Here is a 124,383-nt window from a genome sequence, read left to right as displayed (position 1 = left end):
TACCCTTAGGCCCCCTATCATGTGTTAAATATAAAACAGCAACCTGACATGGACTTAACATTTAACAAAAAAATCCAATAGCCATCTTTTATCTGGACTGGAGAGATTGTATTCATGTAACCAGTCTTCATCTCTGGTAGCATTCACTCTCAGGATTAACCTTGAGCTATTGTGAAGGGATTATGTACCAAGGGTTAAATCATATGAAAGGAGATTGGTAACAATATCCTTTTTTGACAGAGGTGACCTAGAAAGAAAGAAAAAGGACATTGCTTGAAAGCAGCAAATTCATTCACTGAATATTCTCTAAAAGGCTGTGTCAGTCAAAGTCTAATTTTATATTCTGCTCAGTCCCTTCAAACTGGAACCAATTTCAGGTAACACTGCTGATGCTAATGGCCCATGAGCCACATCATAAAAAGTAACTGTCTCTGTTTTTTTGTGAACGTGTTAATTAAGGATACAGCTTTAACTGAAACCTACCATTACAATCTCAAGCATTCTGGCAGCTTGATTAGCTGTGCTTTGTATGACTAAGTGTCCCATTAGGCCTGGGATAGAAAAAGACCAGACAAAGGTAATGACTGGGTCGGCAGCTCAATTTTCAGATTAATTTTGCCCATCACAATAATCTGCTGTCTTTAATCGGCGTGCTAACACGGCAAGTCTCACTGTTACAAACACTTTAAATCAAACTGCCTCTTACAACAGCAGAGCTGTTAAACCCAGGGGTAAAGAATTAAAGAACTGGTACTTCCAGCAGGTCCTCAGGTAAGTGGCTGTATACTGGTATATCACATTAAATTTTCACTGCTCCAGTTTTCCAACATTTTTCTTGAAAATGAAATGACATACTTTGAAGAAAATGGCAGTCCTCACCATGAAAGTCCTAAAACACACCAACTGCCTGCTCAAAATACTAACAGGAAGAAAGTAGCAATGCTAAGCAGAGCGGTGGCTCTGTGGCTAAGGATCTGCGCCTGTGGCTGGAAGGTTGCCGGTTCAAATCCTGCAGCTGGCAGAGGAATCCTACTCTGTTGGGTCCCTGAGCAAGGCCCTTAACCCCAACTGCTCCAGGGGCACCATACAATGGCTAACCCTGCACTCTGACCCCAAGCTTCTCTCCTTGTCTGTGTGTCTGTGTCTCATAGAGAAAAGCTGGGGTATGCGAAAAGATGAATTCCTAATGCAAGAAATTGTATAGGGCTAATAAAGAAACATTATCATTATCATTATAATACTGATAGAACACACTGGTGCTTGCTGGGAAGATGCCCATGTACAGTACTTCAGCTGATAAGCTCACAATCAAAAAGACAAGGTTCTGGGGAAACAAATAGCTGGGAGGCATTCTGCACCATTTGCCTGTGCACTCCTCCTGTCATCGTGCATCAGCCATGTTTAGTTGCCTCAGGGAGATGCGAGGCAGCTCAACTCTGACATGCTATCCACAGCTGCCTGTGACCTCTCCCCTCACTGGAAGCTCTGCTCAGGTCTTTCCACTCTGCCTGCAGCCATGGCAACCCAGGAGCTTGCTCATGTGTCCAGGCCGGGCTGGTCACCTCTAACTGAATGGGTGACATTCAATGAAAACCTGATGCTGTGACTACATAAAGGAGTGCTGGCATTTCTCCACATATTGAAGAAGCATGTATAGTATTGTAAATGTCTGAACTTTTGTTTTGCAAGATGTTTCTTTTTAAAAATTAAGATATACAGAAGTTTCTGTAGCTAAGGAAGTAAAAACAAGGATTTCTTGCATTAAATCTGTTTTCTGTGATTTTCTGATTTAATAATGATTAATAATTGCTTACACTTATACAGTGCTTTTCTGGACACTTCACTCAAAGCGCTTTACAGGTAATGGGGATCCCCTCCACCACCACGAATGTGCAGCATCGACCTATTTAATAGGGGTAGGGAAATAGGGGGGTGAGCAACATTTGAAATAGTCTTTTTTATCATGTATCATTTTAATGGTTTCCTTCTAGCATTAGAAATTTCATTTCATTACTCTTTTAAGTGAAAACAATCTCAGTTGATTTATGGTAATGGACATTTAACCAGAGAGTAAAATGCTTTTTGTTCCAAATGGATTAGTGTTGGTACATGAATATAGAAGAATAACAAAAAAATATAGAACTATGGTATATTAAATAATCAAATCTCCACTGCTCATTATTTGTACCGAATTAGTGCTTAATGCTTTTAGTGTTATCAAGGTACTTTATTTGGTTAAGCAGAGACAGCTGTCTCTAAAAGACCACAGGGGTGTCAGGTTTGTTGTATACTGTATATTCAGATACAGAGAGTCTTCTAAACTTCTTTGTATATGGTCCCTGTTTTACAATGGTAAATCATGGCTATATCATGAACAACAGTGGCCTGACTCATATTACCCTTAGGCAGCAAACAGAAATACAATCAGTGCTGCCATGGACAGACCACACTGGACATGTTTTCTACCGACAGAAAATCCCAACTCTTCAGATCCCCTCCTACAAGAACAATGCCAGGCATGGGGTATAGTCCCATCCATCAGCTTATTTTGAATTGCATACAGAGTTGATTTTCTGTATCTATTTGTTTGCTTTTCAAAACAGGAAATGAATATTGAAAAAAAAAACAATCTCTAAAAGTTCTTTTAAAAAAAGTAAAATAAACAAATCTGAGCAGCCGCTTTCTCTCACTAATGCTTTTTTTTCTTGAAACCTGAACTCTTGTTTCCATAGCTACATGTAAGACTTGTCTCCATAGAAACATTTCAAGTGGTGGTACAATACAGGTTAAAGCTTTGCTAGAGGTGTACATATACAGTCCTCTCAGAGGGCTTTGCTGTGCTACAGAAATACTGTGCAGGCTCCTGTGTTAAACTTGATCTAGAATTAATTTAAGGACTGGAAGGAAGTGATGGCAAAAGATGTAGTGAATGGAAAGTGAGTGCCTTACACGATTGTTATATGGAAGTATTTTCTCTTTTTGAGGTGAATTGAACTGTACAGAATTTTTCTGCATTCTATACCTTTCTTTGCAGTTTCATGGTGAAAGCTAGATTTCAAAATGGCATGTTGATTTTAGGGGTAGGATGCAATGCATAATCAATAAACAGTAAAGGGCAAAGGATGTTTGAACTGAAAGTTTTGTTGACAAGACAAGTACAAAACAAATAGTCAATGTAACAATAATTACATGCCCTACTGCAGCCTCAAGTGTGTAAAAACAATTTCTCTGTGCTATCTGAGAGGAAGAAGAGCTAAGCAGTGTGAAGGAATATTTATTTGCAGCTTATTATTTTCTCCACGGACACTGGTTAGAGTTGTTAGCTTGGATGATTAGGCAAAATGCATTCTCCTGTTTTCTCTTTGTTTAGTCTTTGCATTTTCAGGCTCCTAAAATTACACAGCTTGTCCAATGTTCCAAAATAGATTTTCTAAATATTATGAATTTTAAATTATGCCTTATCTCTTTATGAAGGTTTGCATTAGGCCACTGGAGCATGCCTGTTGCTTATCACGATATTCCAGCGAGCTCTGTGTCTCATTATCTTAGGACTCAAGCAAAAAAAAAATTTCTTAAAAAGAAAGAAAAAACGACTACCTTGATGAAGATGCTATTGAGTGAATTCCATGTATTAAAATAGCATCCACTGAGTACCTGCCAAATAGTGCAGTCCACTAAAGTCACCATGAGACAATGTGTGACCAAGGATTTATAATTGTAGCTGATAGTATTATTTTACATCCATAAGTCTCATATTACACTTCACTGTCGTTTGGTATCGTTTGAAAATCAAAAAAACCAAATGCACCATTATTCACAACACTTTATCCACTACTATAATTAAAAGTCAACTTATCAGATTCATGATTCAAGAAACCTTACATTTCTTTTAAGAAGTCTTCTCAAACTAAATTTACCTGAAAAGCTGAGAACTCTGTTTGAATTGAGGAGATTCATTCATTACCAACACTTGCATTTGGTAGGGAGTACCTTGCTTTTCTTCCAATTCCAAGAATCTACAATATATTACATATAAATACGCCATTTTTACTGTATGTAATTAATCCATTTAAAAAAGTGGTGATTTTAGGAAGCATAGTAGTCAAGTAAATATATTTATATTATCTTACACAAAAAAGAGCAATTTCATATTTGGAATGCAAAATATTATGATCTTCTTGGCCGGATAAGGCTTGTTTTTCAGACAGTTCATTTCCAGTTATTACTGCTTCAGTTATTTGGCAACAAAGATTCTAGCAATCAAGGCTGCCTTTAGAATATCCTTTGTTTTTTTATTTTTTCAACATCTGTTTCTTGCATTATATTCATCTTATATACAGTATATAATAGTTTAGGATATGTCTTAACTCATTTTTAAACTGTTGTCCAGGGAAATTACTTTAGTCTTTTCTGTAACTTCGCTTTTATGAAGAGTACTCTTTAAATACAGAAGACTCTCCACTTTTAAAAGTAGCTCCACTTTCCTATTTTAAACGGAGCATCAGGCAACATTCAGAATATTCACATCACAATGTTCATATGTTGGAATGGTTTCTGCTCCATCCACCTACTGTATATTAGGGCCATTAGAGACAAACTATTTTCCCACAATCTAAAATATATATGGAAGGTGTTTTGATGATATATGAGAATAGATAATATGCAGTGAAAGGAGTAAATAATAGCTTAATTCAAGTGTCTGCAAAATGAGCACAGATTTATTGTATACAGGTGCATGCAGTGTATTTCAAAACTGGGCCCCAGCTGTGTTTTAGTATTTTATAGTGAGGATCTGAAATCAAATGATTGAGCTGCGCGGCTTTGATAGACAGCAGTTGCCAAAAATAAAGTACAGTAATTAACTAGAATTGAAGGCTTTTTAAATAGCAGCTGGCAGGGGTCTTTAGGGTTTTTAAATACCTCTGAATCTTGAGAAAGTGATGAAAGGACAAGAAACCTGTACAGAAATTGCATCTATTCAGGCAATTGTATGAAATCCAAATTATCTCTGTTTGTAAGAAGGATATGCAACTCAACTTTCAATGGTAGCAGAGAGCCTGGTTCAACTAAACTACCAAAGCAAACATTACATCATGGATTGTCAGTAAGAAATCAAGAAAAGGTTAGGTAAGTAAATAAAAACAAACACATTTTTAAATGGTGCGGTAAATGAACTCAACAAAATCTTATTTTGTTTGTTCAACGACAGATTGTTATGCCAGACAAGTGATACCTATTCTCATGTTCACATCAAAATAAGATCTGGCTTCAAAGAACTTTTGCATTCTTACAAATTGTGCATCCTTGCTTGTGACACACAAACAAAACGTGAAATCCCTTGCATTAAGTAATAAAAAAATCACTCCCTCTGAATATCTGTTGAGGGTCAGTTTACTCAGTAGGTCCATAAAATCTTAAGATTCTTTTTATTCTTTAACAGTTCAGACAGCACTGACAGCCAAAAGGAAAAAAAAAATAGGATTTGAAAGTCTGAGCAAACAAAACATCTTGCCACACAAGGTAAAACACGATGTAGAAAAATACATTTTAATAAACCTAGAAGCTTAGCCAGCTCCTCACCTAAAAAAAAGATGTAGACCATAAAACAGAGTCTGTATATATTTATTCTTTATTTAAATACAAATTTCCATTTACCACCAGGGTGTATCATCAGAGCAGGTGTCTAAACTAAAGGAAAGCAAACAAGCAAGACTGACACCTTCATGAAATTTTGCACCCAAGATATTTTCATCTAATTTAAAACTGAACAGTCAGGTGCATTCAACTGAAGTGCTATATGTATTTTTTACTGTTTCATTAAGCATGTGTCTATGTGTGTCTAATCACTAACTGTATATCTGCCTGTTGTTCACTAAGGTATGCATGTTAAGGTACCAAACCCTTAAAGCCTTTACTCATAAGATGCAATGTGGTAAACATTGCCCCCAAGTGGGGAATTCTGCTCCTTACTCAGTTTCTATTTCATTAAAGAGCACTCTACAGAAACTACAATAGATCCACTTTTTATATAATTTGCAACTGTATGGATCCAACTTAATGCTTTAATTATCAGGGTCGAACCATATTTTTGAAAATACTGCGGTTAGGGGGCTTGAAACATTTATATGGTTTCTTAATTAAATTCATGCTTTTCTTCGGAGGTGGCCGAAAAAGGTAAGAATATAAAACATGGGAAAATTGATCTCATGCATCTTTTATTTGTAGCATAAGGGTTTTTTTTAAAAAAAAAGCACATGGGAAAAGTCATATTAAGGGCCAAGAAATTCCTGGGGGTTGGGGAATCAGTGGTTTCAGTTCCATTGCGTCACAAAATGGTGCTGTACAGTCAAATCCTGAAATGGGTTCACTTGTAGATCAAGGGGCTCCCCCAGCAAAAATAAGCTCCAAAGCAGCCTGTATATCACCTCCTGTCGCCTGCAGTGCCCTCAGGATCAGCTCCTCGTCTTGGATCCCCATGTCCCGTAGCTGCTGTAGCTGAGACTGCCATTGGCTCTGTGAAGATAAGCCACAATCTAACACTGCTGAAGGGAAAGGAAAAAATTGCATCCCATTCTTTTTAGTAGGTAAGCTAGTTACTGGCAAAAATCCTTACTGATACATTAAATAATAATAATAATAATGAATAATGGTTTCCATTGAAAGCACTGCTCCTTTCTAATGCTAAGCACTATACTGTAGTATCACACAGAGAAGGATATAATCCAATGATTTGTCTTTTTTGGTTTGAGAGGATAATTTTGCCTTTCATACAGTAGATCACAACACAAACACAGCACATGTCAATGATGGGGAAAGAAAAAAAAAAAGACTGAACAGCACCCTCCCTGTCACTCTCAAAGACCATCTATGAAAAGAAGGGTTATAATCGCGTTCACACTGTGCTCGTGTGGTAACCAGGGTCTGTGGTTTGTTGTTCTCTTCCATTAAAACGGAGTCCCACAGCTTGTGCAGCTCACCTGCAGGGTTGAGAGACTGGACACCTGCAGTGCCTGCTGCAGTGCCTGGGTGAAGATATCATTGGTGATGGGCGTTCCTGCAGGCATTCCTGAAGAACCCATGACAGGTGAGGCCCCAGATGAGGCTCCCTGAAAAAATAAGAAAGAATACATTATAAAGAAAAGCAAACAGTATTAGTGTACATGTCTAATCTATCTGTTTGGTGATCTAGGTTTCTATCAAACATACTGTTGATACTAAAACCAGTTTATGAAGGATAGTTAGCAGCACATAATTTTGATCAGGAAGTTGAAAGGGGTTGGGGTGAGTCAAGATGTTTTATAAAAGGTTTAAAGAATGTTAGTAGAAAGCATCCTTACTTTTGGTATCATGGTATGGATAGCCTAAGTATGGACAGTAAGGGCAAACTGACCAAAATGGTTAATACTGCTAGTAAAATAATTGGTTGATCACAAGAAACAGCTGAAAGACATGTATTATATTGCAGATCAAAGGAAAGCTCAGCTTTTCATTGAAGACCACTCCCACCCTCTTCATTCCCAATTTCAGCTGGGACCTTCAGGGAGGCGGTTTAGAATGCCTTTGGCCAAGAAAAATGTCTACATTAAATCTTTTTTTCCCCCCCGAACAATAAGTATATAAACACAGCTAAGTGACCATTTCCTGTGTGAAGCTATCAGATTAATGCAATGATAGTGTAACATGGGCAGAGCAAGATGTGTGTGTGTATGTATTGTTGCATGGCTAGGACTATTGTTTCTTTTTAACGTGTATTTATGTTCAGTCTTGATTTTTTATGGAAATGTCAATGATAAATTTCCACCCTCTTGGATGGACAATTATTTTTTTTCTGATCTTTTTTTAGATCCTTTTCTATTTAATTACATATTTAATTATTACTTTGATTTTTACATGACTTATGCAAGGAACTGGAGGAAGCACCTGGTTGCCAGTGGTAGGAGTGACTGCACTGCTTTCCGGTGTACTGGCAAGGGCAAGGGCGGTAGCTAGTTCACTCTGAGTGATGGGCCGAGGGCCAACAGCACCACTGTAGCCGAGTGTGGCTGGCCGTGTGCCAGGGGTCCCTGTGCTGGTGGAAGGGGTGGCCCGGCTGCCCTGTGGGAGAAACGCAGCAGAATACAACATCAAAAGGAGAACAGCCATAGACTTCTGACAAAATACCATCAGCATGTGCAGATTTTCTTCAGTTCAATGGGCCAGTGATGCAATACAATTTCTTAACAACACTACTGTAGAGTAGCACTATGTAGATTTACATTCAATTTAAGAAAAGGAGAAACCTTTACACAATATTTTAAAATAATAAATTTCAACTTATTTTGTCTATTCCTCAGTGGTTTGAAGGACCAGGTGGTCTTCCATCTGGTCATTTACTTAATAATTACGGGCGGTAATTAGTGCTGCAGTGGCTCTGTGTCTAAGGATCTGTGCCTGTGGCCGGAAGGTTGCCAGTTCATATCCAGTGGCCGGCAGAGGAATCCTACTCCGTTAGGCCCCTGAGCAAGGCCCTTAACCCCAACTGCTTGAGGGGCACCGTATAAATGGCTGACCCTGCGCTCTGACCCCAAGCTTCTCTCCCTGTCTGTGTGTCTCATGGAGAATAAAGTTGGGGTATGCAAAAAGACAAATTCCTAATACAGGAAACTGTATATGGCCAATAAAGTGATCTTAATTACTTCAACAAACAGTGTTTTGGATTGCAATGGTTTGAGTTCAGAACAATGGTTTGTGCAAACTGCATTGTTTTGAGAATTGTGTAATGCCCATCAACAGGCCAGAACTAAATGTTTGTTTCTGTAGTGGAGTCTGTGATGTAGCTGCAATAGTGAATTCCCAGGTCTCTTTGAGATAGTGTTGACTTTTAAATTAAACTGGATTTTATCTTACCGATTGGAAATCCTCTTCATCATCAGACAGGCCCTCAAAAAGAAATCCTCCTGCAGTGCAGATAAAAAAGTGTATGTATTGTATTAATCCTCTGGTGAAAGCTAGTAGGTTAAGTATCAGAGTTTGGGAAAGGTCTTCGCTTATCTACCCAACAGATTATCAGATTGTTAGTAGCACAACACAACCAATGGAGAAGACAAAGCTGTCATTATAAGTGTAAATGCTCTTCAAAGCTTCATATTTTCTATTGAAATAATAGTTCTGTCCTAATCCCAATAATACAATTGGTAATATTCACCACTGCATAAGATAGATCTGCAGTTTCACTAAAAATGTGTTGAAACAGAAACTAAAAAGAAATTCAAAAGGTCTGCATTGACTTAAAATAACCCTCCTTCTTCGGTGTTACCTCTACTGGATATAGATGTAAAGACCTCTTAGGCCTCCCTGAAACATCTAGGACACAACAGTCTATAGTCACCTGGCATGTCGCTGTAGGAGCTTGCCGAGACGTTGCGAGATGTGCTTGCACTCTGTGGTGAAGGGACACTTCCAGCCACTGAATGTAGGACCAGAATGATAGCATTGACTAGGGCTGGGTGCGAAGTGATCAGCCTGGGAAAGGACAAGCAGGAGTCTTAGAAATTCTGAGTTAAACACCTCTGGGTTCTACAGGTAATGGGAATATGTACAGTTATGTACGTTACTGTAATATGTATATTATATTTGCAGGTCTCTGGAAGAATGGCCTTAATAACTGCTTTGAAGGTAGTACTCAAAAAGAAAAGGTGCTGTAACAAATCAAACCTCACTGATTGATGTAATCCAAGACATAACACAATCCTGGGAATATGGCTGCACAGATTGAACTAACAGCAACAACTGTTAAATTAAAAAATAAGATGTCAGAGGTAATGAAGTAATGAAGTAGGAGGCCATGTGATCTTAAAATTGTATGAAAGGGGAACTGTTGATGCACTGTGCTTTAAATGAAAGGGTTTAAAGCCTATGTGGGCATATACTAAGGACGAGAATACAGTGGAAGCTTTGTCAGAGGACTATCATTTAGTAGTTGGAATACAAACTATTTTCCTATGACTGAAGTTTGAGACAGAAGAGAGTTTAGAATTGTGGGTCTTTAAAACAACATGGCTGAGTGTTCAGGGCTCTAGAATTGAGAGTTTGGCATCATGATCTACTGCTTGCATTGAGAGAACTGAAAGACAGTAAAGCTGTTAGGGTTAATGAATTAGGAAGTAGTGTAAAGCTACTTGAATTGTGTAGGCAAGAGGGTTACAGCTCAGAATTAAAATGGTATGTGAGCTACCGATTAAAGACACTGATAGCTTTTCCTAGTGTTTTAAAATGAACCTATAGTTTTGATAAACTGGGTGCTTTTTCATTGCAGAAAATAGGTGCAGAATATTCATGAAGATGTTACTCACGTATCCAACATGTTAGGGTCAGTAAACAACACAAACAGATCTTTGTCTTGCAGCACACCTAGAAAAGCAGAATAAGAATTCATTTTCACACTTCTGAAGTTCCATGGTATGTCACAAAATATAATCTCTAAGACAATACTTCAAATCTATACCCGAAATGTAATACTACTTTTATTGATATTGAATATTGAAAGGTGAAACGGTGTGCATACATTCCTCTGAATAATTCAGTATTGATGCTTCTGGTGATGTATATCCAAAGGATATATAAATATAAATAGAGGTCTTCTTTATACATTGGGTTCAACTCTGCATATTGACAGTTTCTGAAATACTTAAAAAGTATTATTTGTTTTCAAAAATCAAAGAAAAATAACTTGAGTGAATAATTTAAAAATGATGAAGAGGACAGAATAAATATAAAATGCTCTAGAAGGGCCAACAGTCGAATAACCTTGCACAGAACGTTAGTAGTCAACCTTTAAAATGAACAACTCCAAGCAAGCACGTATACAAAGACATGTATACTCAAAGGATGTTTCTACTTGCCCAATGCCACCGGATCACTGCTCAGGCCTGGCGTGGCTATAATGATCTGGTCCAAGGACTCCCTGTTGTTTAACATCTTAAACACCTGCATAAGTGGAAAAACAATCATCCAAAAGGATGACACAATGGCCATGTGTTTACATAGCTATTTGTGAGGCAGTGTATCATGTCTAAAGATGATCAAAAGAATGATTGGTAGTAATCATTAACATAAGGTAAACTAATTCTGTTAAAATATTAAGACACCCATTTTTAGAACATCAATATCCAACACTGAGCAGATAGTTCTTGGTGAAATCATTAAGCCAGCCTTCACAGACGAGTCTTAAGACTAAATAAATATGACATAAAATAAACAGGGAGGAGACATATCCCAGAAGAGAGGGGAAGGAAGACTAGAAGTGATTAGGCTATTAAAGCATTTGTCCTCCTTAAAACAGATTACAAAACTAGAATCTTCACAGTGCTGAGCTGAGCACTGGAAGGGTACTATACTCTTAAATAATAATATTGAAAATACTGATTTTCCTATATTGTGAATCCACAGCCTAAAGCACATCCCTCATTTGTTAGTGATGCGTTATTCCGAACAAGGAAATACGATTCCCATTTCCTTAGCATCAAATCTAAACAAAATGAGTCCTTGCAGAATCCATATTTATTAGAATACAGGTTCTCTCTTTGCCCATTTTAAAGTGTTTTGACCTCATGTAATATATGGTCTATAGAAGGCAGAACATGGATGACACACAGTAGTGAAAATACCTGTATATAGCCAAAAAATGTATATTGTATATTTGTGTAACTATCTTTATAAATATTTGTCTATTTTATCACTGTGTTACCAAGCTGTCCCTGAGAAGCCAAAAACACACATTCTATGTAACACTGGTATTCCCTGACTACAAGGAGTGTAAGTATGGTCAATGCAAATTACTCTGGAGTTATCTGAGGGACTTTGTGCTTTGCTTCAACACCTGAGAGAAACTTAAGGAAATATTATTTGTTGGCCCCTCTGAATCTGTTACTTGTGTTCAGAATCAAACAGAAGTGACGGATATAAAAGTCACTGAGCAGAAAATCATTTCACAATGCAAGCAATGCAATGCTGGGGGGCTGTTTTCACTTTTCTTAAGTAAAGCATTTTTTGTCTTCCAAACACAACACCTCCTTTTTAAACTATGAAACATTTTGCTGGTTTGTTGAAACTTCTAGTACGACCCAAAGTTTCTCAGTGCAGTCTCACCGAGTCTCTATAAGAAGTACTGGTATGTAGAGCTGCCTGAAGCACACGGAACTCCCTGGCAGCAGCTGTTCTGTCCACAGGCTCTGAAAATGAATTGTACAGCACAATGAAGAACTCTGTGATGTCACGATGTAAAGCCAGCCGTGAGAGAGTTCGTAAATTCCATATCCACATCACATGAAGCCATTCATTTCTGAATTTTAAAAAAAGAAGGCTTCAGTCCAAAGAAATCATTTAAATTCAGCTTGTAATGCTAAACTTTAATACCCTCTAAACTGGCTTAATTTCGTTTTTTTCCCCCAGCAGGACTTCAATATTGTATTAGCATGTACATATATGGGGAAAAAAAATCAAGATTTGATACTTTTTTTTTAAAGATAGACCAGTGATTAAAAAGCAAAACAATGCTGTGCATAAGCAATTTCAAAGAAAGTACAGCAATTCTGCTCCACACTAAATTACTCTTAATAGACACCATGTACTTAGCACTAAATGCTTCGGTGTAGAGAGAGTGGACTGGCTCATACACACCTGGCTTGACTTCTGGTTCTGGCCACGATTTCTTTAAAATGTGTACAGTTGATCCTGGCTGAATCCCATAAAATTCCAATGTCTGCTCATCTTTCAACTTTCTGCCACAAAATACCAGTTCTGAAATATAAATGCATACGTCTGAATTGGAGAGACAATCCTGAGTTCTAGCTCATTTCCAAACGTTGCACCAACACGCTGTAAAAGTAATGTACTTCATAATCCCCTGCCTCTTGATTGATAGAAGCTTATATCAAAAAGTGCGCAACGTCAACTTGGGCCACCAGAATCCAGCGGGTTTTCCATGACTATAAATCATCAATAGCTGATGGCTTTTAAAAAATGTTACCCCCTAAACGGAGTTATGTACCACTGAATTAATGTGAAAGGAACATCTCTTGAAACCCTGTTTTTACTGACCTATAAACTCCGGATCAGGTACTAAATCTGGCAAATGGGCTGCTACCAGCTGCTTCAGTGTGGCGATACGATATCCTCCCGGTGCCACATCTCCTGGTTCCGTTTCGGGAAACTGCAGAACTGACTTGGGGACCGAGGGCTGGTCCATTAGTTTCAGTGAAATTCGCCACTCAGGAACTGCCATAGTCATCTGAAGGAGGCAAAGATATAAACAGCATACATTGAGGAGAGTAATAAAGAAAAAGTATTTATATTACATGTTTTAAACTCAACTGGATCAGATTTATCAATAACACTGGATGTTTTAACATTCGAGACTGCGACTGAACATAAAAAGACTATTATACCGTATCTGACTATGTAACTAGCTATGTCTTAAAAATTGAATTTCATGAATTCAGAAAAGTTTTTTTTAAATAGACGTATTATGTTAGATGAACACATAATTAAAAAAAAATAACAAAAAAAGAGAAAGAGCGATGTTTACACTCGTGCTCTGTCACCTGGAAACGGAAAAAGTTCTCGATGATTTCTGGGATTTGTAGTTTTTTCCACTGCAAACGTCACTCTGTTATTTATAGAATTAAGATGAAAAACTCTACTGCTAATAGAGGTGCTAGTGGTTTTGACTGATTGAACAGTGCCGTCGACTACACAATATTTTATCAAATGTAAGCATATCGATCAAAAGAACTCCACTTGCATCCAAACAAAAACGCTATTAAAAACGCTAAATGTTTTACCAATTTCTACCATAAATTTATAACGTCTTCCCGAAAGACTGGTGAGACTTTATTTAATATATAATATTAATAACGTAGTGATACAATATTCAATATACAGTAGTACAAGGTTTGTCATTGTAAATGTCTGCTTGGTAAGGTTTTTGAAATAAAAACCACATACCAAAACGGCGGAATTCCTTTTACTTAATTTTTACCAATACACCGCTCAGACCTGACTAAGAAATTGATAAATTAACGTAAAATATCCGTATTCATTAGTTCGTATTCTAGTGTAATTTTTTGGAGAACTCCACTACCCAGAGACCTTTGCTGTCTTGGGGCGGAGAAAAGGAGCAATGGCTCTGTATAGAAGAGGAGGTGGAAGGTGTTGCGCTGTGTCAGGGTGCACTAATAACCAGAGGAAACTAAGCATCTGGCGGCGGGACATTTGTGAGCTCCATTCCCCTTTGCAGCACAATGCGTGCTCGTGTCTTGAGCCTTTCTCTTTTTATTATTTCCCCCGTGATAAGGAGAAGCAGCACGCATGGTTGGGAGCGATCGGTAGAAAAGACTTTCTACCAGGCAAGGGGACAGTCGTTTGCTCGATGCACTTTGTAAAGGGCTCGCCAACCGCCGAGCATCCAGTGCCAGTGCTAAACATGGGGTCCTCCGAAAACGAAGACCTGACGGAAAACAAGAGTGGTGGGGATGAGAGACCGGCTAGGAAAAGAGTTTACAAGGTACTGCTGGAGGACACGGGCGGCGGCCCCCCCACGGGGTCTGCAAAGAAGCTTGAAATAGACGGGCGATACCCCCAAGGCTCCTGGGAGCAGGCCACTGTTGAAGCCATCATGCAGCTACGCAACTTCGATAGCCCCAGCAGCTCCCTTGTGGCGCAGACGACCATCGCGAACCTGAAGGATGAAAACGATTTCCTCCGTGCTCAAAACAGCAGCCTTAAGGCGGAGCTGAAGTCTACCCAAGAGGGACTGGAGGCGGAAGTGAGAGCAGTCAAGGAGGAGCTGGAGACGGTTAAAAGGGCTTGCCGGTGCAGGGTTGAATCCAGGACAGCGAAGCCCGCTACGGCTGAAGCTGTGCCGGAGCTAGAAGGTGTAACTGTAACTAAAGACGAGTTGGATGGTATCGCTGTCTCAAACGAGGAAGAGGTCCCTGCTGGAGGAGGTTCTGCTGCGTGCATCCCTCTTGAAATTGGCACTGTAATCCTAACTCGGACACTCTAAAATTCTGCTTTGTTTTATTGTGTAATTTTTTGTTACCGATTTTTATTTTGCAATCGAACGGACCATTTAGACAACCGTAGCAGTATACTATATACTCAGTTTCTGGACTTCTCAACTGTATTTCATCTGTGTCTTAATGCCATATTCACAGAAGGTTCCCTAGTTAACCTTTATTTTAGGGAGACAAAAACACTGGACACTGGAAATGTGTACGAATCACAGAGAAATCTGCCACGGTGTCTTTAAGGATTTTTCAGCGTGTGTGTGTTTTTCACCAGGACTTAAAATGGTATGAATCATACCTCAGTGATATATTTGTCTGTGGATATGATTACCATAATCACTTTTGTTTTACAGTTACGATCTATTTATTTTAAGCTTCTCTGCCAAGAAGAAGTCTTTAATTGTGAAACAGTGGAGTTTGTTTTGGTAAACGTAACAGCTTTTGGGAGAAAAAAAAAGTTTATTTATATTTTAAAAGAACAAGCAGTTTATTGTTTTCTTTTAACACCGTGTAAAAAATAAAGACCTTTTTTGTCCTCACAGATCTCTGTTCTAGTCTTTGTGATTGTAGGATAGGCTGTTGTCAAAGCCTATGTACTGCAGAGCTGAATATGGGAAAGGAAGCAGAGATGACTCCTAAGTGGTGTGGCCCTTTAACAATGGATGGGTTTGCGTCGCATTCTTATGGCTTCCAAAGAGGGAAACATTCCCAAAAAACATTTACTTGGTGTGATATTGTACACAGTATTTACAAAACATTAACAAAGTGCTACATGCTGAAATGTTTTACAATAACCATATTATTGTTGGAATAAAGGTGTTTTTTATTGCAAAAAATACATCTTTTAGTCCCATAGGTTTATACCTCTCAAGGCACATGAGAAAAAGTAGAGCAACAGGCTTCTATTTAAAGGGGAACAGTTACAGTAAATAAACAGTTATGAAGCTCTATGTGAACAGTTATGAAGCTATGATTTGCTGTAATAATAATAATTGCTTACAGTTATATAGCACTTTTCTGGACACTCCACTCAAAGTGCTTTACAGGTAATGGGGATCCCCTCCACCACCAGCCATAGTGCACCAGAACGCTCACCCCACATCAGCTATTAGCTATTTTGTGGTGGAGAACAGAGTGATGTAGCCAATTCATAGACTGGGATTATTAGGAGGCCATGATTGGTAACAGCCAATGGGAATTTTGGCCAGGACACCAGGGTTACACCCCTACTCTTTTCAAGAAACACCCTGGGATTTTTAATGACCACAGAGAGTCAGGACCTCAGTTTTACGTCTCATCCGAAGGACAGTGCCTGTTTACAGTATAGTGTCCCCGTCACTATACTGGGGCCTTAGGACCCACACAGACTGCAGGGTGAGCGCCCCCTGCTGGCCCCACTAACACCACTTCCAGCAGCAACCTTAGTTTTTCCCATTTCCCATCTCCTGATCACACCTGCTTAGCTTCAGTGGGTTGCCAGTTGTGTGTTGCAGGGTGATATGGCTGCTATATGCTATATAGTGCATGCATGTAAAAAAACAGTTATCCTCTTTCTAAGAGTATTGTTTATTCAAGTTTGGTAATGGCAAATAAAACTTCTAATTAAAACTAGTGGCTGATTAAAAGAACATAAGAAATGTTACTTTCAGAAGAATGGCATCTCCAGTTTGCATCTGCCCCATGGTTAGAGCTTTGGTAGTAGCCTTTTGATCCAAGGATCTCATCTGTCTGTGTCCGGAAGGATGCCAGTGTCTCAACTTCAGGCCCAGGGCTGGGGTAGATTTTTAAATACCCCTCACAGCCTGGGTACAGTGCTTCCTGTTCTCATTTCTAAATGCACTTCTACATAGTGGACTTTCTTTACTGAACTTAAAGCTGTTTCTCACCATTGCACTTTGGTCAAACATTTTGCTCTGTGCAGCATACTGGACCATTTCAAAGAACAGTGGAGAAGCATGAATGGGCTCTAAATCATTCCTTAACAATGTGTTGTCGTCCACGTCTAACATTAATCTCCCCAGCATATGGAAATTGGTAGGATAGCAGAAATTCTTTGGCATTGTTCCTGTGTTTAAAATGACAAATGCACTTTTAAAACTGAACACTTGCATCATATTTTAGGTTTTAGCAAGTGGAAAGTTAAGATAGATCTGTTAATCTGCTTAATGGTACATGATCACAGAAAGTGAGTCAACTCCTGAACTGTCTGTACAGGCAGACAGCCTTTTAACTTCCAGAACCCATTCACTTTCAACAGGAGACCAGAGAAGACACCTATCCTATCAGCCAAAGACTTTGCTCACTCTTCCACTGCAATGTTTTTCATTATGCAGTCATTGCTTATGTCAAAAACATTAACAATCATTAACAGATATGGGCTTGCCACGAAAAGATCCGTCTCTCCCCCATGATTCCAAATTGGATGAAGTGATTGGATAATAGATAAGGATTAATTTGTATAGCAAACCAAATGATGTCATTACATATTGGGGTGGTGTTTAGCACTCCTGCCTTATAAATTCAAGGGCATGTGTTTGATTCTGGAGTTTGACACCATGTGGTATTCTTTCTGTGATCCTGTGGGTTTTTGCCATGTACTTTACTCCAGTTCTTCCTAAAGTTCTGTAGAGTAGGTTTGATTGGCTAACATAAATCAGAGTATGAGTTCATTTCTAATTAAGACAACATGTTTTTTTAAAGCAAACGAGCATTTGTTTAAGGAATCTTCATTCTCTTTCCATTATTTTTGCTTTCTAAGAAAGCTGTGGTGTGTTGGAGTATCTAGATTAGAATCACCATGCAAGTTTCTCCAGTATGTACCATTTCAGAAAAAGATTCTCAAAGCTGAAAAAGAAGTACAGTATGATTATAACTTAGGTTTATTGCCCAGGTCTTACTAAATTGGCTTCCTAGCAGTGTTGGCAAACTTTCCTGTGTATGTTTATGGTGTTCAGTTTAGAAGGTTTCTTTAAGTTGTCTTTACACAATAAACCCATAAGAAATAAGTGAAAAACAACAAAAATTGTAACTCACTGTAAGAAGCAAGGAAAGACATGACCCTTTTTCACAATTTCAGATTAAGAAAGGTCATGGATGTTGTTGTTTTTTTCTTTGTGATTCACATGTTGTGAAGATGCATAAAAGCAGGAAAATGGATTTGAAAAAAATTCTACTCTTTAATATTGCTTCCAAGGGGTAATTGTAGGGACGCGCCCCATACTGAGTCATACTGGCAAGCAGACAGGAAGTAATTTGCTGGAAAAGGCTGATGTGCAGATTTGGAGAACAATGAGTGTGCGTATTTTTTAATAGAAAATGCTGTAGATTAACTTGAAATCACCGCAATATTTGTGTCTTGTATTACACTCAGTAAATATCTGCATTCCCTTTGTAGATAAGAAATATTATTTTAGTTCACAGTTTTGACATCTGCTACCTAAATAAACTCTAAACAATATTTATGACAATTAGATTACACAAAATATTTCCTGTAAATGTCTCCTTACTCTATGAACTAGTCAAATAGAGAATATTTAGGACTTTGAGGGCAATTTTAATAAACTATTTCAAGTTTTTCATTATGTTTTCATATTTTTTCTCAGCAAAAGAGGCACATTTATACTTTTTACTATTATAATTAGTTGTCTTTGATAATCTCATCTCATCTCCTGGTGAGGATCACATTGGTAACTGGCCGAGGAAGAGTAGACCAGATTTCCCTTTCCCCAGTAAGTCTCGAGCTCCTTTGGGAGGATTCCCAGGCATTCCCAAGCCAGCTGAGAGATACAATCTCTCCAGTGTGTCCTGTGTCTGCTCCAGGGTCTTTCCCCAGTGGGCATGATACACCTCCAGGAAGAGGTCCCAGGGGACATTCCTCATCAGATTTTTTTTCTCAGAATAAACTTTATTTCACAATAAATATCTCACAATAAGTACACACTCATGCAAAGTCATGCAATCTCTACTGTATCACAACAGTTCTTTATAAGAGTGATTGTCTTTTATCAATCAGAGCAAGTGGATGTTGTGGCTGGATTTGCACAATGAAAGAGTCCCTCCAAACCCTATCACTTGCTGTTGTCCATGCCTTTCCCCTGTCCCGGCTCTGAAATTGCGCTGCGGAGGACTGGACTGTACAGGGCCCACAATCCCTTCCAGGAACCCTTTTGCTGTTGCGAAGCCCCAAGTCTCGCTTCATCCTCCCTCTGAGGTTGGCAAGGATCCTCTCCTCCAGCTCCCTTGCTCCCCTTTTTGTGTGGTGCTGGATGAGAGTGTTCCTTTCGTTCCACAGTCCTTGTTTTGTTAGGGATACCGCCAGCAATAGCAAATACTGTGTCCCTCCGTCCAATATGGTTGGTGTGAGCCCCAGCATCTGAGCATCACTTACACTCCCAGAAGTTGTATAGTGTTGTCCATTCTGCCCCACAATGCTTTGGTGAAGGGGCAGCTCCCGAACACATGCTCCTGTATCTCTTTGAAACAGTGTCCCAAGGGCAATGTGGGTTCCTGGTGAGCGAGTGTCTGTAGAGGACCTCTCTGGTCGCCAGTCTCTGGTGCACGGCCACTCAGTTGAGGTTCTTTAGCTTGTTGTACAGTTCTTTAGGCTGCGTTCTTTCTCAGACTTGTCTGGGAATCCGCAGCCTCTCTCCGGCAACCAGTTGCCTCTCACCTCCTTGTACAGGGCCCTGTGGTTGGTGCAGAGCTCTGGCTTTCTCGTGGGCTCGTACCTCCGGCTCCCCTTGACAGTGTGGGTGTAGGTGTCCGGTCATTTTTCTGCTTTTGGTCCCAAGAACCGCACTGGTGGGTGGTTGAATCCATTGACGCTGTCTGGGTCATCCCTCAGGAGAAACTGGTATTGGCGTTTGCCAGTCCAGACACTGAGCTCTTCCCTCTTGTCCTGGGGCTATGATATCACATTCACGGGCCGTGTCGGGAAAGCTGTTACCAGCTCCGTTTGGCACATGGAGGTCATACATTAGAAGCATGATGGTTTCTCCTTTCTCATGGGTTCCATCCCGAAATTACAAATTGGAGATTTAGATCCCAGCTCCATACATTTTTTGTTACCTTCTGGTATCTCTCGTTGGAAGCCAGGAAAACCTCCATGTACCTTTCCGATCGATTCTGCAGGATGCAGAAGACTTCCCCCTTTGCGCGTTGTAGCAGTACCTGGAGGACAGCCGCCATGAAGTGGCAATGTGTCGGCATCTCCTCTCCCATCTACTTCCAGTGGAAGTGCACTGTATTCCTGGTGTTCAACATTCCTGAGGAGGGAAACAAACACGAGGTTGTGGTGGAAGACAAGAATAGAGGGAAAGAGTCCTGGCCTTGTTTCGCTTGGGGTTACCCCAGCCAGGTGCAGGCGCAGGGAGAGTCACAGGGAGAGAGCCTTCGCTGGTCTTGAGGAGGGAGATGATTACTGTGGTTTATTTTGTTGGGGGTAAATGTAACATATACTGTATATGACATATGACATATGCAATGGTTCTTTTTGCCCCCTATTGACAAGTCATAGGTGAAGTACCCTTGCTTTTATAATTCTTTTTTAAAATCCATGCTCATATATACAGTTGGTTGTACTTTATCATGTGTGAGAGAGAATTTGACTGCGTTTTGCACTTTTTTTTCCATCTTGGTTCATTTTCCTCTGGAAGCCAGTTATTTTTGTCAACGAGTCAGAAGAGGACGAAACCACAATATCCCTGTTGTGAAAGAGGGAAAGGCTGAATTTCCTGTAGAGCATGTGATAGCTCCATTTGTTGTCTGGGTCAGTCACTCACTTTAGAACCACAGTATATGATTTCTGAATCCTTTGTCTGGGTGTTTCTGTCTGCATAGCCTGCAATATTTTATTTTATTTTTTTTAAATTAGAAAAGGATTCTATATTGCACTTTGAATTACTATTCTGACTAACCACATAACTACAGCTTTCTATGCTATTCTGTACTTTTCACAACGTGTGTTTGCTGAAGAAAACATGAATTCATCAAAAATAAAAAACGTTTTTTTTAAAAAAGAACATAAAATTAAGAAAGGTAACACCATTATATGTGGAATTGAGATCAGATTTGTTACAGTTCGATAAGCGCGACATATTTGTACGTTTATTTACAGGACGTCTTTGTGTCTGCATGTCTCTTTGCCTGTTGTTATAATACTGTTGCTTAATTACTACAGGAACACTAATTCAATCTAGAAAAAAATTAGGGTATTTAATCATATTGTAACGCTCCCGGGGTTCGCCGACGGAAAGAAACAGGCCAGAGGCTCTGGCACGGGTTGGCAGGACCTTTATTAAAGACGCTGAGGGGGGTTACACACATCTGGACAGGGGAGATACAGCACTGCACTGCAACACATCTACGCAGGCACAAGAGGGAAGAGGGCGTCTCCGGCCCTCGCCTTACTATATATGGGTGGGTAGCTGCGTCAGCATGCGCAGGCTGCAAAGGAACAAGTAAGAAACCTGAAGAAGGCCGACACGTTGTGTTTTCTTTCTTCCTTTTTTTCAGCATGGAATAAACCTATTACTTGTTCCTTTACTATATACGGGCCCCTCAACGACCCGTTCGCAGCCTGCCTCGCGTGCGCATGGCTACAGCGCCCCATGTGGGCGCTACAATATCAATAAACTTTACTGATCATTTGAATCTATGCATGTTTTCCTATTACACATCTGAAATGGAATCTTTGGATTTAATGTGTTCTGCAGCATAAAATACAGTACATTTACAGACACTGTTAATAGCGACTCAAAATGAATTGATCTGAGCAAAAACTCGGCACCTAAGCGCACAAATAGATGAGTATATATTTGACACATAGAAAGGCACTAAATGGTTAATTTGTATAGGAGGGGAAACCCACCAGCGCACCAGGAGGGAAAAGTCCTGCCCTGATACATGACATCATGCTGGACAAAAGAGCCGACTAGAAAGGAGGAGTTGGATGATTATTTTTTAGTTCCGAACGGACAGTCACAAATGGCTTTGTGTCTAAAGGCTTTTTAAAACGCCGAACTTAGACAACACTTTATAACGTTAAGCCTTGAAGTTACGGAAGTCAACATGAATGCATAAATTAAGGGTTGCTTTATGAAGCTTTTTAAGATCACTTTTACTGGCTGAAGGGTGCACTGTGAATAATCTGTTTTCTGGCTGGTAAGTTCTTTGTCTAATTTCAGCATCAATATGTTCGTTTTCCATATTAAGGTTCCTTGGATCATATCTTCTCATATCTAAGAGTGAAAGATATGAGAGTGAGTTGTACACTGAATTGCAGAGCCATGCAGTTCCAGACTTTTTATGGCTGACTTCCACATTTTTAGCGAATTCCTTTGTTTTGTATTTATTTGTTATTGTATTATTTGTCTTCAATTAGATGCCCTCAATCGTCGCATGGTAACCCAAACTGTCTAAATTAAGAATATTAAGTTAATACTAGTTCGTTAAATGAACTGTTGTGAAGGATACGCGATTTTATTGTTACATTCGTTCATTCTAATTACTTATTAGAACTAACTAAAAACATAAAATGTAAGTAACTAAATTGAAATGTTTTCCAAAAAATGTTCTCGGTGCGACTGTTTTGAAATGAAGCCTGTGACTTGTTGAGGTCGGAGCTTTTTCTATAATTAAATATAATAGCAATAGTTCCTAAATGTACGTGACTACTTTCAAGATAAATTAAACGGACTTTACACTTGATTTTCAGTCAGAAGACGTTTTAGATTCTAAGAAAGTGTCATTATTAAAGATACCTGATTCAACTAGAATGAGGAATCTCCATATTCCTAGCAGGATTACAATTATATACGTATAAATATACGTAAGCATTGGTAATAAATTGTTTTGGGACGAGACTTTGGGAAAGTTTCATTTCCTTGAAGCCAACTCAAGGAAAAGTACTGATTGTCAATGTGCTCTTTTCACTGTTAGAATCGCCGTGTTTCTCTGCTTATTATTGTACATGCTGTGAAATAACTGAAGTTTGTGAAATTAAAACGTTCTTATACATTTTAAAAATGTAAGAAGTACGAAAATTCATTTTTTTGTGAATGTCAAAAACACACATTCACACAAAATATAAATACGCCTAGGGCTGTGAATAAAGATCATTCTTTTTCACGTATGATGTATTTTAAGCAATATTACTGATACAGTATAGTATAGTAATGTTTAGTATAGTAAGTATACTTCTAGAATATTAATGGTAAATCAGGCTAGTTATCGTGAATAAACAATAATTAAACAATTAAGCATTCCATAATTCAATGATAGATTAAGATTAATGCTTTACTTAATGCATAATTAAAAAAATGCAAGTGCTGAAATGATTTCGTGAGTGAACCCCTTATTCTTGTAAACAATTTGATGCCTCATTATAAAAAACAGTCTGGTCAGTTTGTCAGGATACTGAAGTCTTGGACTGTGCAAAATAAGAATGCCAGTCTTTAAAATCTATTTTACAGTTGGTGTTTCCCCCCTGATGTTAATTTGCTGAAGCTCATTTGTTTGTGTCAAAAAACGATCACAGAAGATATAATAATAATAATAATAATAATAATAATAATAATTGCTTACACTTGTATAGCACATTTCTGGACACTCCACTCAAAGCGCTTTACAGGTAATGGGGACTCCCCTCCCCCACCACCAATGTGCAGCCCCACCTGGATGATACAACAGCGCCAGAACGCTCACCCCACATCAGCTATTAGCTATTTTGTGGTGGAGAACAGAGTGATGTAGCCAATTCATAGACTGGGATTATTAGGAGGCCATGATTGGTAAGGGCCAATGGGAAATTTGGCCAGGACACCGGGGTATACCCCCAGCCTTTTCGTTCCATTTATTTATTCCATTTTCTTAAAAAAAACTGGGAATGGTTCTTGTGAATATGTTATTTCATTTTAAAGCTGAGCTTTCAAAGCCTCTTGATGAAAATTACAGATCTCACATTTTATTCTGCCATTTACAGTATTTAAGAATATGATTTCAACACAGCTGCAACAGCTGCATAGTTGTTATTATGTCAATTTCCCAGGGTTCTTGATACAATCAGAGTAGTGCCCATGAGAACTTATTGCGATAGCATTTTAATTAGAGATGGTGTGAGACATCATGAATCTGAGCCACAGCTTTTTCCAGAGCTATGCAAGTAGAAGTTGAGCAGTTTTATTTAACTAATCCAGCACAATAGAATGTAAAAGGATATCTTTTCCATTTATTTATTGTTTATTCAACCAAAATAGAATAAATACAATTAGAAATGGAAACATGAACTTTAGCGGAATTCAAGTAATTGGATCTGATTTTATCCTTTAGACTCATTTTAGATTTTGCTTTGTGATGAAGATTAAGTGGTAAAATATACGTCTATTCTATAGGTAGCATTTTAAAAGCTTGGATTTATATCTTAATATATCTATTACTCACATTAGCATGAAGAAATGTCATTTTTTGCCTGCAAAGACAAAACTGTGTCATCAGTTTGGCTGGTGTCAAATATTTGATGTGTGTTATAGCACTTTACTTAGTTGAGTAAAGTGGTCTTCTTTATCTCATGCAGAGTTTTTCAAATATATTCATTCAATTAAAATAGAAGGTCAAACTGTGGTTTTGTTGCTATTTAAAAATAACATCAAGGAACAGTTGCATTTAGGACAGTTATTTTTTAATACTTTTTGCACGTTTCCTAGGTTTTTTTAAAACTAGGAGAGCACTCAAAGTTGTTAAATTTGTCTAATTTAGCCAGTAATAGGCTGATAACACCAAGTTGGATGAAAACCAATACACTATGTATCATAGTCCTTCCAGCATACTGATAGTTATAGTTACTAATGTGTACGACTTCTCCTGCCTGGTTAAGAGAAGTAGGTAAAGTGACAGTTACCTTATGACCTGCATTGGTCTGAGTGGAATATCTCTCTATTTAGAAGGGAACTAATGCAACACATGTATTGTATGATCTGCATGTAGAGGTGTGCAATTGTGCTCTGCATATGCAAGTAAGGACCACCATTTTGGGGAGGAAGGGTTAATTTCATTCTTTGCTGCCTATCCTTATAAAACAACCACAAACCTTATTTTTATGTTTACTGTTCAGCATTCATGATTCCTGATACATGTAGCCCTTTTAAGACAGATCAGGCATTACATATGCTGAATGTTGTTGCTTAAGAACAGTGGAGCGGTGGCTAAGGATCTGCGCCTGTGGCTGGAAGGTTGCTGATTCAAATCCTGCAGCCGCCAGAGGAATCCAGAGGATGCCCCTTAGCAAGGCTCTTAACCCCAACTGCTCCAGAGGTGCTGACAATGGCTGACCCTGCGCTCTGACCCCAAGCTTCTCTCTCCCTGTCTGTGTGTCTGTGTCTCATGGAGAGCAAGCTGGGGTATGTGAAAAGACAAATTCCTAATTCGAGAATTGTATAGGGCTAATAAAGTGATGTAATGTTAATTACCAGTTATGGCAGATAAGTCATACTAATAAGTCATTCCTAGTGCTTCTGCTGATTACATCTTAAACTATAAAAGAACAACAATAATAGCAGTTAGCCTAGATGTTAATATTATTATTCAAGGCTTCTGAGTCTTGAATGTGGATATAGAAAGTGACATGGGTTGTTTCTGGGAAAGTTAAAATGCTGTGCTCTGTGCTGTAAGTGGTTAGTGTTAATATGTAAAGTTATTTACAGTGCTCTGTAGCCCTTTTAAGATGTGCTTTTAGTCTGTTGGAAGGCCATGTAATGGTCATTTTAGTTTCAATTTATGGTCTTGAATATTACTGCTGGTAAATGACTTTATTACGGAAGTGTACAATGGTGAAGTCTTGGTGAGAAATATTTATTAAACCAGCGATGAATAATTAATATATATAAAAATGGTGGCACAGTGGTTAGCATTAGTACCTTGCAGCTCTGGGGCCCTGGGTTCAGTTTCTGGAGTGCTATCTGTGTGGCGTTTACATGTTCTCTCTGGGTTTGCATGGGTTTTCTCCGGGTACTCTGGTTTCTTCCCGCAGTCCAAATACACTGGTAGGTTAATTAGCTTCTGGGGAACTTTGTGCCGGTGTGAGTTCATGCATATTTGTGTGCCCTGTGATGGACTGGTGTCCTGTCTAGGGTGTCTCTTGCTTTGCTCCCAGTGCTTCCTGGAATAGGCTCTGGACCACCGTGACTCTGAATTAGATAAGCGGTTATTGAAATTGATGTGATGTGATGATATAAAAATGCAGTAATTAATGAAAGTCAGCTTAAAATTCTAAATTCTAATGTTTGTTGACTGCGAAGCTTTACTGGCCTTGTTGTTTATGAAACTGTTAGGTTTTGAGGTTCAACTTCTTTTAAGCTGCCCTTACCTGCACTGCCTTCTGTGAATTGCTCTGAATTTACTATGTTAATCAGGGTTTTAGAAAAGTTTTGATTAATGTCGGTAATTTAAGTTTGTATTAGCATATTAAGTGTAAGTGTTTAGTAAGAAAATTATGCCATTATTTAAAAAGGGATGAAACAAGCAACATATCAAATGTAAACATAATGTTAAATTCTAGCTGCTTTAATAAGGCAGTCATTGTTTCTGAATATATAAATGATTCCTAAGAATGTTCTGTAATAGTAAATCAAAAAAGGCTAATTTGCATAGTATATACACACTTATTTTTTCCACATTGTCCATTTGAATATTTTTTTAAACACAGTCATGTTTTCATTTATTTTAAGGGGTTTAAACTAAATTTAAAATCATTTTTAAATGATCTGCGTTTTTCAATTGAAATAAGGTCATCGAAAGCTAAGCACTTCGCTTTTGACACCACAGACATTCTCTGAGAAAGAGTGTGGCCTTTGGTTTGGAAGTTAGTGCAGCAACAACTACAATACAACCTAGCCCAGAGCTTTAATAGGAAAAATACTGTACCTCACAAAAATAAAACCTTGCATCAGCAATCCTATTTATAAAACAGTGAACACAAATGCAAGGTTGAATATTACTGCTCTCACCACAAGCTTTGAGAACATATGGAAGCAACAATTAAATGGAAAAATCCCGTTTCAGAAGAAAGTGGTGCTTTAAGAACTATCTTTAAGTTTCTTTCTGTTTTCATGCCCTGAGCTGTTAACTGGCAAAATAATTTTACAGTGGTAACCACTTACCTTCTTAAGATGCTGCTGAAACAATCTCTAGTCCAGTTTCCATACTATGAAAATAATAGAGGAATTGAATCTTCCCAATTAATTGGAGCTAGTTCTACAGAACACTTGAATCAAGCAAAACCTGGTTTTGAGGTAACTTCATGAGAACTCTTAAAATGATTCTGTCACTGTGGAAAACAAAATTTCATTTATTTAAAAAAATAGAATTTCAGAGCCCATACAAAACATTGATTAACTGGGAAATACAGTGTCTCTGCATAAAGAATACAGTTGGTGAAATGTGTGAAATGTAGTTTGTACATTTTTGTATCAATGTGTACTGCAGAAAAATACCATAGTTATCAGTTTTAAAAAGTTTCATTTTTGATAGAATGCTAATTTAAATTTGATTACTGTACGTAAGTGAATGTGGTGTTTTTAGACAATTATTAATAATACAAAATGTAATTAATTTGTTCCTTTAGGACTGTTCCGTTTCATTATCCAAAACAATTAATGCGGTTTAGCTGTCTTAATTTAAAGAGAAGAGTGTGTTAGGTTTTTGACTAAAATCAAAAGCTTTGATTAAAATTGTTTGCATGCATTAAAATACACAAAACACTAAATTTAGTGGAACAAAATGTGCTCCCTCCACAAAGCTGAGTAAATATTGTCCAAAACTATTACAAGAGCATGACGTTTTTGTTATCCAACTCAATAATGTTTTTAATGTGCCATGTAAAACCTTATTAACCCATTTTGACTGTTTAGGCTGATCTCGTCAAATCGTAGAAGGTATATAAAGCTAGGTCTGGTCAGTACTGCAAAGGGACAGACACCTCTAATGAGGTTGCTTCTGCAAGTGATATAGATGGACCAGTATACAATCACTTTATTGGCCATATACAGTTTCTTGCATTAGTAATTAATCTTTTCACATACCCCAGCTTGCTCTCCATGAGACACACAGACAGGGAGAGAAGCTGGGGGTCAGAGTGCAGGGTCAACCATTGTACAGGGCCCCTGGAGCAGTTGGGGTTAAGGGCCTTGCTCAGGAGCCCAGCCGAGTAGGATTCCTCTGCTAGCTGCAGGATTTGAACCAGCAACCTTCCAGCATCCTTAGCCACTTAGCCACCGCTCTGCCCCCCCGACTTCATGGTCAGGTTTTCAACTGACATAAAATACGACATAAAATCTAAGGGACTGGTTTTCAACTGACATAAAATGCGACATAAAATCTAAGTCCTAACTATTTAGTCATAAAATTCCATTGCACTATTTTGGTTGTTAAGGTTTTGGTTGTTAATCCCAGTATCCTGGATAAATTCATGCTGGGCTTGCACAGTCTGTGCAATCTATGTTTCCCGGTACTTGACCTGTTATTGTTGAACAATAACTCCAGCTGATCTGTCATGAAGTGGGACCCTTGGAGGAGTAGAGCCATGTGTCCCAAATGGGTTCTACTATGCAATGGGGGAGGAAGTGGATACCATCCTATACAGTGGTGTGAAAAAGTGTTTGCCCCCTTCCTGATTTCTTATTTTTTTGCATGTTTGTCACACTGAAATGTTTCAGATCATCAAAAAAATTGAAATATTAGACAAAGATAACACAAGTAAACACAAAATGCAGTTTTTAAATGAAGGTTTTTATTATTAAGGGAAAAAAAAAATCCAAACCTACATGGCCCTGTGTGAAAAAGTGATTGCCCCCCCTGTTAAAACATAAATCAACTGTGGTTTATCACATCTTTGGAAAGAGTTCAATTTCTCTAGTCACACCCAGGCCTGAATACTGCCACACCTGTTCTCAATCAAGAAATCACTTAAATAGGACCTGCCTGACAAAGTGAAGTAGACCAAAAGATCCTCAAATGCTAGACATCATGCTGCGATCCAAAGAAATTCAGGAACAAATGAGAAACAGAGTAATTGAGATTTATCAGTCTGGAAAAGGTTATAAAACCATTTCTAAAGCTTTGGGACTCCAGTGAACCACAGTGAGAGACATTATCCACAAATGGCGAAAACATGGAACAGTGGTGAACCTTCCCAGGAGTGGCCGGCCGACCAAAATTACCCCAAGAGCGCAGCGACGACTCATCCAAGAGGTCAGAAAAAACCCCACAACAACATCCAAAGAACTGCAGGCTTCACTTGCCTCAGTTAAGGTCAGTGTTCATGACTCCACCATAAGAAAGAGACTGGGCAAAAATGGCCTGCATGGCAGAGTTCCAAGACGAAAACCACTGCTGAGCAAAAAGAACATAAAGGCTCGTCTCAGTTTTGCCAGAAAACATCTTGATGATCCCCAAGACTTTTGGGAAAATACTCTGTGGAGTGACGAGAAAAAAGTTGAACTTTTTGGAAGGTGTGTGTCCCATTACATCTGGCATAAAAGTAACACAGCATTTCAGAAAAGGAACATCATACCAACAGTAAAATATGGTGGTGGTAGTGTGATGGTCTGGGGCTGTTTTGCTGCTTCAGGACCTGGAAGACTTGCTGTGGTAAATGGAACCATGAATTCTGCTGTCTACCAAAAAATCCTGAAGGAGAATGTCCGGCCATCTGTTCGTGACCTCAAGCTGAAGCGCACTTGGGTTCTGCAGCAGGACAATGATCCAAAACACACCAGCAAGTCCACCTTTGAATGGCTTAAGAAAAACAAAATGAAGACTTTGGAGTGGCCTAGTCAAAGTCCTGACCTGAATCCGATTGAGATGTTGTGGCATGACCTTAAAAAAGCGGTTAAGGCTCGAAAACCCTCCAATGTGGCTGAATTACAACAATTCTGCAAAGATGAGTGGGCCAAAATTCCTCCACAGCGCTGTAAAAGACTCATTGCCAGTTATCGCAAACACTTGATTGCAGTTGTTGCTGCTAAGGGTGGCCCAACCAGTTATTAGGTTTAGGGGCAATCACTTTTTCACACAGGACCATGTAGGTTTGGATTTTTTTTTTCCCTTAATAATAAAAACCTTCATTTAAAAACTGCATTTTGTGTTTACTTGTGTTATCTTTGTCTAATATTTCAATTTGTTTGATGATCTGAAACATTTCAGTGTGACAAACATGCAACAAAAATAAGAAATCAGGAAGGGGGCAAACACTTTTTCACACCACTGTATATTTGTATGTACTGTATATACTGTACAATGGGCTCAAGAATTATTGGCACTCTTGATAAAAATGAACAAAAAAGCTGCAGAAAATAAACACCACAGACAAAGACTTATATTTTATGCCCAAGAAATGTGAAAACTGTAGGTTTTTATTCAAATAGTTATTTCAAAACAAATGTTTTTAAATGAGTAAAACTATTTTTTGTTTCTAAAAACATAGGTATCAAACTTATTGGAACCCCTACATTTTTTAAAAGAAAATCTGCAATGAAATTCTGCTTATTTAGATACAACTCACCCCTAAGGAAATGAGCTTTTGGGCTTCCTGTTTCGCTAGGGTATAAAAAGAAGATGACACAAATGAGAAAACCTTTTGTCATCCATCACCATGGGGAAGGACAAAGAACTGACCAATAAAAGAAGCAAATGTTTGTCTGCATGTCTATTTCATTAAATGCCTATATAAATACAAGGAATTATCATTATAGATGGGTACTATTATTATATTCACATGTGTAATATGTCTTTGTACAGTGTACAAAGTTGGGAGTTTATATGATGCTCTCATTAGACTGTCTCGTTTAAAGTGTTTATTGCAGGAGCTCTGAGCACTGCCAAATGAATGGATGTACTCGCTCTGGTGAATCCAACTTATTTTGAACAGAGCTACGGTCCCTGAGGGGAAATCCTAAGCAAATGAGTTTATGTGTTTCCCCACCTTATTTCCTCTGGCATGATTGTTTCCTGATGGGCTGGCTAAGAGCAAGATGTAGCAGAGAGTGTGTGGAACAGGAGTGAGGCAGATGTTCTTTCTGTCTCTGGAGAAAGTGGTTCTACAGTATGTAAGATGCTTGATGCTTCGGCAGTTTTTGGTGAGATTTTTTGATAGATTCATGGCTTAATTTTCAACCAAAGTTTAAAATTGAAGGGGGTTAAATGCATATATTTAGCAGAGAAACACTTGATATTCTAGCAGCCCTTAGAGGCTTTTTAGGTTTGTATTTGGGAAGCTTTTTTAACTGCTGAAAAGCAGCCTCCCCTGAGGCATTAACTGTATTAACGAATGAGCGGATTTATTGCTGAATCGTTTCTAACCTTTGAAATTTAGACTGCTTTCATGTGCTTACTAGTGTGAACTGCAAGTGGAAGTTTTCTCTTAATGTGTCCTTAGCCTGGGAAGGATTAATCATGAAGGGTAACATTACAGCGCTTCCTAGTGTAGGTAGCTTGTGTGGAGTGGCGTGGCTGTTTCCTTTAGAGCCTTAGAGGTCTGTCCACAACTATAACTCCTCCCCTGCCTAATTAGTAGGATGAACCTGGAGCTGCCAAGTTGGCACATGTTGACTGAAGTGCTGTTATATAGACACTTAGGCCTGTGCTTGCTAAGGTCTGCTATGTAGGAGACTCATGATTTCTGAGTAATTATCAACAGAAAGTTTCTAAAGCGCACGTGAAATTGGAATGGAGCTTTGGGAAAAGCTGGCCTTCAAGAAAGCATACCCCTTGTCCCTTGGATGAATTTCACTTACAAGGAGATTATATATAAAGCTGAATAAAGTAAAGAAAAACAACTTATATTTAAATTAGCCCATTAATAGGGGGCGGTGCGGTGGCTCTGTGGCTAAAAGTTTGCTGGTTCGTATTCCACGGCCGGCAGAGGAGGCCCTTAACTCCAGCTGCTCCAGGGGTGCTGACAACGGCTGACCCTGTGCTCTGACCCCAAGCTTCTCTCCCTGTCTGTGTGTCTCAGGGAGAGCAAGCTGGGGTAAGCGAAAAGACAAATTCCTAATACAAGAAATTATATATGGCCAATAAAGTGATCTTATCTTAATAGAAGGAAATTGTACATTGTAGAGTGTATAATGATATAAGCTTTGGTAAAATTTACTATGGTGTGTTTGCTGCAGCTTGACAATATTTGTTGATCCTTGCTATATTTATGCATACTTCTTTTCAAAATGCACTATTAATGAATCTGTAACATAAATCTTTGTTTTCAAAAAGCAGTATGACCCAAAGTTGGTAAAACTTTCAACATCAGATTTAAAGCTGTTATTTAAAGGTCTGTCTTTTTAAAACTGAAGCAATCAAAACATTTCATAATCAGCTCAAGCACTAGATTTTTTTTTCTGATGAGAATCCAAAGCTCTTTGAGTGACATCAGACTGAGAATCTCTCTTAAAAGTAATTTGTTGTGACTGTTTTTGTACTTAAATTATATATAATAAAAGTGTAGTAGCAGTTATATGTGTACTTCTCTGTGGTCTAACAGGTCTGCTTAATTAAATTATATAATTGTTTGCAGAAGTTGTTGGACACCTAAAAATCACACTGTGAGTAAAGGGTACAAAATAGATAAACTAGTAAATTGTGAGTCCATGACTTCAGTGTGTTACTAAAATATTGTGAAACAAGACTGAGCCATAAAGGTTTAAAAATAAAGCACAGGCCTTAGTCCTCATTCAGCAACAGTTCAATCCTGGCAACATTCCTGAAACCTGACACTAAATTTGTAGTTCTGCTTGTCCTCTAAACGTGGCAGTTTAGTAAGTTTTTTTTTTATTCTTCTATCTTTATATTCTGTGTAGTTGCAGTATCCTTCCATATCACAATTAAAATTTTATAATACACTTTAAAGATTTTTGTCATGGTTTTTAAAAAAAAGTATAATTATGGCAAACCTTGGGACCATAATGGATTGTTGCCTAAACAATGTATCTCTATTGCCTGTCACATTAAATGTATACATGTGCATATATTTATTTTAATAGGCTATAATGTGCATTGGTTGACTTGCATTCTTCAAATTATTGTCCTCGTTTTTTTGCCAGGTCAGTATTTGAAGAGACGCTGTGGAAAAGAATTGTTGATTACTGCCTTCAGAATGCTCCTCTTCCTTATCCCAGCTCTGCTTGTAGTGAGAGTCCTTGGTGAGTTCTGTCAGATCGAATTATTCATTAAAAAACAGACCTTTTAGAAAGCACAATCTGAACGTTCAGATGTAAAGAGTTCATTTTAAAGATGTTTTGTATTTAAAGTGTTACCTTGTGTTAAATATTTATAAATCTAGGGCCTGGTTTTGGCCCCTGGCCAAAGTACTGGTCCTAGGATAAATATCCCTGTGGCTGTTTATCAACTTCAAAGTCGTGGAGTGTTATTGACTTTGCAACAGGATTTTGGCACCATGCTTTGCAGAGGGTTTCAGTGCTTGCAACAGTTGCTGGATCAACTTTGAGGCATGGGCTTTTTAACATTTCTTACTAAAGAGATTTTTATGATGGCATAAAATGCATTAGTTTCTTGCATTTGACGACACCCATCTCGAGGGGGCTGTTTTCAGCACAGCCTCCAGGGCAATACATTCTAGAGATTATAGGGGGCATCAAGACATAACTTATGCCTTAGTTTATTAGCTTTTCCATCTTATAAAATTTCTAAGAGAACTTGCAATACTTATAATGTTAAATGGTCATGATACAGTCTCCTAACCTGAATTTCAGCAGGTTACAAAGAATTTGGAAGTTTGGGTGGTATACTGTATACAGTACAGTGCATTAGAATGTCTTCTAAGACATAACACATTCTAAGACATAAGACATTCTAAGACATAAGTAACATAAATATATTATTCACTCATTTCACAGTTCTTTCATTTTCCCCCTTCAAGCTTTGTTAACTTTTTAAAGCCTTTGAAACAAATAGTTCTTTTATAAAGGCAAGACTTTCTACTTTCTTCTAGGATGAAATTCAATTTAAGCTTATTATTCTGTATCAGTGGTACTAAGTCTAATTTGACTTTACTCACCAGAGTGTCTTTTATAGACAATTGGAGGCAAGCTGAGCGTAGATTCACTTGCAATAAACCATGCATAATAAAACCTCAATTGTTGAAAACTCCTTAATCACTTGAACACATTAAGTATTGCAATTAATGTTACAATGGAAATCATTAAAAACCAGGTACGTTATGATTATTCCAATGATCCCTTAAAAGGAAAACTTAGACACTTAAACATTCATGTCTGCAATGTATGGTGTTTATAACCGCACTATAGTGCCATATGCTGCATAAACAGAGTTTCTGTGGAGTTAGTGGTCTGTAATTAATGGCATGAAATACCCCTGATTGGTGATGAAAAAATGGCATTCTCCATTAAATAGCCTTATTAACCAGTGTAACACCCCTGGTTTGTGACTTATTAAATGTGAACCTGAGATTGCTTTTCATGGGTGCTTGTGATCTGTATTGAAATTAAAGGCACTTTTTATGAAAGACCACTGCAAGAAAGCTGCTAAAATGAAATATTTGTTTCTTTTACAATTGCCTTCCTTACATACTGTAATTTTCCATTTAGATAACACTGAAATCATTAGGATCCTGTGGAGCGATGGACCTTTACGTGTAATTAAGAAAATACTTTTGTTCTAAAGTTCTGTTTCAGATTTGATTTTTGATGAATACCTCTGTTTTATTTAGGTTTAAATGGCATTACTCGGGAAATAATAAAATGTCCATCGCATAGCAGTTTAGTCCATTATAGGTTTTTATGAGCTGTAGAGCTTGTACAAAAAATTCCTGAAGCTCATAAACCCTAAAATGGTTCAAATTGCTATGCAAAGGGTGTCTTTATCCTGTGTATTATACAATTAAAGAAATGGGACAATGTATAAACATGAGAAGCTTCACAATTTTCTCTGATTCTGTCAAGGTACAGTAGGCTGCTACAGTTCCTTAACTTCTAGTTTAGGAAAAGGCTGCATTTGCTGGGTCGAAAAACAAAACCGGGATTTGTCTTAAAGCAAACCTAGACTCATGACCAAATCCCAGATGGGGATTCTTCTACTGCTGTCTTACGCAGTAGAATCCAGCAAACCTTGCTGTATTAATGAGTAACAAAATATGTATATAAAAAATAGGTTATTATAAATCAACTTTGGATAAGCCAACTAAATTAATACCAGTAACTTTATATTTATAGGAGCATGCAATGCCAAGCTGGTCTGAAAGTGTTCTGCTATATGCTGTTATATGGTTAGATGGTGACCCTGTTATCTTAAATTCATAGCCCCTGTGTTGTGGTTACCTCTTTCTCCCCAGATCCTATTTTCTGTCTCTAGTCCATCTTTTCTTAATGTTCTCACCAGCCTCAGAGCTAGTACCTTATCTCTGTTCTGTGGCCGGCAACCTTACTACTTATCATTCTCACGGGAGTTCAGTAACGTGTTATAGACAGGACATGGAACAATCCCAGATAACATTCTTGCCAGTGCCAAATGAGCAGTACATGACAGGTGTTCTTTTGTTATTGCGTTACTTTAAAGTCGCCTCCAGGTACAGATTCATGTTCTAGCTCTTGTACTGCACGTAGACTCACTACTGTATTTTGTTTCTAAGGGAAAAGAGAAGGTTATGTACTGTAGTTTATTTATATAAACTTGTGAAGCGGGGATGTTACAAGGGTTGTCGGAGAGTTGTAGTCTAACTGAATGGGCTGTGTTGAGATCATTGTCAGGATATGTTGCTCTTTTTTTAATGATAGAATTTTCTGTCTTGCTGTCTATCGTATAAACTTACTGTATTACATATGTTTTATAAGCACGGAAACGTTTGACAATACAACTAAAGCATCATATTTTGAAAATCAGTAAAGGGGAAATTGGGAAGTATGTTAACCTCACATTGGCTTAGATCTCGAATCATTTATCCGTGGAATTTATGAGCCTTGTGAACGCTTTTGTTCTTTTGCTCTCGGAATTGTCAGTTTCTCCATTTAAATCTTAAAAGCACCAAAGTTATATTGGCAAGAAAATTTAACCAGCAATACATATTCATTTTGCCTCAATCTCCGTAGGTCTAAACCAGAATTAAAATGAATAAAAAGTACATTAGCTTGCCTTACGAAACAGAGCAGCTTTAGAATGTTCTAGACAAAAAAGTTACATGAAAGCCAAAGAATATTTTGTCTTTATGTCATTACTTTTTTAATATCTCATAGGAAAATAATGAAGTCATTACATGTACCCATACACTTTTTTTATTTTTTAAGTACAATAAGTAATGGGACAGGGGAAAAGTAGTGAAGTTTTGTTTTTGCACATAGACACAAAGATACTGGAAATAATCTTGAATAGTAATTAACTGTTTATTTAGATGTTATTGTGAAATGCATTCATTTCAGGGCTCAGAGAATTAAACAGGATGAATAAAAAAGTAAGTGTCTGTATGAATATTTCTAGTATTTTTAAGAAGTTTCCTTTTTGTTCAGTGCAGTATTTTTTCCCTGAACTGTAGAAAAACACTAGTGAGCCACAAGGGGGAAGTATAAGCTCATTTTTTTACCTTCTCCACTGAACAGAATATCCAATATATGTGTGATTTATGTTTACTTTGCTAAGTAAACGGTGCCATCTAGCAGTTTGCTGTCATGTACAAACTAAGGCATGAGGTCATTATTGTATAGCTATTATTAAGGGTTATGGAAGTGTGCTGTACTAACCTTTATTTAGCTGCAGTCCTGCATTCTCTTCGTCTGGCATGATGGGACTCTAAAAAGCATTCTCTTCAGAAGAGGGAGGTATTAAAAATGTGCCTTGCAGTTCAGCTGTCAAAGGACAGGACTGTGTTGAATAATAATTGCAGGATATTTATGTGGTGCATGAAAAATGATGTTGTCATTGCTTGCTTGCCTGATGAATTAAGGGTTCCCTTGTTTACTGATAACTGTATGTCTTATTGCCAATGGATCAAGCACCCCTTGGTGGCAAATTACATATGACAGAGACTCATCAAATGAATAAGTATGCTCTTGAGCACTTCTTGCACGTGTTAACCCTTTATGTATTAACAGTACTTAGAAAAAGAACTATGTACAGTAGATTGCATATACTGTTTCTATATAAGCTTAGATTCTAATGTCAATGTCTGCTAGACCCAATGCATTGCATATGTAGCATTTTTTTAAAATTTGGTCCTTAAGGGGTTAAAATAATGTGCATATAAAATATTTTGGGGAGCATCCTAATGTAAATCAAAAGCAAAATGAATCGGTGAACAGTGTTGTGTGAATTACCTGTCATCCCTAACAGAACGACATGAAAGCTTATCCTTCCTCACAATGAGTTTTAAAAATGAGTTTATTTTATGCTGACTGTGACGTGCATGGCAATGTCTCTTATGCACTTAAAGAGAAGATGACCTATAAATACAATGCAGAGATTTAAATTGTCTGGAGCATTAATTCTCTTCAGTTTCCTGCATTGTTTCTTCAAGAGAGCACCTACTGATATTAACATCTCATAAATGCAGAGGTTTTGAAGGACAGAATTGTAGGGTAGCTAGTATATATTAAGGCATTTCTACCATTTTCTACCAATTAAGGCATTTTCTGACAAAGATGGTGGCCTAGCAGCATAAAATCCACTCAATATTAAACATTTACATGGCAGTTTTTAACACTTCATCTACTGACACTTGAGAGAACATTGAATACTTTATATACACAAAGTCTGTGTCTTTTCAATACCAATCTAAAGCTATGTTTTTAAAATTATATCTTTGGGGGCCTTCATTTTTCGTAGCTCTTAGATAATAAGAAAATGAAATTAAGTACCAGAGCACTGTGAGGATAAAGTTTTCTTTTAAAAAATCTGCATTCAGATAGTACTAAACAGGTTTATTACATGTGCAAATAAGAAAGACGTATCTTTTCAAAGTACTTTAGACAGCATTGGGTTTTTTTTTATGCACACTGGAATGATATCATTTAAAAAAATAATATCAAGAAAAAATATAGAAGGTTTGGTTTCATTTTATCTCATAGACAGATCAAGATCTAAATACATTTATTTTCAATTAAGTCTTGGAAATGCAGTTTTAGGGTCAGTAGGTCATTACAGAAAACCCAGGAAAAACATGTATGGTATGAAAAAGGGGTATGGATTGGAATAACAGGAACGTAGCAGTTGCCAGCTGGATTGGGAGGTGAAAGAATGAATGCAGAGTCCACAGTGCATTAAGGTTTGTAATACAGCCTACCAACACATAAGAATTAACAGAAAATCTTCTACTGTACCTATGGTGCAGTCAAATCTTTTGTATAGGAACTGATCTGGCTAAGTGCACAAAAGGTCCACACAAGACTAAACAAATTGTGAATCAAATATCCATATAAGTCTTGACGGCTATAGGCTAGAATCCTCGCTCGATTCCTGTTTGAAGTTTAAAAAATAAATTAAAAACAACAAACAGAAGATTATACCTGCTTATTTGCAGAAAAACAAGGACCACACACGAGTACGATTTTAGTTAATTTTTGTATATTCTCCTGCTTTGAGTGACGTGTTGTGGATTGTCAGTGTAAATAGAAAGTAGTTCAGCAAGGTTGTAGTGAACCAATACTGCTGAATCATTTATTTTTCATCAAAACATGAATAGCGCATTTAGAAATAACACTTCACCATAGTAACACAATAATCAGGGGCAGACAGTCTTAGCAGGCCAAAGTCTCTGTTAGAATCATTAAAAATGCTTTCATTCATGTTAGCTCTGAGTGTGGAGATTAATGCAGCTTCAAGTACCAAATTGTAAATGAAGAATTGCATGTGTTAAAAGCTTAATAGTACTAAAAACCACGCATACAGTAATTAAGAAATTGAACATGATGCTGCACAAAAGAAATTTGAATAGAAATGCGAAAGAGCAAATATTGTACTCTAGCATCATGATGTGGTAGATTATATGTAACATTGTGACACTATGTACACTATGATCAAACCTACAAATGATGTGAGAAATATTCTACCTCGTTTCAAGCACAGCCTTTTTACAGTTTTTATACTTTTGACATCTAATCCTGCTCTCTAAAATGAAGCCTGTTCCTGCAGGATCTCAACTGTTCAGAAGAGCTGTATCTGATCAGTAGCTGAAGGGGAGAGCTGTAAGGAGAATCATATGTTAGATAAAGATGTGTCTACAGAGCCCATTCCTTTTTGCCTTATATTCCATTTTATTGCCTTACCTTAGTGAGTATGGAGCTCTGTTGTGCAGCAGATGCCATTGTTCAGTCTAACCCTCAGAGGGAGGGTGGATAACCTCTGTTTTGATCCTTATTTCCTTTATATCTTGTTATGCAAATTACTCTATAACAATAGAGAAATATTTGCAATTCAAACCAGTTATTCAGAAAATCTACAGTAGCTTCTTTTAAAAGGATTGGTCAAGTCTTAGTATTGATAGTAAGGGGTGTATTTTCAAATACTTCACGTGATTCAATGGATAGACATTGATAGAGATTTTCATAGCACTGGTGCAAAATCATTAGCTTTCTAATCAAACATTAGTTTGCATTTTTAATATTTTTTTAATCTAGAAGAGGAGCAGCAATGTCAAATAAACACAATTCAAAGGAAAACACCAGTGGATCATGCACTGTATAATCACGTTAAACAAGAAAAACAACAAATAGACAATATAGTTAAAAAAGTGGCATTGAGCAGTCATTTATATACAGATACAATTTCTGTGTTGTGGTTATCAAAAAGTCCAGTGTCATTGTGAGGATTCCTACATGAAAAAAAGTTATTTTGTATACTGTTTTCCAGAACAAAGTGTATGTGACTGCAAAACCACTAACTGTAATTTAAAGTTATGCATTATAGAACCAGATTTAGCCATGCACTATGAAATAGTGATTGCCAATAGGTGGCAGTGTAACTGCAGATAGAAAATTAAATTTATACCAATTCAGATGCAGAGGTGAACTCCAGCAATGGCGTAGAAATGGTACTTCTGTATTGCTGAATATGTATGGCACCATCCTCTCTACATCACTATACAGTACATTGTTTAAACACCTATACCCACATAACTTGTAACTGGGGCCACAATGAAATATGAGTGTCACAACCTTCATTCGAGCACAGAATTATAAGTAACAGTAAGAGGTTTTAAAGTATTTTCACTTCCAAAAATGAAAAATAATGAATTGAGGCAACATTTTCTACCATGTAGCTTGCATTTTTAAATGTCATATTTGTATGTTCTGCCACCAAACAAAAAATGTGGATCAGAATATTTAATCATTTCCATATACACAATATCAAGAACTTATACAAGAACTTATATTTTGGTTTCTGTTTAAATAAATGTCAATTGTGAAACTGTCGAATTTTGTCTGTGACCATGAGAACCATGAAGGTCTCTGCAGTTTTATGTTCTTGCTGTACGTTCTACCTTTCACAGTATGTGTCCTAGTTCTTGGCACACAGAATAATCTCTCTTCTCAGAATATAAGAGACAGGCTTTGTTCACAGGGCAAAAGCAGGTTTGAAATGTAAGTTGTGTCCTGACCCAGGAAGCCTGGCAAGTAAAGCACAGAATTTCAAATCACACACTGCAATTTATTGCTGTTGGATTAAATCATCTCTGTAGGAAATTAGCTGAAACAAGCACGAAGTATAGCAAACTCTGTCTCTTTGTCAATAAAATCCAGCACTCGGCTTTGAAAACTATTTAGGACTAAAAAAAGAAGACTGGTGTCCAAACAATATTGTATAACCAAAGTAAGGCAATGTTTGTGTGTGCGTGTGGGATCACTTAATAGACGTTTAACACACATTAGTCTCAGCTAAAGAAGTCAAGAATGATGGAAGCCAACAAAATCCTGTAGTAGTACAATACCTGTTTAATTGAATTCATGATCACTTAGTTTGGAGCACTGAATATTAAAAGAAAATATTGCCAGCATAAGAGCCAGAAAGGTTCAAGCACAGACCACAATTCTGGCCAGTACAGGAAAGGATAATACTTTGGATAGCATCCTGTTGTGATACTCCAAACTCAAAAGTATATGTGATCTTCTCAAATACCAACTCATAAACATCTCTCTTAGATTAACGTCATTTCTAGATTCCATTAAAGCATTTCGTGGCAAGCTGATGAGTTAGAACAGTTTGACACAATGGGAATCGTTCTACCCTCCTTCACTGGTTTGACATATAATGTAAGTCATAAATAGCAGTGTTACAGAGATTGGGAATGAGTCCCTCTAAGGCAAACCAGTTTGCTGCTGTAAATAATGTGGGAGGACCCACATTATACACTTTCCTCTAGACCAAAATTTCCAACCCAATGCTCCAGTATTATGAAAGGATGCACTGTGCTTCAGGAAATACTATCCTTCAAATGAGATGTTAAAATGAGGTCCTAACTATTTTGTCATTAAAGATTCAATAGCACTGTTGATAAGAGTAGGGCTATTTACCTCTGTATTCTGGCAAGCCAGATTTATGTTTTTTTTATTATATTTCTTAAATTATGAATGTAATTTGTAAAATAAAAGTAGTTCAGAAAGAGTCCATGTGCATGCTCTTGTACATGGCAGACTGCAAAATCACTATTAGTTGGTCAATATGGTACAGTATATAACTGATTGACATAGCATTAAATGTCAAGGATAAACACAATTTTGACTCTTACAACCCACTTGAGTTCAATATGTTTTGTGATGTGTTATAAATGTTACCTGTTGTTATGTGTTATACTGTACATGTGCAATAGAGTGATGTGCAATGTTTTTCTTATTTTTTGTAATAATGTGCAATGTTTTTCTTTTCTTCTTTTTTTTCTTGTTTGCATTTAAATGTCCATAAAAAAATTCCCTCAGGGGACAATAAAATCTTATCTTCTTATAACAACACTTAATTCAGCATCCTCAGAACTGGTGATGGAGAAATCTTCCAGCCTTGCTTGTTAAATCAGGAAATAGTTCAAAGGCAAAAAAGCCAATCTGAACTGACTTTTAAATGTACATTTCTGATTGTAAGCTGTTTTTTATACAAATATCCAGAACATTCATTTCTGAAGTAGCAGAAGGTATTTGCATATATAGGATATTTACATACATAAGTACATCTAACTGTAGAATACATATAATTTCTTTCTTCATAGCCATAATTGTCCTGACCTCTGAAAATTCAAGACAAAATTGCATAGGAAAAGATAAATGAGCTTTGAAAAACACACAGCCCTGGTTATAAATTGTTGCATTGGAGTTGTGACGATCAAGTATTGGATCATAAAGCAAATTTGTGTATTAATATCTTTGCTTCCCTCCAGTCAATTAAAGCAGTCATAAGCAGTCATACAGTACCTGCATTGCTCAAAACAGATTATTGACTGACCAGTGCACTCCAGAAGACGTGTTGAGTGATGCACTGTCCTTGGATTCTTTTATCTTTAAGACATGTTCTGGTGTTTTAGGGAGATCCCTTTCCTCCCTCATTCACAGTGACAGATGGGTACGCCTTCTTGGTTTACTTTCCAGTCCTGCCAATTTCTGAAGTTGTTCACAGGCTGTCGGGTTGACAGTGCGAAAAACATTAAAGGCGCTGCTCAACAGGAAGCAGGAGCAGTTAAGTCTGCTTCAAAACTGCAGGTTCTACCAAAGTGATGTGCACTGAGGCATTTACCGATGTGTATGGTTTGTGCACAGACGGGGACCATTGGTCTCAATTGCTGCTCTTAGTGTGTGTTCGTAAACTGACAAACCTGTTTGTTTTGCTGTTCCGTTCACTTTGTAGTGCTAGCATGCTGAGCAAATTGGATGTTTTTGCTTCTGGTGTAAATATTGCTTTCTTTTTACAACTTGGGTTCAAGTCTTTGAAAGCAAGCTCACCCAACAGAATAAGAGCAAAGAGCATCTTGCATTCATATTTGACGAGTTCTCCACACAGTTTTACACCATTGGCTTGGTTTCTGGGGTGCTTTTGAATCTATTCCAGACTCTTCAGAGCATAATGATTCTTGGCCTTAGCTATTGCTTAACTAGATATCTGCCTACCTGACATGCCTTCAAAAGCAAACATGTGGACCCCCTGCTGTGCTCATTTGTACACCTGGAAAACCTGCACAGCCAGCAGTAAACCCAGCTTGAATGCAAACTCATGAAAACAAAAATCATAAATCATAAATCAAAATATCTACAAAATCAATTTTGGCTTTATTTGTTACAGTCCATGTGTCAAACACGTGTATATATGTGTTCTTTAATATGCTGTACATTAAAGATATGAAGAACTTTTTTGTAACAATTTGTAAAAATATGTATCTGCACATGCTACACATGGGTTCATTTTTTCAGTCTCCACAATTGCAAGGCCAAAGCTACTTTTACTTAATGGTCTTAGTGTCAAAGAATAGAAAACATATTTTAGTTACATTTTGCATATCACTACTCTTTTGTTTACTAATGTTAACAATTACAATACAGACATGTTTGTTCAAAAGAAATGTTATTTTCCAAAACAAAGAAGTATCCTATAAATGAATTTGAGGCCAGCAAACAAGCAATTGTAGTCCTATGCTCCAATGAAAGACTTGAAGATGTGCAAACATTTGCCCTTCAAATATGGTGTATGTATATATATAATGATTTTTGATGATGGGTTACACTGACTCTTTCCCTTTTCTTTTTTATAGCTGTCTTAGATGTCACAGTTCCTGAAGTTCCAGTAGTGGCTCTGTTTGGAAACGACACAACCCTCAACTGTTCATTCTCCACGGGTGAAACCTTTAATCGCTCAGACATAAGTGTCTTTTGGCAGCTGACTGACACCAAGCGTGTGGTTCACAGCTTCTATAATGGGCAGGACCAGCTGACAAACCAAGGATCCAACTACATCAACCGCACTAGTCTGTTTCACAAGGAACTGGACTCTGGAAATGCATCTTTGCTGCTCCGTGGTGTCCAGATTGCTGATGAAGGCAGCTTCATGTGCTTTATCCGAATCAAAGAGTACAAAAGTGCAGTATTGCTGCTACAGGTTGCAGGTAAGGTTGCTTAATGGAAGATGTCACCTCCTTATTTACAAGTATTTTACAGGAATTCTGTGTTGTACCTAAAATCAGTATGGGATATGCTATGCAAATTTGCTTAAAAAGTTTTTTTCCACAAATCATTTGAAAACAAATTCTTTATACTTCCTCAGAGCAGACATCTAGAAAGATATCTTTGTACCAGATGGAAAAAGGCAACTCAATAATACAGTATGTTGAAATTATAGGCAAACGAACCTTTGAAAGAATTATAGGGGTATTTCACAGTCTTTTTTGTCTGTCAGAAAATCATCTTAGTTAATTCCAAAGAAAAAATGTTTACTTGGATTATCTTACATTATCTTTGATCTGCAAAGTATAGGTGCTTCTTCTTTATTGCATGAGCATGTGGAAAACATTTAAACAGCTGTGCCCATTTTTTATACAAACTGATTCAGCTAGGTTAAAGAAACAGAAACTTCTAGAATCCAACAATTCTTTTTTTCCCTTTTAATGCATTTTTCATTTTTTTTTGGAACTATAGGGAAACCTAGTAACACCCATGTTAAGATTATCTGGATATGACTTTGCAATACTAACAGAAAAATCCATCAGTGTAGCAATATAATATTTGAAATGAAATCACTAAGTCAGGACAGAAGAACAGTGATTCTTAAATGAGTGTGTAATTCTTTTTCAATATAATAAAAAAATGGAAGCTGAGACAACACCCCTTGATGGAGTCAACTTCATAGATGAAATTTTAAAATTGACAAAAAAGCTTATTCTTCCCTTTTCTCTTTTTTTCTGCTCTTCTCTTTTATACATTTATTTGTAATCTCCATCTGATATTCAACCTCTTATACCCTTGAAATGATCTAAGTGAGCTTAAGTTGCATAGTCATTTGCTCAATGTCCTGCTTGCTAGGACAGTCTCCATTGGTCTCTGAAATAACTAACTTAAGCAATCAAGTCTATGCCTTACGACAGGCACATCAACTAAAGAGTACCAGCACATTCCTACGTGCGGTGTGGCATGCTTAACAGTGTTTGAAAACTAAAATTTTCCCTCTGGAGAAACCTGGACACAGTTGCAAATTGAGGAACCTGTACTCAGCCTGGTGGCACCAGGGTTGTTAGGTTTTTAATCCATTCCTAATAGAGGTTTTTACCAGATGGATTACTTGGCTTTCATCCATGTTAGGGGATTTTGTATATTCAGGTGGAAGAACAAAAGAATGGCCCTGTCTCTCCTCCTAGAACTCTAACCTGTGAGTTCACTTAATTGATGCAGACCCACCAGCTTAAAATTAACACCAGGAGCAGCAACCAAAATCACTAGGACATCTCTTTAAAACCAGCCTACAACACCGCATTTTAATCATTTGCATAAGCTTGTTTTCAGAGTGCTTGCAGCTATTGAATATGATATACATAGATGCTCTAGCTTTCACAGCCCTGCTTCTGTGTGAACTATTAATAAAGGTAACTATATTGTGACTGCTGTGATAGTGGTTGGTTTTACTGTTTTTCTTAGAAGAATTATGGTCCCCCAAATTAGACATCAGAAATGAGATTCCTTTCACACAGTATCATAAAAAAGTAAACTAGTACTTTTACATCTTTCAGAAACAGCAGTATGCTTCTTTTCATACCTTAAATACGGTATAAATAAATATAGGTTATTTCTATCTTTTCTTCTGTGGGCAGGGGTCCCAAAATTGGAATGTGATCATGCTCTCAGAGGTGTACAGTATAATTCGTACTAGGCGTCCCTAAATGTTAAGAGCTTTTCTGTCACTTCCAGACAGCCACGGTATGGTGTACTTTGACAAGGCCAATTTCATATTCATCAAGTGACAACTTGATTCACAGGGGTCCATTTTTGTTGTCAAAAACAATCTGTTACTATTGTTTCATTAAGGTGCAATTCCCTTCGGGAATCGTGTAACAGCGAAAACACACTGGTGTTACAGTTCCAGCCACCAGAGGGCACCCCAACCTCTAGTGCCTACTTCCATCTGTGCAGCAGGGGCACAGATCAAGCAGATGGCAGTAGCCAGTCTCTGCTTGCCCAGTGTCCCTAACTCACCACACCTCCCCTCCCCAAACCTATTTAAACACTGCTCTTTGTTCAAGCTGTGTTCAGTATTGTTTACAACTCTTTGAGCTCTTGATCTAGCCTTTGCTGAATTCTTCCTGGACTCCTTGCCTGGCTTTTGGATTTTGGCCTGTTTCCTGACCTTGGCTTTTGGATTGTGTTTCTGGGCTTGATATTAAATGTGTCTTCTGGATTTGGACTTACGCTCGCCCCTTGACCCTGGCTTTGGATTTCCCTTATTTACTGTCTTAGGATTTTTATGACCCTGAAACCCACATAGGGTCCATTCCTTGTTTTCTGAGCTGTGGACAAGCTTAACAGCTGGCATCTATAACACTTCAAAAACAAGTGCTTGGCAGTCACAGGCTTTTCCCAGCTTGGACCCACACATGAACCGTGTAAAACAGGTCCATTTGCAGCTGTTATCCAATGAAATAACATACTTTCCACCCACTTCTGAATTGACCACTTAAATAGATAGGATAGGAAGTAGTTTTAATTCTATGAATTTTTTTCCTTCATCACACTATTATTGCCCTGATGTAAGGAAGGTGTCTTCCATAATGTCAATAACTGTATTTTTTGTAATAGATATTTATGATGCTGGATTGTAGTTAGATTCAGTAAATCACACTATACACCCCCAATAATTTGGCCAGTTTAGGTTTGATGGATGCCTATATATATATATAAAAAAAGAAATGTTCCCTCTTAGAAATAGAAGTCAATGCCTTTAATCAATAAACAACCCCCAGCAAAGTCAATAGCCAAGATAATAATGTTTGATAATTAGGCTTCAGTATAGCTGATCAGTGATAGCAATCATTGGTCAGATTATCTAATGTTACATTCATAGCCTTTGGGCTTAAAAGGATAAATATATGCACTTCATCAATCACTTTGCCAGTCAACATCTACACAAGAATTAGTTTTTGATGTCCCATTCTGGTGATCTCTTCCATTATTATATTCAAAATGAGGCACTTATGCACGGAGAGGAATAAAACCTTATTTTTTCTCAAATGAAAAATAAAACATGAGAAATATATTATTCTGTTTGCTTTACCCCTGCCCAATTTCTTTGTGTAAAATCAATAATGTTACAATTGCTTGCAGTCGATACTACAAGCAGATAAACAAAGCAACTAATAAACCACAGGAAAAAAACCATACATCACAAACTTATAATATTTCAGCATAGAGAGAACATACATACAATAGATACATGTAATGCCTTAACTGACGTAATTACGATGCAGGTTTAGAAGGAGGGATAAAATGTCTGAAATGTATTGATTTCACTTTTCATATTAATTGAATTTTTTATCCCTACTGAAATAGAGCTGTCACTTCAGGCCATTTCTTGTTTTGACTGACAAGTTGCTACATCAATCAAACGTGGCCTTATTGATAGCTTTTACTGATGTCAATATGGATTTTGAAGAAACATTTAAATGCATTTTTCTATTATGACTAACCCATTTAATTGTTGACTTTTCTGGCACTCCTTATTGTTTTACTGGATTCATGTTTGGAAGGCCACTTGTCATCTGTCCATCTTCTATAACAGTATCTACAATTATGGGTATCATCTTGAACTTTTTTTGCTGAAAATTGTGAACAACTCACATTGCAGTCATCGGGTTACGTAACGTTTTGAGGAGCTAAACCTTTTCAGTTGGGGAATGGGTATACTTTGTTTTGCAATTATATGATTGCTTCAAAATGATTAAAGGTAACATTTCAAATTATCTACCTTTTTTGAGCTCAGGAAACTCAAAATTAATCTCTCATCCCTTTTTAATTATTGCATTTTGCTCATATGCTGTAATGCAAGTTTCGATTCCAAGCTTTATCCAAATAAACTTAATGTCAGAAGAAACATTTAGTTCATTTGTTAGAATTCTAAGCTGAATTAATACTTTTGCCAATGGTCCACTCTTTTGAATTACTCCCATTCACTGAGCTCTACAACTGCATTGCTATTTTTGTGTGTACTGTTAGCTTGAACAGGAGATCCAAGGGTTAGTTAAAGGGGAACTGCAATGTTATTTTTATATTTTGGGCTTAGAAAGAATTGGCACTGATGAGTGATTTTCAAATCACAATAAAAGTAAAATGTACACAGTAAATTGTACAACCTCCAATTTACATCACAATGTAGATTAAATTTCCAGGTATGCGCAGCGCCTGTGATTCAGAATGAGGCAACAAAACGTCTGGTAATATGATTCGGCCTTATTACATTGCAATGAAGCAGTCTTGTGAATATATCTCTTTTAATCCAATAGAAATATTGCTCTTGATTTTGAAACGGTTTTTCCATCAAGTACTACTTACTTGTTAACTCAGCATGCAGATCTTGTTGGAGCATTTCTGCAGTGAAATATCTGTTGCACAACCTGTTCTTGTTCCTCATACATCACAATTCATTAGTCATTACGGTGACTAGTGAACAGGAAGGGCCGGTTCACATCTCAATTCAAGCAAACTTGAATGCAAGTTTGCAACAACATGAGGACTTACAGTACTTGTAAAAAGTTCTCAATTTTGTGCTTAATTAGAAATGTGTGCTTAATTTGAAAAAAAAGCAACAATTTTTCCATTATCATTAATTAATTATTTTTTTTAACAGAGATTTAATAAGTGTTCTGAGAAATTGGGACTGCAGTTCCCCTTTAAGAGTTCCATTTTGTCTAACAGATAAGAGAGAGTTAATCTTTTATGTACTGCACATGTGATATAAGATAACCAAGAGCTGGTTTGTATATAAAGTATGCCCCATTCAATTCTGACATGGCTGCACCTTTAGATATATCAAAGCTCTTTCAAGACTAGTTGATGAAAGAAATATTCTTTCTCTGATGATCTTTTGTCTGAATCGCAGCCTCCTACACCAAGCCCCAGGTGCATGCGGAGCCTGATTCCAACCTGAAACCAGGAGATGAAGTGGTCCTAAGCTGCCTTTCCTATGGTGGCTATCCCCAGGCTACCCTTCTGTGGCATGACAACAATGGCAGAAACCTGACGGGCAACGCGACTACTTCGCAGGTGGCCAATAAAGATGGACTGTTCCACGTGCACAGTGTTCTCAAAGTTATTGTGGAGGCCGACAACTCTTACAGCTGCCTGGTAAAGAATGAAGTGCTTGGTGAGGAGACACACTCCTCCGTCACAACCACAGGTTAGTTCTTTTTCCTAGAAGGTAAGCTAGTCTATTTCTGACACAATGCTCCCACTTTGGCACTCTTGCAAAAAGGAGTGGCAAAAAGGTGAGTTTTTGCCAGTCCTCTTTATAACTCCAGCTATAATTTCATGTAACTCATTAAACTATAGATAATTAAGCAGTGAACATAGGTAGAATGCAGTAGCCGAATTAACCAGTTGTCTCTTGTGCAAGTATGACCACATCTCTGTCTGTCTGTAGTCTGTATTCCAAGGTTAAAAATAGTCGCAGCCAGGAATTCTCTAGAAACTATGTTATTCACTATTTCATTAAATTTCAACTCATGGAGTGGATACCTATAGCAATTGTAAAGATTTGTGTACTTCCTACTTTTGAAGTTTGTCATGTTAGAAGACTTTGCAGCCAATCAACTTCATACAGGTCAGGTTCACTGATACAGATAAGTCATTAAATGACTTATTTGGAATTGGAAATTGGAGTCCTGTATCAAACAAGGTGGTGACCTGGTCCATGTATTAAAAAAAACCCTTCAATATCTTCTTATGAACTGCTACACAAATTGTTGGCAGATTTCACCCAAAAGCAAAACCTTTTCTTCTTCCTTGAATGTTTCTACAATAATTTTTATACCAGAAATAGATCATAAACTACTTTGACAAACGTGGCCTTTCACCCTAACAGATCCTAATCAAAAAGTGTTAGGCCAGAACATTCTGAACATTTATGCATGCATGTCTAACATCAACTGGATGAATATACTGTATGTGTAAATGGGATTCCTGCATATACTGAGGTGACCATCTGACTGCAGAAAGTGTTTGACTATCTCTAGACCTACCATATACATTAAAGTTTTGTAAAGGTGGTATCCTGCTCATGTCAAGATTGCTATTTTTAGCTGTCCGGTACATTACTTTTAGTAATTTGTGACACTGAGACATCCTGGGAACTGCTTTGAGTTTTAAAGTATATAAATAATATACATATATATAATATAAATAATGCCTATTTACCAATTCATTTTTTTCAAAGTTAATAAACACTAAGTCACCTTTAAAAGTTATATTAAAACTTCTAAGTGAATTAACTGGATTTAAATGGGGGTATCAAGCCTATAATATAAACTCTGTTAATTTCAATTGAATCTATTTTACTCCTTGCTAGGATAAATCGGTGTTCAGTAGACTTAGGCAGTCATTGATTTTTAAGTATAGTATATTAAGATCTATTAATTGTAATGTATTAGTAAATACCATTTCTAATTGATGAATTATTGCCACACTTTAGTCTCTGACTGTGACATATCAAATAAAATGAGTATCCACAAACACTGAACTAATAATGCATCATGAGCAGTTTATCTCCCACTTTCAGTTAATTGTTCTTTTTCTTTGGCAAACCTTTCCTCACAAAAATATAAAAGTGAGTATATTATACAAATTTATATTTTTGTAGGTGTAGCAGTTTCTAAAGTTGAACTATTAAAAATAAGTCTGATACTGATTCTATCTAAAATTGTAACTAAAAACAAAAAACAATAATGTTGTACTATTAAGCGTAAAGTTGCATTGAAAAGTGTATTTTCTGAAAAATGCCTACAATGTTTGGGCCAGGAATTCTTTAGTTTTGGACCAGAGTTTGGTTTGCAGCTTTTACATGTAGGAGCATTGAAAGGAGCACTCCTGTGTGGAAAATGGAATAAGTAAGAGTGTTGGCAGTGCTTTCCTGAGTGTCACAGCTATACAAGGGGTTGTCTGAGGTCAATCTTTAACACACAGGTTTCTCCCTGTCATCTTGCTGCTCCGCTGGTCATGGAAATGTTCTGTGTTCTGTGCCTATGAACAGAAAGACAGTCTTGACTAAGTTCATTTTGGTGGCTTTTCCATTCCCAATGTAAATTAATGGACCTGTGTAACTGTTTGCAGCCATGGCAACCAGACGCTGTGTTGCATGCCAAAAGGAGCTAGGTCAATATGCTTGCTTTTTATAGATTTATTTAACATGTTATTGAAGATTTCTGTGAGCTGAAGAAGGCTGTCCCTTTCCCAAACACTTGAAAAGCAAGATTTTCTATCTTGAAAAGTAGGCTAATCTGAAATCATGTCCTTTTGTCTCAACACGCTCCCATAAGGTAAGACAAGAAAATCTCATAAAGCAGTACCCATACTTAAAATAAATCTGTAATCAATAGCTGTGGACTATGCTTCTTCTGACCTTTACCACACTGCCCTCACTCCACACATCACTTGGCACCCACTGTTATTGCTCAAGGCTGCCTGACCTTACAGTTATATATTCAGTCACTTGTTTGTATTACCAATTGAAGTTCTTAGTGAAGTTGTAACTACACCACAGCTTAATCACATTATTTACACGGTTACCTTGATCTACATTGTCTGCGCTTAGGGCCCAACAAAGTACAGGTTTTTCACTAGCTGTCTACTTGCCTGGCCACAATGTAATAATTTAGTCTTTATATCAACAAGATCAATAACATACATTAAACAGATATCAGTTATTTCCACCGCTCAGTGAATTGATCTTTCAATTGCTATAGTGTGATGTTCATAGTAGCAGATCTAGAACAGTCTAGAACAAGCTTTTATTCCTAGAATGTGCATAGCAGATTAAGGTTTGACTAGTATTCATATTAATGTGGGTTGGAAATACATAATGCTTTCAGAAAGCAGTGATCTGCTTGTAAAACAGTGTGATTTGGATCCACATTGATGAGGTTCATCTTCAAGCTGTTCATCTTCCAGGAACTTTTAATATATGCTTTTGTATATTTGCCTAGCAACTTGTAACTTCTGTTTTCTACCCAGTATATGATCCACATATTTGTTGTGGGGTATTAGAATTGCTCTTTTAAACATTTAATATATTTAATGCACTAGCGAGATGACTTATGCATTATGCAAGTCAAATACATTGTGACATTGTATAAACACAGAGACACTACTAACATTTACCCTGATGTTTATGAACATTTTACAGTGCTTAGCTGATATATGTTTGCTAAAGGAATAACAGTTTACTATCAAATTTCCAATCATTTTGTGTTTATGGGGTGATATGATTTTAGATGAAATTGAAATGGACAGGATGCTCCAGTTATATTGAACATTACTGTATTCTATATAATTTTTGTCTCTTCTTTTTTAAACACTTTTTAATAAATGTAATACTTTTTTAATATGAAGTATCCCATGTATTCTTTATCTTTAAAAATATTTTATTGTGGTATTGGCATTGATCCATTTAGGATGAATAGGTTTTGCCTGACTTTCCCGCTCCATTTGAGATACATACAGCAACAAAAAGCACCATTTGCAAAAGCACCAATGGCATAAAGCAATTTTAGAGTGATAAAATTAGGTCTTATGCAGTTAAGGCTTGGTTGCTTTATACTTTATCTGTTTTAGTACTTGAATTCCTTTGTTCTTTTAAAAAATGAAGGCATATGCATAGTCTGCATGTAATGAAACAAGCTCTGTTCAGCACAATGAAAATAAAAGAATGAATGAAACTCTACAGTTATCCTAGAGACACGAAATATAAACACTGACCCCCCCCCCCCCCCAAAAAAAAAAGAATCTCAAAGGGTAGCAGTATTATCTTAATGCTTCTTTTAAAGTGGAAGTGCAGTCCCAATGTATCAGATTATTTATTTAATCTCAGTAACAAAATAAATTATTTGACGGTATTGCACACTTTTGCAAATTCTGAATTAAGCACAAAATTGTGAACGTTGTAAAAGCACTGCACAGTCACCATATTTTTGTAAAGCCCTGGTCAGTCCCCAGATGAGAGCAAGAGTTTGCGTGATTAAACTTGTGAAGTGGCCCTTCCTGCCCACTAGTCACTGTAATGACTAATGTAATGTGATGTATCAGCGGATACATACAGGTTGTGCAGCAGACATTTCTCAGAAATATTACAATGTAATCTGCATGCAGAGTTAACAAGTAAGTAGTAGTTGTTGGCAAAACCATCTCAAAGTCTAGGGCAATATTTGTATTGGATTAAAAGAGAAGTATTTACAAGCCTGCTTATTTACAATGTAATATGGCTACTTCACCTCACCACAAGTTTTAGTTGCTTCATTCTGGATCACAGAATATTGTGCTGCACGTACTGTACCTGGAAATTTCATCATGTAAATTAGAGGTTTAACACTTAACGGTGTACATTTTACTTTCATTGTGGATTAAATTGCACTTATAAATACATATTCTTTCTAACACCGAAATATAAAAATAGGGTTGCAGTTCCCCTTTAAATAAATTTAAATTAATTTAAATTTACTTGCATCTGGCTACAGCAACCTCTGTGTACAAATCAGTTGTAACTTAGTTTTGCCCATTGTAAACATTGGATTTTCTGGTATTATTCTAATCCATTATTGTTTCCAGGTGTCTTCGGGGTAATGGTTCACCCCTATTTTAATTAGTAGAATCTACACATCTAGTCCCTAAGTCACTAAAGCAAATGGTGGATGTTCAGAGCAAAAGTTAGCTTTTTGGTATCTCCATTGCATTTTCATTATACACAGTGTCACACAAATATATTTACACGCATTAATATAATAGGCTTTGATAGATTTGATCTTTTATGTGTATTATTATATATTATGAATGTGGTATAAATCTGGAATGAATCGGGATGAAATTATAAATTAAAAATGTAATTCAACAATGAGGAGGCACATTAAAATTTCACAGTTTAATTTGCTTTTTGTTGTACTGAAATACTTTATTTCAAGGTCTAAATAAATAGTTGAAAACACAAACTGTTTTTCTAAAAATACACTGCACCTCTGTGTATTGTGCAGCAATGCAGTGTTAGCGTTGGATGTGCCTTCCCTGCTATGGCACAGTAGGGAGTTTAAGTCCCTTTTCTGGCAGGCTGTGTGTTATACACCCTTGAAAAAGATTTTTTTCAGGTCCTGTCAATAACCTCTCAGAAACACTTTCAAGTTCTTTTATTCCTTTCAAAATTACATGTCATCTGCAGAGGTCCCATTGAGACAGACAGATGAAAAGGTAGGTGTACTGTAGCTTTGTTCTCTCTTGTTATCCTAGATGCCATTCTACAATTGTGCCAAAAGAGAAAGCCTGTCAGACTTTGGATAGTTTCCTCTAAATACCCTAGACTTACTGTTAAAAACAAAGAGAAAAGATAAAAAATAAGTTAGATGGTCATGAAGCATTTGTCCAAGTTTTATTATTGCAAATCTCTCAGAATGTCTAGGTCTACGGATTTGACAGTTTAGCTTGATCCATGAGTCTTTGCGACTAGAAATCGTAAAATATTAATGGCTAAATTAACAGATGGTGGTAATAGACCTTGTGAGAATTTTCCACATTAGAAAAGGAAATCGACCTCAGTACCTGATCACACTGTTATCCATCACCAAAATTATCTTAATTTGTGGCTGATGTTAAAGTTCAAACTGCCTGGTAAATTTCACTTGTAAAGTATGAGGTTAGAACCAAAAGGCTCATGAGCCAGGTTAGAAGAGCAGACCCCACTGCCAATTTGATTGATAATAAAGGCATCCAGCAAAGCACATTTTCTGCCTTGTTTTTTAATCAAACTGAAGCAGCAGTCAAGAAAATGCAGTTTAGATCTTCCTGAACTCCACGTCATACTGTTAGCTATGCATCCTTGTCACTCCAAGACAACTTGTCATTAATTACCCTTTCTTAGTTGGTAGAACCCTGACTTGGACCAGGACCCATAAGAACTAAATGGAACCAACATTGATGAAGATGGAATCATAAATGTTTGTTGAACTTGTCTGCTTTACATTATTTCTCTGTATCGTCTGCTTAGTATTGAAAATCATGGGTGATCAACCTGTCATACTGCTCTAAGCATAATCTGAGGCTTTAAGAAGAGAATAGTCATTATAATAACTCCTTATTAAAGGAATAAGGACTTACTTCTTTCTGTAAGTAAGAACTCCATTGTACCAGTACATGTACCGGTTACATATGGCAATAAAGTTTAAGTTCAAGTTCAAGAAGACCTTACATAAAATAGGACATTCCAGTTTACATAAGCTGTAACCTTGTCTTATTATATTAGACAGCAATGTGTACTAGTATTTAGGGTTTTGGCCTGCAGGAATATAGGGTCAGTTCTCTGATGGGATGCTGCTGTTTTACTCTTGAGCAAAGTACTTTTTTTCAAATTGCTCTAGTAAAATGCACCATGGCATAACTTTCAGATCATGAAAAGGCTATGAATTAGTATTTCTTCTAAATTGGCTTATATGATTAAATAAAGGTTTGAAAATGCTTTGTGTGATTAAATTGGTTTATGTCATGTTTATGTATTCCTTTATTCTGCATATTGTTATTCTAAAAGGGTTAGACACCATGTCGAGTGTTGATAGAATTTATGACAGGAAAACATGAAACAAATATATAACATAAAATTTAAGGAGTCCATAAAAAGTATATGTTGGATGTATTGAGACATTCAAGATAGCCCATAACAAAGGCTTATTTTCTGTGACTTCTTTTTCTGCACTTTGTGATGCCTATGTGCTGCTCATTTTCTAATCTAATTTAAATGCAATTAACAATGTTACAGAAGCTGAAAAGCTCACAGTAAATGAAACTCTTCCAGTAGCAGCAGAAGCCTGCTCCCTCAGTGAATGCTCTGTTAATTAGTGTCCATGCAGAAGCTGAGCACAAACAAATGTTTAATTGACTTTATTTTGTTTAAATATATCACAATGGCATCCAACACAGAAAACAGCAAAGCAACAGCACATACAAACTGAAAATAGATGATAAAAGAATATAACAAAACAAACCCCAGACATTAACTGAAACAGAGATTGACTAGAATTGAGAAAAAGGTGGGAATTATGTGAAGATGAGACAAGACCAAATATTTGATACAGCATGTATCTTTGAAACATTTGATACAATGGCCTCAAGCAATTTCTTCTGTTGACAGTCCTTTATTGAAACTGTTCTTGATTTCTTTTTATTAAAATCTATTAAAAATGGAAATTAAATAAAGCACAGTAAGGTGTCAAAAGACCACATGGTTTAAATATATACACACCTCTCTGTTTCTCTTTGAGTCTAGAACATAAAGATTTAATACAGTGAAATGAAATATATTTTACTTGTATGTCAGGTTGATTAATTCTTTACTAAGTTTGTGCTGAAATGGTCAAATTAACCAACTTTGCCTTTAGACTTCAGTTTTTTGAAAGCATGGTCTAACATTGTTTGTGTGTGGGTCTTTTTAAAATTTTTAACTATGTAATCCTTAACTGTGTAAAAGCACAATTATCAGTTTGAATTCCTTGTTTGAAGTTAGCTTCTCTGACAGGATTGGTCATCCTGCAAGTTAAATGATATTTCTCCTTCCTTGTGAGATCGGTAGCCCAGCATCCTCTAAATTACCTGGCTCTTGTCCCTGAATGTGCTATAGTAATTACAGCTGTCACAAGCAACGAAAAGCAATAGCTGTCTGACTGTGAAGAACTTAGTCTTGTTCCAAGAGGTTCATTTTCTCACTTTCTGTTCCAGAAAACTTCAAAGAGAATGCCAGAATTATTGGCACCCATGCACAGGCAGGGTTTTCTGTAGATCAATTTGATGTTTATATAGAGATGCACAAAAAACTCACGGCTTTATTTCTTCTTTTGGGCATGAAAGTACTGTATATATGCCATAAGGAAAGCTGCAATTTACAGAAGCAGATAAAGAACTCCCCCTTCTCTTTCTTCTGTTTATCTTTTTAGAGTAATTTATTTACCTTCAATGAATGTAAAGAGCTTTAATTAAAATTTTAAGGCATGCGGGAACTTGAGTTTTCATATGATGTTGAGCAGTTTGGAAATGCAAGGCCAGTTAATTAATTTTGAATCCTGTATTATTTTTGAGAAAGGTTGGTTAAAATACTTACCAAGAGTTGCCTTCTGTGACATTTTTATTGTTCCATAAAGCAGGGTAATAATTCTTTTAGTATGCTATTGCAGTTTGAAGTCACATGCTTAGTATAAAGAAAAGGCTGTTGTCTTTAACTGTAATATATTTTCAATTAGAAGAGGCATGAAGATTTGCATCCTCCTGGAAAGGTACTGTTTTCTCTTGATAGCTGAGTGGAACCATAATTGATTGCAAAGTGTAAAATTAAGCTCCAGCATGGATCTCCCAGCTTTTTTTCCTTTTTGGAGACAAGTGTATTCTACCCAGGAGAAGATAGAGGAAGGTTATATTCTGACATTTGCCTAACAAAGTCAACTTTAATTTGATTTGTTAAGTTTTTGGATTTATAGTGTAACTAGTAATGTACATAAATCTTATCTCCCAAAAAGCATTTGAAAAAAAAAGTGTTCAACATGCTGGTTTGATGTATGTCTTTTCTTTGACAGCTAGCTTTGAATCTTGAATAGGAGGATTTTGCTGGTCTACAGAGATCTGCATGGAGTACTGACATACAGAAGATATGATGGATGGATTAATACCCTCATTCATTTTTTTCTTTTTTTATTTCATAATGTTAGCATGCCCAAAGGGGTTGGCCAGCCAGTTGATCTTGGACCCCTAGAGGGTTTTTGGTTCCTCTCCTCCGTTGTCTTCTGGTCTTTTCTGTTCTGTATTCACATGTAGGGTCACTTGCATTGTTAAGCACCTTGGGGCAACCTTGTTGTGAAAGGCGCTATTTAAAATAAATTGAATTGAATCTATTGCTCTTTTAACTCTTTCTAGTGTGATATTGGTTTTTTCTCTCTGTCCATATCACTTACAAAGAAGTAATTCTTATTTAAAATGCTAAAAAATACAGTGTATGTACTGATCTGAGTCCATTTCACACAATCCTATGCATGGCTTTTTTCATTTTATTATTCCACGATATAAATTTAAATAATTATTATTACATTTTAATTTAATATATAACATTGGATCTCTGGACAGCCATTTTAATATTTACTTTTCTGAAGGGTCCGTTATGACAGAATGGTAAAACTAACACTCAACAGAAAATGCAATCGCTTCTCATTCATTAAACTGCATTTTGCCTCTTTACACCCATGTTTACATAAGAATAAAAAATGATTTAATGCTATATTAAACCATCCAGGATGTCCCGCTCTTTATCCTACATACAGTATGTATAGAGTAAGTGACTGGACAGAGACTGATCTTGATGTAAAAATGTCCAGACCCCACAAAGGAATTTAGGTCAAAATTACAGTAGGTCAGCCACTGGATTAAAAACATGCTGTATTTATCAAGTTAAAACAAAATTTGATGAATTGAAGTTTATCAAGAAATTGTCTGCTCTTTATTTTGATGCAGGCCGTTTAAATTGTTTTATTTTCACATATCAGATTGCTATGTGCACACATCTGTCTTATTTCTATCTTGATTAAAAAATGGTAGTAAAGCTCAACAATGTGAAAAATCAATAGTTGGAAACATGAGCATTGTCTTTAAAATAAAAATATTAAGTACATGTACGTCTTTTTGTGTAACAGAAGGGGAGTTGTGGCACAGTGGCATGGTATTTAGCATTGCTGCCTGGTAGCGCTGGGACCCTGGGTTCAGTTCTGGACCTGTGGTGCTATCTGTGTAGAGTTTGTATGTTCTGCCCGTGTTTGCGTAGGTGTACTCTGGGGGCTCTAGTTACCTCACAATGTACCTCCAGATGGCTTCTGAGAAAATTTGAAGTGGCGTAAGTTTGTGCATACGCATGTTTGTGTCTGCGTGTGTGCCCCGTGATGGACTGGCATTCTGTCCAGCGTGTATCCTGGCTTGCTCCCAATTCTTGCCGTTATATTTTTGTAGTAGCTTGTCCTTTTTATTTGCGTTCGTCTCCATGATGTGTGGAAATGTTATGCTTATTATAGAGTTCTGAGTTTATGGAAAGAAAAGTGTCCAAAAGGAAATAAACTGTTGCTGCTACTCAATTATTAATCTCATCAAACACATTTAATTCCATCCCTCAGTTCCTTATATATAGGTGCAAATTAAAAGACTACATTGTATTGGCTCAGACAAATATACACACAGTAATATTATTAATATATCTATTTGACCGCTTCTATAATTCCAAATCAATTTCGTTTCAATTCATTATTGAATTCATGAGTGAGTGAAATCGATCATGGCAATGTAGATCTTTTTCTCCTTTCTGGCATCTTATAGAGGACAAGGTAAAATTATCAAGGGAAATGAAAAAATTGCGTCACTTTTCTTCAAATAAAATTGAATGAAAGTTTATTGTGATGGTAATTACACTTTCTTTATCGTTTAGATAAATTTGCCTCTATATTTGAGATTATATAAATGCCTGATATAATCCCAATTAATTCATTGCTAACTGCAGAAACTGAGTGCAACTCAAACTAGAAAAGATTTTTGCCTGTTTTTTTTAACTTGGACTTGATCTATGATTGATATCCATATATTTGACTTGAAAAAGGTTTAATCATGTTTCTACAGCTGAGAAGACTGGCGGTTCTATGGATGTTCTCTAATACATTTGTCTAAGGAGCATTACTGGATTCATACTTCAACTCTGTGCCAGACCCCTTTGCTTAATCGATGTCTTCTCCTTGTGTGTATTGCCTCTCCTGGTTTCTAAAGATATTATCTTGAGAGTCTTAGTGTGCAAACTTAAGAAAGTACAGCTGAGTTTGGTTTGGCCTGGGCTCTTATAAAAAATGATTTGTGATTATGAAAGACACAGTATGATTTAATTAATTTATCATTTTTATGAATTGGATTGGATTAACTGAACTACAGTTTAAGTTGGAGGATATAAAAACGAAGGCAATTTCCTTTCATTATTTTAATGTCACATAAAATATAGCAATAACCTAAAACCAACGTTCTCTATCAACTTCAGAAATGATTCCATCATTGTTATATAATGAAGTTTCTCTTAGTATTCTTTCAGAGTCTTCTATTATTATTATTTTTATTTTTATTATTATTAGTGTTGTCATTGTTATCTTACAAGGATCTTTTCATCTATCATGGTTGAGACTATTTATGTCTGAGGTTGTCTGGAGTTACATAGAAAAGAAAAAATTAAAACAAGTGAAAAAATATAATTGAAAGTAACTGAAACCGAGATGTACACAGTCACATGAATTCAAATTATATTGAAAACTATTTTATCAATGTTAATTTTTTTAAGAAAATGTTTGACAATTGTCTCCAAATGCTGAGCATCTAATGCAGTACTGATTAGAATTTAGCCTTTTTTCCTCAATGTCTGTGACAGGCAATGTTGAAAAGTGATGAAACATTGTTTGAAACATAATTATTTATTTCTGAGTAAGAAATCCAGTTGAAGATGAAATAATGGGCCAAAATGTTGCAGCACATCTCCCAAGTGGTATCTGAAGATGTACTTATTCCTTAATCTTTGCAAAGTTACATTGTGCCTTCCACAAACAGGGCCTCCTAGGCTTTCCATTCTGAAGACACGTATGTCTTTAACTCAGCTTAATGTACAATTGACAGAGCAAATTGCCAGTACTCCCTGTAGCTGTCACTACTGATCGCCGTCTACAAATCTTTAACTCAAGTCTAGTCTGCTTTAAAGCTCATTAAAAATTTAGAGAGCAAGAGTTTTTAGTGACTTACTGGTCCAAAGTTTTCTGCTGGTTAAAAAAAATCAATAGCTTGCTTCAGTCAGACATCTTAATGCCTGTCTCTTTGAAAGGAAAGAAAAGGTGATTGACTCTGTCAGCGAGGAAACGTCAAATGTGCCTTTAATACAGACTCATTCTGAGTCCACTTTAGCACTCTAGGGCTGTGTAATGTGAGCAGAGAGACTTTAGAGCAGCCAAATGTTGAGTGGTATTAACTGTCTGCTCAACTAGACTCACCAGGCCAATTATTATAGAAACAGTTTTCCCTTCAGGAAATTTTAGATATTAAAAATAAGCACAACCAAAAAACATCAAAACACCCAAAGCATATTTGCTTTAAATAGTATACACACTTAATTATACATCCTACAGGGGCCTTTTACTCTGGAAAGAAAATCATATTAACTCTCAATTAAATCCTTCTACAGGTACAGACTAATAAGGTTGTTTGGTCATGTTTTAGTGCTACGTAAACAGCTTGTGGCCTACCCTGAAACTGTTATTTTAGTGAAATGTATTGCGATCCGTCCATTGTAAACAGGTTTTTATTACAAAACATACTTAAAAGTATCATGTAGTTTTATGGCTCATGAAACCTGTCTGGCTTAAAGCCGCGGCTTGCTGAACATCTTACTCATTAACGTGTTTTATTTAAACAGTTATTTCCGCTCAAATTGCAAACTGAAATCCTCTAAAGATGGATGTTCTCATTTTCCATAAGTGAAAGGAATGATCAGAATTTACCCTTTTTGTCCATTATATAAAAGCATATTATATAAATATAATAAGGGGAGACAAAACAAGCATTCCCTGGTACTAATATAAGATAGTTTTGCTGTTTCTCTTCTTTACCCCATTCTTTAAAGATATAGTCTTCTGTGATCGAACAAGTAATAGGATTATTCCCTGCTGAAAAGACTTACTTGTTACTTTTTTCTTCATGAGATACTGATTGTATTAGTCTTGTTTCTTGACTCATTTAATACATGGATCACCTGATTGATTTTTAGAGATGATTATGGTCCTGAGTTGAGTTGAGGATAATAGTAGCGTTTAATAGTCTGGAGGATGTTATCAGTTGCTTCCAAAGTGGTCAAACATAGCATACCAATAAGGTATTTCTCTGAACTTGCTGAGGAACACTTCATTGAAAATCCCTGTGCATAAAAATACTGACATAATTTATAATTCAGATTTTGTAAATTTATTTTTTTCTGACATTCCGGTTGGTTAGGTATACAACTAATTTATGGACTCCAATATCAGGTCCAACACTTAATACTTCAATCATTAAACCCTCTACATATTTGCCTTTTCCTCTCTTATCCCAGATGTGGTGAAAAGTACAGCTGCATTTGTGTGTTTTTGCATACTGAATCACTTGTACATAAATTGAAAGGCAAAGACATTAGCACATTACTCTGTTAAGATTCAGTTGCCTCTGTAGAGAGTAATACGGTATGTCTTTAAGACAACAGTGCAGTTCAATTTAAGGGAGATTTACAATCTTCTTTTTAGAGTTGCATGACACTTTAATAATAAATCCACTATTCATAATGCTGGACTACGTTGCTATCTTTTTTATTTTATAATCCCAGTTTGAAATTTTAAAGTGTGTCTTTACATTTCTGCTCACAGCAAGGACCCCTGTGCCCATGCTGGGAAAATGTTTAATTGTAGTCTGTTGACAGTTTAGACCTTGTCCTTTCAGGAATCTGTGTGACTTTTCAATGGGAGGGCAATGTTATTGCTGGTTACGATTTGCCATGCAGCAATGATTGGGTGTCCATTGGCCTCTTAATTCCTGCCAGACACTGATTTACTGCAAGTAATTTTACATAGAAAGGACAAGTGTGACATCAATCTATTTATTACTTTGTTAAATTGAACTTGACCATTGGTTTTGGTAAATAATAAAATATCCAAGACCTTGCATTTTTAGAGCTTTTCTTTTTTGGGGAGTTACAGATTGCTTGAACTGAACTTCAATAAATCAGAGAAAAAGCCTTCGTAATTATCATGAGCTTTGAGGAACAGCGATGCTCTCTAACAATAATAGTGTACATTACAATTAGATTTGTAGTTTATTAAACAAATATGAATATCAAATAATTAGCCAATAATGACATTTCACATAGTCATGGTGAAATTGTGTATTCTAGTTTAATCTCAGTAACATTTCATACTTTTTAAGCGTGATATAATGCTCCATAGTCTGCTCCATGTTTGAAAAAAGAAAATCACATATTTCAAGTTGTGTCTCAGAAATTACCTTTATTGAAAATAAAACATCTGATGCCCTTAATAACAGTACATACAGATTAATATTCTGTAGTGTTAATAACAAACTTTATTCCTTTGCCCAAATATCTCAGAACCATTTTATAACTGTGATAGTTTTTTATTTTGCTCAACTCAAACACCAATAACAGTAAAATTCTCGTCCTTGGTCAATTGTTTAAGGAGATGTTCCTAATTTATTAATTTTTGAATAACAGGTGATTTAGGGTGACCTACAGTATAAGAATAACTGGACTGGGGCTGTCCAGGTCCAGGGTTGGAGACCCCTGATCTATACCTACTGTATAGAGTGCCATAAGAAGAATGACACTCTTATAATCTATGCTATGCTATAAAAAGCTATGGCAGTACTTGTTGTCTGACAGAAGCTTGTTATATTTAATTAACTCCATCTTTTAAGCTAAATTGACTGGACTGAATGCTGAGATTCCAGGCAAGTCTCTCACACAAGGAGTCCTGTTTGTAAGTGTTTAAAATGCGGAGTTTAAAGTATAAAAGCACTTTAAAAAATAATTGAAAGATTTGCACCAGGAAAGAATATAAATAACCTATTATGGTATACCTATTAAGTTCCATCATCTTCTACCTTATGGAAAAAGGCAAAGGTTCATTTACATAAACCTTCTCATGATATCTAATGGGAATTAAACAATACAATAGCTTTGTGGGGTTTGATTAAATTAGAATGATCTTATGTTTTTTGGGTATATCCCACTGTCTTAGTGCGCAGCCTCTCTCATTAAAATATATTTTTACCTTAATGACACTCTTGAGATACTATACTAGTTTTTACTTCAGTTGTTTCCCTAGAGATACTCTCATGAAATAATAAGATCCAATTACAAACGCTCACAGATTACACACCTAGGACTCATTAGTCACAGCATACTGTTCTCCATCAGTCACTTGAAAGTGATCCTAACACTGTGCTGTGTGCATAATTATACAGGCCATGAGTGTTTTCTGCAACGTCTGTGTGGCACAGAACAGTTTTAACAAGGCTTCCAGGCATTGTAAAGCTTACTGCAATTTTTGTATTTGCACAGATGTTATTCCTTTAAAATGTCTGGAAGACGTTATATACTCTAAATTTTGGTTGTGGTTTCCCCACACATCTTAATCGGGACATAAGCCTGATTAATTCTGATTTTCTTAGTGCACACCTGTCATGCAGCATGATGTCTTTTGTATGCAGATCTCTTCTGTCCAGTTGTTTCCACCTTAACACTGAGATTTTATATTGAACAATTCCATTGCATGATTGTCTATAGCCATTTTCCCTTTACTGTCATTTGCCATGAGTTGACATCTGTTTGCTCTAATATATTGTGAACAAAAAGTCAAATGATGACTATTTATAGTTGTATAGATGGTATATACAGTGCCCTGCCAGAATAAAATGAAAGTGACTGTGAATTTATTATTTTATTGAAAGTAGACACACACATTTTTGCACATTTGTACTGGTTTTTAGTCCCATTACCCCATGCATTGGATAATACTTGGATTTGATATGGTATAGTATCCAGTATAGTTCCTGTTTAACACTTTGGTCTAGTTCTGTCAGGTCATGAAAGAGTGTGCTCTTCAAGTTCCCTGATTTGGTATGAAATGGGTGTGTTTTCCTTTCCCTGTAACTGGGCCCGTACTGTACAGTATGTGCTCTATGGGGCTATGTAAACCCCACAACAGAAATGTAGTCTGTTTCTGTCACACCTGAGTTAAAAGAAAACTGTCCTGGACCCCCAATTACTTAACAACTACAGTTTCTAGTTTGCCTATTCTCTCACATTTTGTGAAACGGGCATTGGCAGCTCAATTACAATCTCATTTTACATCTAATGAGTTCTTTGAACCTTTTTAGTTGGGGTTTCGTGAGAGACAGCATTGAAGCAGTGCTTTTTAAGGTAGTTAATGATTTGCTGATGGCTTTTGACATTGGGTCATTTAATATTCTTCTCTTTCTGGACAAGTGATAATGTCAATCACAGCATCCTGCTGAATCACATGCAAAATTGTGTGGGATCACTGGTACTTCCTCCTGTTAGTATGGCTCCTATCTGGCTGTTTTAAATCTCATGTTGTCCTGCTTACTCAGAGGGTTCTATGGTGGAAAGTTGGGACCTTTAATATTTATTTTTCAATTCTGGCTTAACATTTGACCCACATGTGCAGCATATGGTCAAAACATCTTTTTTTCACCTCAGAAATATCGCCCTATGCTATCACTAACTATGGCTGAAAAGTTGATCAACACATTTGTGTTCTCTCGAACTGACTACTATAATGCTCTACTCGCTGGGGTATCTAAATCTACTTAGAACAAACTGCAGTATGTCCAGAATTCAGCAGCCAAGGTCCTGATCAGGTGTAGTGCAAGTGATCAAATTACTCCTATCCTGGAGTCCTTGCACTGGCTTCCTGTCAAATTCCATGTGGACTTTAAAATCCTCATGCTCACCTATAAGGCTCTGCATGGCTTGGTACCTCAGTACCTGTCTGAGCTATTATCGCCCTGCTCCCCACCTCGCAACCTTCGCTCTTCTAATTCTGGTCTCCTAACTGTCCCCCAAGCCCGTCTACATTGTATGGGTGACAGGGCCTTCTCCTGTTATGCCCCCAAGCTCTGGAACTCTCTGCCCGAGGATATCAGAGAGTCACCTTCTCTAAACTCTTCTTCAGAAAAACCTTTACTTAACTGGTTCCATTCTTCACCCCTCTGCTCTTCTTAGTACCACCATCCACGGTCTACTCTGTATATTGTAATTGTGTTTTATCTTGTGTATTCTTTTATTTATTGTAGTTGTCATTCTGTAAAGCGCTTTGAGAAGCCACCTTTAAAGTTGCTATATAATATAAAGTTTATTATTATTATTATATTATGTTGCTTCTTTGTTACATTATTATAACAAATTATTCTGTAATGAACATGCATTTCACTGTTATGTTGATGATGCTCAAAGATACCCACAGACCAAATCAGATACTACTTCTGCATTTTGTGCCCTTTATGGGATGAAAATGTGGAAAGAAAACAGAACTTCCTTAAGCTAAATGCTGTCCATACTGTACTTAAGCTTATGCTCACAGACTTTCAACATCAGCTTTACAAAGTTGGTGATTTCAGTGCTGCTTTTGTTTCAGTCAAATTCTTCATGGAAGCTAGAGATCTTGATATTCCATTTGACGCTGTGTTGTCATTTGAAGCACATTAGGAACATCACAAAGTGTATCTTTCTTTTTGTCAGGTCAGACCTTACCTTAGTTCTGGTTTTACACTATGACAAAGTAGAGCTGAGTTGCATAAAGCCCAGGAACATGAAGGTAACTGTATGTTAGAAGGTAGAGAATTATGAAACTGCACAATTTAAACAATAGAAGGCATTGCAAAGTAGACAATAGAATAAGGATGATAAATTTCCTCAATGTGGCAGATGATTTTGTCAAGTTAAACTGGGGTTGTAGTGACCATGGAGCTGCCACTTGAGGTCACCAAAGAGTTGGTCAAAGAGTTTTCTTGTAAATAATGTTATGTTAATTTTCTGAAATGTGGGGATTTGCACCTAGGTGTGTGTTTGGATATACAAGGTGCCTTTGGCTCACTTGGTTGTCAGTAGATTGGTTGAGGTAAGAAGTGCTTTAGTTTATTTTGTAACATTATTTGTTCATATCTGTTTCTAACCCAGGAAACCATATTATGTGGGCTGGCTCTGCAGACCAGCTCTTTGTAAGTCTAACATGATGTTCTCACTTGAGGAGCTTTTTGCTTGTTTTGTTTTGCTTGAATGCTTGCTTAAAGCTAGGTTTCAGCATTGACTTTCATTTCATATATTGAGTGTGGAGTGTTTTCATGTGTTAAGGTCCTCAGTGGCCATCCCGAAGCAGGGATCTTCTACACAAATAAATACACAAATTTATCATGTTAATGTGTTATAGGAAGTGTTTCTTTTGTGTACACTAAAAGCCCTCCATTTGTAAAACATGTAGAGCTTCAGCCTTTATTGAGTCCTTGACTAAATTATTAGATTTTAATGAAAGCAGTTGGTTTGACGCATTAGCTTGAGTGGAGAGAAATCCGGTGGCTTTTAAGCACTAGAGGGTGATACCTTTGAGTTGAGAGTAAACCTTAAAATTGATATTAAAACATTTTAGAATATCAAAGTGAACTTTTTTTACAGTTTAGCAAAAGTAATTTTGATCCATGTATTTTGATGCATCAAAATAGTTTTTGAGAAATAACAAATTAATTAATTTCTTAAAACTGAAGTTTTCCTATCGAAATACTTTGCACAAAAGCAGTTTTGTATTTTTTTACAATGTGGTTTTGTTGTGTTTTCTTAAGTTTAATTCCTTAAACACTTTGTAATGCATCTCCTTAATCCTGCTATTTTTTCCCAGTTTTCCCCTCTGGCCTTTACCAGATCTGGCCTCCTAAAATTCCCCATCTATGATTTGGCTTCATTACTCTCTTCTCCTACCCACAGATGTGTGGTGAGGGTACTGGTGCACTTTGGCAGCCATTTGCATCATCCAGGTGTGAGCTACACATTGGTGGTGGAGGGGAGGAGTGTCCCTATTACCTGTAAAGCGCTTTGAGTTAGGTGTCCAGAAAAACACTATAAAACTGTAAGGATTATTCTGCTGTTAGAACAGGACCTTTAGATGTTATTCCAAATTCCAGTATTGCACTGGTGAAACTTAACTTGCCTCTAAATCAAAAACAAAAAGAAAAAAAATTACATCTGCTACAGTACATCAACAGAACTTAGGTTTATTCCTCACTGTGACAAAGAGATAGAGAAGGGGTACCTGCTGGGGTAGTTAGCTGCTCACAACAGGAAAGCCAGTGAAGGTGCTGAAAAAGAGGAAAAAAGTTCAAGTAAGGTTGAGGGAGCGTGCTACCGTGGTTTCTCACAGATTCACAAAGCTTAAACTTCAGCCTTATGATTCATATCCTGCAGACACTCTTGTTTTACTGCAGCTCCATATCAGGCTACCCCCCCTGCTGCCCCTTTGCCTGTCTCTCCCCCCTCTCCCCCCCCCCCAGCAGAAAGTGATTGAGAGAGAGGTCTGAGAGAAGGAGGAGGTTGGAAAAAGAGCCATTAGTGACAAATCTATTTTTGAAAAAAACAAAATCACATCATCAAGCAAAAGAAAGAAAAACACAATCTCATGGCCGGGGGGTTTACTGGAGAAATGATAGCCAGCAATGGCATTTATCTTTATCAGCCTGGCCCATGGGACCAGGGAAATGCACACAAACTTAACTCTTTCCCCCCTTGCCAGACATACAAGACAGAGAATAAAAGGGATTTATATCAGAGTTATGTGAAAATGTCATATTAGTTATGAGAGGCAGAGCTAAGTCTCTGATAGGCAGATTGGAAGTCAGTTGCTAATATAGTTACTAATTTCGTTTAGTAATAAACTGCAACCACAACTTCACCTTTCTTGTGGTTGCCAATTGCAGGTGAATTTAATTGTCAAAAAGGGGTAACTGTTATTGAAATTCATAGCAATTCATATGACTATTTGTGTGGTTTGTATTGGTATTTGCCATGACAAAAGCTTTCCATGTTTTTTAGATATGCTGATGCTTTTCCTAATTTTATAGATCTAGAGTATGTTAAGTTTGTCAAATTTGCAGATAACTGAAAACTGAAGGAGTAGTAAGTACTATAGAACAAATACAAGAAATTATAACAGGTTTAGAGACATTATACTGGAGAAAACACCTAAAAAGGTGACACTATATAAACAAGTGCATAGTAGTATATGCAGGTGAACTATAAATATAGGATTGGGTAAGCTGATCTTGAAGAAACTACCACTGAAAATATTCAGGTTCATATACAGACATTAGTTTTATCCACTAAACAAGGAGAATAAAAAAAACTATCTTTTAGGATATAATGGTTATCATGAGACAAAAGCATATGATTCATATCAAACAGTTATAATGCTGTGTACAAATGAAAATAAAAACCACAAATATATCAACAAAGTCAAACGAATGGATCACTAGAGAAACTTTAAATAGAGGACACAAGTGGAAAATAAGGGGAAATGCATATAAGACAAGAAAAGGGTACAGTTCTTTACAGAAATGGTTGTGAGAGCTTGGCACAAGCTATATACAGTAGCACTTTAATGATCCTTGACGAATAAAGTGTATTTATATTTAGAATTTTTAATGATGTATTTTCTAATAACCTAAATATAAATGTGTTCCTCACTCAGCAGTGTCATTATTTAATCTGTTCATATTTCTGCACTATTGAATACCTAAAAAGTATGTAGCAATACATGAGTTGATAATGCTTTTAATTTGCCTATTTCATTTTCATTTCCCAACAAAGGAAATTGTTTTAAAACTTCAAAATAAATTTAGTATTTTGGCAAATACATTTTAATGCAGTTATTGTACTCTGGTATTCTGAAATAATTCAGTTCATGTTAAATTTATTTAAACTTGTGCTTATTGCTGAGAAATCACTCTTGTAACAATAGAACTCTTTTAAAAATCAAATAATGTTGATGACAGTAATTATTAAAATACTGCTTATGTTCTGAAACCTCTGGCTCACTTATATTCTAAGACCTCTGCAAAAACGATAATTGTGAAAATATTCTAGTTACACTACTGTCATATTTCTTCTTTGCAGTAACAATTCCTATGTGAAATAAGTACCAGTTTCATTTTGAGATAAAAAAGTGCTGTGCTTTTTCAACAGCACATATTGGCCTCATCTGGCTTAGTAATATAAAGTGAATTTTCTTTCCAGTCTTTGCTTGGATTTTATAGATGTTTGCCAACATTGATCATCTTGAGTCTTACTTTTTTCAATTACCTCTTTGTTTGTGGTGCTGTTTTGGAGGCCTGTTTGTTTTAGAAAACCTGGGTCTACTGTAGCATGCACTTTAAAGCCCCAGGGAGAATGGGAGTCTTAATGTTCTTTTGTTTCACTGTCCCATTGTTTTGGCAGTTTCATTTTGTTAACCTGTCATCACCCTTGTGGTTTAATCTTTTTCTCTTATGGACTAGTTTCAAATAGCAAGAGAGCCCTAGGTGTGTGCTTGCCACCATAAAAATTACCTGACCGCTTTTCCGTCTGTACTGTACACGATAAACTATGCTAACTTAATTGTGTTGAAAACAAAACGTCTGTATTTAGCTATGGTTAATTAACACTATAACATTGATAGCAAATGAATGCAAAGTTATTTGCTAAACAAGTATAACAGTTTATAGCTGAGCTAAATCCACTAGTGTGTTAAACATTATCATCTTCTATTTCAGAATTGTATGACCGTATCTGATTACACGTGTTACACAGCAGATTCGTAATGCACTGCAAAAGATTAATCCAGAATAAACATTTCAAATAATTTTGGGTTATATAGAAAGAACTTGCACAGCTGGGGAAATGTGCTGTGGTTTACAGTGGTCTTAAAAATAACAACAAACTTTTATTGATGCATAAAATTATGGTTAACATACTTGTTTCATTGTCTATGGATTACAATTTGGCACAATGATTAAATACAAAAAATGTGATATTGAAAATAGCTGAGTGAAATGCTATCATTCTGTGTTTGACTTCCATGGCAACCTTTCTCTTTTCTCTACCATAGCAGGACTAAACAAGGGATTCCCACCAGTGGCTCTGTGGGTGACTGTGGGCCTGGCAGTCTGCCTTTTTGGACTGCTTATCGCCTTGGCTTATATTGGCAAGAAGAAGATCAATGAAAGCTGCAAGGAGGGAGAAGCAGGTACAGTAATGGAGGAAAACTAATGGATATTTTGGGATAAGGTGAAGCAGAAGCACCAGAAATGTAAAATGCTGAACAGAAACAATGGTTTTTAGACATGTTTTTTCAGGACATTCATGATTTGGAAACTGTTATTTCAAATTCTGTCTCTGTGTTGGTAGAATATATTTCTTCGGTTTCACCACCAGTGCCCTTACGCTGCTGATAAAATGTAGTTAGACCGCTTCTTATCATATGCTCACTTCTCTTTGCTGCCTCTAACATTGTTGGTATTACATTAAATCAAGTACAGTAATTTTGTACAAGAGGATTGATTTTATGTTTATTTAATATAAAAATAGGTCTGATTATGTTTTTTATCAATTCAAATCCATATTTAAATACTCAATTTTTTCAGTATGGATCCACTAAAATTACTTCAGCAAACAGCAGCACTTCAAGATTTAAACCTAATACTGTATTATTCTGTGACTACACCTGGTTCTGTGATTTCATTCAAATACAGCTCCTTGTGAAAAGATTGACTTATGTTTGGAATTCCTATCAAGCAACTTAAAAAAAAGACTCGTTGTCTTGTAATTGTCACTGAAAGAAATGAATCTTGACTTTATCTGAATTCGATTTACTTTTGCTAACATCTATTCGTCTTACCGACATCCTTCTTTCTTTGAATGTTTAGCTTGGGTGAACACGCTGCCACAGGACCTCATATCTCTTACTCTGCCTGATTGGCGAATGGTTCATGAGTGTCGTCCTCATTAGCAAGCACTGTAGTACTCTTGCCCCTTTAAGCCTTTCAATTATTTCAGGCTTCTTCTCCAGACTTAATAAGATGTGCTGTATCATCATATTACATAGTAGCAGGGTTAGTTGAGGAATATTGGAATCAAGAGTATCAATCATTAAAGCCAGGTACAAATAAGATTTTAAACAGAATGCTTTTTTTATATATTCATCCTCATGATTAAGTATGTGTTTTTAAATACAATGGATACATGTGTCTTGAATATCCATATTTATCCTATAGGACAAAAAAACTGCATATGATAATCTGAAAAAAGTAGGGACTGTAAAATGAGTAAAATGAGACTGGCAAAATAAAAAAAAAACTAAGTGTACTTTGTATGCTGGCAGTGTATCGGGGTAGGTTTTGCTGCAGTATGATAGTTTTTAAAGTTTCTATGTCATAATTAACTGCATAGAATGACTTTGGATGGTAGTGATGGTATGGGGGTCTACTTTAAAAAGAGATGGCTAGCTCAAGCTGAAAGGATGCTGTGAAAGCTAGCAGTGTTGTAATTAGGTAACCTCAGTGTAGGAAAGACATTTAATTAAAGGTCAGATGTTCACTGCTGAGCACCCAGAGATTTTTAAATAAATCCAGAATCTTAAGAGATGCAAAGTCTTAACTCAGTTCTCAAACTATAAATTGAAAATGAAAGCTGTTTAAAACTAATCTACAGTAGTAAGTATGTCACTGTAGGAACTCTGGTGTTTAGTTTTTCTCTCTGAAAACGGAAACGTAATTCTTGCTCTGGCAAAAAATAATATGGACAAAAGTGTGGGTGGGATGTTTAATAATTGAGATGGCTGATTAAAAATGACCCTGGTTAAAAAACAAGATGAATGCCACTTCACAAACCATATTTCTCAGATATAGAAATGTTTCCATACTGGGTGATCCACAATAAAAAAAAAAAACCATACTCAAGTGATAACCAAACTAAACTCATTTGTATAACAATAAAATAGATACAATAAAAGAGATAGTCTGTGCGGATTTAGAATATTTAGGTCTTGCTTAACTAAATTCTTAGACTAAAAAAAATAATTCATACATTATATATGTATATAACATATATACTGTAATATACTGTATATATATGTACAATATTTTCCCAGACGTGTGATAAACTTACTCAAAAAAGATTAATTCTAAAAAAACACAGTGGGTGTTCTGGGTAATGCATATACTTGGATTTAGAATTGGTTAGTAGATGCTGTAGCAAACAAGGTTCAGAAAAAGAGGTAGTGAAATTGGAGTGACTTAATATAGAAATGACAGGTTTCGCAAACACTGCTAAAAATAATTAGCCGTAATTAAGGATTTAACACCTTGATGATGACTTTTAATGCGGATAAGTACAGGGTGTTGCATGTAAATAGCAAATAAAAACAAGAAGAGGCATTAAAACTACTATAAATGATATTGGCTGCAGTACTCATTTGTTTTGTTTTTAATGGCTCTCAGTCTATAACAACAGAAACACTTGAGCTTGAAAAACAATGAACAATGCACAAATAAGATCATGTTTAGAATAGTGTATAATAATAATAATGATGTGTTAATGATACAAAAAGCATTGCTGCTCTGGAAATAGTCCAGATACATAAATGGGAAGTCTTCCACTAACAAGCTAAAAGACCTGTTTTCAAGTATTCAATTTCTCAAAGGCATTTACAAAGTCAACCTAATAAACTACTTCAAAATTAGCTATGAAAAACAAACCATGTGGAAATAATGGGGAAGTGCATTTAAAACTGAGAACAGAAGGTACTTTTTGTACACAAACCATTGTGGGAGTCTGAAATAAGTTATTCAAATAAATATGTTGAAGTTGATATCCCATCTTTTTTTATTAAATTGATCCTTAAATTAGTTACTCAAACCTTTACTGTTCATCAAGCTAGATGGACAGAATGACTGTTGTTGATTATACTCTTATATTCTTCTGATCTTATGACTGAAGGAATTAATCAAATGAGATCTCTTGGAAAAACCTCATGTACTTAAAGGAAAGACCAACAGATTTCAACGAATGCAAACAGCAAAGGGTCAGTATTACTTGAGATGCCCTGAAATACACTGTCAGCAACGACTGTGAAGTGACACTAATTCTTAAGACTGTCTAGTTAAGAATGAAATCCACAAGCAACTCAAAGAGAGAAAATCACTGAGTCAAGGCACAGGTTCAAAGCTGATCCATGGTATGAAGAACACGTGGAAGAAAGACAAGGCAAAGATCATCCATCATTATCATCTACAATTATCATGGCTGAAAATTAAAGAAAGTGTCTCTTTCAGCAATGACAAGCCATCTGTATTCATGGTCTTGAAAATTTAGAAATTTAGAGTTGGTCTTTTCTAGTCAATCAGTCAGTCTCAGTGAAAACTAACTCTAGAAGAATTTGGAGATGAAAGGAGAGAGAGAAGGTGTTGACAATTGGAAGAAGCATTTGGAAGATCTCAATGATGTCTTCGGTCAATGGTTCTCTGAACTTTTTCCTGAAACAAGTAGTTAGAAAGAATGGGATCCTGACAACTCTTGATGAAGCAAAAAAAAAACAAAACAATAAGGCAGCACAAGGTGATGACAACCCTCTTTCTAGCAGTGGGGAGTGGAATTGTTATCACAGCTCTGCATTTACTTAATAATGCATAATTTGAATGGATGTTTTAGTATTAAAATTATGGAAATGTTTTAATAAATATAATATAGCCTATTTTACATCATTGTGCATTGATTCACAAAATAGCTTATCAAATTGTTTGCTGCTTTAATGAAGCTTTAGATACAAGATAAATGAATGAAGACATCACAACACTAAGAACTGACAATATTAAATAATGTAACCAAACAGTAAACATTTTTTTTCTGTAAATTGTATGAAATTTGAAGAATTTACAGTATAACACTTCAATTGAATTGAACACCATAAGCTTAAACTGGTTATAATCCTTCTAGCAGTGAGGCAGCATCCGAATAGAGAAAGAGTCTCTTCCAGCAATGACAAGCCATCTGGATTTATGGTCTGAAAATTTAGAGTTAGTATTTCCCTGAACATAACCTGCAAAATTGTGTCAGAAACCGATTTTTCATCTCTTCTGATGTAGGTGTCATTTGCTTCATGATACATTTTCTTTGCTCAAAGTATATAGAGATGTTGTTTTGATAAAAATAAATATAAAATGTCAGTTGGTTTACCAAGAAAGGCATAGCTATAACAAATAGAGAAGTGCAACCTAATTTAAGCTGTCTTATCTTTTAATGGAGTTCATTGGGACAGACAGATTGAAGTAGACTTTTAGCGCTCAAAGCTTATGTGGTACGGGAATAGAGCTGAAAACTAGTCTAGAGTGAGGTAACTCATTTTTCCTGTTATAATTTGTTTCCAATGGAGTGTCTATCTATCTAAAGTGACACAACATTGAGTAGAATGATACAGGAACCAAATATTTGTGATTGAAAAATTGTAGTCGCTTAGCTCACCTTTTAACTCTGGAGTCTTCACTGTTTTCAGTTTATTGAGGTAACCAGAAGTTTACAGATTAGGGGACTTTGAATGGCCTTTTAATGTCTTACTATATGTGCCTGAAGAATTTTCTAGCTGCCTGTATAGCAATTCTGATCCCTTTTACATTGCGTCATTTCTGACTTGGGTAGAGCTTGCAAAATGTTGATGATTTGATACCATTTGAATATGGCACCCTTTCCGAGAGATTGTAACCCTTTAGCAATCCTCACAAAGTTGTCTTCTGACAAGATTGTTAAGATTGTAGGAGTCATGAACTGCAAAACATACTTGGACATTTTAGCCAATCACCTGGTTCCCTTTGCTAAGAAACTCAACTTTGGCTAAAAAAAGGACATTATGATACGACTAGCCATCTCAGTCTCCAGAGCTCAAATCCAATCAAACATTTGTGATTGAAACAGAACTAAATGGTCTACATGACCTAGAGCAATTATGGCTTGAGGAATGGTCAAAAATTCCCCTTCAGAAGTGCCAGAACCTCTTGTCACAATGTAATGTAGAAGAGGAGGCATTTTGTCAGTGTACTCCATGCCAGAGTGAACTTATGTTTTCTGGACTTAAAAGAGTTTTATCCAATATGATTTCGCTCTGTGCAGTTCGATAAGGATTAGATAGTATTCTAAAAGTAAAACAAAATATACTATTGTAGGAAAATTCAAGTACAGTGAATTGTTCTTACAGTATATGCAAAGTACAATATGGTCTAGCTTCTTTATAATTTAAAAATAATCATGTCCATTTCTTTTTCATATAAGGGTCATGTAAGGAGAAACCTCCATATAAAGTATATGCAGTGCTATTTCATATGTTCAGGTTGTAAAACATTGTAACATCAGGTCTTAAACTGAGCAAATGGGTAAAGTGAATTCACATCTGAAAACCTAGAATGTAAAATCTGGATTAGAGTATGCTAGAGGAGATGAAGGAATAATGAGATTGCTGTAGCCTCTGGCCATGAAGTGCTGTGTAAGAAATGTCAGAAAAGATAAAAGGCCATGGAAACAGGATCAGGGCAAACCATGGACAGAAGGCTGCAGATATGAAGCAGGATGACGCTGTAGTTAGATGTGAGGTAAATTAGGAGCTACTCTGTTCACAGCGGCAAAATGGAAAACCTACCATTGCCATGGCTTGGCATCATTTCCGCAATAGCGGACATACGCAAGGCTTAATAGCTTGGACATGGGCAAATAAATTATAATGGTTAATGTGCAAATCAGAGCTGTTAGTAGGAGTGGGTGATAGATTTCTGGTTGGCCAAGTATATTTGCATAATCTAGAGGTTTTCTCACTCAGTGTTGGCTGTATAATGGAACATGCCTGCAGTGAACACTGTTAACTCCAGCCTCAGTCATGTGTATACAGACAAGTTGATTATGTCTGCTGCATGCAAATCCATCCATCCATTTTCTAACCACTTAATCCAGTTCAGGGTTGCAAGGGAGCTGGAACTCGACAAGCAATGAGTGCGAGCCCAGGTACACTCTGGACAGGACACCAGTTCGTCACAGGGCACACTGAGACACAAACACCCACACCAGTGCTATGCTAACCACTGCATGTAAATACAAGTTGTTATAACAATAGATAATTATAAAAATACATGTAATTAATATAACTAATATGAATAATCTCACTGATGCTTTTATACAAAGTGACCACTATTAATACTTTCTTGACTCAAGAGTTCAACATCAGTGCCCCACTTGGGATTTGAAACCACAATATTCCAGTTAATTCTAGAGTACACAGACCTAACCTAATAGCTATGTTTTACTAAAAGTACAACAAAATATGAGGGAATGGTTTCACTTCACTGAGTGGACATTAAGTCAAAGATTCACTAGTAAATGGAAACTGTGCTTGAATTCTAATCAAATCGGAGAGCATACTAGATAGTTGCAACAGTCTTCAAGTGGACAGATCTTTCCAAATGGCCAATGATTTTTATTTATTCTATTTTTGTATATACTCTAGAAGTGTTTTTTTTGTAATGATAATATTATTGTCATGGTCACACAATACTTTGAAGAGCGTTACAGAAGGCAGTGGGCTTAAGTCTTAATGACCTGTTTTTTGCAGTGTGCAGTGCAGTGTATTTAAAAAATCATCCAAGCAAATTGTCTTAAATATAATATCACAATATTAGGGAGTAGAATTTCGGATGTCTTGCTATTGTCCGGTCTTTGCTCCTTCTTTAGGCCTGAATGCAGCTTTGCTTGAAGAAACAAGTGAAATTGAATTGGTAGTCTCAGCACTGGTCCCAGAGGAAATAAGTTTGAATTATAAAACCACCACACAATTCGTCCCACTTCAGAAGTCTCTACTGGTCGAGGCCCAAAAGTAATAGGCAGAGGATTTTCAGGTCAGTGAGGAGGTATACTAGCAGAGTTATAGTATTAGAAAATGTTTCATTGCAAGAGCTGGCACTGTGCCTCTCCTTAATCCAATACGTATTAGCTTCAATGGATTTTTGCTTCAAAATGTTATATTGAGGAAAATGAAATATGATCTAAGGAAATTGTATAATTACAACAAAACATGAATTACATTTTACTTACATATTCACAATAAAACTTTGTGTTTTGAATTTGTACCTTTCCCAGAGAAAAAAAAATAATTGTAATTGCCTTAAATACCCTGTTTAGAATAATTTTCTTCCTGATGATTGACTGTTAGAATAAGCACATATAGCATGTCATTGACTTCCAGGTCACCCAAAAGCACTCTTTTCAGTTATTCAGTTTGGCCATAAGCCAAAGTAACCAGTTGCCACCATACATTTCCTTTAGAATAGGGCTCACCTTTTCAATGTACCACTTGAAGTAGTTTGTTTTCTTACTGTTGCACAGTGATCCAACCACTGCAGGGGCCATCACATCTGGAGGCTATACTTGCTGGTTCTTAATCTTGCAGAATGTATTCACCTTCAACAATTTTGCATTCTAAGACAATCTTTCATGGCATTATGAAGAAAACTCAGAAATAGCAAATATGAGTTAACAGATTTCCAGTACTTCAAAGGTTTTAGCATGTATGAAGAATGGATACAGTGTGCTTTCAGCTTATGAGCATGCAGCAAACTAGATTGTAGAAATCTGTGAATTACTTTTGTATTGCAGAGCATAACCTGAATAGTAATGCTGTATACATACAGTACACAAACTCACAGTACACAAACACATAACCATGTTTTGTGAGGACAGGCAAAATTTCTTTTTATACATTCCACTCAGGTTTTGGAAATTCAATGCATTGAATGCACTGATCCCTTAGCAACCACACTTCGTAGCCTTTAAGTAAATGTTTTCCCATGAGCTATATTTTGTTTTCTTATTCATCTAACACATATTGCAAACCTTTGGAATTATTTAGACATCACACTTCCTCGGTATTAATTCATGGGCCTCAATATGTGGTATAAGTCTAAGTGAAAGTGTACATGCTGTCTTTACTATTTGCAATGGAAATTACATAAAGTAGCTATATGTGTAGAATGGCAGGAAATGCAGATTAATGTGTGCAAAGGAAGAGAGAAAATAACCATTTTCATTTTTGATGTCTGAGGAGTTCCTGTCCACAAAAAAAATCATGTTCTCATTTATATTGCCTGCAGAGGTGTTCAGTTTTATCAGACTTGTGTGCTGTTTTTTTCTGATGTGAAAACAGGTAGCAAAATGATACCAAATTTCTACACCAGATAATAGAAACAGGGAGGAGGCTTGAAAGCTTTCCTTCTCTTGAAAACATTTATACAAATTAAATTGATCACCAGGCTCAGAATGCATAGTATTTCCATCTTTAAATGACCTTTTTATTCTGTTAATACTGCTTCTAACGTCAAATTAGAGTACAAAAAAGGATGACTTGCATTAGGCCTATTTGTCCCTATGGGTCAATTTCCTATATGACTCATTTACTATTGTTCAGGATGTTTGCCTGCAGGGAAAATAAAGACCATAGACTTTAAATATTCATTGAATGTTAAATAGGCACTCACATACTGTACGTGTAACTGATGTAAACATTGTTTTTAATAGATTTTGAGTGTTTTTTTTTTAATTTGGATTCTTTAAATTCAGTGTGCTTCTTCAGTCATATGAAACTTTTGTAACTCATCACAATAAATCTCAGTTTTAATTCTTTAAATTCTTTCATGGTGCAGGGGTTGCTGGTTTCTTTTATAACCAGACTCTCCATAGAGTACCAAACAAGCTGAAACCAAACTGAAACCTTATAATATCAAAAACCCAGTAGGAACATTTACACAATGTGGCATATGTAAAATAAAGTGCAGCACTTTATTCATATCACAGTTTGGCAGGTTCTTTCACAGAGAAAAAGATACAATGACTTAGAAGGACTGCCTGATACAAATTTAGTTCTTTAAAGGAGTATCTAAAGCAGCTGTTCTAGGATGACATTCATTTTCTTGAGGCAAAATTTCAAATCTTGCTTGGGTCACAAATGAGTCAGTTTTAACGTAGCTTCCATTGAACTTTTTTTTCTGCATTACAACTCTGCAGTTTATATTTAATCCTTTTTAGCAATCTTCTACTTCAGAGGCCCCAGGCTAAAGAGACTGGTTACTGAACTACCACATTTTCCTTATCATGATATTTCCACTTGAGCAGGCCTGAGTTCAATAGCTTTGGGCTTAACCTAGTATTGAACAGTTTTGTGCATGAGCAATTTGAGATATAGATTTGGCTTTAACATGCTTGTCTGAGGGAGCTATACCCTGGTCGTAAGTACAAGGCCATCAGACCCCTGTAATAGGTGGAATGAACCAAGGAACTGCTACAGTGGTGATGATGGGGTAGGGGGAGAGATGTACAATGATCAGTGATGGGAAAGAGATGTTTGATTCTTGTATTTATACTTAATGTAGCATGGTGTAATAGGGCTAGTCCTTGCTCTCAAACATTGTTAAAAACTCCATTAAATGTAGCATTAGGGTAGTTTTGTTAATGTTGCATTGTGATTGCTTTCTCTCCAGCAGGGTGGAACATTTATTTTATATTTTAGGCCATTTATTTACCAAAAACATTGAGTAAATAATTCAGCAATAGAACAATACAGCGATAATAGCCTTCAATCTTTGAACAGATGCTTAAATGGACTCCAAAATGTACAGTATTAAGAAACAAGTAAATGTGTAGCCTATATGTGAAAAGATCACAATTTTGCAAAAAATCCATCCATCCGTTTTCTAATTGTTTCTTCCAATTGAGAGTCACAGGGGAGCCAGAGCATGTCCCGGCAATCTACAGGCGCAAGATAGATTACACCCTAGACAGGACGACAGTCGATTGCAGGGCAAACACACAGGCACGTACACACTCAAAACTAGGGCCAGTTTTCCCAGAAGCTAATTAACTATGTTTTGGACTGTGGGAGGAAACCGGAGCACCTGGAGGAAACCCACATGAACACATGTGGAGAATAAAAAAAACTCCATGCAGATAGAGCCCCAGGGTGGGGAATTGAATCCAAGGCCCCGCTGTTAGCAATACTAACCACTGCACTGCCATCCTTTTGCAAATATATATTGTTCTTTATTTCATGTATTTATTTGAAATACATAAAATCTTCAAACAATAAATAAATAAAAATTAACATATCTCAACTATGTAACTACAGGTCTAAGCCCTAAACCTAGTTGCCTTTTCTGATGGTAATAGTAGAACACTGATAAACTGGGGCTTTTTTTCTTTTATTATGATTGTCAGTGATAAACTAACAACTTAAGTAATGGAAATGCCAACATCCAGTATGTAATTATTTTCTTAGTTTCTTTGCTAACATTTGCTTTTGTTTTTAAGTTTACCTAGGGATTTTGGAACTGATTAAAGGCACCCTTAATGAAGTGATATAAAAACGCGGAGGCATAGAAAGTTGAACGAGTCACTTTTTCACTGAAGGCAGAGGTGTACAGTATTTACCCTTTGAACTGGCAACATCTGGACTTAACCTACGCTCTTTCAAAGTGCTTTTGTGGACGAAGAGCACCCCACGAAGACCAGATTTTAACTTTGAATTGTGTTTTTATTTTTTTCTCAGTTGAAGAGGGGAAGGAAATTGAAGAGGATGAATCCAAGAAAGGTCAGTTTTGACAATGTTATGGTGATTAAACTCAAGAGGTTTTTAAAATACTCGTATATCTGTAAATGAAAGTTAGTAGAGTACTTGTAGCTTTTGAGTTTCTAGAGCCTCTTAAAGTGTATTCCTAGTTCTGGTTATAAAATCTTGATAATTTTTGAAGCTATATTTGGGAAAGGAGCTGTGGTAGCTCAGATGGCAAGGGTCTGGCTCCTGACCAGAAGGTCTCAGGTTCAATCCCAAGTAGGGGCAAGTGATGTAGCTTGCTCTAATTCCTTCAAGACAGCGCCCAGGTCCATTCAGCCTGCTCTCCAAATGAGAACTGGGGGTTAGTCTTCCAGGGGATAATAGGCTGGCTGGAGTATGATGCTGAGCACATCACCTCCACTTCCAGGGTTGAATGGTTGAGGACAAATGGTGGCCCATGGGCCTTTATGGCCTGAAAAGGGACCTACCTACCTATATTTGGGGAAATGTTTTCCTTTAGAACACTACATAGTTTTCAAATGAAAGAAGACCATTCGGCCATGTATCTTGATTGTTTGCTAGCAGCTTAATTTTTACTATGTAGCTGGAAGATTTTTAAAACAAATATTCCAGCAGTTCTTTATGTCTTAAAGTCATGTTTGTACAGTAATAATGATTATGTGAGATACAAAATTTGCATTTGAGAAAAGTGCATGCAGTGGTGAGTAGAAAAGGCTAGAGTCTAATTCCAAATGACATTGCATGGCATTGTAATCCTTTGCTGACAATGTACTGCATAACAGCCATCCTGAGACTTACATTGTCATAACTCAAACAGGTTAATTTGCAGTAAAGTTAGTATTGTTTAATTTAAATGACCTATTATATGTTGACAGAAGCAAGCCATAGAAAGCAAATTGTTTTGAAGTGAGAGCTTGCTAGAATTATGATTAAGACTTTGTGTTTTTCTATTAATGAAACGTTAAAACAAGTATACAAAATGTCATTTTGATTTTGAATTTTAGAGAGAGGGCTACAGCAAGTTTTCCTGTCAGGAATTTACAAAACCATGAGATAGCTAATAATAAATGCAGATAATCCATTATGTGAAAAGCACTTTCATCCAGAGCAGCTAAATGGTTAAAATGTGGTATTAACAAGGACATTTTCTTTCCTGGTTTCACACTTTCCTCAGAGATAATTTATGTCACACCTGTGCAAGCTCATATGAAAGAAATGTGGAGCTATTTACATAATCAAAGATGCTACTTAAGCACTTGCGACAGCTGCTTTTGTTTTGCCATCTGGCTCCAATGGATCAAACAAAGGAGATGAAATGAACCCAATTGAATCGATCTGGGATGACAGCGAGCCCTTGCATATTTCTGTGTTATCTTAATGAGCTTGCCGGTTATTTTGTGGGTCCCAATAAAAGCTGCTCTGATTGGACATTCCACAGTGATATCCTGCTGTCTGGATTTTCTGATTTAAGTAGGTTTTTAATGATCGTTTGGGGACCAGCTGAACAAAATACCCTGTTTTGTAAACAAGATCTCAAAAACAGCCCTTTCAAAGCAACCTGTCTCTCCCTGAACATCACCTTCTCTGAAGTATTCTATCTAATCAGAGTTGTATACTGTCAGGAGCCTGTAGACAGAATAGAGCTCAACATACTTCACATGCAAGCCTTCTCATACAAGGCTCAGAGGATTTATATGCTTGCAACACAAAATCCTGGGAGTGTACATTATGACCCAGTTCTTTCATGAACAAAGTTCTCTAGAGTTTGGATGTGAAATATCTTGCTGTCAGGGCTTTAACTCTTTAGTCTTCACTGTTATATTTTGCTCAACAATAATTCCCTGCACTAGTGACAACTGGTATTTTATACAATGTTTTGTAAATACTTAATACTGCGTGCGTAAAGTTTCCAAGTGGCTCAACCTGTAAAACTCTCCATGAAGAAGGATTTCAATATCCTGGAGATTATAGGTTTGTGCCAGTTTAATCCTCAATGATCTCACAGACTGCCTTGGTAATGGTGGGTAGAGACTGCAGTGGGACCTGTTTTTTGTCATGTTGGTTACTAAGGACCAAAACAGAAACAATCAGCCTGGAAGTACACATCTTGGACAACACCTTTTTTGCATCTTTATTTACCCAGAGTGAGAAGAGGAATTGAATAGCAATGTCAAAATTACAATATTACAAATTAAGCAATGAGAGAGAAAGTAACTGATATATAATTGCAAGAATCTGCTGTGTAAGGAATAAAAAAAATATCACTTTACACTATGTTTTGTGAAAAAGGCAAGAGATGAATGTCAATAATGGCAGTTTAAGCAGTTACAAATTGGAAGAAATTCTTACTATGTTGGCCTTAATATTAGGACCTAGACAGCCCCAACCAGTCAAATTAATAGTCACTGTCTCTTCCCAATCACACTAAATTAAATATGATGCACAAACTCCTTGATACATCTATTCAAAACTGTCATAAATTGTAGTGACATGTTTCCTACCAGACAGCTATAGGAGTCATCAATCAAGATTATCACAGTGAAAGTTGCCACTGGGTGTTAAATGATTTTCTACACATATGGAGTTTATTTGTTTTTTTCATATTTGTCTGTATTTTTCTTTACATTGTTATGAATACTTATTCCATAGAAAGTAAGATTGTAGTTTGAGGTATGGCCGTACTGTACATGCATAAAGGTATACAGAACACTAGGGATGCAAAATTTTGAATTTCTTAAACTGAAGGCAGCTAAGTCCAATTTTATCTTCTAAAATATAACTCCTGTTCATACAGGTCACAGATAAAACTAAACTAAATTAATAAAATTTCCTTGGTAAAAAGTATACCAAACAAATTTTCTTTTACAAATTCTAACCTAATTTGTAACCTAAGTATTCCACACATATTTAAAAAAAGAATTTTCAAAGCAGTTTTTATTGAATTCTTAGTTATATTTTACTTGTTTTTGTCTTTTTGTATATGTTCAGTGTGTGTATAAATATTGTATTTAATCAACATAAAACTTGTAATTTTAAAGAAATAACTTAAGCATTCTCCAGTTCTCTCCACATTTTCTCATGTCTCTCCAAAGGAAATGACATTTTGAGGTAATATGTTCATCTAAAAAATATGAAAAAGCAACAAACTCTAGACTACATCATCTGTTATTTCAAAAGAGGTTTTTGAAAGAATGACCTGTATAACAAGTAGAATAATAAGTGATTGAATTACAAATGAAAATCATACTTCTCTCCATTCATAAACGTGAACTGAAAAGGAATGATACTTTAAAGAAAAAAGTCTCTGTTTACCTTCAAAAATCCAACCACAGATTCTTTAGGATTCAAAGACTGTACAGACAGTTTACCTGTACTTTTATCATTTGGATTTAAAGATCTAAACAATTATTTTCAAACGTTGATTGGATTTTGTGGTAAAATGAAAAAAGAGTCATTGTCCTGAAGCATTAGTATTTCTCTCAGGGATTTTCCCATATCTATGTGCTTTCAAATCCAATCTTTCACTCAGGTAAATACAATTCAAAATAAAAGGAATCTTATGCTCCTATTTCAGAAACTCAATTACAAGAGCACCTAAATACTGGAGCTTAACTTGACATCTTTTGCCCACTGAGCACCTACAAATAAAGTTGTCATTATTGTGGCGAACTGAATGGGCAAACGCCCAATTGTAGTGTACATGCGTAGTCTTGCAGGATCTTACAGGACTCTTGAGAGATGCAGTAGATTGGTTAAGTCATGATTAAAGAAAATATTGGAAAGAGTCAAATGGCTTTTCTAAATTTAAGAAGAAAAAATACTGAAGATCGAAAGCATGGTGTTTGAAACTAATATTTTGACAATACTTGTTTTAATGACTATTCAAGAACAATGTGCCTTATTATGTCTGTTTTACAATATTAGAATTTCTCTTTCTGAAAACAATTAAAATGTCTCTACCTATTCTGAAATACTTGATACTCAAGAATGTTTACCTCAACATATTATGAACCACAAAGAGAACAGGCAATAGCATAAATACTGTAAGTGATCAGAATCCCCACTCTTTAAGACAGATGTTCAATTTCTGTCTAACCATTTCACTTGCTTCTTTCTTTAGAGAACAGTTTTATGTTTGCATTTGCAGTTGATGATTAAATAGTCTTGCTCTTTGATCTGTCTTAATGGAGGAAAGGTTGGTGGGAGAAGTATGTGTGTTTGAGGACAGCAGCATTGGATTGGAAAGGGAATGGGTGTATTCATTAGAGACTACAGTTATTAAAAGTGGAGTTGGATTGACTGCCCTAATGCATTGTATTTGAGCAACTTCTGTAAACAATGGATATGATTTAGTGAGTCATTATGATGGGATTTAATGGTGCTTTTCAGAGTTGGGTAGGTTATAGCACACCCTGGATTTATACAATGGCTTTAATTGTGTGGTTTTGTATTATTAACATAGAATGGTTTGTAGTTCAGGTGGGTAGCTGCGTCAGCATGCGTAGGCTGCAAAGGATCAAGTAATAGGTTTATTCCATGCTGAAAAAAAGAAGAAAGAGAACACAACGTTTCGGCCGTGGAGCCTTCTTCAGGTGTGAGAGAGACAGGGCAGTAGGTAAAGGTAAAGTAGCGGGAGAACAAAGATTGGGAGGGAGGAGGAATGAGAGGCGGGAGCAGGGGACAGAAAGAGAGGCCAATCACCTCTTGATTGGTAGAGAACTAATGGTAGAGAACTAATGCTCTCTACCATTTTCTCCCTCAAAAAACAGATTATCCTTTCCAACAACAACATCAAAGAGGCTAAGGAATTTCTACGGCTGACAGCTCCACATCATCTTCCCTTCATAACTAACCTCATTAGATCTCTCAACTCTAATCTCTAATCTCAACCAGTTTCTCACTACAGAGAAGGACAAAAAACTTCTACAGAAGAAAACCATCAACACCCCGAACACCCTCACCAACACTAACTTTGTTGTCACCATACCTTCTGACCTTTCCCTTTCACAGGATGAGCGATCCCTCCTCAGCAAAGGGCTCAGTTTTGTACCAGTTCCCAGGAAGCTGGACATCCCCCAGACCAATGTCGACCTTAACCGCTTTTACCGCAGGATCCGTCTCAGAGCACATTTTGCCGACAATTCCTCTTCACAGGCAGCTGATAACAACCCGGTTATTGATGTCATTGACAACATTAATTCCAAACAGAGCTGTTGGACTCCCTCCTCTGGCCGTTTTCCACCAGTTGATTATTTCATCAACCAATGCACTAATCAAGCTCCCAAGGCACTCTCTATACCCAGTAAACATAGGTCTAACCTCACCCAAGGAGAAAATCAGGCGCTCCAGTCTCTCCGCAACAGGGATGATATCGTCATCAAACCAGCGGACAAAGGAGGCGCTGTTGTGGTGTGGCGTAAGGATCTATATATCTTTGAAGCCTCTAGACAACTAACTGACACTTCTGCCTACCTCCTTCTCCAACAGGACCCTACCACTGACTACCAAAAGGAAGTGGTATCCACCATTTCTCTTCTTATCAGCAGTAATGAGCTCCCCCAGGAGGCAAACCGGCTCATCATGGAACATCCGCAGGTATCTCAATTTTACCTCCTCCCCAAAATCCACAAACCGGACACCCCTGGACGCCCCATCGTATCAGCATGTAACTGTCCAACTACTTACATCTCAGCCTTTCTCGACAGCCTCATGAGACCGCTGGTTGAAGATCTTCCCTCATACATCAAAGACACCAACCACGCGCTCCAACTTTTTAATGATTTCCAATTTCAGGGTACTGAATGCTACATTTTTACCATGGACATCACATCTCTGTACACTGTCATTCCCCATAATGACGGCCTTACAGCCCTCAAGCACACGCTGGACAAATGCACAGTGCTTGATCCACCCACCCACACCCTGGTACGCCTTGCAGAATTGGTCCTCACACTGAACGCATTCTCTTTCAATAATCTTTTTTACCATCAGGTCAGTGGAGTTGCCATGGGCACCAGAATGGGACCCAGCTATGCCAATATTTTTGTCGGCTGGGTAGAAGAACGCTTCTTCGCTTCCTACACTGGCTATGTCCCTGACCTCTACAAACAATATATTGATGACTGCGTTGGTGCCGCCACATGCTCCAACGATCAGCTTGAGTTCTTCCTGCACCATTTCACCAACTTCCACCTGTCCCTCAAATATACGGTTAACATATCTTCCACTACTCTTCCGTTTCCAGACATCAACTTCTCTATCAACTACCCCCGACTGTCCACTTCAGTTTATTACAAACCCACGGATTCACACAGCTACCTCCTGTACAGCTCATTTCACCCCAACCACACTAAAAACTCTCTTCCTTTTTCACAGTTCCTTAGGCTACGACGATTATGCAGCGATGACATCGACTTCGAGAACCAAGCCCTCGAAATGTACTCCTTTTTCATCAACAGAGGATACCCCAGCAGTGTGATTGACAGGGCCCTTGCCCGAGCCAAAAACACCCCCCGGACCATCAACCCGATCAGGAACTCCCGCCGTAACAACCGCATTCCTTTGGTGCTTCCTTACCACCCTAACACACTTCCTATCCCCAGGACCATTAACCACAACTTTTCCATCCTACAGGATGATCCCTCCATTGGGGCCCTCTTTTCTGATCGCCCTATCATCTCATATCGCCGACCACCTAATCTGCGTAACCTCCTTGTTCACAGCTCCCTTGACCGCCCTCAACAACCATCCACACCAGGCACTTTCCCTTGCAACAGAGCTCGCTGTATCACCTGCAAGTACACATCCACCACCACACTCATTCAAGGCCCCTCAGGACAATTCCGGATCACCCAGACAGCATCTTGTACCTCCAGCAACCTTATTTACTGTATCTCTTGCAGCAAATGCCCAGCCATCTACATTGGAGAAACAGGAAGGAGACTCAGAGACCGCTTCAGAGAACACGTCAGGGCTGTGAAGATTAAAGATCTCTCCAATCCCATTGTTTCTCATTTCACCTCTGATGGCCACGACCACTCTAATCTCTCCGTCTGTGTTCTCAAAGATGGTTTTCCGAACTCATACATCAGAAAGACCACCGAAACTAAAATTATTCTGCAGCTAGGATCACAGATTCTCCCTTCTCTTAACGACAGACTACTGTTCTTTTAAATTTTCTCCATTCATTGGAAGTTTCATTTCACACCTCTCTGCACCCATTCTGACTTCACACCTCTTGACTGGCCTCTCTTTCTGTCCCCTGCTCCCGCCTCTCACTCCTCCTCCCTCCCAACCTTTGTTCTCCCGCTACTTTACCTTTACCTACTGCGCTGTCTCTCTCACACCTGAAGAAGGCTCCACGGCCGAAACGTTGTGTTCTCTTTCTTCTTTTTTTCAGCATGGAATAAACCTATTACTTGTTCCATAGAATGGTTTGTGTTTGATCCTTTACCCAATAATATAGAACGTGAGATAAATGTGACTTTTAGGTAAATATGTTTCTTTGTCTTGCAGCAATGCAACCACTTAAAACCTAAGGGAACTAAGGTAAGATTATTTCTGTTTAGACATGTATTGTATGTGGATTTTTGATGATTGCAGATACAATAGCCTTTCCTGAGTCCCATTCTTTAACCGTTATTTTCCACAATTTAATAATAATGGTTTATTGTATAAAACTGAGGATAATTATTTATTGTCTGGTTTCATTTAATCGAATCCAGTGTACATTATGACTTTTCATCTACAGCTGTATTTGCCTTATTGGTGGTAAACATGCAGAAATCTCTTTTCACTGTGGCTTCTGATGACAGATTTGTAACAATGTAACTCTGCATTAAACCTATAAAGAATAAATCAAGCTTTGAGAAATCATGATGTTATAATCAGAGCATATACATAGATGCCAGAAGCTGTTGCTTTTTCTGTAGCATTTTGGTGATAACCTTCAACAGAGCTAAAGGCTGAAATAATATTTTGCCTTCAGACCTGGACATCTAACCTTCTCTGAAGCTTTGAGGTTCTCCAATTTCTTTTTTAGCTTTGTATGTTATTAGCATAACAATTAGCAAAGGACTTACAGCCATTTATGACAATATTATTATTATTATTATTATTACTACATCTGTGTGTGCAATTCCAGTGAAGTGAGTGTTCTTTGAATATTTCTCATGTGTTCTGTGAGTCTCCTGCTTCTCAGCGGGGTATGGTCAACATGAACAGCATGTTATAAGATCATTTTATTGGCCATATACAATTTCTTGCATTAGGAATTTGTCTTTTCGCATATCCCAGCTTGCTCTCCATGAGACACACAGACAGGGAGAGAGAAGCTTGGGGTCAGAGCACAGGGTCAGCCATTAATAGGGCCCCTGTAGCAGCTGGGGTTAAGGGCCTTGCTCAGGGGCCCAACAGAGTAGGATTCCTCTGCTGGCTGCGGGATTTGAACCAGCAACCTTCCAGCCAAAGGCGCAGATCCTTAGCCACAGTGCCAAAGTGCAACTGCTCTACCCCTCCCCCTTTTTAATATTCTAAAGAATATTATGGTCATTAGACTCTATTTTCCTAAAATGTATTTAATGTGTGTTAATTTAAATCAAATACAAAAGTTGCTGTATACTCTTTACTTGGAACCCATCTATAATAAAGCTAGCAGGACAAGGTGACTGTTTAATGAGACATTGCCCAACACTAAACTATATGTTCTGGGAAACACTTATAGATAAAATGCATGTGAAGAAGACGAATAACACTGCTATGTAAATGAAAAACTGGGAAGGCAATATATTGAGAAGCAGCTATTATAAAGCAAACAAAAATGAAAGATGGTAGTATTGACTAATGCTGCATCTCCTGAAATCTAGAGTGAAATAAATGAAAAATTGTGGTCTTTAATAGAAAAAATAGCTCAGTGCTCAGAAAACTACCTGGCAGCTTCAGTGTTAAGGCTTCTTTTTTTTGGATAAAGTTAAGGGTTACCAAAAAAAGCTTTTTCCTGCGCTTTTGAAATTACACACACTGAGGAGTTTTAAATTGAAAAAAAATGATAGCACGATATATAATTTCTTTTGAGAGCTATTGCAAATAAAATTATCTTCTGCAATGAAATAAAAGCAACAAATTGTGTGGTAATCTGGAACTCAGCACTTGGTTAATTCCTTTTCTATCAGGAGACCTGATATTAATGCTGCTCAAGTGACAGGCCCTGTAGGTACAATTAGTGGCAGATAATGGTTCTCCCCTTGAGCAAAGCATTCAAATAACCTTTATTTAATCTTGTGTTTCCTTTGACAGCCAGTTTAGACATACCCAGTAAAAATGTGTATTTTTTGCTGAGGGGCTTATTATCTAGATTGCAGGTAGTAAAAATGGCACACTATTTAGGAAAGGTATTTAAGCACAGGAGAAACATTCTCGAAAGCTGCTACAAAACACATACAGTATGCGGGTTCAATGTCGTAGTTAACATTGTTTTACTTGAACCTAAAATGAACCTTTACTTTTGAAAATGTAGAGGTCAAACTGCTGATGCTGTTGTCCAAAATGAGTCCTGACCCTTTGGGTGAAATTTTCTTTTTCATCTATAAAATGGCAGCTTCACCTGCCTGATACTGATTTGGTCTGACAGGATCATAACGACAGAATTTATCCTGAGGGGAAATTTCTCTCAGTGAATGTTGGTTTCCTCTTCTGTTTCTGCATTATTTATAATTCCTTATACCATTACCCAATTTACATATATTGTTTCATTCAAGATCCAGGGGAAAGTAAAATTATTTTATTGACAGACCTTAAGTGCATATCTCCTATCGCAGGAGCTGTAGGAGGACAAGAAAAATAATCAAAGAAGATGGTGAAATTCTAACAAATAATAGGCCTAGACATTTATTCATCTAAACTTGACTTTTAAACAGAGGCTTAAGTCCCCTGGGATTTCAAACTCAAGATTAGATTTCTTGAGAGGTTACAAAAATACAATGTCTTATTTGTAAAAAGATCATTCATGTCTTAATTAGCAAAGATCAGTCAAAAAGTAGGCAAGGGGATTCACCATGAACGCTGACCTACTGTCAGTAATTTAATTATCAGTAAATCCTGATATACTACCCACTCAATATTTTGCAGTTGTGGAAGTCCAATATAAAATAATGGTAAAATGACAACAGCAATATAGTGAGACGTACAAAGAAGTAACAGACATAACTTATGGGTTTCAAATAGCCCCACACCAGCATTACATGTGGTAAGATGCAGGAAATTACAGAAGCCTAATACAGTGCATAATGTAACCACAACAGTAGAAAAAAACATAAAAGTAATAAATTGCATAAGCCTACTATACCACTAGTGACAGCATGTATACTGCAGTACTCACAAAAATGAGGCAAATAAAATGTGTGACTTGTTGCAAGCAGTAAAGGGATATAAGAAATACAAGGGAAATAATAATGATTTTTATTTATGAAGGGTCTTTTTAAACCCAAGGATGCTAGAAAGTATTCAGTTATGCATTTTTTTCCTCCTGTTCTCATGACTCCTCTGTCAAATGCAAATTAGGTCATGGATTTGCTATAGCTGAATTGTATTCACTTCTGTAGCATCTTGGTCTTCAAGAAGTTGCAAGGTTATATGTGAACCCTGTAGGGCTCTACTGACACTTGCCACAGCCACTGACATCTCATCTTTATCATTTCCGGTTTCCATTTTGGTTAGCTTTGTCACACTAGCAATAATGTTGCCATTTCTCAAGTGTGCAAAAGCAGATAGGAAAACATATCATCAATCACACTATGGTTTCTACAAGTTCTGTAAACCCTGAATTTTCTATATCCTCTGTATCTACACTTGGCAGTATCATGCCTTGCTCAATGACACCTTCCTAACCTTTCATCCAGCGCTTTTGTAATGGATTAGACATTTGGAAGTCATCAACAATGCCTGCACCATCACCTGCCATGCTTTGATGGATTCTTGGAGAGTTATTAAACATCTGAAAGATGAGTAAAAAGTAGTTTATGATGGTACTGTTAAAATCACAATCATAGGTTAAAATCATCCATTGGTCTACTGGATCGTACTGATTGTATTTTATGACAAGTGCATAACCATAATGTAGCTATCATTTGCTATCATCACCAGTTTACTTGCAGGAGGATAACTCTCCTGTTAACAGACTGACAAAATGCATTCTCTCTGAGCTTTTTACAGTATGTTTCTGAATCTTCTGGGTTTGAGGCACAAATTAATTATAAAACCATGACTTGAATATTTGGCTTAAACATCTCTTTTGTTTTGTGTGCAGAGCACAGGCACATATCCACATGGCAAATGCACTGTGGATCTTTCCTCCTTCCGATTAAAAGTAGTAACAGTGTGAGCTTCTCTCTCTTATTAGCTGCAAACAGCAGGGTGACCACTTCTTTAGATTCTTTAAAAAGATCTTGACTTGAAATTGTGAATTGCTGGGAAACAATAAAGACCATCTTCATCTGAATTATAGATCTGTTTTTCATTGTGCCCACTATCTTGTTTGATTCCCTAAATTCTGCTGGACTGTCAACTTTTTCATCTGCAGACAGATAAAGTACTTCCCTTTTAAAATAACTTTGTTGATACCGTGTATCTTTTGCCAGCACCAAAACCATCCCTGATTAGTTATAAATTCAAATTCTGGCCTTTAAGTCATATTGCTATATCTTTTGCTTAAGCTTGTAGGATTGAGCTTGAAATAAGCATTCTCTTACTGAATTGCCGTGCAAACTACAATGCGTATGAGAAGAATCTTTTATATTCCTTATTCTTTTTGACTTTGCTGCAAGTACATTGTCCTCCTTGTCTCCTTTTTTGAATTCTGAATTGTACAACAAAATCCTTCACATTATACCTGTGCGTAATTTAGATAAGCTTTTGAAAGACCCAGTGTATCAATATGCAAAATACGCTTAAATATACAAAACCTCTCCGTTTTATAGCAGTGTAGGAGCAAAGACATACAGTGGTTATAAAAAGTCACCACCCCCTTTCAAAATTTGTTGTATGACATTCTGAAAATAAAAACAAATTAAATTAGCCATCTTCCATTTTTATTTACACACAGTAACCCACATTTGCCAAGTGAAAATAAAATTCTGAAACATTCTGAAAATTAATTAATATTACAACAGTAAAATACCTTATTTGGATAAGCGAACACCCCCCTTACAATTACATTTGTAAACTTGCTCAGGTATAACCAATCACCTTTTAGATCACACAACAAACTAGCAGCACACAACAAACTAGCAGCTGTTTCTAGAGGATTCCACTGCTTGGAAGTGCATTTCAAAGCAAAGAAATGCAGAAAGGTGCTTTCAAAAGAACTTTGAGATAGCGTGGTGGAAAGCCAGTCAAGAGATGGGTATAAAAAGATTTCAAAGGCTTTAAGTATGCCACGGAGCACAGTCAAAACCATCATTAAGAAGTGGAAGGCATATGGCGCCACCAAGACCTTACCTAGATCAGGCCGTCAATCCAAACTGGATGAGCGAGCAACAAGGAGACAGAAATCAGAGAGGCTACCAAGAGGCTGATGGCAACTTTGAATAAGCTACAGGCCTTAATGGCAAAGACTGGTCATTGTGTGCATGTGACAATATCACAAGTGCTCCACAAATCTGGCCTGTATGGGAGGGTGGCAAGAAAAAAGCCATTCCTTAAAAAAATCCACATCAAGTCACGTTTATGTTTTGCTAAAAAGCAACTTAAAGATTCTGTGGCCAAGTGGAAAAAGGTGCTGTGATCAGATGAGACCAAAACTGAACTTTTTGGCCAGAATGCAAAACAGTACGTCTGGCAAAAACCTAATACATCTTACCATCCAAAGAACACCATTCCTACAGTAAAGCACGGTGGTGGCAGCATGCTGTTGTGGAGGTGTTTATCTTCAGCTGGGACTGGGGCACTTGTCAGGATAGAAGGGAAGATGGATGGTGCAAAATAGAGGCAAATTCTTAAAGAAAACCTGTAGCCCTCAGCCAGGAAGTTGAAAATGGGAAGGTGGTTCACCTTTCAACATGACAATGACCCAAAGCACACCGCCAAAACAACCGTACACTGGCTGAAGGACAGGAAAGTGAATGTCCTTGAGTGGCCTAGTCAGAGCCCCGACCTAAATCCCATCGAAAATCTTTGACATGACTTGAAGAGGGCAGTCCATTAACGCTCACCACGCAGTTTGACTGAGCTTGAACGATTCTGTACGGAGGAATGGGCACATATTCCTTCCTCTAGGTGTGAAAAGTTGGCAGAGTTACAGTATGTCCAAACAGACTCAAGGCTGTAATTCAAGCAAAAGGTGCTTCCACCAAGTATTAGCTCAGGGGGGTGTTCTCTGATCCAACCCAGTTATTCTACTTTTTTATTTTTTTAAGAGATTTTGCTTTCTTTTTTCACTGGATTTTGCAAGGTACAATTTGTAAATAAAACTGCAAGAAGTCTGATTTTATTTGTCTTCTTTTTGGGCTTTAGGGCCACAAAAGGTGAACATTTTGAAAGGGGGGGGTGACTTTCTATACCCACTGTATAAGAACTACAGTAAAACCTCAATATTCACAAGTTCTACATTTACAATTTTACCTTTTCATGAACAATCATTACTGACCACTTTCTCTGCATTTGCGGACCAAATTTTCCTTTTCGCAGACTGCACAGTAGGACAGTAAATGTGGTTACCTACTTGGACATCTTCATCTTGCAGATCTACTTCACCTGACCTGCAGTTTCTGTAGTTAAATGTAACAGCTCATCAGGTGTTATTTTATAGCTATTCAGTTTCCATCAGGAAAGCATTAGATATGTGTTCTAATATATCTAGAAACATTAGATAAGAGAAAATTAGAGAAACATCAAATAGCAAAAACACCTCTGTGGTTCCCTAAGATACCACAGTCTCAGTTTTTACAGAAAAGGATAGCAAAAGAAAATAGAAGAAAATTAAACAAACAATGCTTTATTTTAAATTTACTGTATTCAATTTAATTTAAAATACTATCAATAAATACTAGCACTATTTCTGAAATAATTAACAGTTATAACAAAAATACTATTTTAGAAAAGCTGAAGCTGGGAAACTATACTCTGTTTTTCCCAGTTTGTTGTCAGTTTGTGAAGACTTCAAACTACCTAATCTCCAGTTTACTGTTTTGTGAATACTGTTTTACTGTGAAGTTTTTTCCTTAGAGTTAGAGGGCAGGAGAGAAATAAGTAATGGTTTTTCTGACCTTAATGATACAATGAAGGATGATTTAACCTAAGCAAAATGGGACAACAATTAAAAAAGATAAGGCTGGGTTACTTATAAGAAGATGTGGAAGGAAAAAATGAGCAATCATTTGATAGGTCGATAGGTCGATATGTCTGAATTTTAAGGGAAACTGGAAATTTTAGTCATGGGATGTCATGGTAATTATAGTATTGTTGATAAGTACAAAATTATGCAAAGACAGTACTGAAGGGTAAGATGACAGCGACACAACAAGGTGAAACTGAGTAAAGTAGTTCCCTTCACGTAATGCGTCTGTGATGTATTTAATGGTAAATAGAAGTAAAAATATTAAGCAGTTTTTTTACTTATTGTTTCTGTGTTTTATGAGTTCTTGTGGTACACAACGCAGGCAGTGATTTATTGCCTGATTATTTATTTTACAATGATAAAACAAACCTCAGACTGCATAAGATGCAAACACTACTACATTTTCATTTTTATATTCATGTTCTATTCATGTTGATGTCTTATCTGCAAAACCATAAATCACATACTAATGTAGGAAATTCTCTTGAAAATTCATTACTTCCATTATGTGAGATGGAGTACTCAGTTATATCTTATTGGATACACCTAAAAATATAAATTTATTGGTAGTGGGGTCTTTGCTTTCAGTGACTTTCAGTAAATGCAAACCTGAATTTTATGTGCACACATTACAACATGGGTAAATCACTAGTCTTGCATCCAGTGTATGACTCTTTACTAATATTTTATCATGAAATATGAAAGAGCACATTTTATTCTAAATGACACATTAGTTTAGAATAGTGTACATTACATAAAAACTAGACTGTATGTATATGGGAAACAAAATATGTTAATAAAATACTGGGATATGTTAAAATAATGTTTGAATTATAGATGTTTTATTCATAATCCATCAAAGAACTGTAATATGAATAAGGCTATTTTAACAAGCATTCTTAGTGTTTAGAGAAGCTCTCTATGATTAAATTTGGATGATAAAATAGCTCAATTTTTAGAAAAGTAACAGAAACCTCATCTTTTTGAAGTTATTATAAATATCATACATCAGATTATTTTATTTTTTATTTATGATGCTTAATAAATAAGACTTAATTATCTTTGATGCTTTTTATGTTTTATTGCTTTGGTGAAATATTTTGTGGTTGTTTGGAGAGAAAAAAATGTATACATAAATGTAAATTTATCATTCTTGAGTAGTAAACAACTTGAGTATCACTGAATGAACAACAGAAGTCCCACCCTCATGGTCCAAAAAGCAGCATGGGTGACTTGTAATGAATATCCCACAATGCATCACTCCTGCTAATTACTATGGTGCATGTGGTGGTCAAGGTCGGACTCCAATTATTACTTTTTTTTCCTTAAAAGAAATTACATTTGTTGAGTGTTACTGGGAATATTTGCATTTTGTAAGCTTTCAGTCTGAAGAAATTCTTATTTTGACTAAATTAGTAACCATCTTCTAATGAGTCTCATTCATGTTAGGAGAGAAAGTAAAGCAAGTAAAGTTACAGAAGTACAGTAGGGAAAAACTGCTTACAGCTTGTTTTTTTTTGCTCCACAGTGCAGACTTTCAATCATTTTAGCACAGGAGGAAGAGCCGTGAATGTACATTTATGACCTTTAAACTGCAAATGAGTTCAAAAGAAAAAAAAACATAAAGGAAAAGAATCTTCCAATAGCATCCCTCATGTTGTGAGATTGGAAAATTCCACATTAGAAAGTGAAATACAAAATATCAGGTGCCTTGTAAAGTTACCAAGTGCTCTTAGATTCCTAAAGAAATCCTTTATGGCCCCTTGATTTTTCTCTCAAGTCTGCTTCATATGAATTGTGCTGCCTTTGGGGTTTACCACAGGAATCTCTTCAAACAACACTTTGTACTGTGCAGGAGAATCAAGATTAATATGCTTTCACAGCTCCTACTTGCTCCAGGGGAAAACTGTGCTATAATTAACACCATGGGGCCTGAAAAGATTTTAAAAAATAAAAAATAAATAAAAATTATATATAGGCTCTTTAGTGACTTATGACACTGCAATCGGATAAAAGTCCAGAAGTGACAGCCATTTCTACATGCAAGAGCAATCAAGAAGTGTGTCAGCATGCATTGTCTGCAATGAGGTTTTTTGAGTCCTGTAGGCCTCTATTTTCAGACAAGTGGAAAGCCAGCAGGCAATAATTCAAATAAGTCTCTTTTGTTTTTCTGTGTATTGTATTTCGGAGGAAACAGAATAACTTTTATTTTCAGTCTTCAAATATGTATGAAATATTTTTATAACTTCTTCAAAAACATTAACTGTATAAGAAAACTCAACAAAAAAATCTTTGCCTTTCAGCAATAAAATGAAGCAATATAAATACAATTTCACATACATTTATATTACTTTGCATCTACATTCTAAATAAGAATGTAAGAATGTATGTTGGTGGTTAGACATTAGCTGATTTAAACTCAGAATGTCAGGTTATGAGCTACATATCTGAATAACTTGTTCTAAACTTCTACAACCCTCTGTGTAAAACGTTTCCTGTTCTCATTGTCGTTACACAAAGCCCTGTTTTGCATTGCACAGTTCAATCTGTAGAACGTCATTGGATTGACATTAATAAAGATATGTATAAAATTTGAGTGGACAAGAGAACAGTCGGTAAAATGTTTAGTGACAGCTTGTGTATAATTTCTACTGTAGGGCTTCAAGTTCAGTTTCCATGAACTAATGTAGATTTTTAACATTCTTACAGCATCCTATAATACCCTTTTGGCTTATTTTAAAATCATTCATGGTACATCTTGTTAGTTATAATTCATTAAAGCATCCCGAAATGTTTAGTTTTGTTAAAAGTGGTTTGATTTTATTTGTTATTGGAGAAGTGGGAGGCAGAAATCACCAGGAGAAATACTCTATTCTCTAATGGAGCTCTGTCCTTTAATTAATGTATTATGCATGTGTTACTGCATAATTTAGCTTATGTCAGATAAGTTGGATAATCTTTCTCCTTTGGAGGAAGATTTCAAGGATGGAGATGAGTGCCAGGAATACATTTTCAAGGTTGTATAATTTCAAGACTCAGTCATGCAGTGCGGCTACATGCATAGTGGATTATTGACAGCAGAAAACATAGCTAGCTAAGCATTATTTTTGGAAATGCCAAAGGCATAAAAGTTCTGTATTTGTCTAACTGGCTGACTCCTTGCAGCACTTTAGTCTTTAAAAAATAGGTGCTCAATGTCCCTTGTTGGGACATTAAATAGGAACTACAGTAAGTACTAGAAAAAGCCAAATACTGGCAAAAATAAGAACTGTATTTAAGGTAAATTCATGATGACACCTTTAAGATAGATATAAATGTTACTATTAAAGAAACTTAAATTTAATTAATCAAGAACAATATTATATTACTCTAGGGATGCAAAGATATTTCACATATATATGGTGTAAGAGAAAAAACTGCACTACATAAACAAAAAAACATGTTATTTTTTGTTTAGTGATAATAGGAATTACCTTTTTGTTTTTGGAACACATGTCTCTAAAGAAAGCTGCTAACAATATTTCTAAAGAAAGCTGCTAACAATATTTACTAGGTCTAAGTTTGTATTCCCAAAGTGCATTTTTAGTTATTGAACCTAATGTTTAATGTGACCGATAAAGCTGTGAAGTTGTTTGGAGGCTGTATTTGAATATACAAACAACGCAACACTTGAAAATGCAGCTCTAAAAATTAAGATAAAGTGAATAAATTTGTAATATTGAAATTAATATGACAAATCTGAATGGTCTAGATAAATTGAAAGTGAAAAGAGATCCTATTTCTATGTTATTCCAACCTAAATAGCACCTGCATTTCCATTTTTGTTATGCTTTCAATGCTAGTTTCTCAGTAAAGACAACCTCATTATCATAAGTATTCTCTCTCCTGAAAAACATTTTATGATAGTTTGTATATTTTTTTTTTCTCAGCTGGTGACATACACATAGGGACATATACAGTCAATTTCAAATCACGACCTATTTAAACTCCAAAGATGTGTAATTGTTTTTGTAATGGTTTTTGTTTATGAATAAATGATAGTCAAAAATATATCCAAGAAACTGCTGATTACTTTGTAGTTAAAAAACAGATCATTGGAAGCATTTTGCCTGCTGTCTCAAATATTCATAGTTAAACTTTATGATATTTTTTTATTTTTCTCATGTACTTTGTTTTCTTATTGTATGCGAGCACAGACATCTTTCTGCTGAATTCCAAAAGGGTTCTAAAAGCCAAATATTTACACAAAAGTGCTCCATTTTCAATTCATATTCATAATCTCTTTCTTTGACCATGCCAGATTTCCATGACTCCAGAATCCATTGCATTGACACTCACAACCCATTTCATTTCATACTCAGAATCGTTTCTACTGTTCATCACATGTTCATTTCATCCACGGATACACTGAAATTCAGTTACTCACCACTTTCTTTATGAGGTTTTTTTTAGAAAAATGTCTTAACAGTTAAATATCAAAATTAAGAGTAATTATTTTCTGCAAATTCTCTATTTTATAATCAGCATTATCATCATTTATTATATCATAATCCATATCACATGATAAATTGTGAAAATCACAGTAACAGTGTACAGTAGATGTAAAGTTTCCAGTCTACTGAGACAACAGGGAAAGAGAATCCAGCTTGCATTTAAAATGTTTCTGCTCTACTTTATTATTTAAAAATAATACATCTGCAATGTTTTATTTTTAGACTTATTCTGAATTCCCCTAAAATTCTAAAAGACTTAAGCCAAATATTTACATTAATTTTTTTCCATTCATATTCACATTCTCTTTGTCTGAACATGACAGATTTCTGTGATTCCAGAATGCACTGCACATTGAATGCACTTCTGTTTATTTGTACCAGGGACATGCTTAGAGGAAACTTGGGACTGTTATATCTATCAAAATGCTTATCAGTATTTAATGACTAACAAAATAATCAAGACAAAGGTCATAGCATTTGAATCACAATTTCAATTATGCTTTGAAAGTATACTCCATTCTTTACTTATGCTCAGGTGTAACATTTCCAAATGGAAGGATTTCCAAAGCTTGAACTTTTTTAAAACTAATAAAAGTTGATATTGACAAATCTTCTTTGTATTTTTTCAGGTTTAAGAGGCCCAACTGAGAACCAAGTGCATCAAACAATACCTTTATCTTAAGGTGGCACCAGTTCATTGCTTACTGGAAAGTTACATAGAGAGGTTTTCCCATGCCTAAGAAACACAGATGGCTTTGCTGGACTTGTTGAAGAAGACGTACGGTATTTCATAGTGTTTTGTTTTTTTCATTTTCTGTAATGTATACAGTATTAAAGTTCACTTCTGCTCTTCAAAGAAGTGAGGAGATTTTGATGGGAACATTATCCACAAATGTTTGTTTTTTGTGTACCAGAATCAAATGGATATAACCTTGCATTATTTTTAAGGGGAACTGGATGAAATTTGTATTTTGTTTCACAGCTTTGTTGATAAAGTAAACCCATAAAGTGTACTGAAAAACTGTCTTAAATCAATTTGCAAAACAATAAATGAACATTTTATTGAAGAGAGTGAAACCAGGATTAAAGTCTCCTGAAAATGACCTTTGTTTTTTAAGACACTTCTAATGTGCCTGAATATCAGTGTTAGAATGCATTCAACTTTGTTGTGCAAGGCTGGAATAAAGAGCAAAACCTGAAGGGGTCAGGTTCTTTATCCCTGATTGATTTCTTCTTCTAAAGGCAAATGTGTCCCGTTATCGGTTCACTGTGTGACCGTGCGACTCTGTAATGTATTATGTCACTGTCTCATTTCTTGTATTGCAGTAAACTAGACAAAAACGCTTTGTGTTAGTTACACTTAGGAATTCATCATGGGCTGTCACTTCAATGCAGATGTTGCAATACAATGTTTTTAAAGAATTTTGAAGGTTTTAGTAATTAATGCTGCAGAATGGGAAATAATAAAGCCTTTATTGAGTTTTACAGGTATTGTACAGTAGTGGCTTTCTAGTTCTGTTGATGTTAATGTATGTTGAGAAGATTGATCTACAGCAATATTTTCTCCACTTAAATCCACGTGTTGCATGTGCAATCTAAAACTGCAGAGATTTGTTACAAAGAAATGTTGCCTCTCTGATCCACAATTGCCTTCTTTTATTCCGTTTGGAACTAAACATTTAAACATTCTCAATTTGAAAAGGCTATTTTACTTGGGTTTTAGATATTGTGTTATGCAGGCATCATTTAAGAATAAAGAAAATGTAGCTGATCTTGCAGTTTTTTTGTTCACATTGTGCCTCAAAGATGGAAGCAAAACATTTTTAACCTTGGCTAAGTCAGGTCCATGCATGAATGGATGCTTTATTATTTCAGGTTAGTATAACATTAAAATGCATAGCCTGACTTCACATACTATGGGGCAATTTTAAAAGGCCATTGCAGTGGATCTGGGGTTATATTTTCTCATCCATTTGTGAGAATCCTTACAATGTTTTTACAGTATGTGTAATTGTAGAACATGTGGCTAAATGTTTTCTACAAAGATCTTGACCAATCATAGCATTTGACTTTATTTAAATATACTGTATCTACAGACACAATATAAATGATACAGTGTCCATTCCTCTAGCATGAACTCAGCTTAGTACAAAATACCCACTGCACATAATATCTGCTCTAACCTTTTTCATTTTGAAGAAACAGACTTACAAGACCAGATCAGTTAGTAATTTTTACTGACATCACTTTTCTCATGCATATCACACTTTGTGATATTTTTCACAGAATTAATCAGGTTGTCCCTTCCAATCTGTATCATTTTAGAATTTTACTATAGCCAGATCCAACTTAATTATTTAACTGATTATCAGCAGTATCAAAATGGCAATTAAGGAGTTGGTTGTATCCTAATTTTGGATATACACAATACAGCTGATTAGAAGCGCTATGTTGAGTAACACTGGTGCATACTGCAGTCATAAACCTGACAAATTTTATGTTAATCGGTAGAGTTTATTTTTTCAAAGATTCACCTCAAGTCATTTAGTTATATTGAGCAGTTCACTTCCAGTGTCTAGCTGTTACCCTGACGCATAGGTACAAGTGTATTTTGAATCAAATCCATATAGAGTACAGGCTAATCAAACAGAAGAGAAAAGTAGTGCTTCTTCAAGTCATTATCTTTCATGCTGTGCTCCCTTGATCATTTACTACGGCCAGCATACAGAAGTGACAGTATTTGTATAGATCAAATGGACTTTTTCAACTGGGAGTCACTGACAAAAGTGCAATCCTGTGATCTTTGTGACCCATACCCTCTGCACCGGGATCAAACAGCTTCTAAAAATTTAAGATGAGTAATTGCCACTTCAGTAAGGTTATTTTAGTTTCTTTCTCATTCTGTTCTACCCGGCTCCCTCCCCCAAATCTCTTTGTGTCACACCTGAACTTTGCATAGAATTTTAAAAATCAATTTGAATCAGTCTTCTTAGTTGGGCTGCACAATGTCATTGGATTAAAACCATGCCAGCTAGGACAGGTTCCTACTTCAAAGCAAATGCACCATGTCATTTCCAAGTGTGTGGTGACTGCCTTATGAGCATTAAATCTGATTTTTCCAAAGGAAGGGAGTGTGGGAACTTTAAAGGAAAATCCAGGTCATGTTTGGATTTGATTCTTTAATTGACCAGAAGGGAAAAAAGAACATTTAAAAAGTAAAGGCAGTTAAAAACTAACTGCAGGAAAGGATTGTGCATCTAAGACTTTCATTAGATGGCTCAGACTGCATTTCTTGCATGTGTGCAGTAAAAGTACTAGTTCTATGTTGATCATGTATGTGGTCTCTCTGTATCGGACTGAGGGTTTTGGTTGTAACATACTGTAGTATGTGATAATTAGCATACACACTGTCTTCTATGCTCTGTGTTTTTTGTATTTCCTTTTTTATTGTTGTTGTTTTGTTTGTAATTTATGTATTTCTTTCCTATATAATAGAATACAACTGGTAATAAAATGAAAATCCATCAAACTCACAACTAACTGCAAAATGGTACCCCTGTATATCACACAATTCTGGGTATTGTTATCTAACAAAATGCTGGGTATAGCATAAATCTAATGAGATAATTTTGAATTAGATATAAATCTAATTATATATATATACAGTATTTCTGTAGTGAAGCAAAATGCACAGGAGATTACCCCAGGTAAGGCTCTTAAATAGTTTAGTTTTAGAGTATGTTTGGTGAATATTGAAGATTGTAGTAGCAAACTGTATTCCCTAATGTATACTAGTTTAAAAGCCTTTTCTATATACAGTACATTACATATAGTGCAGTTTGGAGCCAATTTGTCATATTCATAACACCTGCAAGAATGTGCAGTTTTCAAAAGGAAACATATGTCTCTATTCAAGTTATAAACTTCTGTTTCAAACGCTTTAATTTTTGTGCATAAATTATGAGGGAAAATCCGCCATAATAAAAACAACACTAATCAAATTTAAAAAATCTATACTGAATGTGTCAGTGAACCCAGTTGTTTTTCTAACAGTGTTCTATGACATGATTATGTGGACAGCTACACATAAAACCTACATTTATTACTCTCACCTTCTATCATTGGCTGCTGTCACATAATCAGCATGTCATGACCTTTTTGAATTACCTGTTGTATACCTGTGCCAGTGAGAAAACTTACCTACAGTACTCTATTTTCAACCATTGTCAGTTTTATTTCAGTGCTCTGTTGTCTTTCTGATGGATGTATAATTGTCTGATTGATATGCATAGTTATGCAAGAAGTGTGGCATCTCATTGGCAGATTAATTTCACAGTCAGAGTACCCGGGACAGGTATTATATTATAAAGTCAAATTAACAAGGACTTCTTCAGTTAATTTATGGGCTTTCCACCCAACCTTCTCCCTCTAGTTTGAAAGTCTTAAAGAGTGTTCAATCCATTTTTCCCCATTTTTACCACTTTTGCCTTAAACATCTGGGTAATATTGCCGTTTATTCAATTTTAAATGTGGTTTATTTACTCATTTTTCAAATATTCATACAAAAAAACTGACTGGCTGTTTTATTGTAACATCATCTGGTGAATTTTTGTTTTCTATAAACATGATTTTGTATGTGATCTTTATCTTGACCATCTTTTTAACTGTAATTTATTTTTGCATTCAGCATTGCCTGGAGGGGCCATTGTAAGTCAGCTCTTCAAAATGCTGTTCATTGGTAATCAATGTTGCTGTGAGTCATAAGGATGAAGTGAGTCATAGTTTAGGGGCTCATTATTGGCTTAACTGAACCAATGTAACATCGTCTCCTAGCTCCTTGAATCCAGGTTCTTTAAAAGAGCTCTAGAGCTCCTGGAGACATACAGTACTGATCATCAAGAACTTGGAGTACAGATGGAGATCCATCCATGAAGGACAGTCACAACTGTCTCAATGTCTGATCAGTTTTTGTGAACTGTTTGAAAAGTCTTTAAGTTTTATTTTAAGAATTTTAAGTCAATGAAGCAAGAGTAATTATAATTTCATACTGCTAACAAATATAATCTACTTAAACTTCCTTGAAGCAATTTATTTTTCATTTTTGTCACTTAATATTTCATATATTGTATTTCTTCGTCAAAGGACCTATACGTGTTTAAAAAAATGTCTGGTTACATTTCTGACCATTTGACAAGGTCAATCTTTTATAATAAGGCCTCAGCGATTCAATGTGTGGTGGTTCTGTATCTAGACAAGCTATCCATGCACCAATTAAATTGTTCATGACTTCTCTGAAAAGTGCTGGTTTAGTCAAAATGTGATGTTTACTTATTGTTGCTAGATTGCAGTTGTTTAGTGCAACTGTTCTGGAGCTTTCTGTAGCTTTTCTCATACCTGGACATATTTTTAAAAGAAGAAAATAAATTGAAAGGTCATGAATGTTGTTGCTTATCGTGGTTCAATCAATTCCTAGCCCAATTCCTGAGGACAAAATATTCCATTTATAATTAAAGATTATTGTCTAGTATATATATAGTTCATTTTATAATGACTCCAGAAAAAAATATGAAAAATACCCCCTCATAACACCTTTTTAAAAATCAACATCCTGGACATGGTTTTTAAAAAATCTTTGACAGGTTGTTTCTCCTGCCAAGCTTTTTTTTTACAGAATTCAAAAGTGAATTTTGTATGAAAAAATCGAATAATCAATAAAACAAGCCTTAGCACGCTGGGGAAAAGATCTCCCAGTCTATGGAAATTTAGCACTTGCTGAAAAAAATGCAGTGTACTTAATAATTGATGATGAATTACTGGTTGGAGATTTGCCCCAGGGTTTGCTAAGCTGTCAGAGAGTGGAGTTAAAAAGGAAGGTGGAAGGTTGAAGTCAGAGTTGCTGTGCAAATTCATTTCCCCTGCTGGTCAGATTAAAAAAACACTCCTTAGTTAAATATATTTAACTGTTGTATATAATAAGCTATCGCTCTGGTTAATTTGATTCTATTGCATTGGGCATTTTTTAAAACCCCTCAAAACCAGGAGGCACATGTCATTTGTGCAATGTACCCTTTTATTTAAATTCTCACTTGCATTGTGCCCATGGGAGTGGTGTTTTTCCTTCCTGAGCTATGCGGTTTTTCTTTTCATCTCCGAGTTGCTGCAGTGTTCGTGATGGAATTTAGCACTTTTTTTTATCACTACACCACATGGTGATACTGAGGTATGTCTGCATATGTTTCATTATCATTACCCATGAGATATAAGCAAAAATTGGTAAGCTTGAGATGTTTACACATGAACTGCTTTAAAAGGGCACGATATGTATAATGGAACAAACAAAAAAAACACATATCCCCAGATAGTTACGTTTCATGTTATTCAATAAATCTCCTGTCTTGATTGAGCAGATGGTGGTAATGTTCAAATGCATTGAATTGACCCTAGGCTCCAAGCAGTATTCACTTCGCATTTAATCGTTTGTGTTGCAGGGTGCTTGTCAAATATTTACACAAGAAACATTTTGTTTTTCATGTAGTGACTGTCAACAATGGTAATAAACTAATAATGCAATATACAGTATCACACGTGCTTTACAGATTTTGCTACATATTTTATAGAAATTGTTCATTGATTATTTAGGAATATGGAAAGCAAGGGTATTTTAGAGTAATTTAAAAAATGTTAGATTTAATTATAATAGTATACTCAAATCAGGTGCCATGAGCATATTGGCAACTTCAACAATAGGGGTTACAGTGCTTTGAAATTGCCTAAAACCAGATTGAGATGAAAAAGTGAGATGACAAGCATTACCACAACAGCACATTCCAATATTTTTGCAAGAAAGAGCAAGTTTGATATGGCCAAAATATTTTGATTAGACAAAACCATTAGGTTTCACCTAATGGAATAACTGCAGCAATAGTTAGCAATAGCAATAATACAGGCAAAAAAATAAAACCTTTAAGGTTTCAATGGATACCAATTTTAAATTTCTAGAGGCATTTGAATGACAAATACTTAAAGAGCTGATGGACATCCGAATAAGAAAATCTTGCTGAATGTGTGTACCTTGGGGAGCACAGGTGAAAATCTTATCAGTCTTTATACAGCAGTAATAAATGCTATAAGAGCAGTATTGTAATTATTGTCTGGTGTTGTGTATGATTCAGTGAAGCTGGCAGTGCAGTGGTGTTTCACTTCAAACCAGACTCTAGAGGAGCTTAAATTTTTTGACAACGGGTCAATTAAAATGTAATGCGTAAGATGCCAAGTTTCCAGGAAGATTAAGGATCTATGATTGGTAAATTAAAATGTAAGTATATATCAGTCAGATATTTTTGAGAAGAATACAAATATGCTATGTACCGTATGTCACAGGTGTCGGCAGGGGCATGCCGTGGAATGACTAGGTGAGCAGTAGAGACCCTATGCGTAACGGTAAAAGGGGCAACACGGAGGTTAGCCCAGGCTCAGGCGGTCAGATGATGTTGGTATAGAAACCTATTCCCTCAGGCCACAGTTGTGGGGTGACCTGGTAATAGGCAGGTCTCACGAAATAATAATAATAATAATAATAATTGCTTTAATTTATATAGGATTTTTCTGGACACTCCACTCAAAGCACTTTACAGGTAATGAGGACTCCCCTCCATCAATGTGCAGCATCCACCTGGATGATGCAACGGCAATCATAGTACGCTCACCACACATCAGCTATCAGTGGGGAGGAGAGCAGAGTAATGAAGCCAGTTCATAGATGGGGATTATTAGGAGGCCATGATTGGTAAGGGCCAATGGGAAATATTGCCAGGACGCCCCTACTGTACACCCCTACTCTTTTCGAGAAACGCCGTGGGATTTTTAATGACCACAGAGAGTCAGGACCTCGATTTTACGTCTCATCCGAAGGACGGCTCCTGTTTACAGTATAGTGTCCCCATCAGTATAATAATAATGATAATAATTGCTTACATAGCTGTAATGTTTCATAGCCGTTCAGGGACGCCAAATATGTAATCATAGCCGGCCAAAATGTAAATGTAGTGGCTCTCTGAAGGCACCAGTTCTGTAGGGTTTGGGCATTTACTGAGACAATTACTAATTGTAGCAGTAAATCACAAAGTTGATTCTTTTGATGGCTTTAGAATCCAACCATGCGACATAACTCAAACGCACACACACAGGTACTAATACACGAGGATACATTTATTAATACATAGAATATGCATGTAAACCTAACAGATCTTATCGTGAGGGTTATCAGAATACAAAAGGTATATATTCAATCAGTTACGAAGAGTTACACATATCAAGAGGACATACGTTCAGTATATCATTCATTAAGACCGTTTCGTAAAGTGAACTTGGTTACAACTTCTACATTAGATACTCAAAACAAGTACATAACTCTTAGGAATTAAATTGATATCAACTGGTTGGGATAACAATTGAATTCTCGAGCTGTAATGCATTGAAGTTGAATACTCATCCAATTTCTGGGGATTCAGATCTCCTGCGGGCACAAAGAAACAGTTGCAGGCTGTTGCTGTCCAATCCGCGCTCTCTGGCTGTGTGCCAGGCTGTGCTGTGCGGCTTGCGACGGTGCGCTGCTGATGCTCACTGTCCGGCTAGTTAGTGTTGGCTTTAACTAGCAAAGTTTGTGCACAGGAGAAAAGATGACTGTGGATCCCAGCAAGTCAGGAAGAGGACCGGTTCGTTCCTGATGAAGAGCTAGTTCTGAATAGTGATTCAGCTGTCCACAGTTCTGACCTGTCCACGAGGCCTGCTGCTGGTTACTCTCTGGCAACCTCCACTCTAGACTCTTAGAACAAAGGAAAGTTCTGGCACTCGGACACACTGGCCGTTCCGTGGTTGTCCGGGCTGAGTCTCGGGATGGTCAGGAGGCGCGCTGCGAGAATGTCCTGCCCTTGGGAGCCTTCTGCTCCTGGGCCGTCCTGCCCTGGAATTCTCCTTTGAATTCCCTTTAGAACAGTCCACAGAATCCTCTCCAGAATCTTACTGAATCTCCCGAATCTGAATCTTGTTGAATCTCTCAGGCTCTCTGTGTTGCCTGTTTTTACCTGGAGGAACTTCAGCTCGTTGATTGGCTGAAAGTTCCATGGGCATCAGAGTCCCACGTGGGTTACTCAGCCCTACCAGTCCCTGATTGGTTGATCAAGGTGAGATATGAGTCACTTAGTCCTGACACTTAGTAATGCAGTCCAGATGTCCATCCGGCACTCCCTAGACTGATAGGCGCCAGTGGATGACCATTGATCATGATAGCCAGACTTAGCTAAGTGCATCCCCCTTTGGGAGCTGTCCTAGGAAACCTTAAATCACCCTGCACTAATGGTCTCTCTGTGGCTGCTCCACAGAGATGAACAGAGAAATGGGGCCTCATTGGGGAGCTCAGAAACACTTAATTCTGCCTTATTATTAAGCCTCGCCGCTACATAGCATATATAGCTTATATATCGCTTTTCTGGACACTCCACTCAAAGCACTTTACAGGTAAATGGGACTCCCCTCCACCACCACCAATGTGCAGCCCCACCTGGATGATGCGACGGCAGCCATAGTGCACCAGAACACTCACCACACATCAGCTTTCAGTGGGGAGAAGAGTAATGTAGCCAATTCATGATTGGATGATTAGGAGGCCATGATTGGTAAGGGCCAATAGGAATTTTGGCCAGGACACCGGGGTTACACACCTACCCTTTTCGAGAAACGCCCTGGGATTTTTAATGACCACAGAGAGTCAGGACCTCAGTTTTACATCTCATCCGAAGGACGGCACCTGTTTACAGTATAGTGTCCCCGTCACTATACTGGGGCATAAGGACCCACATGGACCGCAGGGTGAGCACCACTAACACCTCTTCCAGCAGCAACCTTAGTTTTTCCCAGAAGGTCTCCCATCCAGGTACTGACCAGGCTCACACGTGCTTAGCTTCAGTGGGCTGCCAGTTGTGAGTTGCAGGGTGATACGGCTGCTGGTAAATCTGTACCCTCAATGCTGAGCCAGGAGCAGAGCAGACACAGGAAGTACTGTAAATAGGCTACACAACAAGACACACCAAAAAAGCCATGAATAACCACAGGGAACTAGGAACAGGACAGATGTAGAGCGCCCTCTAGGTGTACAGGGCGTGGCAATGTACTGTTCATGAGCCTAGATAAAAAGAGATATTGAACAATTTTAATGGCTTTGAGTGTAAAAGAGTACATAAAATATTCTTTTAAACTTTAATTCATGCAATTCAGTCATCATAATTTTTAACCTACCCTTTTGGTATTTTACATGGAGCGTTGGTTTATTTTATATTGGATAACAAGTGTTTTATAAGTTACTTCACTTGTTTTAGTCTTTATTGCTACTTTGCACGAAATTTTCTTTCTTTTGAGGTGTAAACTTTTAAATAAATGGCTCAGGCTGTTAAAGTAAGGATTGGAGACTTGAAAACACCTGTTGTATAACAAATTAAAAATACTCTTAAAAAGTGCACATCCTTCAATTGAAAATACAGAATATAAACATATATAACCTAGTGCCTTGGACTGAATTTGAAATCAGTCAAAGAACCGTCCATGCATTATACAAATATTAAGTCTGCAATGATTGAAAAATAATGAAAATGCAAAAGAATATTACATTTTCTAAAGTCTTAGATAAAGCAGAAGTAAAATATTTCTGGTCACGTGATAGCAAAATGAGATTTTGTCAATGTATTGTGTCATCAGTGATTTTCCAATACAAGGGGAGAATGCCAAGGATTTTTGTTTTTTGCCTTTATTAATTCATTGTGGAAATACTTTTCAAATTAGTTACCAAAAAACTCAATTCAACCTAGGACTTTCTGTTTGTCTACTACAAACTACAAAACTACAAACAAAGCTACTTACAAAAGAATGTATCAAGATTGAAGAGGAAGGGTGAAAAAAGCTTCTGCATCTCTCTCTCCCTCTCTTTGGGAAATGAGATACTGTAAGCTTTTGTGTGTAACCTCAGGTCTGAGTTGAGAATTGGTTTTATCTTCCTAAAATAAGTAAGAGAGATGAGTCGATAAGGGCAAGGAACTGCTGTTGACACCAGCCTAATTTGAAACAGAGGAGATAAAGTCCATTCCTGGCATTCAAGAAGAAAGGGAGCTGATAAAGAATGGCTGGACCGAGTAATTGAAAGCTGAGTGAGGTAAGATGGATGAGCTAGGCTTGTAATTAGTGCCTGTGTTAATAAAATGAGAAAGGAGGGGAAAATGGAAATAGTGTATGAGAAGCTGGCTGGAGCTCCCCAATGAAGTGAGATAGCATCAGCAAAGAGTATCGGCACTGAATCTGCCTGCAGAGCTGAAGTCTGAGTGAATGCTGATTAGCACATTGCATTCTTACCCTACATCATGGCAACCCTGGGCATTCTGACAAACTCCAGTTCAACCACAAGCAGTGTCTGAGATTCAGTGATTTGTCTGCAACAACAAAGTGATCTGTTTGTGTGAGCTTCCGGGCTTGGGTCTCAGGTGGCAAATTAGGCTTAAAAGGGGTGGTTGGTACCTTTGCAGGAGTAGTTGCTATCCACTCACCTTAGAAATACTCCATTCAGGTTCCCAGTGAAACAAGCTTTAATGCATATTGGATAAAAGTCATGGATATGTAAAATGTGATTGTATTCCTTACTTAGGAAAACCAGAACATTAATTTTGGCATCAAAGTTGATTAATAGTTCCATATGTTTGTTGTCATATTGATAACTTGTAACAAAAAATATCTGAATGCAGTACTTCAGTAAACTATGCGAAACAGGTAAGTGTTGATAATTAAAAACACTTCTCTAATTTGTATTAAAGTTATTAATCCTGCACCTTTGTATGCAATATAAAAATGTTATTTTCACAAGCTTTCTATAAATTTTCTTTAAATGCTTAATTTCATAACATTTCACACTTCAACTGGTAACATGCTTTCTATCCATTTTTCTGCAAGACTTAAATAAGTATTCATAAATACTATAGCTGTAACACAAGCCCTAATGCTAACCCTCTCTGTACCTTTAAGTCCATCCCTAACCAGAACCATAAATTTAAGATGTGCTATGATCCTTATTATGTATCATTAATAATTATGTACCTATTATGTTTTTGAAAATGCAACCATAAGTTAAATTGGATACTATTAAAAATGTCTTACTTAATTTTGATTAAGGAAAAGTGTGTAATGCAGTATTTCAAAAGAACCACATTATTTCTTTCATTAGAAGATAACAAAGATGGTGCTTTTTTGTTTTCCATAAATTGTATAGAAACACATTTTCTTTATGCAGAATTTCCACCAGCCAAGTGATGGTTTGGTTTGCCAAAAGGATGCTTTAAACTCCAGACTTTATTATGTAGGAAACAAACTTACCTCCATACTTCCTTAACACATTGAAGTGTTATTATAAAATAATGAAGTAATAAGTAGACAGTCATAAATTATATGTTACTGTACATGCTTCTCCAGCAATCACCCTTTCTTGCAGGGCCCCCAGCTCATTTGTTGGGCTTTTCTACCTACTTATATACAGAACCCAAATCCCATAAGGCAATTCTTCCTTGAAGGAACTTCTCTCATGTTTGTTTTTAAAAGGAGAAAACAAATTAAATTGTATATTGTTGCTAATCATGGTTCATTCAACTCCTAGACCAATTCTTGAGGACAAACTAGTATATTTATAATTCAAGAGACTTCACATTGAGTAAAACTTTTTTCAATATGATCCCTCATTGACCTTTGCCACAAAGGTCAGCAGCCATGTTTTTTCTCCTGATATGGCAGTATTTTAAAACTGGCCATTTTAAAACTCCGTAAGATTACTGGTAGTCATCTTTAATGCACTTTAACCTATACTAGTAGGCACTACTACTACTACCACCTCTTTAGTACTGAGTCTAACCTGCAGACCAAAGTAGATATTGAACAGTTTTCAAAATAAAACAAAAAAATTTCCAAGTTTGGGGGGTACACTGCAGTGAATTTTGGAAGAACAAGGGACAGGTAAGTACCAGTTACTGCAATTCATCATGGATGTCATATTTACCTGGAGACATGTACTATATGGAGGAAAAAAGAATGTTTCTTGAAGTAATAAAAAACAGTACTTTGATCTCAAAATAACAACAGAAAACATACTAACGTTTCAAATCCATGATTGTCGATTTTTGCTTTTAATGATTTGTTTTGAAAAATTTCTATCCCAGTTGTCATTCTTAATATTTATACAGTGTATATATTACAGTTTATTTTATGATAACACAAGCATAGTGATTATTATTGTTGTTTTTGTTGTTGTTGCTACAAATACTTTTTTTTAACATAATGTACACTTCTCAGCGTACTTCAGGTAAGTCAAAGAAAATTAAATTACTTTGAAGTTATTCAGGGTTTTTTATTCACATACACTACTAGCTAAAAATTTGGCAGAATCTTGAAGCAGAAGTAATTTGTTTCACACAATTTCCAGAAGGAAGTGTATTCCCAATGGAGTTATTAGTCCCAGATCTACAGGGATGAAAGAACAATTCACTCCCCATATTAGATTATGGAAAGCACTCCTCAGCTGTGGTTAAAATCAAGTAATTGCTCCTACTTTCCATGCAGTTACTTCAGAATTTCAAGACATCAACACAAAGTGGTATTTTTCTCCACTCATTCTTAACTATATTAAATTATTAGGAAGTCAACCCATTAATAGATACATTTAATTTCAGAAAAGACCAAACACTGGATTTGTTATTCTCCAATACCCTTGCGCCAAATCCAGTTGGACTCCAGTTGGACTGTCTGTCTACCATTGCTTCTGGCCATGCCTGTGTTGATGTTTTAAATGAATACATTCAATACGTTTGTAAGACAGCTTACCAAATTTAAAACACTTTCCCCTTTTACAGCAACACTTGAGAGACCTGAGTTAAGTAGGTTAACCTACTGGGTTAAGAAAATGTTATGTGAATGACACAAAGAAAAAGTGCTTCAATCCCAAGTTTTTTATGCTGCATCATCCATGAAAAAAAAAAAAAACAAGTCATTTATCCAAAGCAATGCCATGTTTCTACCAAATTTTGGCTCACAGTTTTTAAAATTAAAATTTTCCAAACATAGATACTATTTGCAAAGCCTTTGATTTCAGACTTCTCTTTGTCAAATTGAAATGTCTGCAAAGGGCAAAGAGGGTACTGCCAGGATATTTAATATGTAGCACCTGCTATGAGACTTATTCCAAAAGACTGATTCAGCAGTTTTTTTCAGGGTCACTTACATGCCTTTAAAAATGCTTTAGCAAGCATGTTTTTCAGAGATAATCCAAAGTATCTACAACATGCATGTTTTTAAGGGAGTTCTTCAGACAGCTTATTATTATTGTAATGCCTGAAACATGTACTGGAATGTCTGTAGTAAAGAAAGCCTTTGTAAGTTGGTAAATGTTTCTCCTATAATGCATTTTTTATGGTATAGTAAAATACACAGTTGCTGTTTTTTGTACTTTTGCTCGCCTCCAATCAATTTAAGACCTTGTACATTATGTTCATGCTAATCACTTTTTGTATATATTTTTTTGCCTTTAGTTTCAAATTTTGTTGAAGATTATATACAGTTCTATACAAAATATTCAACCGCCACTTTCATTAAATGTTCCTGTACTGTACTTCTCCTTAGCAGTTGTGTTTGCCACTATGCTCCTCAGTTTACATAGCATTACTATTTTTGCCTGACTAAATGCCACACTATTCCAACAGATCCTATTGGCTAAGAACTATCAGTGCACAAAATCATTTTGCACAAATCTAATGCTTTTGTTGGAATTTTCAAATGCACATCATTTCTTAAATTCATGGGATCTATGACAGAAACTTTAATTATAATGCATGACAAAATGACACCAAAAAACAAAATTAAGCAGAACAGAAAACTGAATGACAACCCATGGCCAGTTCCAGAATGTGAAAACTCCTCACACCTCGCAATCATTTTCCATTTTACTCAGATGACCAAGGAATTATACAAGGAAGTTCAAAAATACAATACATGTCAACACGTTTGCTGGCAACCCAAAGGATGAGCTATCAGTCAGTATAGTGAAGAAGACAAGCTTTTGTAGGCTCTTGTTCCATTCACTAGAGACATCATAAATCCTGTGCACCTGCATTACTTACTTCAGTATTCTAGTGGTAGCCAATGATGGTAGAATTGTGACAGACACTTATTTAAAAAGTAAAAATCATCACTTCTAGTGTCCTTCAGCAGGACAATAATAAATTAAATTGGCAGTTACTAATCTCCAAATTAGCCAGAAGTTATTCAAGCAGGGTTATCTCCTTCTTCATTACTATGATGCTATCTCTGCTCTGACACTGCACTGTCAGGAGGATACCCATTTGCTTATTCTCTCCTACCTCTGCTGAAGGTGAGACTGCTTTGTCTCCAGAGTGGTATATACTGTAAAGCTTTGATATCAGTGACTGGACCTGTTCTTCAGCGAGGCATGGCCGTTCCCCTTCTGAGACCTAAGAGCAGTCTCTGTCGTTTGGTCCTGCAACGTAAAAACCTACAGTAATTCCTGTGTTTTCCCCCTTTTTCTCTTTCTCTGGTTCTATGACTCACTGCTTAGCAGTGTTCATATTGGTGCTGCCCTGGAAGAGTGTTTAGCTGCCATCTTAGCTACAGAAAGTGCAATGTGAGTTTTGATTATAAAATAGAGGTAATGCAAACAAAATGGCAAAATACATTGTGTTTGTAAGTGTTTATAAAACCTTATTTTTCATTTAACTAGAAAAATTAAAGAGGTGCTCTATCCTTATTTCACATTTACAAAAAAATAAGTTGAATCAAATTATGACTCATTTAAATTCGCTTTCCTAGTTGCTAGTTTCACAATTAGCACATTGTCCTGCTATACTTGGGATTAAAAAAAATCTAAATAGAAATGTTTCAAGATACAAGAACATATACAAGAAAAGTTCTCAGCTTTTCACAATGCTGAATATTGCAACTGTCTAAAAGACCCATAATCTCTTATTGTATATATAGTCAAATTTAGCAGCCAAGGGCAGGTTTCACCATTATTAAAGTTCATCAGTGGGGAATAGATAACTTTTACCAGTGTGTGTCTTACAATAAGCCCCTTTCAGCATTATTGCATGTTATAAAAGTAGCCAGTTATTATGAATTATGGGAATGAATATTAATTAACTCTAATTGTTTTACAATGCTGAAAAGCAGAACTGTCTGAATCATTCATTTTTATAGAGCCTATGAGATCAGGGCACTTTATAATAAAACAAAAGCAATGGTTATACACAAATTAATACTGTAAATTAAACAATTAAAATCTAAGAGTATGAAAGTGTTTTAAGATAGGATTTGAAAGTGCTCATTGGCAGATTTTTTGGGTTCACAGACTTTTGTTAACATATAGTTACTGAAAAGAATGGAGCCAAGAACCTGCAGGATGCCCAAATGCAGACAGCTTTGTAGAGGTGAAACAGCAACCAGTTGGAACAAAATGTTTTTTAACAGATAAGATCAGTTAATATTTTCAAAAAAAATGGTATAAACATAGTAACAAAGGCAACACTGAAAAATGGATAAAACCAATGTCAGAAATTATCAGTCTATTACTAGTAACAAAAGCCTTTTCTATACTATGCATCAATCAAAACATGGTTCATACTACAGCCCCAAAAAAATAGTAGGCTGGAGTCTAAGTTCTGTTTTTGTAGTAAAGTGATGATAACTGCATGTTTAAAGAGACTTCTGCTTCAGGAATAATTAATATTTGCCTTCTAATTGTAGATAGGTAAAGAAGCACCATGAGCCTGAAAGGTGTTCATTGTAAGAAGTAGATAAACACCCATTTTACTGCGTTTATGAGCCCTAATAATGAAAAAAACCACTGTAGCTGCAAACTTTGACTTTATATACAAGAAATTAAACCAGAAGTTTAATCGCACAATCGCACCTTTCAAAACAATTGCAAGAATCAAGCTCTATTGTCTTCTGACTCAAACTGATGCCATCCATTTCTAAAACTTTATTTTTTGATCATCTTGTACTCATTTTTGGCTGCAGATGTTGATGAGAATGTTCTTGAATCTTTTACTCTGGTTGCCTCTGGTCTGCTAAGTTGCTGAGTTGACTCAAAACTTAAAATTCTTTATTGGGGAAAAAACATTATACAGTGTACTATATATATATACTGTATATATTTCAACAGAGTCTCACCTTCTTTTTAAATGCTAGGTCTTCTGTAAGTAAAATTGTTTTCTGAATGTAATGGAGGGAGCTGTTTCTTTTTGCTGCGTTTCTTTTTCTTTTTGTATTTGTTACACTTGCAAATTGCAACCCATGGTACTCTTTTTTTTAAATTAGTAAACATAAGATCTATTCATATTTTCTTTCTTCTTTGTGTACTGTATATGGTGCTGGCTCTGGAATTCTCTCCAACTGAGAAGTACATAACCCTCTTTTAATTTAAGACCGTTTTTCACAGTAGTCAGTGTTGCTGAACATTCCATACAAAATAAGTACACCAGTAAAACTATTATTTCAAACAAAACATTATATCTTATTTCCAGACGTTAAAGGCACAATTAGCTTAGCAAAAATACAGTATTGATGCATTAGAATTTACAGCCAGTATAACAACTGGAGAAAAAATTAAAGTACCCAATATTGTAGAGTTCTGCCCAGGTAGCGTTGGGTCAAAGCCACTCTTTGCACTCTGACCTTTTCCCCTTATTTCCAAACTCACTTCCCACTCCCCCTGTTCCCTCTATAAAAGGGTAGCCCTTCTCTTCATTTGCTTTCAGACCTTTCTCCTCTCCACACCCTTCTCTCAATGACTAGCACATCCATTGTCACTGAAAAGGGCAATGCAGTCTGTGAGCTGCAGTTACCATCTTCTGCCTCTCTCTGTGCACTGCCGACTCTACAAGGGAAACTAAGTGGGAATTTCTGCAGTATGATAAAACTGCTCCATTTAACAGGAGGCCGAGAGATTCAAAATGTCTGCTCAGCGTTTACTCTGCAAAAAGAATTACATTTAACAAGTCTGATTTCCTCTGTTTTACTTCTGGTATGCTCTCCCTAATTAAATTGTTCCGCTCCATGGTGCTCTTGTCCACAGGAAGAAAAAAATTCAGTCTTGTTGCTACTATCACACCAATCTAATTACTTTTGTTTACCAATGAAACTGCACAGGTCTGACTGAAATGTATTGAAAAGATTACTCATCCCTTATTTAGTATACTCATCATCCTTTCTCCTTAATGTAGATAAATTATTTTTGTGAGGTGTTTAAAAGATATTGTGTTTGAAAAATGACACAGACAAATTGCTACACTTATGTCAAGCTACAAAATAATTTACTTTGTCATTTATACTGTTGTTTTTTTGGGTGGGGAAAGGTTTTCAGAAATGAATAAAAATAAAAGCCATCTAGATTGTATCAGCAATAAAGGATTGTGTATGGTGACTAAAAACTAAGCTGAGATGTCAAGAATATCAAATGTAAGCAGATTTTTAGAAATGCATTACAGTAATTATTAGATGTAGAGACACAAGTCCAACATCACAGAGGTCTATTTCAAATCATGGCAACTGCAGGATTATCTTTTTTTTCAGGGTAATGACCACATTCACCTAACATCTGCTGTAGGACTGCTTACTTCACCACATGATTCCTGCCCTTAGGAATCAGAGATTCTTAGAGATAAAAGACATCTATTTGTAACTTTCATTTTTCATGAATATACATATACGCATGATAACAAACTTAACTGTTTTTAACTGTTTTAACTGTTACCCATGTCATGGTCTGGATGATCTTGTCATTTATTTGACCCATTGAAGGAAAATGTCAATGGTAGCAACATCAGTGATGATGAGCTCCAAGTTGCAGAGTAAGAGTAAAGGTCAAATTAAATCATCATGCAATAACAAATTACAAACCCAACAATTTTAGAGTAGATGCGTGTGCACCTTTTTTGAGTTCAGGTTTCAAGCTTTAAACACTGGGCCTTTAATTTGCAAATTAGTTGGAAAGTGGGTTGAAGTTTTTGATTCAAAACCTGAAGTGCTAATAACATAGCCTCCCTAATTACAAAGCTGGAATCTATGAATATAAAGAATATTGTATGATCACAAGGTTTGCCAACCGCAGAACTGCTGAATTTGCTCATACACTGTTTCCATATTGAGTGCCAGTCTTCCCAACTGCAGGAAGCCTTTGCTCATACCCAGTTTTGCCTACAGAAACAAATTAAAATGCCTTGGCTTCTCAACAACTAGGCTTCATTGCTTATTTTTCATATGTGCATGTGCCCATGATTTCAGTGTTCTAAGTGTTCAGTACTTTTGCTATTTTCAGTCTAAGCATTCAAAATAAATAACCATTCCATCTTGCTATTAATTCTACATTGTAACTTCCATGTTTAGTTACAATTCACATTATTCCATCCGTCCATTTTCAAACCGCATTTATCAATTCAGGGTAACGTGGGAGCTAAAGCCTATTCTGGCAAGCAACGGGAGCAAGGTGGGGTATAACCTGGACAATCCACCAGTCCATCACAGGCCAGACAGATACGAGAAATTCTCGGAAGCCAATTAACCTACCAGTAGGTTTTTGGACTATGGGAGGAAACTGGAGCAACTGATGGAAACGCATAAGAACATGGGGAGAACATACAAACAACATAGATAGCTCCTCCTACCAAACTGGAATTCAATCCAGTGACCCCATTGCAAGGCAGCAATATTAACCACTGTGCTACTGTGCCGCCCAATTCAGATTATTGTACTTGTAGAATATCAAGTGATTTTGTGTTATTCCTATCTAGAACCCCCATTTCACATTTTAGGTGAAATTTAAAAGATGTTTTAGGATACTTTAATACTCCCAACAGCGATATACTTGCATCAATATTTCATATATATCAATATATCAATATTTGTTAATTGGGTCATCTTTAGAATAGGACAAGTCCCTCTGTTCCAAAACAAGACAGGTAGAAACACCAGAGAAAGCTGCGAGACAAGTGTTAAAGAAAGCCCCTGGCATGAAAAAATCATGCATTAGATAGATATTGAAAATCATTTGCGTCTTTTGGAATCACAAACAGCTAGAGACAGATGGTACCCAGCCTGACAAGCCAGAATCACTCTGATTCATGGACATCTGACAGCACTGTATTATTCATGCATGGATTGTGCTTCATGTATAAATGCTGGCACGCTGGCAGCTGCTGGCCAAATGATGCAGGTCCCCCTTACTATTCCCATGTAATCTGAAAGATAGGTGTTTGTGAATTGGACTTGTTAACAAAGTTTGCTTAATGCCAGAATCCCAAAAAACTCCTGTTTGAGAATGAAAAGAGATATTTTTTCAATCTAATGGTAGTGGGAAATTGACTTTTATGAATAAGAATACATTATCTAAATACAGTAGTAAGTAAGGTTAATGTTTGCCTGGTAACGCAACAACTTTTTCATAGACAAACAGTATACAGTATGTATGATTAGTGGTGATGGATGACTCAGTGTTATTCCATGGTTGTACAATGGTTGATCTCATTAAAAGTAGAGTTCATTGAAAATCCAATCTAGTTAAAAAAGGTTTATAACATGTTTTGGCTGTACTAATTGATACATGATTTGCCAGTGATATATTTTTTCTTTATGCAGCAGACAAATTGAAATACAATTTGTGTGTAGTGTTTGATTTCTGTTAATGAACAAGATTTTTAAATGAACTATCCAAGTGTTTCTCCCTTTCTCTTTATATATAAAACGTATGCACAGTATATTTAAGATGTGTGTTTTGTCTACTTTTTATGTTTTCTAAGAACTCTGAAACCACTAATCAATACCAGCCATTTAAAAAGCATTCAATGTCATTAAATTACAAAATAAAATACTCCCAAATAATCTGCTCATAAACACATTACTCACTAGCATGGTCTCAAAACATTTTTGAGTTCTGCTTTACCACAAATGGTCCATTGCAGAATAAATCAAAGAAGGCTGAAATTTGGATACAAAATGTGTCGTTACCAAATTAATCAAAATGTACAATATTGGCACAACACTGTTAATCACAGAGTGGGTATTAAACATTACAATGTTACAGAGTAAAATTAAAAAAGTAAAATGTTGCTGATGTGGAGCACATTCATCAAATACCTGTGCACCAGAGCTGAAGAAGGCCCACATTTAGATTTACCGGCAAAGCGACACCATCCAACTATTGCTAACACCAGGTCAGCAATGAATTACAAGCATGCAGGCTTCCTTTACCTGTTTTGTTTTGTTTCCATGCTCCCTCCTAATTCATTTTTTCTCACATTTTAGATTTTAACTTACAAGAAAATACCTGTTTTTGTATTTGTAATGCATAATTTTCTTGGCCCATACTTTCAGACTAGATTCCAGAGGAGAAGGAGTTAGAGTTTAGAGTACCAACGAGCTAGAGTAATATCCTCTGAAAACAGTATTTCTATCTGGCCCATCATGCCATAGATCATGATATCTAATGCATTAAAAAAAGCTGGTAAATGAGGCTTGGCTCTCCACAGCGAACTTTACACACTCTCATTCATCCTTCTCAGTGGCATCTATTTAGAGTTCAGTGGAAAGAAAATTTTTATTTTGCATTTAGATTAACTTTTGGCTTCCACAGGAGTCCTTAAATATTTGATGCGCTTTTCAACACTAATGCTTGGTTCTCCTAAATAAATGTCTTCTACCTTTTCTTCTTCATAGCTTTTTTATGCAATTTTTGCTTTTCAATTATTTCTCCATTTTTTTCCTTTCATTTACTTCCCCTGGTTTATGCAATGCTAGCTTTCACATCTTAGATGAGTATATAACCCAACATGCGGTCACTAGCGGCGGTTCAAAAAGAAAAATGAATAGTATATGAAACTGAAGAAATCTACTAAAATCATTAAATAGGAACATCCTTGTGCTTTTGCAGTTTATTTAATTACATTTTCAGTTTCAGGTGTTGATACCATATCATCCCTAACATACACAAAGAAGCTGTAGTGTTTTCAGATTTTCAGTGAGTGATAACCACCACAGAAAATGGTGTTATTAAATGCAGGGAATCTCATCTTGCAAATGAGTATAATCTTTAGCATGGTTAGTGATATCTGATTGCTTAAAATGTGTACAATGGAAAGAACATTGTGAAATGTAATGACAATGTATGGGAGGGATTGTAGTGAGCTACGCTCGCTATTTCTTTTTTTCAAACCCACTGGTGGGGTTGGTGGAAGTTTGATGATGTGGGAAGCAATCTCTTCTAATACAATAATACCTTTGGTACAGATTAAGGAAACCCTTACTGCTAATTTTGAAGTGTCAAATTTATCAGGAAAGACAATGGAAGATTACACAGGTCCAGATCTATAATGGCACAACTTCGGGAAAACAATGTTGAGGTCTTTTGAGGTCATTTTGTGGGCATGTGTTTCATTGATCTAAACACAACAGAACACATGTGCAACTGAACAATGTCTTCAAAGGAGACAGCACTGCCAAACTGGTGCGAATACTTGAGGATGTCATCTCTGTTTCACATTTTTTATTTTTTCTGTTTAGAAAATTTGATTAAATACATTAGACCTAATTATTGCATTCCTTTAGTATACCAATGTAAGTAAAGTCCCAAGATAAAAGGCAATAATGGTCAATAATCACTTTCATTAGTGTTAATTGGATTGACAAGATTTAGCTCTCTGTATTACGGTTTGCATGAATGCTTTAATCGGTATCAGAGTTTGGCACTTTTTCCAATAGACAAAGTAAGGCAGCAGGATGTTAATCTGTTTATTTTAATTAGAAGTGTCACTGTTGAATATTTAGCTAACTTGTGATCAATTTAGTAAATTAATTGGTTCAATTAAGTCAGGAATGGCCAGGTGTGCCCTTCCTATATAGATATAGGGTGTTGGTGTTTTCATTTTAAATGATCTCTAAACTACTTAATTAAACACATCTACTACAGTAGTGAAAATGAAATTGAAAAATTTAAGTGTGACCCATAAACCTTCTAGAATGTGGCTCTCTGTGACCAGGGCTGGCCACCCTGTGCCTGCATTTCTAGATTGATTCATTCAAATGGTCTACTATTTATTTTTATTTTAATATTTAGAAGGATCAAACCCTATTTGTGATGGAATAGAGATGTGATCTGAATTAGTTGAATTGTTGGCATAACTTACTTGACTGAGTGAATGACAATCTGTTGGTAGGGAAGAGGCAATTGGAGCTCATTGTTTTGAGGAAATTGAATGAGGGAGCTGATGCAAAGGTGCAGATCAAAGGGATGAATGAAGATGCACAAGTGGATGGTCTAGAGACATTTTGCACAGAAGAGAAAGGGAACATTATAGTTTTGACCTGTCAAGCACACATAGGTACTAAGTTGGTTTTAGCCCCTAAACCCTACTGAGTACAATGTAATAGACTAGATTTAAGTCTAATACCCAATACAAGAAAGAGCTTTACAAAATAGCCGTTTTGCCAATCATAATCTCAAATTTTATCTACAATATATAATAATTGTTATGCGCTTAATTTCAAGGGGAGAAGCAGAGGTTAGTAAAGTACAGAAAAGTAGCACTGGAAATCCAAGTGGTCCATTTGGGTTGGATGACTCGACAGCATTAAAACAAACACCCCTGACTTGCTGAGAGTTGCTTGAGAGGCGCTGCCTCATGACTGGGCTAGGCCCTCAGGGGACCAAGAGGAGAATTCATAGGTTGAGCTGCTGAGAACAGTGTGGGGGACCCCTCTGACCAAGGCTGTGAGAACCTCCCCAGGAGAGGTCAAGGAGTTGCTAGCAACCTGAGGTTGGGGAAGTAAGCATCACTAATCCCCCACAGAAAACCTGGGTGCAAAGGCAAAATGGAAGAAAGAGAAGGAGGAGGGTGGTGGAGGGAAATCAAAACATTAGATGTCAATGTTACCATGGTAAGGGTTTAAATAGAA

At 36.5% G+C, this 124,383-nt stretch overlaps 2 protein-coding genes across 7 annotated transcripts; one reads left to right on the top strand and one right to left on the bottom strand.

Annotated features, from left to right (window-relative positions):
* Positions 1–5,614: 5,614 nt before the first annotated feature.
* LOC148831430 (ubiquitin-like protein 7) lies at positions 5,615–13,592 on the bottom strand. The gene is made up of 11 exons (XM_088920301.1): positions 13,565–13,592; positions 13,078–13,267; positions 12,658–12,777; positions 12,127–12,209; positions 10,881–10,965; positions 10,332–10,389; positions 9,368–9,501; positions 8,887–8,936; positions 7,921–8,094; positions 6,978–7,106; positions 5,615–6,513 (listed from the first exon to the last, which is right to left on the bottom strand). The coding sequence occupies exons 2-11, from the start codon at positions 13,265–13,267 to the stop codon at positions 6,376–6,378; spliced, it is 1,161 nt and encodes a 386-aa protein (XP_088776427.1). The 5' UTR covers positions 13,565–13,592; the 3' UTR covers positions 5,615–6,375.
* Positions 7,020–102,116, top strand: cd276 (CD276 molecule). 6 transcript variants are annotated; one of them, XM_088920303.1, is made up of 8 exons: positions 7,020–7,084; positions 33,134–33,232; positions 43,780–44,130; positions 49,104–49,400; positions 70,981–71,118; positions 81,499–81,540; positions 89,041–89,073; positions 100,977–102,116. In XM_088920303.1, the coding sequence occupies exons 1-7, from the start codon at positions 7,045–7,047 to the stop codon at positions 89,061–89,063; spliced, it is 990 nt and encodes a 329-aa protein (XP_088776429.1). In that variant the 5' UTR covers positions 7,020–7,044; the 3' UTR covers positions 89,064–89,073; positions 100,977–102,116. The 6 variants fall into 6 exon arrangements, with proteins under 6 accessions (XP_088776429.1, XP_088776428.1, XP_088776432.1 ...); XM_088920306.1 differs by lacking the exon at positions 7,020–7,084 and adding an exon at positions 21,994–22,208; XM_088920307.1 differs by lacking the exon at positions 7,020–7,084 and adding an exon at positions 21,995–22,208 and having other exon boundaries at positions 70,984–71,118.
* Positions 102,117–124,383: the final 22,267 nt, after the last annotated feature.

The sequence above is a fragment of the Atractosteus spatula genome, chromosome 7, assembly GCF_055471065.1.
Source record: "Atractosteus spatula isolate fAtrSpa1 chromosome 7, fAtrSpa1.hap1, whole genome shotgun sequence".
In the NCBI taxonomy this organism is placed as follows: domain Eukaryota; kingdom Metazoa; phylum Chordata; class Actinopteri; order Semionotiformes; family Lepisosteidae; genus Atractosteus; species Atractosteus spatula.
The sequence above is the reverse complement of the archived record's forward strand: the minus strand, read 5'-3'. Positions and strand labels throughout refer to the sequence as shown.

Bases quoted from the DNA above. Each gene is read 5' to 3' on its own strand.
- cd276 (XM_088920302.1), top strand. From the start codon at position 7,045: ATGGGCGTTCCTGCAGGCATTCCTGAAGAACCCATGACAG. The intron at 7,085-33,133 runs GTGAGGCCCCAG...TTTTTTTGCCAG, and splicing joins TCCTGAAGAACCCATGACAG to GTCAGTATTTGAAGAGACGC. The intron at 71,119-81,498 runs GTACAGTAATGG...TTTTTTTCTCAG, and splicing joins CTGCAAGGAGGGAGAAGCAG to TTGAAGAGGGGAAGGAAATT.
- LOC148831430 (XM_088920301.1), bottom strand. From the start codon at position 13,267: ATGACTATGGCAGTTCCTGAGTGGCGAATTTCACTGAAACTAATGGAC. The intron at 10,390-10,880 runs GCAAGTAGAAAC...CTGCTTTTCTAG, and splicing joins CAGTGATCCGGTGGCATTGG to GTGTGCTGCAAGACAAAGAT. The intron at 8,095-8,886 runs GTAAGATAAAAT...TTTCTCCCACAG, and splicing joins ATGAAGAGGATTTCCAATCG to GGCAGCCGGGCCACCCCTTC.